Source organism: Poecilia reticulata, chromosome 16, assembly GCF_904066995.2.
Source record: "Poecilia reticulata chromosome 16, P_reticulata-male-v2, whole genome shotgun sequence".
Taxonomy (NCBI): domain Eukaryota; kingdom Metazoa; phylum Chordata; class Actinopteri; order Cyprinodontiformes; family Poeciliidae; genus Poecilia; species Poecilia reticulata.
The window spans coordinates 21283982-21387562 of record NC_088845.1 but is presented as its reverse complement, the minus strand read 5'-3'; the positions used below and the strand labels follow the sequence as shown (position 1 = coordinate 21387562).

The window sequence follows — 103581 nt, the reverse complement described above, 5'->3', positions numbered from 1 at the left end:
AAAATGTAAGAAAATAAAAACAAAACTCACCAAAACCGATGTAACTTAGTTCTCATTAAATCCCAGTCAGTTTTCGACCAGGTAATTTATGTTTTCTCAACTATATTAAGCGTTTCCGTTCATCACCGCTCTTTTCCTACGAATCCTCTTCTGCTCTCTGTCAGGTTTGTGATCTGTAGCATCACCCAGGCGCCGCGTCTGTGCCGCTGGTTCCTTAAAGGAGCAGCGACGTTATTTTCTGTCCACAGACTTTTAATCAACTATTTATTCTTATTTATGTCAGATTTTAACATGGGGGACATATGTGTAATGGTTATAGTCTTGAATCAGTAGTATAATGCTGAAAACACAAGAAGTTGTAAATACCAGTAAACCCTACAGTGCAGTCCTGGGTAGCTGCAGTTCCAGACACTGTGTTCTTCTGTTGCTATGGTAATTAATCCCCTGCAGCTGTGAGAGCCAAAGAGCGGGAAAATGCTCTTCAGACACAGTTTCTATACTTGGGAGACACCAGGCGTCAGTCTGAAGGACCCTGACAAAAAGCATAAGCCCTAGCAAATTTTTGTAAACATTGTACATGAGCAGGCATGTGTATCTATGTTATGACCAACTTTCAGATCAATAGGGCGATATTTATGCCTGTGAGGGGGATTTAAAAAGGGTTTTTGAGTCAGCCATAAACAGTCCTGTGTGTGTGTTTCATAGAGAAAGATTACTGATTCTGTGAGACACAAAATCTCAAATTTTTTCGTTTTTATTAATTTATGTAATCATTTTAACTCCAATCCCCAATAAAAGTAATAGCTCCCTTCTCGGGTACGAGCCGCACGTTTTGATACCACTTTTGTGGGTGGGTACGCAGCGGTACGAGCCGCATTAACGGTGACGGAAGAATAAATATATAATAATAATAATAAAGAGGCGTTCTATTGGGTGTAGAACAATAGGTGCCTGCCATGCAATGCATGGAGGCAGTACTGACTTGCTTCGCAAGTCAGTACTGCTCTCCTTATGCATTGCTATGGCATGCCCCTAATAAAGAGGCGTTCTATTGGGTGTAGAACAATAGGTGCCTGCCATGCAATGCATGGAGGCAGTACTGACTTGCTTCGCAAGTCAGTACTGCTCTCCTTATGCATTGCTATGGCATGCCCCTAATAATAATAAAGAGGCGTTCTATTGGGTGTAGAACAATAGGTGCCTGCCATGCAATGCATGGAGGCAGTACTGACTTGCTTCGCAAGTCAGTACTGCTCTCCTTATGCATTGCTATGGCATGCCCCTAATAAAATTCTGGCTATTTTGCAAATATGTGTTGAATGCAAGCCATTATAATTTCGGACAGTGGTGGTTATGTACTACATCGTCTACAACCACAACATTGGTCACAATGCTCATCTTGGCTCTTTTTGCTTTTTATAACAAATGTTCATGAACCATTTAGATAGTGTAAATAGAGGTTAAACATTTGCTTTCTTTTGTTTCTTTGTTTTTATTTTTTTATTTTTTTGTGAAATTCATTGTCGCGTTAACTTCCTTTTTTTGTCATTTTACCTTTTTTATTTTCTTGCTCTGTACCTAAACATCCGGCTCAGGTGACGTCAGCACGCACCTGTGGGTGGGTCCCCTGCTGCGGTATTAGCTGTAGCCGCAGGTGATAGCCAAGCACTGGGAGACGCTCGGCAGCTCCGGGGACTCGCTTTTTCTCTTTTTGACCAGAAGAGACTGTTTGGATGTGCTGGGTGATCTCGTTCGGTGGCGGCGCCGGACTCCGGGCTTCGACTTTACCGAGTTTCTCCCTTGCTGGATGAAACAGAAACTCACCTGGAAGTCCCCGGTCCTGTCGACACTCCGTCCCAGTTTGAGGCGCTATAGCAGCAGGAGCTGCGTCGGTGTGAGACTTCCGCGGTTCGCTCGCCAGCGAGCACAACCACAACTGTTTCTGCTTATGCGGTAAGTGGACGCTTTGCAAGTGAAATGAGGAGCAGTTATGTTTAAACGGGGTTTGGCACTGATTGCACAGGTAGTCTGGACCTAAAGGGAACACTCCAAAAACTTCTGTGAAGGCAGCAATCAGCGCACCCTGTTGTTGTATTCATATAGTTGTTGTTTTTTTAACTGCTTAATTTACCAGATCTCTGAGAGCTTAGTGCTTTAAAGTCTGGAGTTTTATTCTTCAGATAAAATAGCTATTGCATATATAAAAGTGCAAAAACAGTGGAAGAAGCATGCAAACAAGTGCTGAGCTAATAAAAATAGATATTTATTAGACAACCAGACTGAAATGTAGAAGTAGGGGAACTAAATAGATGCATCTCTCATATATAAATAATTTAAAATACACACATAAACACGACAGTGTACTTAAACATTACTACAAATAAACCATTCATTTTTATTTGTAATAAAAAGTAGTTATATACTATGCAATGCAATATAAGCAAGTATAAAAGTAAAAGGAGACTTTAGTTATTAAGATTAATTTAAAAGTACAGTAGAATCAAATAAAAAACATTTCTTTAATCAGATAAAAACAAAAATCTAATATGTAAAGTAATGCCCTTCGACCACATTGCAATAGACGGATGAAACACAAAATGTTCTCATTTTTCAATAAATCTAAAGAGTTGCAAAAACAAAAAACCAGAAATGCAATACAGTCAAAAAAGTAAAACATAAAAATTGACAGAACTAAAATCTAACACACTGAATAACATACTGCAGCTCTTAAGACAAATATAGATGAAAAAAGTGACATTTTACATATAATGAAGTCAAAAATATCAAATATATTACATTAAGTTGATCACATTCATAGTACGTTAAAACTGCTATCGAAAAATATAGAATATAAAAGACTAACTATTGTACAAAATGCATAATTAAGAAAACATAATGGCTTCGCCAAACACAGGTACAAAGTAAAACAAAACAAGCAAAAACACAAAAATGTTAAAATCCAATAACATTCTTTAACCATAAAACATATCAATAGAACAATACATTGCTTATTCATGATGAAATCAAAGTTGATTCTATTAAAATCAGAATGCAGTGTTTAAATAAATAAACTTCTTTGGTTACGTAGAGTATCAACACATTTAGCATTTCTGTTTGATCATAACACAAATATATAATGAGATTGAAGTTCTGCTCTAAAGGTTCCTTCTCTACAGGCCTGTTTCAGTTATTTAAAGGAGTAACGTCCACTAACCTGCCTGGCTCCCTCTTCCTCTGCAGGTCCCGGGTGTTTTGAGCCATGCCTGGCCACAGCTCAGGGGCTCCCCAGACGTCCCGCCACTCAAAGCACCACTCCTCCCAGGGCAACCACAAACCAAGTCGAACTATTTACAGGGAGAGCACGGGCTTACCTGACCTCAGGGAGCTTCATGGGGAACATTTCCGCGAGCACCACAATGACCACCCTCGGCATTCGGAGAGCAAGAACGGCCCCAGTAGAAGATACCCGCGAAACGGCACGGCCCGGGGCTCAGAGACTATAGGATTTATTCCAGGGTCGGCTGACAGCGCGCCGGCCAGCAGGCCCTCATGTGGCTCCTGCCCCTCTCTGGGCTGGAGCGGTTGCAAGGCCCTGCTCTGCCGTATGCTCAACTGTGGCTGTTGTGGCAGCCGAGAGCCCTCTCTGCCCGTTAACGAGAGCTCAACAGACCACCCACCCAAATCAGGCGGTGAACCTTCTAACGGCATGGCTCTGACCAACCCAACCTGCAGTGTCTCCATGGAGCCCGGCAAGCCCACCAAGTCTGCCAGGCTACCCACCAGCGAAAGTTTCCGTTACCAAGACGTCCGTTTTAGAGGCGAGATTGTAAATTATCCAGTGAATCCTTCCAAACGGACCCGTCTGCCCGCAAAAGGGGAAAGCCAGAGACCGATCAGCAACACCAGCCTCTTGTCCAACGACTGCTACGACTTGGATGACCCGTGCGACAGCACAGACGTTGACTCTCTTATCACCAAGAAGCTCTTGGAGCTGTACGCCTTCCATCAGATTGAAGAGCTCGCCAAGTGTACGTCCGATTCCTCCTTCTTCCGCAAGACGAACGAGATAAGCGACCTCATCTACAACATTGCCCAGAACTACAACCTGGAGGAGCAGGAGGCCGAGTGCAAGCTGGTGCACGGGGTCATCCGCATCAGCACGAGGAAGGCCAAGAAGAAGGCCAGCCACCAGTCGACGGGGCAGCGTCCCAACGGCAGGAACGACGGGACTCTGCCCGATAGCGGCAACGAGACCATGACCCAAACCTTCATGAGCAGCGATTGTAAGGAAATGGCATTGCATGTTTTTGTTGCTGTTATATAAAAGTATGCTGCAAAGATTTATGAATCATTTAGGTATTTTGCAGCCTGGAGGTTGCAGAATACCAAATATTGGAAACATCTGACCTGTCGTCTCCCGGTGACTCATAGTCTGTTGGAACGTTGCAGCCTTTGTTTAGCTCAGAGTTGTAAGCCTCAACACACTAGGCATTTTGCAGGCAATGGCCTATTAACAATCAGATAATCTGGGGCAAGTTGAAACATGTACGCATGTTTTACCAAAACACAGAAGTAGCAGATGACCAGATTATTTCTACGTCTTAAACCCATAGCAACACTGGTGCTTGTCTTCATGGTGTCCATCTGGTTTCCCTTCACAGTTCCAGAGGTGAAAGTGTCTGAGCAAACGCCGTCAGACGAGCTGGCGAGGAAAATGAGGCAGTACGGCTCAAGAAGTGAGTACATTTGGGGAATTTTTCACCGGCGCACAGACACTTGTGTGACTTTGTTTTTTTTCCCCGTTTGTTTTTGTTGGGGGTGTTATAAACACCGAAGGAATTAAAGCTATCAGGATCTAAAGTTATTCACTTACAGTTTTCAACTGTCCTGATCTCAGAGGGATAATTTCCCCCGGTCTGTGTGACCCATTGTGGCCACTGCAGCTGAAGGCATCTTCTCAACTTCTCCCTCTTTTTTTTTTTTCCAGTAACACACCTCACCTTACATAGCAAAGTGCTGCATTCCTGCCCTTTTCTTCACATATTACAATTCTCGGCTGCTATTGAACGCCTACCTCATCTGCCTCGTTCTTTTTTCCCCCCCTCCAGCTCTGCAGTCATGCTACACAATCTGCTTAAGCAGCAGATTAAGCCACATTAAATACATGTCCCCTGATTTATTATGTCATTTTAGCAAACAACTCGAGTTACAAATGGATTACAGTGCAACAGGCACTCCGCCCCCTCCTCCCCCCTCACTCTTATGTGAAGAGGTTGCTAAAGGGCCTGGGTGTCCTGTTACATGTCTTTGAATGAGGGTACAGCACATTGTGTTTCCATAACTTTCACAGTGAGGCCTGGGAATGGATCAGCGGCTTGGGTTAAACTCAGTGCCCCTTAACCCTTTGATGCTAATATACAGTGGCTGCTGAAGTGTTCATGCCTTTTGAACATGTACGTTTTATCACAACCACAAACCTCTGTGGGTTATATGTGAGGAAAGTGGTCCATGGAAACGTCATGCTGTTGGGATGCAGGGAAGCTAAATAGATGCAGCTAAATGTGAATCCGATGTTCTAAATTTATAATCTGGTCCAGAATAGCATTAAGAAGAGGAGTGGGTCTGGGGGAGCTTATACAGGTTCAAAACTCAGGTGGAGGACGGATTTCACAAATCTGGCCTGTATGCAAGGGTGTCCCTCTATAAATAATTTGTTTGAAGGAAACAACACTAAAAAGTCTCATTTATGGTTTGCCACATGCCTCATGGAAGGATGTTGTCAAATGACGCCATTTTTGTTCGGTTTAGATAAAGCTTTTATTCTGGCAGTGTTTGAGACGGTAGTGAGCTAATTTACTAATAAATTGTAAATAGATTCAGGGTTCAGTTATGACATTTAGGGTTTTTTTGCTTGTGGTCACTGGGACCAGTGGAGTTTGGTTGTGTACTGATTCAGTGACTTTATTAAACAATGATAAAGTGTAGGGTCTGATCACACATAAAATATAAAGTTATGTGTGATCAGCCAGGTAATATTGATATTATAGAAGCCCACCATCTGCGTTCGGAGGCTTATGTAGATGCTGAGGAATGGTGGCCTAAGAATGGAGCCTTGAGGAGCCCGGATTTGTTATTGATTTTTGATTATCTAATGACACAAAGCCATTAGGTAAAATAAGATCGGAGCCAGTTTAGGACAATCTGACCGACTTTCCAATCGATCAGTTCATTTCCTATGATCGGATGTGTCAACTTCTATAATGAGACGTTTTGCATGTTTTGCTTTTAAGAGGTTTATCATTCAAAAACGTTTATAGGTGTAATGTCAGTGCTGTGGAGATCCAGATGAAGCTTTTTTTTTAAAGATGTTTGATCACTGGCATTTGCAGCCTCTGTTTATAATTCTCCATCTAAAGACAAGTGTTTAATATTTACAACATTTGAGGCTCTTCACAGCTTAAGGACAATTGTTTTGGTTTTAACTTGTGGGGAATTAATGTACAAAGTCTTTGCAGAATCTGATTAAACGTTTATGAGGGAAAAGTTGCGACACGTTGGTGAGCCTGTCAACAATAGTAAGTAATGTCTGGGTCAGAGCAGCCAGAGCTACAGTGGAAGAGTTTGGATCAGATTCAAATGAACTTACCGTAATTAAAAGTGGTAAACAAGGTAATTTTAGGGTGTGTAATTAATCAGATTTTAATTGAAAACCACATATGGACAAACTAAGCAACATTCTCTATTCAAAACACAGTTTTGCTGCTAACATTTTTTAATGAGCTCCACAACAAAGGTATTGTTTTTAATCTGGTGTTTAGTTTATTCAGCCGTCAGATTGGGGCAAAGTGTTATAATAGCTACTCCGTTTTCAAGTGTTTCAGGAAGCTCTGATCATTCATGTAACTCCTTTGAAAAAGAAATGTCCTCAGAAATGTGGAGTGTGGATGCTGATGTTATCATGCTATGTCTGAGTGCTGCTGTTTGTTTTTTAGCTGATGTTTTGCATTAAGATGATGGAACTTTAGTGATGGGCAAACTTTTTTTTTTTATTGTTGTTGTACAGTGTCCGCATAGGAGCGAATAATCTTTTCCAGCGTTCCATCTGATGTATATATATATTTTTTTAAACCAAAATGTAATCTACAGTGGGCCAAGAGAAGCAACTTTGTTGCCCATTGCTGTTGTTTGCTGATGTCACTTGGGCGTCAGATTTATGGGGGTACGAGAAACACGGCAATGCAAAGGTTCCGCTTGAAACTTTTGCAATTAAAAAAATAATAATTCCATTAATAACGTTAAATTTTTTTAAATGAACACATTAAAGTCCTGGCAATAGTTTAGATCAAAGCACATTTGCTGGCCTAGCCAAAGTCCAAAATGAATTGAAGCGAGAATTCATGGCACAACTTAATTTGCTCTTCATCCAGTCTGATGGAGCTTGGACTGTTTTAGAAAGACGATCAAAAATCTCAGTCTCTGGAGGCAGAACACAGAATAATAATGTCTGCGGTTGTACAACTTTGTGGAGTTGAATACTATTGGTTTTTATATGAGGGATTGTTTTTGAACAAAGTGTCATTTCCCCTCTGCTTCACTGCTTTGCTTTACTCTAAGAAAAACCAGAATACAATAAGTTGAAATTTGTGGTTTGAAAACAAGTGGAAAAGTTCAGGAAATCCACTTTGTGCATCTATTCATCTGTATTAATTTCTTTCTTCCCCCCTACTTTCTGTTCCAGCGTATTCCTCCAGCACTTCCTCAGCCTACTCTCCCTACCAGCACGACACCGGGACAAACTCCTCAGGAGCTCCTCTGCTGATTTGAAATGCTACGCAGAGAATCAAATGTCTATATGCTGACAAATCATGTAGCTTCCTTTCATTATACTGTTACTGAGCAGAGCACCTTTATCCAACATGGGTATAGTTCCCTTTTCATTGGTCAAAAAGATTTTTTTTTTATCTTTCCTTTAAAAACGACCAACAGAGGAGCTTTTTGTTGTTATTATTTTGTCATTTTCTCATGGCAGAGGGATGTAAGTGTTTGGTTTTTGTTTTTTGTTTTTTTTATCAACGCAGTGTTTTAGGTTTAGACAGTAAAGGCTCAGCAGTAAGGAGGCCAGAGCATCGAGGCTCAGATCAGGACAGAACCGTCCTCAGTCTTGTCTTTGGTTTTGTTTGTACGAGCTGTCTTATTCTGCATGTACAGCTTAATGTCTCCTACCATTTCGCTCGACTGCTGAGGGACACTTTGGTCTGTTTCACCCGCAGACTGTACTGTCGAAAGCCATATTTTGATGTACATATTAAGTCAATGTTACTCTGTAACCGTTTGGATTTGTTGTTTGTTTTTTTTTATTCATGTTTTGGACAAAATAAAAATTTCCGTCGTTGTTTTTAAGCCTTTTGTTTTACTAAACGTGTTGCTGATACGCAACAGGCGCTGCCTTTCTATTCGTCGACGACGCAGCAGAAAATGTAGATCAAACCGAAATCTGCTCGCAACAACTTCCTCGGTTCCAGCGTTTCTTTTCTTGCGTCGACAAGTGTTTCTGTAAAGTTTTCTCCCTGGCCCACTTTTTCTTCATCTCTGGGATTGTTGTCAGGCTCACCTCCCCGAGGTCAGCGTTGCAGCAGGCAGGGTTTTTCCGCCCTCAGCAAAAGACGGAACTCGTTTGGCTGGTTCTGACTCAAGGGAAATAAAATCCAGGGGTTTGTCTTTGTCATTTATTGCAAAATGAAGACGGAGCACGGAAAACCAACCAGATTTCAGGAATCCGTCCCGATTCTGTTTGGTGTCTAACAAGTACTTTTTTTTTCCGCTCTGGAAATTTTAGATTCTGGTGTGCTTTTACGACAGTCCAAAAAAAAAAAAAAAATTTATCTAAGGCTAAATCTGTTAGCTGCTGGAATTTACGACCATTTTGCGTCTTGTGTTGTAAAACAGGACATCTGTCAGACTATAATAAAACTGCTCCTGAACATTCTTTTGATTTCCTTTGGAAGCAGATGAGAAGAGTTTTTGGTTGAGTCACGTAGAAGCAATGCTTGCTCCACAAAGCTTTAACACAACATGTAATTATCTCTGTTTTCTGTGCCTGAATTCAAGCTTTTCAGGCTTTTTTTCTCTTTTCTTTTCTCCCCCCTTTCTGTTTGTGTTGCAGTTTTCCTGCATAACCCCATTTCCTCTGGCTCACTGCCCCCGCCGGCACATTCCTGTTTTACCTGCACAGGTTGTCATGTAAAGACACACAGTTTCACAACCTGCATACCAAACAGTGAGATGAGTAAGGACTAAGTAGGCCTGTTCCTTATAAATCACAGCATTCACACTGTTGGGATTTTTTTTTTTTACGACGGTGTTTTTCTGTCGACTAACATGTTGTTCTTTACTTTCACGGGTTAAATCGAGGAAGGGGAAAAAAAAAGTTGACATTGTTCAGAAGGAGAGTAAATTAAAGAGAGATTTTCAGGAAACTACTTGCCGGAAGAGATTCCATTATTTTCCATGAGAGGGAGACACAGTACCATTGTTAAAGTTCCTGCAATAAACACATGCATTACTGTGAAGTGGAAAGAAAATACTAGGTTTTCAATATTATTTAGCAAATAAAATCTGAAAAGTGCACTTTGCATTCAGCCCCCATTTGATATAATACCCTTAAATATACAAATGTGGCAAGAAGAAAACCATAACTAGCTCCTTTTGTTCTTTTTTATCACAAGCCATGCAGGGGACACAGCAGACACAGAAGAAGCAGCTTTGGTCGGCAGAGGTCAAAATATTTGTGGTAAACTAATGCAACACACCGACCTGAACACACTCAACCACAGAAAATGTGTTACTGAGGCTGCAAAAGACTCGCAACTGGGGCAGAGGTTCACCCTCGAGTCGGACGATGATCCTAAACACTTGGCTGTGATGGAATGGTTTATATCACAGCATATTCATGTGTTAGACTGGTGCTGTCAAAGTCTAGACCCAAGTCCAGTTAAGAATATGTTGCAAGACTTTAAAAAGGTGAAGTGATGTTCACAGATTTGAACTTTTTTGAAACTTTTGAGCTGCTCTGCAGAGAAGAGTGCAGGAAACATTCAGTCTAGTGCAAATCTTGGAGTTTTGTCGCCTCAAACGGATTTCCAGATGCTTTGAAATAATGCACAAATTCATGTCACGCTTATTGGGTTTTTTTTATGAGCAACTAAAGTAAATGACCACATATTATTTTCCTTCCTCTTCATAATTATGCAGTACTTTGTGTTGTTTTGTCACACTGAAATTTATGTTTATACAGTGGGGTGAGTCTTTTTGCAGGGTGATGCGCACGCTTTCAGTCTGAGAGTTGGCAACACTGTTTCCCTAATCTTTCATCATTTCATATTTGTAATATCTTTACAATGTGATGCCTGTTCATCAGGTTGAAGCATGATATTTGCCCTGAATCTTACAGTTTTATCCTGTTTACAATTTTTCCAGATGGTCTAGAGAAGCTAAAGAAGCGGTGTGAAAACGTTCAGATTCGTGCTTTTGGACAGACTTGGAAGAATTTTAAAACGTTTTTGTAGTGCAATGATGGATCTGAGTGAAGGGGTGAGGGTGTCATGGCAACCAGTGAGCGTCACTAGTGAATTCATGTACAAAAATATATTTATTTCAAGTCTTCATTTGAAGCACACAACATTTATATACAACAACGAAGCAACAGAAAAGGTCAAGTATACTGTGGAAAGACGACGCTTTCTTTTTAGCGGAGGATTTCTGCATAATCTGGACTAAAGTGACCTCAGCTTCTTGAAAAATGGAAGCAAATCCTAATCCCGTGTAGAAAAATAACAGTTTCTCTTGCCGATTTTTGGGGGTGGTTTTGCAGCATTTAAGTGGTGTAATAATAATAATAATAATAATAATAATAATAATAATAATAATAATAATAATAATAATAATAATAATAAACAACAAACAGATGATCACTTTGCAGATTGGAGGACCGCTACGGATTTCTGCAGAAGAGCATGTCGACCAGCAGCTCCAGCAGGTTGGCCTGGCCAATCACAGGCCGGAAGAAGAGCTCGGCGATGAGGCTGGGTGTGACGCCCTGCAGCATGGAGGCTGTGAGGAGGATCCGAGCGAAGCGCTCCTGGTGGCCCGGATGCAGGAGCTGGACCACCTCGCTCAGGGCGTGCTGAGCTTCCTGCTGCAGCCCCTCTACAAACAGGCCTGCCTGTAACTCTGGCACATCTGTTGTTAAAATAAAAGGGAATATTTTTTAGGAATCATGTACTTTTTTTTTTTTTTTTGCATACTTGGAAGTCACTAATTCCAGCCAGTGCCTACCTGGGTTAAATATCGTGGTCCCTTTCAGATATGCGTACTCCTTCGGGCTCAAGTCCAAGCTCCAAAACTTTTTCAGACAACACCTCAGCTTGCTGACGCCCGCCATGGTGGGCTGCTCCCTCTCCGACTCGGGGCTCTCCTGGCGGTTCAGGAGGATCTTTTTCAGCATGCTGTCGGCCGGAACGTCCGTCACGTCGAAGTCCACATGCTCCTGGGCCAGACCCAGAATGAAGAGCGGCGCCCAGCAGCTTCTCAGAAGGGTGTACTGGTCACCCGGCGGCAGCTGCTTGAAGGCCGGTACGTTTCTCATAAAGTGCACGGTTTTGACCAGGACCGCGGAGGCCTCCTTGCAGACCTCCGACGGTCTGACCAAGCACACTGTCCTTCGCACCTCGCAGTTGCACCTGTGAGGAGCCGAGCTGTGGTGGAAGCTGTCTTGGCTCGGTCCGCCTTTATCCATTTGGCTCAAGATGTTGTAGAGGATGGGATTCAGAAGCCTGTCGCCGCTGTTCGAGCAGTCACACCTGCTGTCCATCGTTTCTGACCAGGATGTGCGGTCTCTTCGGTCTGAGCTCTGTCTCTCTCCCTCTGCCTGAGCTGTGCTTCCTCCTGTCTGCCTTCACTTATAAAGCCACCCCGCCGCCTCCCGCCTCCTTGTTGGACCTTGAAATGTCAATACACTCGATGTGAAAAACAACCATGTGCTCTGCCAGGTGACTGCTAGAACAACCCTGGGAAACAGATAAGCTTTTCTCAATGAAAAGTAGCTGCTGGAGTAACACATGGACATCGTGAGGGATTGGCCTTATCTGAAAGCCGGTGTCGTTAACCCAGGCAGTACCAAGCTACCAAGGACTGCAGAGGTAATCGGCCTCCCACTGTGTCACTGCACCTGCCACTTAACACCTGTGGGGCTGGAAGGAGGCCAGAGTACAAAAAAAAGGGGCCAGTGACCTTTACATTATGTTCTCATTAGGTGCCCTTTTATCTAAATAAACATTTAATCTGGAAGCAACCGGGGGATTTTTTAGACTTGTTTTGAGAAAGGTGGAAATCAGGAGTGGTTGCAGTGTCCAGTGGAAACGCAGTCAAGTCGTTAAAACATTTCCACAGCTTTAAGGGACAGCAAAGTGGTTAAAAAAAACAAAAAAAACTGCTAGAGCAGCAGAAATGGGTCGAAAAAAGAGGAGAAAAAAAACAAACAGTTTTAACTGATTCCTTTCCCTCTTAAGGAAGTAATTTTAAATAATAAGAGAGAGCTTGTTAACATGCCAAACGAGATGAAATTGTTCAGTAGTTTTTGAGGTATTTCAATGTAAAATGAAGAGATGCTCGCCATGCACCACATCTGTTTGTCAGCTGTGGGTTTGACTCTTGGCCCTGGTCATTTTCTTTTCTTTCGCCTCTCTTCCCTTTCTTGATACTGTGCAGTGCAACAGCAGTGATACACAGAGCCAAAGGCGAATACAACCATTGCTATGTAATAATACAATAGTTGCCATTATTAAAAAATGAAGGAAGAGTCCAAAGGTGGTAGAAATTCAGAATATAATGCTAAAAACTCCAGATGATACTGTATTAAAAAAATGACATCAGACAAAACTTTGACTGTTCCAAGTCAGTCACGATTCTTCAAATTATTCTCTTTCCTAATTGACTGATTTATGGGTCAAGCACTTTATGTTTCCCTCGTATTATGCTGGAATTACGCTCCCCTCCACCACTTGAGGCATTTTGCAAAATGCATGACTTTTCTTGTTGCTTTTAGACTGCTGGCCTCTTCCTCTCTGAGTGGCATTTCAGCCCATGTTGGTACAGGTAGATATAGAGTCATTCTCTCATCAGCTTCACAAGATATTTTGCTTGTATTTTGGGTTTGATTTACAAATTTCACACACACAAAAAAAAATGCATATTTTTGGGTTTCAAAGGCCCCGCCTCTTTCCTGAACAGTATGAAGAAGAACCTCTGAACAGATGAAGCCTTGAGGCTTCTGTAAGTTTCACCCATAATGAACCAGATTTCTGGAGGTCCACAGTTTTCTTTCCTAAAATCTTGGCTTTTTGATTATTCAGCAATTTCTCAAAAGGAAACGGTGAGTTTCAAGTGTTACCTTAAGTAACAAAAACAGGTGTGCCTTGGTTTAACTGTGCTGTGAATTAACCTATCAGAAACCTTAAAGCGGTGACATCATCGGAGCGTTCCCATGTAAGGTTTAGTAATCCTGGTAAACGCAAACTTGTAAATTTAAGGGTGCGTGGGTGACACAGGGGTTAAGCACAACCCACATATGGAGGCCTTAGTCCTTGAGTCCTGTTGCAGGTTGGATTCCTGGCCTGGTGACCTTTTCTGCATGTCTTCCCCTTCTCTCATTACCCACTTTCTTGTTAATTCACTATCAAATAAAGGCCACTAGAGCCACTAAAACCTAAAAAAAAACTTGTAAATTTAAAGAATGTAATAAAAAATGTATTTTTGAAGTTTTCAACAACCTGATCAAACATCACTTACCCTTGGTATTGCTATGTAATAATGTCAGTGGGTCGTGTCAATGATGCTGGCTCCCACTGGGCGAATATGTTTGTTGACTTTAGATAATGTTAGTCTTTTACCTGCTAAGTGGTGAGTAGAAGCTGGTGTTAGGCTATGTTCACATTTTCACATCGATCAATGACAACTTTGTAATTAGACATTGTTTAGCACCTTTTAATTTTAATTTTACATTTGGATATTTTTAATGCAGAATTAGCTAAATATAAAAATCATTATTAAATCAGGTATTGTTATGATTCTTAGGTGTTTGGACATTTAGTTTCAAGCAAAGTTCAAGGTTTTGCTGACCTTGATCTTATTCTATCACACTATTTCCTTCCACTTTGCCTTTGTGTGCTTGCATACGGCTCTCTGCAAACGTCCAGTTACTTCATCAAACCTTCTTTCGGCTGAAAAGTCATTAATTTTCCTCGTGATTGAGGCCTTAATAAAACCATAACAGAAATTTTGTGTGTGACTGGTCTTAGGTAATTATCTAATTTTCACAAACAACATTGCGAGGGATTGTCATTGTACATGTGTGAATAAGCTAAATAAATAAACTTTCCAACAACGTTCTGATTTGAAAGAAGGATGTTGCTTGTACGTAACGTGGACGTTGTTATTCTAAAATAATCAAAACTGATAATTAAAAATACAGTATGAGATCATGGAATTTCAATTTATGGTTTCTGTGGCAGGCAATGCAATGTTCCACAATCCTAATTTATTATCCTGCCTGTGCCTGGCACCGAGGGGGGAATACGATAAGCAAATGACTTTATTACGATCTCACATAAACAAAACGGTAAAAGATGCGTGTTTTTGTTTTTTTTTTCCTCTCGGTTCGGACGTTTAGCTCCTCAGTCGCTACACATGAAAAATGTTTATGACTTGGTTATTTTTTTTTTTACATTTGCTCGGAGTGTTACCCAGAAGCTTTAAAGTGTTGCAGAGGGGAAGTTCCAGGAGAAGAGGTAAACCCTGGAACAGCGAAGTCAAGGTCAGTCATGTAGTGTAAAACCGCAATAAAGAGATTAGACGCCAGACACAACTGGCAGCACCAGTCACCGAGTGTTTGCCTTACTTCATTACTCTCTACTCATTCCTTGAAGGATTCCGTTAGGAAATATTTCACAACCTCAGTTTTTTGTAATCTCATTTTAACACATTGTAACCATTTGTACCAGAAATAATCACCAGTGTGCGAAGGAAAACAAGAAAACAAATAATCAGGAGGAATGTGAGCATTATTATTATTATTTATTTTATTTTTTATTTTTTACAGGGTGACCTGTAATGCACCCCGGCAGCTCTTAGGCTTCATGGAGCATGATGACAGTTGTAAATGGCTGCGATAAGGCCTGTGTTTATAGAGGTTAGGAGCAGGCAGAGACGGGCACGGAGGACAGACACTTATCTCAGCCTGGACAGTAAAAATAAAATGTCCTTCAGTCTATAAGTGGAATGTTCTGGGAGGGAGGAAGCACCGCCTCATCAGGTTGGACGTGATGTAATGCCGGTCTTCCAGAGATGATCCAAATCTTCACATCTGTAGTCATTTGAAATCAAAACAAACTTGAATAGGTCAAGAATTGGAACTGTTGCAACACAATTCCACATTCGTGGATCCTTTCATTTACATATTTAAAATATATGTTAAATATTTTAAACTTATAAACTCCTGTAACTCAGCTCACTCTTCTTCTAAAACTTCCCTCTTGAGACCTGACTTGTGTTAACTTTACTTCCGCCCGTTATTTTTCCCACTGGGTCGGTGAACTCCCGGCTCTGTGTGTGCACGACGAAGAGGAACATGACTCCACGCTTCACCTGACGGCAAATACGACCGATTCCTGGCTCTTGTTTGGACAAGGTCATCAACACCAAGATCAGGTGGTGACTGTTGAACAAATGTTCTCAGAAATTAAAGCCGCATTTATACTCGTATTGCTCTGTCAGGTTTATGATCCACTTCTAAGCAAGGTTGTGTGTCACATTGCTTTGAACTCTCAGTGACCCAATATGGGCGAGCGATGAAATCATCGGTGGTGACTTGACAAAAAACAACCATGTCAGTTTTTTCCGCCGTTTTATCACTATTGCACTATTGTAGTACAAACAATACAAGAGTGTGTTTTTCTAACATGCTAGGACATACGGATATGTTAACCATACTCAGAAATCCAAATAATATAAATACTAAAAAGGAGCTAAAGGAAATACCTTTTAGAATGTTTTGCAAAATGTAATAAAAAAAAATTACCTTCTTATAGTGAGAAATAAGCTAGGATACCCTCACATTTATTCTCACTTAAATGTCACACAGGTGGATCATGTCAGGTCCATATGATGAGAACATCGTTACTCAGCATTTGAAGGAGGTTTTATTTAGCAACCTGTACCATGTGAGCAAACTTGGAAATCTCGAACAGACTGTCAGAATTAAGAAATCGCACGAACAAAATCTTTACAACAATACGAATTAGGCTAAAAGCATCAAAAAGCAAAATATTATGCACTTATGAGGAGTCCATTGACATTTATCAGTCTGGAAAGTTTTACACAGCCATTTCCATGGAAACCAAATATCCGCCTTCCAGCAGGAAAGAAGCCCGGAACAGATGCAATGGAGATGCCGTAGATTATTTTAGAACATATTGCAATAAATTCATATGTTGCAATGGCCCAGTCAAAGTCCACCTGAAAACAAATGCCCACGGATGACAGAACAATAAGTCGTTCGAGTGGTCTCAACAGTTTTACAAGGCACTAAATACATACACGAGTACAAAATATTAGTGAGTGCAAAACTTAGAAGGTTGTCCTATATCCTGGTAAAGTGAGATAACTGAGAATGTACAGTAGACCTAATCTGAGACGAAGTGTACCACAGATAGCACTACAGTGTTTACTGAACACCAGACGGAATAATGAGCAGGTTAGACAGAAAGCAGACAAAGAGAAGTAGATAGGCTGGAATCAGTTTCTAAGTGTGTAAACACCAGTGTTATAAGAGAAAGCTTGGAATTTATGATTAAATACAGGAAACAATATTCATAGAAATAAAGAAAAAAGTTAGAAAGCTAAACAATTTGGAATTACTTAAAAATTTGACTTAATTTGAGCTTTTGAAAGCTCCTTTTCTGACAAGATGCTTAGTTATGAAGACTTTTACAAAAGGCTTCATGTTTAAAATGGACAGATATGAATTCTGTATAACTTTAGGAAAACAGGAAAGCTGTGACTTCGACATATTGCTTCTGTTCTTACAAAAAAACTTGTCTGAAGAAAAGATTGTTTAGCATGCAACCAAAAATAAGGCAAAATGTCATTAGCCATTTGTAATTTGATATATAATGCAGCATATGCAATGACTGTAGGCCTCATAAATAAGTTTATACTTAAATTTGTTGAGCTTACATTCCTTTATTGGCAAACGCAATGGTAAACATTGTTTTAAGAAGTAGAGAAGTTATTAAGATTTTAAAGCTTTTATAACATCAGATTAATATTCATAAATTGTTTTTGTTAATAACATTTTGTCTCTGGAAACCTTTGTGTCATATTTATTATACTTTTCTACTTTAGGAATCAGTGCATACTAGAAATGTTCAATGTGGTCAACAAAAAAACTTAAACATCAAGCAATAATATATCAATGTCCAGGTTATTTTTTTAGATCATTTTTGCTTTGTCTAGATGTTAATTAAATGTTAGATTACAAAATTATATATATATATATATATATATATATATATATATATATATATATATATATATATATATATATATATATATATATATATATATATATATATACAGTGTATACAGTGTATATATATATATATATATATATATATATATATATACAGTGTATACAGTGTATACAGTGTATACAGTATATCAAAAAAATAAAGAGAACACTTAAGTGTTCCCTTCATTTTTTGAGCAGTATATATATATATATAGCTTTATATATAAGCTTTAATTTGTATATATACAAATGTTTCTCAGAACATTTTAAATGTTCTGAGAACATTTGTATGTATATATACATTTGTATATATACTGAGAACATTTGTATATATACAAATTAAAGCTTTAAGAAATTAAAGCCACATTTATACTCGTATTGCTCTGTCAGGTTTATGATCCACTTCTAAGCAAGGTTGTGTGTCACATTGCTTTGAACTCTCAGTGACCCGATGTGGGCGAGCGATGAAATCATCGGTGGTGACTTGACAAAAAAACAACCAAGTCAGTTTTATAAAATGTATATATACATTTTATATATGTATAAAATGTTACTTTTCATTTAGAAGAAGAATATCATGAGGAGTTTAAACTTTTTTCACTTTTCGTCAAGGTACAATTATAGAAACATTAATAACGAAACGTATTTCTTATCGTTAGGAGGATCCTCTCATAACCAGAATGACCATGACTTCAGCTGAATAATCTGGGGTAAATGATGTCAGGGTTCAGACTACCCAATTTAGTTTTACTGCCCATTGCTAACAAAATATAATGGTAAAGTCTGAGTTGAAGGCCACAGCTGGAATTAGCCTCTGGGTTAGTGAACTTTGACTGACCACATTTCTTTAATGTGAAACAGTAGGGGAAAAACACTTGTGAAAGATTGAAAACATCGCTATTAACCAGATAATTCTTTATGCCTTTCCAAAACTATATTTGACTATCGCAGTAAGCGGAGCTCAGAGCTCAGTGTCCGATCTTTAGCGTGAAGCTTATCTTAATATTAGCTTTGTGTAAAAAACAAAGTTCAATCTGCGTAAGTAGTTTCCACACGCTGGCGGTTCCAGGCACTCAATAAGCAATCATCAGTGAGCGTGAAGACCTCTCTGAAGAAGAAATTTAGAAGTTTGTACAAGAAGAAAAGACATTATGATTTCCCATATAAGTTTGTATCAATTGGAGATTTTCCTAATAGGCTGGACCTCTGTTTTTTGATTATGGCAGACATTAACAAAAAGGAAGACGTCTTAAAACCAATCTTCACAGAAATGGAAGTTCACCTAAACTATAGAAAGGATAAAACTAAATAAAGAATTAAATATTGAGAGAGAAGTTATTTACTCCAAATGAAACCAAATCTGAAAAGTTCATTACCACACAGGCTGATTAAACTTAGCTTAGTCTGGATGCGTCTCCAGGAGAAAGTCTCTTTGCTCTAAAAAAAAAACGACTATCCAGCAGTGAGACTAAAGTCCACAGAAACGCATTCAGAGGAAATCAAACTCAGTTCATCAGTTCAGCATGAACACCTCCTGCAGCCTGTCGCGCAGGTGGGGAATGAATGTACTTGTTTCACAGTCAGGTGACCAGGGCACCTCGCAGTCATCGTGTTGACCGTGAACTCTTCTGTACTGAGGTACGACTGAATCGATTGTGTTACATCATGTCCACCAGCTGAATTTTTACTAAAAATGGGTCAAACAACAGGACACCAACCCGGAGCAGATCTGCAACAAGATGGTTAAAGAAAAAGCAAGGGGTTTAAAGTCCTAGTCTAAATAGAAATTTCAGCTTTTATAAATGTTTCTAAAGGAAAAAATGTTTGCTTTTAGAGATTTGTCAATTTAACTTTCAACATATTTTGATATTTTAGTACAATAATTCCTCTTGTACCAGCTATGCAGTCATTGATATCACAAAAAGTAGTATAAGAGATCCTGTGCTTTGTTTTTGTCTACTTGGGATTTTATGTGATATACTTACACAAAGTTACACCTACTATGAAAAGAGCAAGGAAACGTTATGTGGCTTTGCATTTTTTTAAAATATATAATTAAAAATTTGAAAAAAGGGTTGCTCATTTGTACCAAACACACTTTTAATCTAATATTTCTAAATGAAATCCAGTACAACCAGTCAACCTCACAAGTAGCCAAGAGGTCTACTGTAAATGTGAAGGAGCAGCAGAGCTCTACCGCGCAGGTGAGGGAATGTGTTGACAGGACAAATATTAGTTTTGCTTTCTGCAAGCCTGGCCTTTATGAAAGAGCAGCGAGAAGAAAGTATTTGTTGAAAGTAAACCATAGGAAGTCCAGCTTAAAATACCCACAGGCCATGTAGGAAACATTACAAACATGTTAAAAGCCACTTTGATAAAAATTGGAACAAATCTGAAATTTCTGGTGTATATTCAATAGGCTGTATATGGCAGAAACCTAACACTGAATATCACTGTAAAAGCACCATCCCATTAAAGACATGCAGTGGTAGCAGCATCAATTTGTGGGGATACATGCAGAAAAGCCAATCAGAGTTGATGGGAAGATTTGTAGGGCTAAATAGAATAGAATAGAATAGAATTGAATAGAATAGAATAGAATAGAATAGAATAGAAATAACCTTTATTGTCTCTCAGTGGGAAATTCAGGTTTCTCCCAGTCTGTTAGTGCTTGAACAATACATGAAAGGAGTTGCACCTTTCTGCAGACCAGTGAAACATAAAACATAGAGCTGGAGGTTAAGATCAAAACAGTTAATGCATTAGAGTTATCCAGTCAAAGTCCAAATCTTAAGACGTGACAAGACATAAAACTTGGTGTTCCAAGACAGTTTTGATCCAAGTTGACTGAACTTCAACTGCTCAAGTTCAACTTTGATGTCTAAAGCTGGCAGAAAAATACTCCACAAATTTGCAACCATAACCGCAGCGTTATGTGGTTTTACAAACTGCTGACACACTTTTTTTTATTGGAGAACATTTTTGAAAAACATACATTTTCGGTTTCACTATATGTCACAATGACTTGCCATAAACATCGGTTTGTTTCTTGCAATAGCATAATTGTCTCAGTAGGTGGCGTAGGCAGTGGCAGAGCCGCCACAGTAACGGAAGTGACGTTTCCTAATTCGTTCGAGAACGTAAACAGTAATGGCGGACTGCGAAGCGGAACCTCTTGTGTATCTAGCTATCGGTAACATTCCCGTAGCCTTCCACTCGGCGGACCTGAGAAATTATTTCAGCCAGTTTATAGAGAGCGGCGGCTTTCACTGCTTTCACTACCGGCATCGACCAGAAGTTCTAAGAGAACCCGAAGGGTCCGAACCTGCGGTGGACCAAGACGGAGAGAAAGCTAGCTCCGTGTCCTCAGAACCCCACGAATCAACGCAGAACAGCTGCGTGTCGAAGACGGTGGCGGTGAGGTCGTGCTGTTGTATCGTTTCAGTCCATGCTGAACATGCTGAGAGGTTCATCAGGATGTATGCGGGGAACCACTGGATCGACTCGAAGGGAAACTGGCTGGCCAGACGCTGTGCTATCAGGAGAACAAGAGTCTCGCATGACAAAGGTTAGTGAGTGATGCAATATAATAGATATGTACATGAAGGAACTAGTCATTTGATTACATTGTTGAAGTGGAGTATTACTCATTTTCTTGTGGCAGGAAATAGGCATTAAATTCATAAAGCAGTAAATTGATTACTCTATGATCTCATCTCTTGCATTGTCCGTGAAACGTATCACTCCCCAAATCTGGATCTGTATGGGATAAAGAAAATGTCCTTTTTTCTACACTTAAAAGAAAATACTAATAACTAATAATATGTTAGAATTTGTGAAATTCTAACATATTAGAATTGATGAGATCTCATCTAGATGATATGTTTAATTTAGACATCAAAATGGTACTTTTTGTTTGTTGTATTGGGCGATTTGGGATTTTATTTGCTGATATAATCAGTAGATAAATGTACCTTGGCATTGCTGATTTATGGAATTAATTTTTTAAATAATGTGTTTTTGTTTGTTTGTTTTTTTACAAACAATTTAAAGCAATCACAGATCACAAACTGGGATGTGAATAGTGTTTATTAGGTGAATATGTTTACACAAATCTTAAGGGTTTAAAAATAGTGCCTGATCTAAGTTAAAAAAAAACAAAAAAAAAACAGCAACAATTAAATTTCCCTTTATTAGTCCAATGAGTAATAAAGGGAACCCATGCAGCTGATCAAACTCGTCTTTGTTAAAGTTTTGTACTCAAGTTCCCAACGTTACAGAAAAATGGCAACAAAATCTTCAAAACAAACCAAACGTTTAAGGCTGACAAAAGCATAAATGTTTTGAAATGGAGCCTCGGATGTTGGGAAAAAGATAAAAGATATGTAGATAAAGTCTGCCCAACGATGTGCTTGTCATTTCAGGTGAAGGTTCCTTCCCTTATAAAACCAAGTATGAGCAGCGCCACCATGTCTCCTTCACCGAGCTCTTCACCGAAGCTGACCTCAGCAGGCTGCCTGAGCTGAACCCGCCTGCTCTGATGCAGAACGGCAACGTGGGCACGCCCATCAAAGTCTTCCTCCAACTCATCCAGTCCTGTCGCCTCCCTCCACGCCTCATCCGGAAGCTGGGCCTCACTTTCCCGAAGACCAGCTCCAGCCGTCGCTATGGAAACGTGCCTTTCCTCTACCACAACACGTGCACCCTTCCTGCCACAGAGGAGACGGTGTTAACAGCTGCCGGACACGAGATATCGGGGCCAGGCTCTCTGATGGCCCCGTCTTCGAAATCAAAATGGAGACCGCTGGCTGATGATGTGCACGCAACGGAGGCTGACGACACGCAGAATGAAGAAGAGGGAGAAGAAGGGGAGGACACACAGTCAAATGCAGATGATGTACGTTTTATTAAGAGTATTTAAAAACCAATCTTTTTGTTAAGGTACATGATCACCTTTTCATTTGGGTTTATAAAATGATGCCTGGTTGCAGGATGACGACCGCTGTGAAGAGTGGGAACGCCACGAGGCCCTGCATGACGACGTGACCAGCCAGGAGCGAAGCAAAGAGAGGCTTTATGAGGAAGAGATCGAGCTAAAGTGGGAGAAAGGAGGTTCTGGTCTGGTTTTCTACACCGACGCTCAGTACTGGCAGGAGGAGGAGGGAGGTAAGAAAGGAAAACGGCAAATATAATTCTTCCAGATGATTCTCAAAGTAGGAAATATACAGTGCCTTGTAAAAGTTTTAATTCTTGAATTTCTCCACATTCTGTTCCATGACAGATTTTTTTTGCAGGAAAATGTTTTGAGTGAAAAAAGTTGTTCAGTGCATCTAGTATTTTTTTTTTTTACTGTAATTATATAGCAAAAAAAGTTAAATGTGTATTTTGTTTTTCTGTGGAAAAAGTTTACTTTTATGAGATGCACATGAACACATTTTGCTCACAAAAATAGCTGGAAAAAAACGATGCATTTAATGTCTACCTTCCCTGTAAAATAACGTGGATCTGCTCTTTTTGTAGATTTTGACGAGCAAACGGCAGACGACTGGGACGTCGACATGAGCATTTACTACGACAAAGGTATCTGAGCCGTTTCTATCACCTGTAATTGTCATCTTGACTACATAATGGATTAAACAGCATTCCTTTTATCCTGATAGAATAATGCTAACCGTTCCTCTCACAGATGGAGGCGACATGGACGCTCGTGACTACATAAAAATGCGCTATGAGAAGAGGCTGAGGGACGGTGTTGAAGACGGATCAGGGCACAATCAGTCGATTGGCAGCTTTGAGAGGTTTACTAAAGTAAGCAGGCTTATTTAACTCGTATGTTGCTGTTCTCCTGTGTGTGAATATTGCTCACATTTCTTTTATGTGATTAGGGCTTTGGCCGACGAGTGATGGAGCAGCAGGGCTGGAGGGACGGCGAAGGGCTGGGAAGCAGCCAGGTTGGAATTCCTGAAGCTCTGGAGAACGAGGGCCAACATCCACACTGCAAAAGAGGCTTTGGGTGAGTGTGAATACTTGAAAGAGACTCAATAAATTGACAGGATTTAATTCAAGGATCATCCAATTGTGGAAGAAACCAAATTCTGGATTTCTTTTACTGCAGATATCATGGAGAAAAGTTGGTGTTGCATCCTGTGAAGAAGGCCAGGACAGATTATCTCATTGGCACGGTGTACGACAAACCCAAAGACATAGATGAAGGCGACACCTTATGGAGGCGACAACCCAACACCAGCATGAAGTACAGAGGCTGGCAGCCAGGTGGCAGCATCGGATCAAAAAGATGACATCTTGCTCTATCTGCAAAATGTATAGCTCCGATTTATTTATTAGATTTTTATAATAAAAAAAATGCAAAAAATTTTTAATTTTGTGTCTGTATTTTCCCTTTGTGTGCCTTACAATGACTCTGTTGCTCCACAAAGTAATATTCATTTAGCATATTAAATTGCAGCACTGAAACTATGAAACTGGCATTTACTAAAGAATAACAAGAAGGAAGCCATTATCTGCAGTTTGTCATAATCCAAAGTAAACATGTCCCAGAAGCTCCTTTGCTCAGCTGACACTAACATTTTAGATTTTGGTCTACACCCTAATAAATGTGTGGAGGAAAACAAACCCCCAGAGCTCATTAGGCCCACTTATAAATATGATAGTGGCAGCATTATGATGTGGGAATGTTTTTTTATTTTTATGTTTTCAGCAGGAATAAAAAATAAATTAAAAAAATGGTCAGATCTAATAAACAGCAGCCCTTTGAGAAAACCTGCTAGTGGCCAACAAAATAGAGAAAAAAACAATACAACCTGGGGTACAGTTTCACCTCCCAGGAAGAAAATCACTGCACAGAGAGACAGAAAGCTGAGACTTTTTGACAAGACTTAAAAATTATATCCATTTATAGGCTCTTCCTCCCTGGACAGAGTCCAGGTGTAGGGGGAATTACATAAAGTTTACTATTCAACAGAGTACCTTAACTTTAAAGATTGCATTCCTCTTCTCTTTATACCGTTTTATCCCTCCAATTCTTCACCATAAATATAATTTGGATGCGTGTTTTTTTAATTTCTAAATTGACTAAATACAGCGCACTTTTGAAATGCCTGCTGTGAGTTCTTAATGAACTTGTTGTTTAATTAAAACAAGGGTGGAATTTGAAAAACAAATGTTTAAAGAATTAGTATTAAAAATTGTTACATTTTAAAAGGAAATGTGCGTCGGAATGGTGTGAATTAAGAAATGGCGGGTTTTATTTTGAAAAGCAGCCCGAATAACCCGGATGTCATTCATAGCTTTAGCGTGATAGCTAGCAGCTGAAGTTCGCATGCTTAATACTTATGTGATGTTATGTGGTATATATTTATTGTTTAGGTGTAGATTTTAAGCTCGTCTTAAATTTCAGTAAGTTATTTAGGTAACGTTTAATTGGAGGTTTTTCGTAAACCTTCCACGGTCAGGTTATTTACTCAACTTATTTTTCGAAGGAAGGTCCAGGACTTTTTATTATTGTTATTATTTTTAGTTTAGTTGTTACTGCGAGGAAGCGGGTTTTAGTGCCTGTTTTTTGTTACCAGAAGCAACAAACAGTAGTAGCTGCTCGGTCGCAACGCAGCCTGATGCTGCCACATCTGCTCCCTCTGACTGACTGGTCCCAGTTACCGTGAGCTTCTGCACAACCAGTTCGTAACACCTTGACACCATGTCCGCTCAGCCTGGACTCAAACCCTCCCTGCGCTTCGGTCAGGTGGTCATCGGCCCACCAGGTTCGGGTAAAACCACCTACTGCCAGGGGATGCAAGAGTTCCTGACCAGCCTGGGACGCAAGGTGGTGGTGGTGAACATGGACCCGGCCAACGAAGGGATTCCTTATTCCTGTGCAGTGGACGTCTCGGAGCTGGTCACCCTGGACGATGTTATGGAGAACCTGAAACTCGGCCCTAATGGTGGACTTCTTTACTGCATGGAGTACGTGGAGGCCAACCTGGACTGGCTGGAGAGCAAGCTGACACAATACAGTGACTGCTACTTCTTGTTTGACTGTCCTGGGCAGGTGGAGCTTTACACCCACCAGAGTTCAGTGAAGAATATATTCTCACAGCTGGCCAAGTGGAATTTCAGAGTAAGATTATTTACCAATAATAAATAATGACCCCATTCTTTGTGCAACACTTTCAAAATACAGTGTCTTGCCACAGACCTATCCCCGTTTCACTCCAGTACTCCTGAGAAAAACCCAGTGCAGAAGTAGTCAGCTCTTTAGTAAACGGGGTTTACATCTGCATACTTTAATATCAATATTTAAGTCCAGCTGTTCTGTACAGGCCACAGAGGGTTGCCATAAAACACAAGTGAAGAACTTCATTCAAAATAATGTGTGTGCTGGAACTCTAACATTACACATTATGGGATAAAACACACCCCATGGTAAGACGTGGTGATGCTTTTGTTTTGGTAGGGACTTGGAAGCTGGTCAAAGCCGATGGAGTTTACTACAGCTCAATCCCTGTTAAAAAAAAAAAAGTTACAAGTTGCAAAAGACTGGTGGTGGTGTAGTTTAAAAAGAATGGACAGAAATGCCAGTCTCTAGATTTGGAAGCTTGTAGAAGCATAACACAAAGCAACTGTAAATATAATCACAGAGAAATGTATTTTCCCAGTGTGTTAGACCAAATATGAACTGATTCTCATTCTGTCACACTGTTTGTGGGTTTTTTTTTATTTATTTTTTTTTTATGCTCAGCTCACAGCAGTGCACCTTGTAGACTCTCACTACTGTGCCGACCCGGCCAAGTTCATCTCGGTGCTGTGCACGTCTCTCTCCACCATGCTGCACGTGGAGCTTCCTCACGTCAACATCCTCTCCAAGATGGACTTGATTGAGCAGTATGGAAAACTAGGTACGCAAAGTGTTACTCGCATTATAACTCGAGAAAGCAAGAGGAATTTCTGTCAAACGGCTTTACGCTCCGCTTTTTGCTTTACAGCATTCAACCTTGACTTCTACACGGAGGTCATGGACCTGACCTATCTTCTCGATCACTTGGCTGCAGACCCCTTCTTTAAAAAGTTTCGCCATCTTAACGAAAAGTTAGCGGAAGTTATCCAAGACTACGGCCTCGTGTCCTTCGTGCCTCTCAATGTGCAGGTAACCGCTGCGGCTTTCAGTCGTTTCACAAATGTGGCAAAAAAACTCTGTGAGCTTTAATGTCTCAGCTGCTGCGAACATACAATAGAAGGAGTTGGCCTCCGTCTAACTGGAGCATGAAGGGATGACACTTGAGTCGATAACATCCTACTCCATGTTTCATCCAAGACGTCTTTCGCAGTTGTGATATTGCACTCACTGGCATTGTGATGAGGATTGTTATTAGATATATCGCACAGTTCTAAGAGATTTTTGAAAGTGGTTTGACAGGAAAGAGGGTTATGAGAGAGGGGGAAGACATGCGGCAAATGTCACCAGGCCAGGAATCGAACCTGCGACCACCGGCATGAGGACTAAGGCCTCAAGACATGGGTTGTGCTTTGCCCCTGCACCACCACAGCACCCAGTTCTAAGAGATTTTATTGCAAAAAGATTAAAATAAGGAATAATTTAAAACTTAACGCTGTGGATAATATAATCATTAAAAATAATTCTAAAAATAACGAATAAAAGGTTTTGCTTTTTGTATTTCATAGCAGTAAAAGTGCTCTAATATACTAGTGCTCTTATATACTAAAACATTTTTCTTTTTCTTTTTTTTTACTTTAATTTGTGGCTCCCATCAGTTTTAAAGTGTTTTGCTTCAGTAATAATCCTGAGTACATTTTAAGAATGTCTTACCAAGCAACTTTTGCCAGCGGTGTAAAGTCTTCAGTTTTGCTATAAAGTATTAGCTTCATAGTAACTTGATAGTAATGAGCTCCTTCACAGTCAAAGAGTACTTTTATGTAATGTATGAAATGATCCACTCCTTCAGAGAAATTCAAAGTCACTCATTGTGAATGTCCAGATAGGTCAGTGATAAACCTGTAGCCTTTGAAGCTAAAGACTGGTAGCAGTCATGTGTAAAGAGACAGGAGTGTTGGAAATTCATTATGCTTTCTGCTGCATTTTTCCCTGATAGGAGTTATTAACAAAGAATCATCTGGTTGTTTTCTTCTGATACAGAATCTTAGCATCTTAGGACTGTAAATGTTCATTTTACCTATTACTACTACAAGTGGTTTTTTTTTTACACTTTTATTCCTCATGTTGCGAGTTTAAAGCAAGTCTAATCTTTGACAATAGGTGAGAACGGAGCAAAACATCTTCTTTTTATCAGAAGTCCAACTTTTTGTTGCTTCCTATGTATCTTAATTTATCTCACAAAGCCAAACTTGAGACTTGGACTGAGGAAGCCTGATCACTGTGTTCTCAAAAGGCATCAAAATCTCTCTAAAAAAAAAAAAATCTGCAGACGCCAAAACAACAAATAGAAACGTCCTCATACAAAGTATGACAAGGGTTTCAGTGAGAGTATTTTTAGGCACGTGCTTTGTCAGGGGATAGTTTCTCTGAATTTCTTTCGGGGAAGTCCCCGGATCACATGCTACTGCTTTTCCTCTCCTCAGGACAAGGACAGCATGATTCAGGTCTTACGGGCGGTGGACAAGGCCAACGGGTATTGCTTCGGAGACCTGGAGGAGAGGAATCTGCAGGCGATGATGTCAGCGGCTGTGGGGGCAGACTTCCAGTTCAGCTCGTATCCTTTCTCAGCCACCGCAGTGGGTGACTCATCTGGGTTCAGAGTCAAACTAAACACATTAAAGTTTAACATGCTCTGGCCGTTAGGTCATACCTCACCAGAAGTATCGGTTATGTCAAACTAAATATTATGTAATAATAACGTGCGCTGAACATTCGTGGGACTTTGTTGTGCTTTCCCTTGACAACTGACCCCCCTAGAACTCTCGGAGTGCAAGAGCGGTATGTTGAAACGGGTGAGAAGACCGTGGAGGAGGAAATGATGGAACTGTAACACGAAAAGCTCAAATGAAGTGGACAGAACCGGAGGCATTTGTAGCACCACTGGACCAGTTTTGGCAGCATTTGTGTTGGTTTTTGTAATGTAAAGGTTATTATAATAATTAAAAAAAAAGAATAATGTACAATTTTGAAACTTGTAAAAAGCTTTGTTTTGATTTTTTTTTTCTTTTCTTTTTTGTGCGTGCCGGGTGTAGCACCACATAACACTCACAAACTAGAGCACAATTTAAAAGTGTGTGGTCTGATGACACCAAAACAAAACTCTGTGTATGTAACTGAAAACTTGAATTTAGGCCTCTGTCTCTTTAAGAAGCTCCTGTTCTTTCGTCGCCATGACTAAGGGTTTAACAGTGTTTTTACCTTCACACTTAGAAGTAGCTTGTATGTTAAGCTCAGCAGGTGCGCCGTTCTTCCAGGTGTTTGCTAATTGCAGCTGGTGCTAGTCTGAAGGAGCTGGAGGAGCTTTGTGGAAAAAGCAGCGTGAGAGCAAAGCGTTTAGGCACCATGAATGGTTGCCACGGGAGATTCGAGGATTTCTCAAACATGCATGACAGAATCAAAGCACTCCACACTCCAGGTATGTTTTTGATGAGTGGATAACATTATAACATAATATAAAACTCAAAAATGTTGATTTTGTACAATATTGTCCCTTGAAATAAGTGTGGACTTCATTTCACAATATATCTGCAGACCTACATTTTGCTTTTTACCCAAATAAAATGAAATAAATGCGAGATTAAGCGGTGGCGTCTTCAATATTCATAGTCCAGCAGCTACAAATACAATTCTTTGAAGCTGAAGTAATCTGAAAACAGCTAAACATTAAAGGAGTGAACAGTACTGGTTAACACAAACCAGCGCGAATCAAAGCCGTAGGCACCGCATCAGATAGGCAGCAATAGCTGAAAGTTTCTGCTGTGTGTTGACTCGGTTCTGGCCGGCAGATGGCATATGTGCCTGCAGAAACCTGCGCCCGGATCCTCAAAAGTCTGCTCCAATTCTTTCCTTTTGCCAAAGCAGAAAAATTAAGTCAGGCGGGGAGAGGAAGCCACATTAAATCTGTGTTTCTGCACAACTGGCCCTGTGTCTGGTCTTTGGGATGGAAGATATTCCCTTTTTCTAAATCTGGCTTAAACTCTTTTCTATTAGCACAAGTTTCAGTTGTGTCCTTTTCCATACGACATCTGTTTTAACAAATTACATATCTATGAATTTTGCACCACCATTAAACAGACAGTCCAAGACGCACATTAATCACTGGGTATAGTTTGTGTGTGTGTGTGTGTGTGTGTGTGTGTGTGTGTGTGTGTGTGTGTGTGTGTGTGTGTGTGTGTGTGTGTGTGTGTGTGTGTGTGTGTGCCTTCCCGCTCTGCTGCAGTCAGACTAAAATAAAGCGTGATCCACTTCAGGAGCCTCGCACAAATGTGGGAAATCACATTAACCCTCTGTGGTGTGATGTGGCTGCAAATTATCTCTGGACAGCTTCCTGCCTGCAAAGCTCTGTGTGCATTAGGGGGGTGTGTCAGGCAGAATGTTAAATTGTGTTTCAGTGTTTGTACATGTGATCAAGTATGCCTCCTCATTGGTACTTCCTGCCTTTTTTTCCCTCTATAAGCCCCCTAGAGGTAGATGTGTGGTGTGTTTGTGTGTGAAAAGAGAGAGCAAGAGAGACAGTTTTGTGTGTGTGTGCCTGTGCGTGTGTGTGTTTGCGTGTGTCTAGAGTGAGAAAAGAAACTGAAAGCCACTCTTGTCCCACTTACATGCCAAATCAGAATTTATATCAATACCCAATCGAACAACTGAGCATCTCATGACTTTTATTTTTTTTAAATTATTCCTCCCCAAAAAATAGACCCTTTGATTTCCTTATCTTCCACACTTTTCATTTCCATTCCACCCCTGCTCAATGCAGAGCACACACCCTGTGCTGCCAGAGGATAGGAAAGAAGAAAAAAAAAATGTTTGCTTCATTTGCCCGTAGAGCACAGCAAGCTCTGATGGTTAATTCTTCTTAGTCGTTGAGAGACTTTGAAGCTGCCTACGTGTCTTATTTCAGCTAGATAAAGTCTGTTTTAATTTTCTGTTTGGTTCAGTTCAATGGCAGCAGGCTGAGAAAGAGAGCAGGAGCCTGAGCGCCCATCCCCCCACGCTCAGCAGAGAGTGTGTTTCTGCTGGAGTGAGATACAGACCGAGAGAGAAGAGGAGAGGGGGTGGTAGAGGAGAGCAGAGCAGGCAGACAGGCAGGCAGGCAGGCAGGGGAGGGAACAGGAGGGAATGTGCATTGGTAGTCTCGCTTGCTGCAAGGCTTCCTCCTTCTGCTGTGGAAAAACCTGTGCGTGTTGCCTCTCTTTACGAAATACTCTTGAAAACAGTGCTGATAAAGAACAACAACAAAAAGAAAAATACACACAGATTAATTGATTTGTTTTCTTTATTTCTCTGTATGAAAAATGAATAGTTTTTACGACAAACAAGCTGACTGATTTCAAATTGTTTTTAGCATTTTGACGCAGGACTACAGATTGTCGAGTAAATCTCTTACATTACCGCTTCATCGAAATGTTTAACGTAACTATAAAAGGGATTAATCTTACCATCAGTGTATACCAAGGGTTTAAAAACATTATGGTTTCGAAACTGCTAACATTTTTTAGTCATAATGTTTCTAAAGCTGAATATCCTTAAAATGAGTTACCAGAGAAAAAGAAAAAGAGGAAGTTATATCATGCTGTGTGGAGCATTAAGGAAGAAAGCTGCTCCTCCCCAGGCTGTTGCTGTGTACAGTCGGTCAGCTGGCTGAAAGGTAATACACGTTTTCCTCACTTCAATAAGACCAATTTGGCTGCACAAAGTGTACAACCAAACACAGTCGAGTGTGTTTGGTTGTACACACACAACCAAACACACTCGACTGGAAAACCTGCTCTGCAAAATATTATGTTAGCATATAACCTGTAGATAACATAAAGAACTAAAAAACACAACTCATGTTATTACATTGGGACAAATATATTGTTTTCATGCTTGTCTAAATCTAAATTGGTGCAATGGACTGGAAATGTTAGTTTTGTATTTTCAGTGAACAACTTTTGTACATCTCAAGTCATTTTGTACAAAATCCCTGTCCACTGAAAACAAACTCAACTGAGCACTAGTCTTAATATGTGTAATTTTCAATTAGAGACTGGCAAATGCAGTTCAGGCTTCTGCAAAAATGACCAACATTTGCTCTTTAACAACTACTCTTTAATTTTGTGCTGAATAATTTGTTGAAAATCAAATATAACCTTGATGATCGTCATGCAGTCATATGCGGTGTAAAACATTATCTTCAGTTTCACTGAGGGTCTACTTTCAAGAATGATGCCTGCTTGTTAAACCAAGATTATATTTCTGACTTATGGTTCTCCCTAAACTGAGCCGCCCTGGGCAGAAAGCCATACTACCACATAAAACCTCACCACTAGTCATTTATATTCAGAAAACATTAGCATTCATTATCTTTCAAAGTTCAAACCTTGTGTATTATATGTAAGCTTATACGATTCTTGCGATTCTCATCCCAAAGCCATTCCTAACTTAAACATCTAAAATATAATGCAACACAAAAACACCTCAAGACATCCAAAATGGCTACAAAAAAAGATACAAAATGAGGCAGAAACGTGACAAAATGTTGCACATTACCTAATATGATATTCAAAAAGTGAGCAACTTTAATGTCTTGTGATACAATGACAACTGCCTTCCCGATTACTCCAACAACCAACACAAGCCCAGTTAGTTTCATCTGAGAACTTTGGAGGACTGTAGAAATAATACGATGCGAAATGAGTGCACTGCGTGAAGAAGTCAGTGGAGAGACATGCAAAGTGAACAGATGCAACAGATGTGAAATGATGAAAACATGTGTAAGACAGACTGGCACTCACAGTGGATCTGTGTGAATTTTAAGCATTTCGTGCTTTTACACATCACTCACGTGCATTTAATAGTGAGGTTCAACAGTTGCATCACTGAAAGGTTATATTTAAAACATGAAGTAGTTTCCCCCCTCATGACAGACGATTCCTTAACAATTGTTTGAATATTGATTTCGGGTTATTGAAAATGAGACCAGAACTGTAATCTCTCCTTCAGGTTGCCAAAATACCATAGATGCCGTTTGGCTGTCTTCAAAAAATACTGAGTCCAGTAGCTTTTATTAAAGGTGTTTAGCCCACCCAATGTTCCAACTTAAAAGAAAATCCTGAATAGGATACAAAATTACTTCACTTTCAGAGTAGACTCTTACAGGGAGACACTAAATAAACAACTAAAGAAGCATAATATGTTGAATCGCAATAATCATCCTGCTTTAGCAAGGGCTTACACAGGAAGTTAATTTCGGGGGCCCCAGAATATTTCATGAACGTGTTTTACAAGTTTTTTTTTATTTTTTATTTTTAGAAAAAGCTTCAGAGATCCATATGACTGTGAAGTGGTTTCATTTGTTGGATGTTCATGCAAGAAATCAGTATGGTGATGTCATGGTTCAATCTCATATCAGTATGGTGATGTCATGGCTCCATCTCAAATTCAGCCCAAATATGTCAGATGGGAGAATCCCTCTAAACGTGGCCCAAGCTGTCTTCTTTTTTTGTTGTTGTTGTTATATTTCAGTGAATCTGCCTCACTCAGGTCTGGCATAGTTATAACACTGAATATTTTTTATATGAAAACATATCTTGGAACGCCATAAGAGACTTAAAATGGCAAACACAAAGGTAGTTTTAAAAAAGGCCATTTCCACGTGGATAAGTTTATGTATGTCTAAATTGTAAACTATTGTATTTGGAATATGAAAACGAAATTCATGAGTTGGGCCCAAATCCTCCTAAAATTTGTATCAGTGCAAAGTCAAAATAGTAGAGGACTATTTGGGAGCAATTTCTGGTGAATCGATGTATCTCTATTTATGCTCTCCATATTTGTCCATTTGAATGGAATTTCATTGCCCTTGACACTTGCATCTTATATAGCTTTTACATCGTACAAGATGATAGAGCTCATTTTGATGATGAAAAGGTGTAACCACAATGAATTTAATCAGTATTCTACTATGATGATTCAAATGTGTATTTTCCTAATGTCATTTGGAACTACCAGCAACCAGATGCAAAAAACGTAAAATTATGAAAACACGTAAGCCATGTTTTCCTAACACTCTGATACATACCCTGAATCTGCATTCATTTGACAGTTTGGGGCCTTTAAATGATTGTTACACGGTTATATCATATGTTCTCCTGATAATTACAATTATACGGATAGAAAACAGTTAAAGAATAATTAGTTTCCATTTATCTAATAAACGAGCCATACTTTTGTTGCAGAATGCCTTTTTTTTTAACTGAGTCAAATTTGTGTTTCATTTGCGCAAACATGAAGCTCGTCTTGAGAAGAAAATATTCCACCTATAGTTTACGTGACGATTTTAGAAGGAAAAAAATCCTGTCCGGCCTTGAGGGGATCCGCTCCGTGTTTTGCAGCCACTCGTGCGGCTGGGTAAAATGGCTGTATGTAGCTGAGCCTCGTGTTGGTTGGGTTAGCTCCCTGCCTCTACCCGGGCTCGGTAACACAACTCCCACAACAATTTCTGTCGGTTCTCTACGCATTGTATGGAGCCTCCATCACCTCTCTAACCCTACTTACGGAGCTGAAACCGGGGGAGATGGCAGCCGGATTCGGTCCGGAATGAAGGGATAGGAATGATTCGACTCAAGGATTGATGGTTTTAAACAATTATTTATATTCAATGCTAGCTTTTGATTGTGACTGACTCGGCGAGAGAGAGGGAGAGAGTTGTGGGGGTATATCATGGCCGCTCAGGTCGCCACTCTTAACACTAGTCCGCCTTCTGAACTTAAAAAGCCGGATCGAGACCCGAAGGAAGATACGGTTCCAGGGGACAAGCAGTCCGACAAAAAGCAGCCGTGTTTGGACAGCGAATCGCCGGGCCGGGGGGATCTGCAGGACGGGGCCGACAGTGGAAATGCAGGGGGAGGAGGGGAACCAGAGATGAAGAACGGGAATGGGAACCCGCCCAGGGTTAATAATAATACCCCGAATGACTCTGTGGGACCGGAGGGAAACAACCACCCCGGGTTCGTGCATCACCACGGTCCCACATTCTCTCCGCCTTCGTACGGATACAGTCAGCACTACGGTCGGCCCGCTTTTCATCAATATGGCGGACAACAAAGCCCTGGCATGGCAGCTGCTGCGGGTCCGGGTGTGCAGTCGAGCAACATGATGGACCCGTATCAACCCAATTCACACGACCATGGCTTCTCGAATCACCAGTTTAACAATTACAACCCATTCCCGAACAGGACTCCACACCCGGGCCAGGCGTTCGGCATGAACTCCCCTCGCAGCGCTCAGGCGCCGACAGCTGGGGGCCAGCCAGCTAAGCAGCAGCCACCGCCGGGAGGACCCACGGCGATGACTGGATCTTACAGTAACCAGAGATATAACATCGGAAATCCCCAACCAACATCCACACCGACGCTCAACAAGCTCCTGACCTCTCCCAGCTCAACACGGGGGTATCCAAACTATCCGTCTGGTGGCGACTACAGCAGCCAGGAAGGAGCTAGTAAGGGACCAGCAGATATGGGCAGCAGCGGTCAGTACGCAGGGAGCAACCCAGGCTGGCAACAAAGAACCCATCACCCGTCGCCCATGAGTCCGGGGAGTGCTGGGCAGCCTCTAGCCAGAAACCAGGTAAACCCGACCGTTTAACCGCTACAAGGGCTTTAGCATGTCTGCTTCCCTCTGAGCTAGTTCACAACGTAGCAGGCCAGCCATTGTCTGATAGTAGTTCGCAAAGACTCTAAAATGGCTGCCTCTCGTGTGTATTTTTTCACTCTTTACAACACACCACTTAATACATTTCGCTTTAATTCTATTTCTAAATGCACGTTTTAAGAGTAGAGTGGTGCTTGGTTTGGGTGTAAGTTGAGGAAATTATGTTAAGGGAGCTAAGAAGGCCCGACTTTGAAAAGAGGGCGAAAATAGGAGCAACGGCTCGTTTTTCTTCTCGTACATTTTTCTCCCTTTCTACGTCAGATTTATAACACATTTGCTATTAGTGTAGTTATCCTGTACGACTATATAATAAACACTCGAACATTAGCGTGATATAGTTGTTCACAATCTGATGTTTGTGCTGCTTTCTTGCCCGTTGAGCTGTAATTTTGTGGCCATGACGGAAGGAATGTGTTGCGTGCCGAATGAGGGCTTCACGGTCAGTTAAATGGCCTGTGTAAGTCCTGTTTAAAATGTTTATTTGTCCCCGGGGATATCACGGAAGGCTGTAAATTCTTAGATTTTTTTGATCACATATCGATTAGATGCGCTTCCTTGTTCTGTGGAGCTGCTGTTCTTTCTGTAAACGGGCAGCTCCTGCCTTATGAGTGACTGTGAGCAGCCTTTTCCAGATTGCAGTTTGCAGTGGGATTTGAATTGTGGAGGTAAAATCCTACTGTCAAAGCCAGGAGATAGTTGGTCTTGGGTTGACATGCGAGCTGAAATCTGATTGGCTCCTCATCCGCTGCTCATGGCCATTTATAATTACATGTGATGCAAGGCAACAGTTGCTGATAAGAACACACAGCGTTAGCTCATCACAGGGTCATCGGAGGTATTTCTGCTTCACTCCCTCTCTCAGTTCCACTTTTTACTTTCAATAAACATTGGCCAATGCTAAAGCAGCTGCGGGCAGAGAAAATGTTATATTCAAAGCTGTTCAATATCTCTTAGTTGTTTATTACCAGAATTCAAATGTGTCATGGAGGCTCCAGTCCACATAACGATGTGCTTGTTTGTGCCTCTTTAATAAAGAATGCGAGGCAGTTTCTACTTTAAGAGTTGTGTGTGAACGCAATTTCATCTGAAAATGTAATAGAAAAAAGAAATCCAAAATGATCATGTGTGTAGGTTAAGTATTAGGACAATGATTAGAAAAATAATAATTTCTGTGATAATTTCTGTCTCTCATCTCATAGGAATGTAAAATCCCAAATGAACACTCTATCTTTTTGGCGGTTAAAATAAACACAAGTTAATTGACTTGTAATAGTCCCTTTGCTCAGCCACACGGTTATTACCATATAATTTGGATTTTTCTTTTTACAGTTAAAGATAACAGAGATTATTATTTGTTAAAGCAAAATGGCATTTGCTTCGCTTCGCTATCAATTTAAATAGTAAAATACATTTCCGAGTTGAGGCAGAATCTTATTCAGGTGTTTGTGTAGTAAATCAGTCTTTCTAATGGAGGTGTTTAAATAAATTACGGACTATTTGATTGTCGGACTGGTTGCGCTGATGTTTAAAAATGACTAACATTAGCCAACACGATGTAATGTTACTATATTGTGTATTCTTAATTCAAGCAGAATGAACTGATTGTTTTAGACCAAACTTGTAACTTACTGACTGTAGTTGATTCATGCTGTTCCCTTTGTACGCACTTTATTGTTTTCTTTTGGTGACCCAAAATCTTCAGAAACATCCAACTATTTTGTGAAGTAGTCTTCTTTCGGCCTGCTGCATTTTGCAGCAACAGGAGGGGAAGGGGCACTTCTGCATTGCTCTGTGGTCTTTAAAAAAAAAAAAAATCCCATTTATTCTGGAACTTTTTCTTGCACGTCTTTCAAAAAGCTTTTACACAATAATGTCAATATGATGGCATATTAGCACATTTTAAATCTGTGCGTATTTTGATATCAGTAGCTGGACGATGTCTTTTTTTGGGAATATGCTGTGATGCATAAATGGGAAGGATCTTGTTACTCCTTTACTTTCTGCTGCATCCAAAACTCCTACTTCAGTCAAAGGAACTTCCAGCCTTTTTTTTCTCTCTTTTACTTTACAGTCCTTACAAGGAAAAAAAAAACCCTGAATCTGTTAAAGTTAGAATTGGCCGGTCGGGACCCCAAAAGCAAACCTTAAATCGGTTTTGACCTTGTAAAGAGTGATAGATGCATCTCTCCACAAGTCCGGTCCTGAACCTTGTTTTGGCAGCTATGCGACTGCTGTGTCTGGCATGCCGCACAAGTTTGACTTTGTGTGTCTGCAGAATCCCCCCCACCCACCCCAAGCCAATCAGAAAGCAGTTTGCCATCTCTCACCCACCAAGGGAGTTTCCTGTCTGCTTTATGCAGATTAGCCATGTGCTATGCCTATTTATTTCACCTCATTAATGTGGATTTACAGTTTGCCACACAGGGCACTTTGTATTCCTTTTGCTAAAGAGAGCGTTGTAGGGCGAGCACGCTCGTTTCGGCACAAATCAAAACGGCATTAAGGGTCGTTTTTTTATTTTTTGGTTATTAGGGAAATCTTTTGGATGGAGAGGTTATAGTGGTGTGTGAGCTCTTGCAGAGTTTTCACTCTCCTTTCGCTGTTGTTAAAGCACTTCCCTCATTTCTGGTGTCATTCATCCAAAGCCAAACCGCCTTCTCTTGGGGTAGGGGGGAGAAAAAAAACCCTTCTTGGACCAGGCTCAAAACAGGAGCACAGCTGGGATATGTTTAGTATTGGGCAGACTGCCCTCCATTCGAAAGCAGATATATATAGCTCTGTTGACTTCCGAAACTATGGCAGAGTGAAGTGAAAAAAAAAAAAAAAATCTGGGTAATGACCGTGGGAAATAAGGTGAAGAAAAGCACAGTTTGCCCATTCACTGAAACTGCTTTATTACCTCAGCACTGCAGTCATGCATGTTTTGGAGCATTTGAAATGAAGCAATACCATAATTACACAGATTTAAGAGAGATTGCTTGTAGGTTTTGCTGTTTATTTCCTGTTTTTGTCTCATGAAACAAGTTTTTATTTATTTATCTTTTGGCATTCTCAGCCTCCTGGTCCTATGGATCCAATGGGGAAAATGAGAGGTCAGCCATATGGAGCAGGCAGTCCGTACAGCCAGCAGTCTCAACAGGTGCCTCCTACAGGTCCTCAGTCTGGGCCTGGGTACCCTGGCCAGGGTTACGGCACACCAGGTCCACAGCGATACCCAGTAGGCATGCCAGGTCGTACACCAGGAAGCATGGGTGCCATGCCCTACGGTCCACAGGTAATCGCATCTTATTCAGAATTTTATATTTTTGTTATTACTTACTTGTGTTCGTTCATGTTTATTTCGGTAACGTGCAGCATATAGACAATGTTGCAAAGTAACTGTGGCTTTGACCTTCCGGTCAACGTCCAATTCTCAGATGTAGTCCTTGATTGTACTTTTCTATTAAAATAAGGAAAATCAAATAAATGTCAGACAAAAACAAAAACTAGCATGGTTTTGAACAAAGAAGATTTGTTTGATCACGGTCTTGGGAGGCAAAAATCAAAACTACTTAAAACAAAGTCAACTAAATCAACTGAGACCAATAAAACGTGCATACGAAGAAGAAAAATTAAATCCAGATATAAGTCCCCATTTGTTTCTGTTAAATTCAATCCATTAAAGTAGATCTGACAGATTTCAAATGACCCTGAGCTTTATGGGTAAAACATGACCATGTGAAGCATCTCTCACAGATCTGCTGTCCTTTTGTAAACATAATCACAGACAGGTCAAAGTGCATGCTTAGTTAAACACCTAAATTCAATTAATTTTAAATGTGAAAAAAACAATAATGTGAGCAAAAATCCAAAATATATTTGAATTGATTTGTACACTGATGCGTGTTACTGTCTTATTTGTTTTGTCATCAAGAGTTTCTAATGCTCTATTAGAAAGGGACTCCGTAGATTTGATTGCAGACTTGATGGCTTGAGGCAGAGCATTTGACAGAAACACACAATGGATTTATATTTTTTAAAAAGATGCAACAAATTTAAATAAGTTTTTATTATATTAAAATGATTCATTTTGAGAAGATCAGAAGTCATGAAATATTGGCACCAGGTGATTCTATAATTTTTTTAAAAAAACAAAAGTGTTTGCCTTGTATTTGGAGGTAAGTATTGGGATGTCCAGCCACACGAAAATTATCTTATAAAATTTTAAACTGTTTTGCAACAGCTTCAGTGTTTTTCAGCGACACCGAGTTGTCATATCACTGTGCATCTGAAGGCTAACATCAGGATTCTGATTAGATAACCAAAAGTAGATGTGACCTAAAATTGTTTCGAGTGGGTGGAATTCTGCGTTGTCTAAAATTGAGACGTGCATATATTTTCATTTCAGATGGGATCTTATGGCCAGCAGGGACCAGGGGGCTACGGCTCTCAGGGCCAGGCGCCGTATTACAACCAGCCTGGTCAGGCTCCGCATCAGAGCCAGCAGCAATCCCTTTACTCCCAGCCCCAACCCGGTCAGCCTGGGCGGCAGTCGCCTTACCCCGGGCAGCCCCACCCTCCGTCTTCAGCTCCACACAACCAGGGGGGACCACCGTATCAACAGCCCCACATGCCCCCACAGTCCCAGGGTCCCCTGCCTGGTCCGTCCCAAGGCGCCCCCCAGTCTCAGCCACCTTACTCTCAGGCGCCTGCCACGCAGCCCAGCCAGTCTCCGTACGGCCAGCAGCAGGGGCCTCCCACTCAGACCGCACAGCAGCCAAGTTCCCAGGCTCCCCCCGGATCCCAAGGCCAACCCAGCTACCCAGGGTCCTCACAAGGCTCCCAGCAGACCCCTCCGCAGCAGCAGCAGGCGCAGTCCCACCCGCAGCAGCCACCGGGACACGGCCAGCATCCACAAGGGCCGCCTGCAGCCTACCCGCCAAACGCTCAGCAGCAGCAAGCACAGCAGTCACCTTATCAGCGCTTTCCTCCTCCACAACAGCAGGTACGTGCCCTCTGCCTTGGATTCTGCTCATCCTTCTCTGTATATGTGCTTCTAATAAGCCTGTGTGTGTGTTTAGGAGATATCCCAGGACTCGTTTCAGTCCAATGCTCCTGCATCCTCTCAGCCCAAATCTGGTCCAGAGGACGGTCAAGGCCGTCCATCCAGCCTTCCGGTCAGTAATGCTTGTTAAATCACTTTTTTTTTTCTCCACCAAGACAGTTTGTAGCTGTGTAAATGCAGCTTTATTACACAGTTACATTTCAGTACCAATCAAGAATTCCATCTTAAAATGGACGCAATTAGTTTTAAAAGCTTTGTTTTATAGATTCCTTTGATTATTGCTATAAAATAAAATAAAAAAAATGTTTGTTTTGCTTCTGGATGACGCTGGTGGAAATTATTCTGACATTAGGGGTTCTTTTAGAACGCTGCAGCACTGGGATTAATATATATATATATATATATATATATATATATATATATATATTTTTTTTTTTTTTTCGCTGTAATCTGTCCTTTTGGGAAATTGATGTAGTTTATGTTCACAGCATTTTTGTTCCCCGGAGCATAGAGACCAAACATTCTATGGATGTGTCACAAAGGAAGATGTGCCTGATTCAGACTTCACGGCTGATTTCTGGATTCTGTGACTAGAACGGGTTTCATTGGATTCTGATTTGAAAATTAATAATGCAATTGTTTTTCTATTGGTGCCGAGAGTAGTTATTTATTTTAGATGAAGTGTCATCACCGTGTGTGCGAATAAGATGCTGAATGCATTAAACAGAGTTTTACTCTCTCCTTACTACAGCATTTAGTCTCTTATGAGTGTTTAAACAGAAAAGCTGCCAACATTTCCAAGTGCAGCATAAATTGAAAGCATATAAAGATGAAACAGACACACTTAGGTGTTGTCAAAGTATTGCTCTCTCTCGCTGTCTTGCATGCCGGTGGTGATTATGTGTTCAGAAATCAGAAATGTTCAGTTTGAGGTTTCTGTCCAGTGGTGGCTCAGGGCCGTCATTTCCAGAGAAATCTTAGCGGTTCACATGAGTTATTGTTGATCATTTAACTGTTTGTATTTGACTGCATGAATTTCCCATCGACCAGAGACGGTTAAAGCTGCAGCTTATTGCTTGTATCTTCCGTGTACTTATAAACGGCAGTAAAAAAGACACTGTGACCCTGCAATCACGATTTCGTAATATTTTGACTAATTGACCAGTCTTTGGTTGTATCCGTTTGTCTCTCCAGGCATTGTCAGCATCGCTATCAATATGCTTTGGGAACCAATTAATTTTGATATTTCTGTTTATTTTCTTTGAGCTCTTTGTGCTTCCAGAGAGCACAAATATACAGAGTATCAGAGTACAGGCTGACCTGGTGTCAGTCAGTAATCTTTGACCTGGAGGCTAGATGAAGTAAAATCACATCAGTAACTAATCACTAAGTTAATCTGACTTTAATGCTTCTGCTCGTTCGGATCTCAAGACTCACACTGGTGTGTGTTTATTTGCGTTTATAGAAGCCATGTATCGCACAGGTGTTTTAAGGAGTCTCTTTTGTTTATTGAAGTCACGTGGAGAAGAGGCTGCCTCTACATGCCGACTCTGCTTGCTCAACATCCTACAAACCTTAGTCACCATGACAACCCCTGGCAATAATGCACACTCACTTTCTCTCTGAAAAAGATAAATAAGGACAAAGACCTCCAGGGATGTTTGTGTGAGCATGTGTAGTATTTGAATCTATGCCACTCACGTGTTAACACAGAGGAGTTGTTGCGTCACGTTATCTCAGCTGATGCACAAAGAAACCAGTTCAGTGCTGACTGTAAATCAGAACGGCTCTGACATTTTTATTTTATTTTTTGTCTCTCTCTCTTTAACTGGCCGTCTTGTCGTTTCCAGGACCTGTCCGGGTCGATCGACGACCTGCCGACGGGCACGGAGGGCGCCCTGAGTCCTGGCGTGAGCACGTCCGGCGTGTCGAGCAGCCAGGGAGAGCAAAGTAACCCCGCCCAGTCGCCCTTCTCGCCGCACACGTCCCCCCACCTGCCAGGCATTCGAGGCCCCTCGCCTTCTCCAGCTGGCTCCCCCGCCAGCGCCAGCACACCCCGCACTGGCCCGCTGTCACCCGCCAACTTGCCAGGTGAGCTGATGGCTTTTTCAGGCAGATGAGGAGGATATTTAATAGATTCCTGACGTCATACTCTGATTACATTTTTGAATTACAGTCTGAGGGTACTGGTTTTCAACCTTTCTGGTTGGTGTTTAGATGTAAATCTGAGTTTCAAGGCAATTTGCTTTTTAAAGTGATTTTTTTTTATGCACTTCCAAGTTGCCAGACTTTTGTGTAATTTTATAAATCAACTGCGAACAAGAAAATTCTTTCAAGGAACTTTTTTTAGCCATTTGATTCTAACCTGAGAGACATTAAAAAAATCTTCACAACTCAACTCATCAATCAGTTGAACTTCAGTGTACGCCTTTATAAATATTACATTTTAAATGGGATATTTTATTCCTTTACTGGGAATTCATTACAAAGCATAAGTTAAATGTTAAGCTATTATTTGCTCCTATCTGATCTGTTGGCACAAAAACTGTCCAACCCGCTGGTTTTCCAACTTTGGAGACGAATAAAAAGTTTGATTCCATAACTTTAGCTGAAGCCTTGAGAAAGTGCCCTGGCCTCAGCTCTCTGTCGGGTTCTGTTTTTTCTAAATACATTTTCAGATACTCTTCATCTGCTGTAGATAGATACACTTGTTTTCACTTTGCTCAAGGACGCGGTTCTGCCAGTCTGATACAAGGACCGGACAGAAAAGGATTGGAAAGAAAACTGCTGAAAGACAGTATCTGGAGAGTTAAGACAAATTAAAAAGATTCTCAAAGCAGTCTGGCTCCTTGGAAAATAAGAACAAGGCATGGGAGTTTAAATTGTTTGTACAGCTCTTCATTTCATTTTTCCATCTCTTAAAAGGAGCGATTGTAATTTATTTACTACTTTATAAACACAATGCCCTCACATTAAACTAAAAGCTTGCAAAAAACAACAAGAGAATTAGCACGACTAGTAAGCATCTGATGGTGTGAAAACAGTGAGTGACATTATTTTTGCAGCTGTTCCGATGCGTCACCCAAGGTGTACTTTTTAGCTAGCGATCTAGGAATGTAACATTCATCCCTTTCTGAACAATGATGCGAGTTCAGCGTCTCGCAGATGAAGCCTGGTTTATGTGAGGCTGGACATTTCGATAGACTTTTGTCACATCTTATAACCATTTGTATAAAACCCACAGAGAGGGAGGCACCGATCAGAAGTTTGTAGCAGATTTTATATCTGTTTGTTTGCAAAGTTTTGACCTGCCTGTACAGATTTAGTTTTTGCTGGAAATAAATGGGAAAAGCGGTAAAAATATTTTCTTTATATTAAGAGCAGAGAGGTCGCAGCATGTGTTAAAGAAGTTTTACTCCCTATTCTAAAGGACAAAAATGTATGTGGTTCACATTTTGAACTCTTAATTTATATAATTATTAGCTTTGCTAGCATTAGCACCCTTCACAAAAAACTTCAAGGATTTAAGGCACATTTTTTTCCCACCTTGTTTTGTGACGGGACTGATGTGGTGAGCAGGAGGTTAAAGTCAACCTACCACTGTCGTGTCCCTAACTAGCCTAGCTAGGTAGGCTCCGCCCCTATCAGCTTGGGATCGACGTATTGGCGAATCACGGTGTGCAAAACCAACTAAGAGAGAACTACATCCAGAAATAATTTGCAGAGAGAAGAGTAAGAAGGAGAGATTTTTGTTTAATTTGAAAGCATTGTTTTGGTCAACAACAGGATGGATACACTGTGTTTGTCCACCACTATTGTTATGAAAACAACTAGTGTAGGGAGATGTCCAATGCAGATTTTCTGAGTGCCGCTGACGTCATGCTTAGCTGTGTATGACGTTTCTGAAAGTCGTTTGTGAAAGCCGCGCTGCAGATTGTGGTCTCGCCATGTAATTTCAGAAAGACCAGAGGCAGATCGCAGGCGGTTCGTCTCTGCAGGTTTATGGTGGGAATGTTTTGTGACGGTGCATTACTAGAGAGAGTCGATCCTTATCTTGACTCTGAAATTTCCAAACGGCTGCCAGCATTTCCAACTCCAGCTTGTTCTGTGACTACAGTTAAAAGCGAATAGTAATAAACTCAACCTGTCCCAACATGCACGTGCATATCTGTGCCTACTCTGATTTTCTAAGCAGCTCACTGATTCTGGAACTGGTGAACTTTGGGCCTTCTTCACTCAGCAGCGACTTCCACACAGAAGAGTGTCGCTCCTATCCCAATCTTGTAGCATTTGTTAATGTATATTGATCAGAAAAAGATTGGCGACAAACACAAATGTTCCGTTAATCAAGATTTGATGTCATAAACTGGAATCTGCTTTTTGGAGACTACGGGTCTGGCTGGGTGAATCAACCCCTCGCTCCCCGATTAAACTTAAATTGACTCAATCTTCTGGCTTTGCTCAGGGACCCAGATGCCTCCCAGGCCATCCAGCGTTCACTCGGATGGGACGCTGCACCCTGCAATGAGCCAGTCTCCAATGGCGCAGGACAGAGGTTTGTTGCAGTCTTAATTAAATGTGTGCACTAAACTTAGCACGTCAAAAATAGTGTCTGTTGCTTCTCGTTTTCACCAGCATATTTTCCTCTTCCTTTTTTTGTTTCAGGGTTCATGCAGCGAAACCCTCAGATGCCTCCCTACGTCTCCCCGCAGTCGGCCTCTGCACTGTCACCTCGCCAGTCCTCTGGAGGACAGATGCATCCTGGGATGGCGCCTTATCAGCAGAACAACTCCATGGGTGGCTATGGGCAGCAGGGAGGACAGTACGGTCCCCAAGGTTGGTGCTTTAAAATTGTGCAACAGCCCTTGGAGATTGCCTGCATAGGGTTGATATTTATACATGATAAATGTCGTCTTATTTTAAATCTTGCTGGTGAAACTAGCTAGACTTCGCGTCAGGCCAACCTATAGAAACGATTTTCTTGTCTCCATGTCTAAGACCATGCTATTGGTGGTCCTTCGCTCTGCTTTCACAGCTATAAATAGCCGCCATGGAGTCAGAGAGTCAGCTGATGTTGCACAGCCTCCTGTCAGTGGAGCTCAAACTGTGATGAAGGCTTGTTGCTCTGCTAGCAGATTGTTAAATAAACTCGCTTATTTTGCTATAATTAAAAGCTCCTAATTATAATTTAAGCATCCATGTGTTGCATTTAATATGCAAATGCATTCACACCATTAGAACTTATAACCATCAAATGTATTTTTATGTTTTAACAAAAATATCTGCAGTTGTATGTGAGATATGTTGTCAGGCCCCTTTACTCTAATGCCCCTCAATGCAATTAAGTCCAAGCAGTTTCCTTCAGAAATGAACTAATTTCTTAGTAAATGGGGCCCACTTGTGCCTAGTTTAATCTCAGTTTTATCAAAATTTCTACACATTCTTGCATAGTGAGCTGCACCACTATTTTATATGTGTAACATGTAGGCTCAATGCAGATGTTTTTGTCGACCTTGGGTGTCCAGAAAGGCGTCTACAATTAAAATGTATTATTATTATTATTATTATTATTATTATTATTATTATTATTTTACTGAAAACTATCAGATATATCTCAGTTTGAGTCTGGGATAATCCTGAATTCAGCTATTCTGATGAGGCTTCTGTAGTTTGTTACAGAATATTGGTGAACATATTTTCACTACTTTGCCAAAAATGAGGTGCATTTGTTTTTTGTAGCTACTGTAGAATTCAGGCTAATAAACTACTTGAACATTTCTTTACTTACTCTTTGCTGTAGGTTATCCCCGCCAACCAGCCTATGGGAACATGCCCAATGCCAACTACCCTGGCCCAGGCATGGGCTCCATAAACCCCATGGCGGGCCAGGCGGGAGGCCCGCCGTATGCTGGCATGCCTCCAGGGAGAATGCCTCCGAATCAAATGGGGGCTCGTCCCTACGGCCCCAATATGGGCCCCAGCATGGGTCCAAACATGCCTCCGAACATGGGCAACATGCCACCCCAGGTCAGTTCAGGAATGTGCCCACCTCCAGGGTTGAACAGAAAGCCCCAGGATCCTGCAGTCATGCAGCACCCCTCCAGCAACTCCATGCTCAACAGGTTGGTTTACAGTTGTTCATCTGCTCACCGAACACAGCCCAGGGTTAAACACCCTATAGACTACAGATGATGTAGCCTTCTTGCAAAACACAGACTTAACACTTGAATTTAGCAGCAAACAGGGACTATGCTCACACCTGAACTGTTAACGCTGTATTCTCCTTGGTTTTCGATTTGCAGAATGCCCGGGTACCCCAACATGTCGCAAGGCATGATGGGCTCCGGTCCACCGTATGGCCCACCGATGAACAGCATGCCTGGAATGATGAACACTCCAGGTGGATCGCCTTATCCCATGGGGCCAAACATGGCCAACAACACAACTGGTAATATAACACATACAGATATGGCTGTTGCTTTATTTAGTCATTTGTGTTAACATGGGAACTTTGTGGATAATTGGAACCCTTTCCTCATCTGCAGGTATGGCTCCTAGCCCAGAAATGAACAATAAGATGAATAACAAAGTAGATGGCGGCGCAACGCCAAAACCAGAATCAAAATCAAAGGTGCTGCTTTTGCAACTGTTGTGCGTTTCAATGTTTATTGCTAGCTGCAGGATCTTTACAGGGTTTTTAAAATTGTTTTGAATTTCTTTCGGGGATCAAACAGAAGTCCAACTCATCCACGACCACGTGTGAAAAGATAACACGCCTCTACGAGCTGGGACCAGAGCCAGAGAGGAAGCTTTGGGTGGACCGTTACTTGGCCTTTGTGGATGAGAAAGCAATGGGCATGACCAACCTGCCCGCCGTGGGGCGCAAGCCTCTCGACCTCTTTCGGCTCTACATCTCCGTTAAAGAGATCGGAGGAATGATGCAGGTGAACACGGCGCCCAGAAACAAACGACAAGCTAAAAATCCCACCTTTTCTTTTGTCTTTACGGTCTTCTTTTTTCTAATTACTGTGTGCCTTTTCTTTGCGATAGGTGAATAAAAATAAGAAGTGGCGTGATCTAGCCACCTCTCTGAATGTGGGTACGTCCAGCAGTGCTGCCAGTTCTTTGAAGAAACAGTACATCCAGTGTCTGTACGCCTTCGAGTGTAAAATAGAGCGTGGTGAAGATCCCCCTCCTGAGATCTTCACAGACAACAAAAAGAACCAGGCCGCTAAAGTCCAGCCGCCCTCTCCAGGTTAGAACTTCCCTCATCTTTTCAGATAAAACATGACTCACCTCCTAAAAAAAAAAAAAAGACTTGATGTCCTAATTAAAACCTTGTACCTTATCTGTCTGCTCCTCTCTTCTTTCAAACTGAAGCGTCCCTCTGCTCCACAGCTGGGTCAGGGTCCCTTCAGGGTCCACAAACGCCCCAGTCCACCAGCAGCTCAATGGCTGAAGGGGGCGACCTTAAGCCCCCCACGCCGGCATCCACTCCTCATACCCAAATGCCCCCCATGCCACCTGGCCCTAGGTCAGTATCTGTAAAAGTAGAGCCAGGCTCACAATAGGCTGATAGTTGGGCTAATTTCTGTTGGTGTTTTCTTTCTCAGGAGCAGCGTAAATCTGCAAGACCCCTTCTCGGACGGAAGCGACCCTGCTTTTCCCAGAAAGAACTTGACTCCCAACTCTACTTATCAGCCCGGCATGAACACAGCAGACTTGCCAGGCCGAATGGGCCCCTACGAACCCAACAAGGACCCCTTTAGTAACATGCGGAAAGGTGGAAGTCCTCCGACTTATCTGAAGCGTGACGGCCATTTACCAGTCATCAGGTTTTAATCTGCTGTAATTGTGACTGTATTTTTAGTGGGGGAGCAGTTTCTGCCTGCTAGCCAGGCCCCTAACAACGTTGTGGGTGACCAGCAGCAGCAGCCGCCGCCACAACAACAGCCTCCATTCAACAGAGGACCGCCTGGGGCCATGGGCACAATGCCAATGGGGCCCAGACAACAGTATCCCTTTGGACCAGGCTACGACAGGAGGTAGGATCCATTGAAGATGGGATCTTGAGGAATATTGATTAATGGAAACTATTATTTCTGATACATTTTTTTTAACCCTTTCCATTTAGTGCAGAATTACACATTGGATATATGTATTTATTTTTTTATTTTAGAGATGCACAGATGACAATTGCTGATACCAATTTTAGATGATTCCTCTTTCTCTTTATAAACAATGGCCCTCCTGCCATTGGGGATAATGGTCTAATTTGCCAGAGATTATGTCACAATTTGTATGTGTGAAAGCAGTAGGTATATAAAACACAATTTCACAGTTTTAATACAGAGACAGAGTGACTGATTTGACATTTTACACAGACATTAACATCCCTTACTAGCGATTTGCCCAGCTAGCCAAGTCTTAGCTTGCGTTCCTTAAAACTTCCTTTAATTATGAAATCTTCAAAAAGGCTGCCAGGATTTCCAAATCTAGAATAATTTGCAGACCGATGAGTTATAAAAGAACCCCCCCCCCCCAGAAACTGATGTACTTGTTGAGCATTTCTGCCGTCTTCTAAAGATGTTGCTCTTTCACAGCCTGAACAAACTGCAAAGCATATCTTAAACATGCCCATCTAGAAAATAGTTTACTTCTGAAATAGCTTCTTACACCTCTGTGATCTTCTCACTTGTTACTGAAAATGGTAAACTGAGTATTTTCCTTCAGTATAGGGGTCCACACCAAAGAGTGTTGGTGAGACCTGGAAGTACTTGCAGTTGAAATCAGATGTTTATGCAGAATGGACGTGCGACCTTTTTCTCCACAAACTGACAATAATTCAGCAGTCTTGGTTTAAGACTCATCTGCTTGCCAAAATTATTTTTATTTGCTAAATGTCAGAATAAACAGCTTCTGTACATTAAGATAGCTATGCCATCGCACAATATCAGAAAGCCAGATGATGGCAAGGCTTTGTAAGGCTTTGATTGGAGAAATATATTCACACCTCCTTTCAAGGAAACTCCTCCAACAAATTGCTTCCTTGTGTGCCATCATTTAAAAGAACTGAGAACCTTCACAAGTCTGCTTCATCTTTGGGTACAATTTCCAGATGTCTTGAAGTACCACAGTCATCTGTTGAAATTATTAGGATTTTATCAACGTATAACCGGCGTGGGAAAATCCAGACATCGTACCTTTTAGAAAAGAGATGGATTGTGTGTCCCAGGGATGAACAAAAGACCTTTTTTATCGCAATGTTTAACATAAATATAGCTTTTTTTAGTGTTGTAATGTTGAGCAGCTGTACTTACAATTTAAAATAAAGAACTCTAGTAACACATGCATTCTTATTTGATTTTGCACATTTGCTGAGTGGATTGACAGATCTTAAAGCACCTCTAAATATGAAACACTTTAGAGAAGAACCATAAAATGTTAGACTGGTGTTTGTTCCAGCATTAGTGTCCAGGCTAACATTTTGTTTTTCTGCTTCTCACCATTTAATATGTGCACAAACAAATATTTAGGTAAACTAAAAATCGTCCACGTCCATTGTCCTGCTTTTTCTAGACCAGAGCCAGGAATGGGCCCAGAGGGCAACATGGGATCTGGACCTCCTCAGCCAAACCCAATGATGCCTGCCAACACCGACACGGGGATGTATTCTCCAAATCGCTTCCCACCACAACAGCCACGGTAAATTTAAAGAACACTTGAGGCGAGACGCTTGGCAGACTTTCTGGCCTCAAACTAGCTATTATTGAGAACTGATCTTTTTTCATGTACAAGAAAACTTTTGAAACTTGATGCATTCACTTCAAAGTCATAGATGAGAAATCCATAAGTGATAGAAACAGAAATACTTAAGTTCATTGTTTGATCCTTTTTTTTTTAATCTTCCCACGATAGTAACATGATGCAACTAAAAAATACTTTATTAATCTCAAAAAGAAATCAAATATTGTTATAATGCAGATATTTTTAACATTACATTTCCAATAGTCCTTGAATACAATCAATATTCTAGATAATGCAGAAAGCTCTTCTCTTTTTGTATTTGAATGTGTTGAAGAGAAATGTTGCACACTTTAAAGGTGTGGCCCAAATTCGACCACAATTGTACTGAAATCTAAATAGTTAACAAAATAAAACTATGTGGGTGTATTTTGTGTTGAAATCCAGTGTGTAAGTGTACGACCAATATCCTCACTTATCAAACTGACAAGGTGTGATGTTTACAGACATGATTCCTATGGAAATCAATTTCCTGGACAAGGAACGCCCCCTACTGGTTCCTACCCAAATCAGCAGCCTGGAATGTACCCACAACAGGTATAATGTCCATCTGCAATAGACAGTTTCTGACTATTGTCCATGTGAGGTAATCAAATTAAAAGTACAGTTGCAAAGCTTATTATTTTTTTAAAAAATGTCATTATTTGTAGGGTTATAAGCGTCCTGTGGAGGGAGGGTACCCCCCATCCAAACGCCATGAGGCAGAGTACAGCAGTTCTTTCCCTGGTGGACAGCAAGGACCGCAGCAGCAGCAACCGGGTGGCACCGCTGCTCCATCATCAGGACAGCAGGAGCCGTACAATCAGTACAGCGGCAGCGGGCCCTACCCTGGCCCTGACCGCCGTCCACCTGGCCCCAGCAATCAGTTCCCATTTCCCTTTGGTCGAGAACGGATGCAGGGAGCAACTGGGCCCAACGCTCAGCCTAACATGCCTCCTCAGATGATGCAGACGGGGCCCGAAGGTCCTCAAGGGGGCATGTGGCAGGGACCTCGAGACATGAACTATCAGAATTACCCTAGACAAGGTGGACCTGGGGGGCCAACGCAGGGACCCGGCTACCATAGCATGAACCGCCCTGACGAAATGATGCAATCAGACCAGCGGATGAATCACGACGGCCAGTGGGGGGCCCAGATGGGCCCTCGGCAGCCTCCCTACGGTCCAGCCGGGCCTGGACAGCCCATGCCTCGTTCAGTCCAGTCCAACTACCAGCCCCCTCAGGGCGTGCAGAACCACATTCCACAGGTGTCCAGCCCCGCCTCCATACCCCGCCCCATGGAGGCTCGGACATCACCGAGCAAATCTCCTTACACGCACGGGTTGATGAAGATGCAAAAGGCCGGCCCCCCGGTACCTGCATCCCACATTGTGCCCCCTCCAGTGCAGTCGCCTCTAATAAGGCGAGACATGCCTTTCCCCCCGGGTTCTGTCGAAGGAACACTTCCTGTCCTTAAGCCACGACGGAGACTCACCATGAAAGATATCGGTATGACGATGTTCAAACACTTTGCTTTAAAGTATTTTTAAAGAATAATTTTATTAAATATAATACTTTCTCCAAATGTTGTAGGGACACCGGAAGCCTGGAGAGTCATGATGTCCTTAAAGTCTGGTTTATTGGCTGAAAGTACATGGGCCTTAGATACCATCAATATTCTGCTGTATGATGACGGCAGCATAGCAACCTTCGATCTCAACACGGTAAGACTTATCATTCCCTTTACAGTAAGCACGGGTTGGTGTGAAATTCATGACTCTTGTGCAGTCAGAAAATTTTATTCCAGGTCTCAGTAACTGATAAAAGAAATTAAGAGCATAAAAAAATTGTTTTCATAATTTTATCACTATTATCTAAATGTTGCCTTCTACTATTCGTTTACTCCTATCTCTATTCTTTCTTTTGTTTGTTTTTTTTGTTACTCCAACATCCTCCCTTTTAGCCATATTTTTGTTTTTTGCACATATTTAAAGCCTATTTAAAATAAAAAGCAGAATTTTACTTGAAAGAAATTACCACGGTTACACAATATTTATATATTTTTTTCAAATATAGCATTTGTGTAAAGTTATTTAATTACAAAAAAGCGCAACACTTTTTAACTACTTAAATAGTGTTTAAATTATGACAGTTGTGGCTTTTTAGCACTTATTGTTTTGATTTCAATGGGCGAGCAAAAATTCCCGTTAAAAAAGTTTGCTTTAGTGACTCTGGTCATCACTTACTCTGACTTCTTATTGAAAAGACTTTAAATCTTACTAAAAGAAGATTACTGGGGTTTTGAGGTTCATCTTTTTATAAGCTAATTGGCTAAGGTCTTCTTAAGGATTGTTTTGTTGAGTATGTGGCTATCTACACTAATTTTTCTGGTCCTTGCTTTAAATGCAGTTACCTGGGCTGCTGGAGTTGGTCGTGGAGTATTTCAGGCGCTGCCTGATAGAAATCTTCGGTATTCTGCGGGAGTATGAAGTTGGGGACCCTGGCCAGAAGACTCTGCTCAATCCTGATGCCTTGAAACGAGACCTGGACAACCTGGAAGAAGAGCAACCGCGGTTTGAGGACATGGAACAAGAGGAGACGGACGACGAAGAGAAGGAGGAACACGAAATGGAGCGGTCGGTTCCCGTGAAGGAGGAGGAAAACCAAGAGCCATGCTCGCAAAGTCGAGATGAGAAGACACAAGAAGAGAGGAGGAGCAAAGGTTCTTCATCTGAACAGACGGGCTCGGTGCAATCTCTGCCTGCCCATGAGAAGCCCAAACAGGCCAGCAAGTTTGACAAATTTCCAGTTAAGGTGGTACGAAAAAGAGACCCGTTTGTGGCTGCCCAGTTAAGTAATCATGGTAAAGTTCAAGAGTTTGACAGCGGGCTACTGCACTGGAGCGCGGGAGGGGGTGACTCTACAGAACACATCCAGACCCTCTTTGAGCCTCGCAAGAACTTCTTAGAGCCACGACAACGGATACCCGTGCCTTCAGCTCTACTGAAACGTCGGCCCCTGGATGAAGACATACGGGGGAGTTGTTTGCCAGCTGAGGAAGACAGAATGAAGCATCAAGATGAAGAAGAAAGGCCAAAACGGAGCAGTTTGTCTGAAAAATCAACAGACTCTGAGAAAGCTGGCTTAACAGTTGGCAATGACGAGGAGCAACAGTCTGATTCAGAGATGAAGCTGGCTGAGAAAGGGCCTAAAAGTCACCAAGAGAATAATAGACCCATTCTGGCTTCTGGAAGTATTTTCAACCAACAGGCACAGCAGACTGGCACCATCCTAGAAGATGAGCCTCACAGTAAAGACGAAGGGCCACTCGTCACGCTGTCCGACTGGCAGGACTCGCTGGCGCGTCGCTGTATTTGTGTCTCGAATATTGTCCGAAGCCTCTCCTTCGTGCCAGGAAATGACCACGAGATGTCCAAACATCCCGGACTGCTGCTCATACTCGGGCACCTGATACTGCTCCATCACTGGCACCCTGAGCGCAAGCAGGCCCCTCTCACCTACGAGAAGGACGAGGATTCAGAAGAGGGAGTGGGTCAGAAGGATGAGTGGTGGTGGGACTGCTTGGAGATCTTGAGAGAGAACACGCTGGTCACTATGGCAAACATTTCAGGTCAACTTGACCTTTCCACCTACCCTGAGAGCATTTGCTTACCCCTGCTGGACGGTCTTCTCCACTGGGCGGTGTGCCCCTCGGCAGAGGCCCAGGACCCCTTCCCAACCCTGGGCCCCCATAGTGCTTTGTCACCTCAGAGACTGGTCCTGGAGACTCTTAGCAAACTGAGCATTCAAGATAACAATGTGGACCTCATCCTGGCCACTCCCCCCTTCAGTAGGTTGGAGAAACTGTATGGGAACTTGGTGCGGTTAATCGGAGACAGGAAGGTTGCAGTTTGCAGGGAGATGGCCGTCGTCTTACTGGCCAACCTGGCCCAGGGTGACACTATGGCAGCCCGAGCAATCGCTGTCCAGAAGGGCAGTGTGGGCAACTTGCTCGGCTTCCTGGAGGACTCTCTCGCTGCCACCCAGCTACAACAAAGCCAGAGCTCTCTGCTGCACCTACAAGGGATGCCCTTCGAGCCCACCAGCCCGGACATGATGCGGCGAGCTGCCCGGGCTCTGCACGCCTTAGCCAAGGTGGAGGAGAACCACTCGGAGTTTACACTACACGAGTCGCGACTCCTCGACCTTTCTGTGTCTCCCCTAATGAACTCGCTGGTTTCTCACGTTATCTGTGATGTACTCTTTTTGATCGGCCAGTCATGACAGCTGTAGGGAGCTGTGGCTCCACTTGTTTGAGGGGTTTCTTCTCCAGTCCCCCCTCCTCCCTGGAAAAAAAAAAAGAAAAAAAATCTGGCTTGTGTGTGTAAAACTGGGCAAGGACAGTTCATGTGACTGGCTTTAATTTATAAAAAAAAAAAAAAAATCCTTCAGATTCCATTCAGCGTGCCCTTCACAGGCCAACCCTACTTAAGAGAGGGTGATCACGGAGCTGCTGTGGACTGCGAACCGGAGAGATGCCGACAAATGGACACTGCTCGCAAGCCTGAACGCCAACCGGATGACACGGAGCCGAGCGCCATTGTTGGGAGACTGTTCTGCACTTGGGGAGGGGGTGTGGGTGAGAGTACTTTTTAATAAAGATAAATAAATGATTAAATAAATAAATAGCTGAAAAACAAAAACTGTAACCAAAGTTGCTGTCTCGTTTACAGTGAGTTTGGGAGACGCAGTGTGCCCTAGCTCTCCCCTTGAGGGGCACAGTGAGTCTGTAACTGAGGTGAAACAGACTGACAAGTGACCTACTGGTTGTAGATGCTGTAGTTGGATCCTCACCAGTCAGCCCGACAGTAGACCGTGCTGTCAATAAAACACCTTCACCGGGGAGGCCTGTGCAGTGTGCAGTAGATTGTAGGACATTTTCTGTGCCGTACTGCTCTTTGAGTGTAAGCATTCTGTAAACTATGTTTCACACAGAAGCTGATGAGCTAGAGTTTTGAGGTCATTTTAGTTTGGTGTTGAACAGAAAATGGCTTTCTTCCCCAAAGTATCAAGAACCTACAACACCCTTACCTCCTCTTATCCCTTGATTGTATGAATACCCTAATGAAAAGAAATCACCTCTTAGGACTGGTTTTCAACTTCAGATACAGCTTTGCTGTGGTGTATATATAATGTTGTACATTATACTTCCTTCCTCTCTGTCTGTCTCTGTCTGTGTCACTATTCTCACACTTGCTATCGGTGAGAGACGGAGGCAGACTCCTCGGTTTGCCAGCGACCTCCGGTCCCCACTGATTAGACCCACTCCTCTGGTCTCCTCCACAGCTCCGTAGTATGGCAGACACGGCTCAAACTTGTTATATCCTGGTACAAACAAGAATAAACTAAATGAAGTACACATTTGACAAATTTTCTCCAGTCATGAATTCTGCATATTTGTATTTCAGACTATGTAGCTAAGACAAACATGTAAATTCCTCCCTTTCCCCTTTTTTTGGCTCAAGGAATATCATTTATTCAGTATGAAATCTTTATACTATATGTTCCACGTGGTAAGAATAAATGTACATCAAATCTTCCTAAGCTGTTTCATTGTTTTATTCAATTGAGATTTCACAGTTCTGCACAAAATCTGTTTGACTTTCTAGTCTTTGTTATGCTGTCATGGTTTGGACTAAATTTTATGGCATGCAAAACCTGCTAAAATTCAAGCATCTGACTTTAGAAGAGCACGTAAAAGCTTCAAATTGAATCGGTTCATTATTTTTTTTAATTTTCATGTACAGCTTCTAGCCAGTCATTGGTTTAATGTCTTTCAAATAATTGCAATAATGTAAGAGTGAAAGAGGAGATTATTTTTTTTGTAGCTCGGGCTGTTTGTCATCACACTCCAGTGTTTTAAAATGTAGATTCGATTAAACAAAGGTCTCGTTTAAGTTTGCACAACTAGTATACATTTAAAATAGTTTTAAAAAAATGAAATTTTTTTTTAAAGAAGTTCCTTGCCATTCGAATAGGTCCCAAAGCAGAATTACAATGTTTCTGATCGTAATAATACAAATTATTTACTATGCACCAATTAGGAAGTCATAACTCTTTGGCGCCTCTTGCTGGATATAATACTGAACTGTTATTAGCACGCTAGCAAATTTCCGCGCTATTTTGGGTTTCACAACAACCAAAATAAAAGTCCAAACGTGTAGATTAGACGAGACTCATTTTGAGAAAATATTTAAATGTAGGAAAACTAGCACTTCCAGACATCCTTCGTCACTTCCAGACATCCCTTCGTGTACCCTACAACGTGAACCTCTTCCGGTTCACGCACAGCGCGTTATTCAGGTGACGCAAACACAAAAGGACAAAAAGCGCGAGTTTTTTTCTTCTGGTTCCTCTTTCGATTACAGTTTGCCATTTTATTTATATCATTTGCTATTAAGTCTAGTGTTTGAAAGCGATAAATTAGAAGAATCACTGAGTGATGAATACTGAGAACGAATACTGACAACGACTCCATCGACCGGATACTTGTGACACAGCTTTTAAGCTTTTATTTTGAAGTTCTATTGCGTGCCGGAAGTTGCAATGCCTCTGGAAAAGAGGCATCCTGCTGCAGTATGAGGACAAAGATTTATAGCTAAGCCACAAACAATTAGAGGTCCTACATGAATGTCGAAATGGTTGCATTTGTTCCGACCATATGTTTTGGTGGGATAAATAATGAAAACCTATAACTAGCCTATTTGGCGGACACTGTTCAGACCTCAGTAATGTCTCATAGTAAACATGGGGACGGTGAATGGTTTGTAGCAGTGCGGATGGCTGTCGGAACCGGTTTGTCCACAGTTTGTCCGTTTCACCAATGACTATGGATGTCAAAGCAGTTGTAGAGTTCGCCACAGTGACCAGAGGCCTCTCTCTGGTTTTGCAGGTAAGGTTGAAGTCATTTACAGTTAAATGTAGTTGGATATCTGTCACGTTTAGCTGTAGTTGTACGAACTAATTCGAGGTACAGCGGTCAACACGCAGTGGCAGAGTTTCCTTAAAGGGCGCCTCGGGTGAGAAAGACCCAGAAAGATGGAGCTGGAATCCCTTTTGAGTTCTCAATGACCTCACACAGGTTTTCAGCTTGAACTAGATCTAATATAGTTCAAATTCAATAAAATCTGGGAATTAGTCAATCTGGTAAATACTACATCAGAAACGTAAACTACATATGTATAATTTTTTAAGCAAGCTTAGAGGATTTAAAAGTTAGAAAAGGAGTGGGCGCGTGCTTAGGGCATCACTTCCGTATTGAATGGGCTACTAAAAAAACGTGTGATACACAACCAACATTCCCCTGACGCAATAACGCCCGGGGTGGTGAACCAGGCTTCTCAATCTGCCACGGTCCACATGTGATTACTGTTTGGCTGTACAATATAGTAACAAAGTGAATGTATTGCTCTTCAGGCTGTCCTGAATGCTGCCATCCCTGACCATGAAGCCGATGCCTTCAGGCCCCCTCGGACAGAAGAGCCCTTGTACCTGGACCCTGTGGTGGACTGGTTGTTTGGTGGCCTCGCTCACTGGGATGCTGAGCATTTTCTCTTTATTGCAGAGAGAGGATACCTCTACGAGCACAACTTTGCCTTTTTCCCACTTTTCCCCATCGTTTTGCGGGGCCTCGCTGAGACTCTGCTGTGGCCCCTCAGCAGTTGGCTCAGTGTGAGGGGCCGGTTGCTTCTGGCTGTTGCTCTTGGGAACACCACCCTCTTCCTGTTGAGTGTGGTTGCCCTGTATGCCCTCAGCAGAGCGGTTCTTCAGGACAGACGCCTCGCTCTGCTCTCCAGCCTGCTGTACTGCTTTACACCTGCCAATGTGTTCATGACCGCTGGATACTCGGAGAGCCTGTTTGCTGCTCTCACATTCGGTGGCCTGTTCCTCCTGGAGAAAGGTTTCACCCTCAGAGCCTGCCTGGCCCTCAGCATCGCCACGGCAGCGCGGTCCAACGGACTGGTTAACATAGGCTTTCTTCTGTATCTCCCGTCACTGAATGCCATTTCACAGATTCGTGTGTATCGGGCAACAACTAAAGGGCGCAGCAAAGTCCTGCACTATATCTGGGTCATCCTCCGTCTCCTGCTCACATCCCTCTTTGGAACTGCAGTCATCGCGCTCCCCTTCTGTGCTTTCCAGTACTACGGCTACAGGACGTTTTGCACGCCGTCCACCTCCCTGGAGCAGATCCATCCAGCCCTTTTGTCCCTGGGGGAGCGGAGGGGCTACCGGGTGCCGGATGAAAACGGTCCGCCGCCGCTCTGGTGCATGAGACCCCTCCCTTTGCTTTATTCGCACATTCAGGACGTGTACTGGGACGTGGGCTTTCTCCGTTACTTTGAACTGAAGCAGATACCAAATTTTATTCTGGCTATGCCCATGGCTTCGCTCGCCATTATGGCCGCCTATGCATATTTTCAGGCTAACCCAGAGCTGTGTTTGAGGCTCGGACTTTGGGGGACGGGACTGGAGAAACCGACACCGGGCTTGTTTAACCCCAAAGCCTTTGTGTACGTCGTTCACTCAACTGTGCTCCTCGTATTTGGAACCCTGTGCATGCATGTGCAGGTGAGAAAATCATAACTTCTTGTTGCTTTTTGTAATCTGATGGATATTTGTAACACCCATTCTTCTTCAATGGGCTTTTTCAGGTCCTCACCAGATTCATGGCCTCCTCGTCTCCGGTGCCCTTCTGGATAAGCGCTCACCTCCTCCTCCTCAACGAGCCGCTTCTTCATCGAAGGAAGACCTCCAACCCCAATGTGCAGCTGCAGACTGATCCCAAAAACAGCTTCGTGCACACACTCCAGAACCCCATCCTTGCACTGCTGCCACATTTTAAAGCCTGTTCTCCCACCACTCAGAGCATCCTGGGTTATTTCCTCTTGTACTGGATACTGGGCCTTGCTTTGCATTGCAATTTCTTTCCTTGGACTTGATTTAATACAGTAGTGTGAAGACAAAATGGGATATTTCTGTGTAGGACTGGTGTGTAAATACACTTATTTATGAGGGTGCTGGGGCATATCAATAGAAATCTTTTTAACTTTTTAATATAAAATGATAATGGTAGTTTGCCTTGGAAAAAATGGACACATAAAAGAAATATTTTTATGAATGTCTGATTTAAAAAAAAAGATCTCTGTAGGACAAAGTTGAAATGTTTTCTCATATTTACATTGTCACCCAGTTTGAGACTCTCCGAGATTACAAAAAAAAAAAAAAATCCATATATTTTGTGCTTGATTCGCACTATTGCACATTGTAGTATAGAATGGTTGCATGGTTCTACTTGGAGAACGTTATTACTGAAACTTGCATCAGAATCCAAATAATTTCATCTTCCCTCACAGGTACTGCACGTTTAAAGCAAATACTCAACCTTAACGGCTTTTTTAAAAACCGATGTCAAAAATAAAAGCTTGGTTTATTTTTCTCAGCTTATATTTTTTTTTTCTTAGAATTGTAACTATTCGAGGCACTGATGAAAATCTTTGAAATGTGTTTGTCACAAAATAACATTTACCAAAGGTGGCACTGGCAAGTTGGCTTTGAGGCTATTAAAACATTCTTTACAAATGAGCTTAATATTTGGTCATCCTTGAAGAGTTTAACCTTTAAGATGCATGATAAAGTGACGTTTGGAGGCATTTCTTTAATACCGCTTAAAGGTAAACAATCACTTTTTATACACTGGAAGTGAACAAAGCAGCTAGTCTTTCTAGTTGCAGCTGGAATGCTCATCCTAAATATTATCACACTTCAGCAGCAGTGGACTGTTGGACCCTTGACTGTACTGAATGTTTTCCCTGCAGGCAAGATGTTGCTTTTTTTGGTTTCTCTCCTATGATTGAGCTCTTTTTTGTTGCATTGTTGCAGATTTTGCCTCTCACAACATGACTAAATTGCTTTGCTCTAGATAAATTGCCCAAACAGTGATATTGTATTGCCTCAGTTTCCTGTTCTCAGCTGACAGGAGCAGCCGCCCCGATGTCATCGTCTGTTGCTGCAGTCCATCTGCTTTAAGGATTACAGATGGCATGTCTGCATATCTTTCGAAGTAAAATTTTATTTGTACAGTACATTTCAAGATGAAAATCACAAAGTGCTTCAACAAACACAGAATAGCAACAAAAAAAAATACATAATGCAAAAACAAAATCGGATTTAAAAAGATGTGTTTAGCTGGCCTTGAAAGGAAGTCACAGAACTGACGAGTCAGAGGAAGGGAGTTCCAGACTTTTAGAGCAACAGAAGAGAAAAGCTCTGTCCGCTTGGTAGTGACAAAGTTTTATTTGAGCTTCTGTTGCCTTTGTCACCTCAAACTAGTTTCCCCATTCTCCTTTAACCTCTGAACTCGAAAAGGCATTTTTATGCACACGACTGTCGCTCACTGGATGTTTCCTCCGTTTTGTGCTGTTCTCTGTAAACCTTAGAGAACAAAGGCCCGATGGAGCAGCAAAAGTTTCTGAAATACCATAACATAATGCCATGTTCAAAGTCTCCATTTTGATGGTTGGTTTTAACTTCAGCAAGTCATCTTCACCATGTCTAGATGACTTAAGTGTGTTATTTTGCTGCTATGAGTTTGGCAGCGTTGCACTAAGTTACAACTCTTGGAGCAACAGAGTTGTTCTAAGGCAACAGAACAACTCTTAGGCATTATGGTGCCTAATAATGCAATAAGAAGGTTTTAACTAATAGTACAAATCACACTAAACAACTCACATGTATAGTGTGAGCTCCATATATGGATGTACTATTAAACCTAAGGTTCTGCATGTTGTTCCCACCACTCTGTGCTCAAATGTATTCACAGTAGTCATAAGATGATTTCATAAATACCAGATAAGGGCAGGGCAGAGGGCGGTCCACTGCCCCCAGCCATGAGCTGAGACTTTAGGCTCAGATGACCAGCTCCTGATTCTTGTTCCAGTTCCACTATAAGGTCAATCTAGCCACCATTTATCATGTGTCACTACTGTGGCATGAGTTCTCTGCAACTCCTTGCAGACATCCCAGATGAAAAGACAGTCTCCGAACAAGTCTCTCCACCAAAAAAAATAAATAATTCGGTTTCCTTTGTTCCCTAAAAGAAAAACACTTAAGATTTATTAATGGTGTTCCAACAATTAATATGTCTGACCTGTAAAGGAAATGCACACACCTCAACTGGCGCTCCAGCATAAGGATTTCTAGTTCCGCTTTCTTGATTTGGCGGTCCAAATACGTGATTTCTTTATCCGTTTTCTCAATAGTCTTAAGGAGATGATGCCTGTATAACTCTGCTACTGGTAACTAGGAAATAAATTGATGAATATAAATTTTTAACAGCTTTAAATGCAGAATAAACACAAGTCTTTACTGTTAAGAACCCACAGTGTCGAGCCGTGCTGTGGAGGTCGGAGGAACCCCGTCCTGGTAGTGGCCAGCCTTTCTCTGTCAAAGGGCAACAATGTACGACTCGTCAAAGAATCTACCGATAGTAGTAACTAGAAAGAATACTAGTATCTACTTCGGTATGAATCCCAGCTTCCTTCTTGGTGGCAGCAGACAGAACATCATCCTCCTGTGATGTGAGGAAGAAATCATCTTTCAGTAACCTTTAACCTCATGAAGCAAAAGCAGAGTTTGGTGTACTTATGACTCTAGGTTCTTCCCCTGTTGCAGTGGCTGAAGGCTCAACAACGTAAACAACACCATCTGCAACTGTTGGGAAGAGAAAGGTGGATGAATAGCCGTATTTAACTGCATCTAAATGTATGTGGTTGTGTAGTCCTACCTCTGACATAAGTACCTGTGTCTTGGTTGGCGCCCGGTTCAGGTGAGGTGTCTGCAGAGATGCCTTCGGAAACGGGTCTGGGGGAGTTTTTGAGTGATGGCCAGCCCCTCCGCCTCCGTCAGGGGTGGGATTAGTAGCTCAGTGTCGATTTTTCGGGCCGCAGCCCGTTTTCTGTTAGCTGAATGCAGCTCAGAGTGAATCGTTTTAAGAAATTATACGGGTATCTGCAAATTAATGGCTCCGACATAAACATGAACTGTTTTAAAATTGTGTCAAATTATAACAGGTAATATACTGGATGTTAAAAGTGCATTACAAAAGTATTCCTCCATCTTTTTCACATTGTGCCACATAAGCACAACATTTTGGGTATTTAATCAGCCTTTTAAATGACAGACTAAATGGTGCATAATTGTGAAATGGAAAGAAAATTATACACAGTTGAGTTTTTTATAAATGAAAAGATGGCTTGATTCAGACATTGAAAAAATCTTTTTCCAATTCTTTGAATGGCTGCAAATAACGATTATTTTATTAATCAATTATTCTATTATTTATTATGATGTATTGGAAATACATTCAACAATGCTAATAAGCAAATAATTCCATTACTTTTTATGATAAGAAACTTTTATAGCCTAAAATGCAATAACAGCATTCCTTTAGCATACATTTGATCATTTGTAGGAAAAGATGCATCTGAAGCTAAAAGTTAATAATCTATTGATTATTTTTTGATACTTGGATAGCACAAAATACAGTTTTGGCTGAATGACTTCACTGAATATGTTGTTCTTTCAGCAAATTACCTCTTTTTTTTAAGTTTGTGTGCCCCAGTTAACAATTAATCGATTATTATAGTTAACAATTACTTCAGTAAATTGTCAATCATGATTGTTTTCATACTTCTATGCAAACTAACTATTTTTTAATTTTGTTTCATTCTGAGATCAAACAACATGGACTAATAATTAGCAGACCTCTGAGGGTCATTTGCTGCACTGGATTTTATTTATCAGGGTAAAGGAAGTTGAGAACAAAAATTCACACAGCACTTTTGAGATTTTTATTTATAACACATTTTTGAAAACCCTGAATCATTTTTCTTTCATTTCACAATCCCAATAAAAAAGCATTGAGAAAATGCTTCTTCTGCAAGTATTGTAATGATGGAAAGAATTAATATGTTGAATTAACTGCTGAATTATTGCCACAGGTATTCCTGTCTTACCTTTCTGAATCATATTTTTTATACTTCATTTTCAGTTGCATCCAAGTCCGTTTTTCCCCTGAGTTACACCTGAAACTCAATTGTATCCAATACACCACTTTTTCCTGACTTATCTACCACATTTTTAATATATATATACAAATAAATGGCGTGGTGCGTTCAAACTCACGCATTGACTCGGGCAGCAATGCTCTTCCATGCAGCCTGTCTCGCTTTAGCTGCTGCTGCCTTGTTGCTCTTTTTACTAAATATGTGAGCATGCTCTTCATAAGCCTGAAGGACGACCCTCTGCTCTAGCGGCGTGAAATAACTCGGATCTGTTTTTGGAGCTGTTGGTGTGTTCACTGAAGGCATCCGCACGAAGGCTTTGGATGGCGCTGGTGCGTGCTCTTGCTTCCAGGTGAACCAACTCCGAGTCCACTGAACTCATGGAAACCAGCGGTTCTGATACCGAAGAGCCTGGGTTTCTCCACTCGGAGTAAGTTAACTCGGAATTCGCAGGCTTGACCCAGAGTTTGTTGAATTTTTCCATCCTCCTATTGTCCTTAAAATTGAACGTAGTGAGTTCGTCATCTTTACGTTCTCGCCACCATAGATGTAAAGGAGTAGACGCTCACTTTATGTCGTGAGCGGAAGGTTCTAGATAGTGCAGGGAAACGCATGTTTTCGTTTATCTTCCATAACTTCCATGAATTTTATTGGGATTATATGCGAAATGTAGGCTTAAGGAGCTAGTAAAGAAGATGGGGAGGATGAGAAAGAATTAATTTTTCCTACTTACAAACAGAGGAGTGTAGTGCATTTATGTTTACTTGCGTATTTCTACATAAAATCCAGTCATTTAATTAGTAAACATTCCACCTGGATATTTTTAAACCTGACCAAATACAATTGTTTAGTCCAGTCATTGTTGAAAAGTCCTGTTTACAGTTTACCATAAATATAGGGACATGGCAAACTTGTGGAAAAAGTGCATTAGTGAAATGCAAGCAAAATCAAACCTTCAGCAAATAAAAAAACATCACCCTCAGACTGAACCATAGTAGTGGTGGTGGCAGCATCATGCTGTAGTAATGCTCTTCACCAGCAGGGAATAGGGACATCAAGGCTTTTCTTACAAGTTCTGCAAAAAAGCCTTTTACAGGCTGCAAAAATAAACTGGGCCAGATAACTCTAACTGTAAAGGCAGAGCTACAATGGAATGGTTTTCTATTTTTTACTTGTAAAAATAAAAAGTTAAAATTAATGTTTCCTTTCGGTTTACAAATATGCACTACCTTCTGTTGATCCATCAGAAATATTGTATTTTACAGTCACCCAGCTTTAAGAATGTAACCCTTTCTAACAGAAAAAATATATATGCCACTCAAAATATGGCGGCAACGTTAGCGCACAAACCTGACGCTCATGCTGCGTCTACTTTCCGATGTCTATGCTCGCTATGACGCACGTCGGCTAGTAGTAGAGGAAAAAGGAGAACCAGTCCAGTTAACCTGACCTACCGTGTCTGTCTACATACATTTCGCGTTTGCTTTACAAAATGTTTCACCGATATATATACACGGATTTAGTTTAACAACCAAACATGTCTGTTTGTTCGTCGTCAGCCCGCGAATATATTCAGCTGGTAAAACTGACCTACGAAGAAGAATGCCTTTGTTGCTACGCTAGCTAGCTGGACTTAGCTTCAGGATGGACAGCTGAGTGCTATCAGGAGTAACAAATAAATGTCCTGTAAATGAATCTTGAGAGTACCGTCTCCTGAGTGTAAAGCAGGGGTTTGGGTGCCTTTTTTGCTACCTCCGAACCGCGTAGACGATGAAAAACTGCGAGTACCAGCAGATCGACCCAAGGGCGCTCTCCGTTTCACCGCTGTCGGCTCAAAACCCCGCCGAGAAGAAGGTGCAGCGCCCGCGGAGAAAATGGGAAGCTTTCCCGGGGAAAAACAGATTTTTCTGCGACGGACGGCTCATCCTGGCCAGACAGAACGGCATCCTTCCTCTAACACTAGGCCTTATTGTTGTCACTAGTGGCCTTTTCTTTGCTTTCGAGTGAGTAACTTGTAGACTGCTGTACGACTATAAATAAAACACGAGAATTTTTTTTGTGTGTGTGTGTGTTGTTGTAATGAAACTTGTTTTATTTCCAACAGTTGCCCCTTCCTGGTGGAGCATCTGACCGTCTGTATACCTGTGATAGGAGGGGTGCTCTTCTTGTTTGTGGTCGCCTCCCTGCTAAGAACCAGCTTTACAGATCCAGGCATTTTACCCAGAGCCACTGCAGACGAAACTGCAGACATAGAGAGGCAGATAGGTAAGACCCCCCTCCCTCCCCCCTTTTGAACACAGAGGGGCAGATGGAGCAAAAGAGCTTTGCCATATGGAGGACACGTTTGTTGTGGAAACACAGACCAAGACCTAAGCAGCTTACTGCACTGTCATGGCAGGAGGAGCCGACAGCTACACACACACACACACACACACACACACACACACACACACACACCTTGATCTGATCGTGCCGGAGGACACATGTTGTTAAAATGCCACATCTTTTATTCACAGATACCTCAGGATCCTCAACATATCGCCCGCCTCCTCGAACCAAGGAGATCCTCATCAACCAGCAGGTGGTAAAGCTCAAGTACTGCTTCACTTGCAAGATGTTCCGGCCTCCACGGACCTCCCACTGCAGTCTGTGTGACAACTGTGTTGGTAAGAATAGTTTTGGAGGATCACCACTTATTCATTTGCTTTTTTAAAAAAAATAAAAATAAACTAACTCACTTGTTGCCTAAAGTCTTAGGTCATTATTGAAAAGTTTGCGTCTGCCTATATGTTTTTTTGTCAGAATGAAATCGGTTTTATCACCCTCATTAAATCCAAATCATTCCTGTTGCTGTTAACTATTTGCTTTCATGAGAACTGGTGTTGAGGTCAGTTCCCTAACAGAGTGGGGAAATTTTAGCTGTGTATTTCGCAAACTGATTTTTTTTTTCTTTTTTCTTTTTTAACGTGACCAAGTTACAGGAAGTGACTGTGTCCTATGTTGTGTACAGCAAAACCCCACCAGCCTCTGTTCATCACAAGACTCGACTCTTAACTGCTGTCACTTTCCATCCTACTGTATGCTATCAGTGATTAGTGATTCAATTATGGATTATTTTGTTGCTGGATTTCAGTTTTCTGATTTGCAAAGCTGTGGCTTCAAAACTCTGATTTTTTTTATTTTTATTTTTTTCCGGTAAGCTATAAGTAGCAAAAAGCAACATTTATTTTTCTATCTGGATGAATTGAAAATGTAAGCGTGTTCACGATAACTTCTTTGTAAAAAAAAACAATTTTCCTCAAAAATAGGAGCGTATTATAGAGCTCTCTTTGTATTAGCGTGATAAATCAGAAGCCAGTCCAACTTTTCCCAGATCAGTTTTTCTTCTGATTTATGTGGGGCACTGCTAAACCAAACTCTGTAATTAATATGACCTGTGAGATTTCCGAAAACCATAATTTCTTCTGATGAAGATGTGATGACTCTTAATAGGATAAAATAGAGCAACTTTCCTGTAATGTTTTTACCTTCACTGCAGTGTGTTTGGTAGCATAAACGATCAGTAGGACTGCTTCTGCGGAAAATCGTTTCCTTTTAGATGTTTGTTCCTCATTTTGTATTTTTTGTGGTTTCTCACTGATACTGAAAATATGAGTCTTCTTTCCTCAGTAACAACTTCCACACAAAAAAAAACATCATAATTGGCATGTTTTCCCAGATGATGGTTCATTTAAGAGTTTTACTTCCCAGCATTTTCATTTTTTTTTTCTTTTTTTGTTGTTGATCTCTTTACAAGCTACTGTCATGCTAACGATATTTGACATATTTTCCATTTTTCTGTTCCTTCAGAGCGATTTGATCACCACTGCCCATGGGTGGGGAACTGTGTCGGGAAACGCAACTACCGCTATTTCTACAGCTTCATCATCTCTCTGTCTTTTCTGACATCTTTTATATTTGCCTGCGTCATCACACATATCACCCTCCGTAAGTGGCCGCATCGCCTGAAAGGAAGCAGATGGATCGTTTGTCATGAGGCAAGATAAGTTTTCATATTTATTTTTCTTTCTTTTCTTTACAGGTTCTCAAGCAAGCAAAGGCATCGTTCAAGCCATTCAGGAGAGTCCTGCAAGATATCCTTTGTGTAGTCTGTTTTTTTTTTATTTTAAAATGTTACTGGGCTGAGTCAGATCTGACTAAATTTGGTGCCAAATTGGCATTTACTACAGCACGTAATGCTGCACTCTCTTTTTAGAAGCGGCCTGCCCAGCAAAAGTGCTTTTAAACACAAGATTTGCTGTTTTATGGCTGTTTGAGATGATTTTAGTGGAAAATGATATATATTTCCAGATAATTGAGATTCAGTTTTGATTATTTTACCTACTGCAAGCAGGAGTGAGTTTGTGTTTGTCTGCTTGCCTTTTCAATTTGAGTATTTTTCTAATTAAAGAATTATACGTTTGAATATTATTTTAACTTTTTTATTCCTGTAATTAAATTCAGAAAGTGAGTTTCATATACTGTCCTAATGTAATATGCTCCTGAAATTAACTTTTTTCATGATATTCTTATTTATTAACATTAATCTGTGTAAAAGCTGATGAGCTGCCTTGATCAAAGTCTTATCCCAACTTGTGTAGTGATGAGTGTGATACTCACCCTTTGTGACTGGTGCCATGTATGTTAAGCCTTGACTCTTCCCTGTGCACTGTGGTGGAATTGGTGATTTGCTTTTTCTCCATCTGGTCTATTTTGGGCCTCTCAGGCTTCCACACCTTCTTAGTAGCCTCCAATCTCACCACGAATGAAGACGTGAGTATTCCAGTCTGTAAAATGATGGAGCTGGGTTGGGCTTAGGCGTTTGTTACTTGCTGATCGGTGTGCTGACCAACAGATCAAGGGGTCGTGGTCGGGTAAGCGGGGAGCGGAGGAGTCCGGAAACCCCTACACTTACAGCAACATCATCACCAACTGCTGTGCTACGTTATGCGGCCCAATGCCTCCCAGGTGCGTAATTATTCGTCACGCTTTCAATCCCTCTCCTTGTTCGAGCTGCGCGTCACGGTCCGCTTTGTTTCCAGCCTGATTGATCGAAGAGGGTTCCTCCCTCCCGACGAGGCGATCCCGGCCGCCGCGACCTCAGAGATGGAGCTGCCTCCCTTCACGCCCAAGAGCGATGCGAACATGGTATGATGAAAGCGCTTGCGGTCCCTCCCCGGTCCCGAGTGCCCCACCCTCCCCCATGTTGCTGTGTGGTTGTTAGCCCCTCCCACCCTGTGCGTCCCCCTCCGTCAGCCTCCAGACCTCCAGCTTCAATCCTTCGATTAGCGTCAACCACCAGCAGTTACATTTCTGCTACTGTTAAGAACTTTGCACCATGATTGTGTTTTTTTTCTTTCTGTTATTGAAAAATGAGCGTCTCAACGAAACTTCACCAGAGTTCGGTTGAAATCACTCTGATCGCATCAGGTTCAAGTTTTCAAAGTAGAAGTGATCGGATTAGTGCAGCCGGACGTGAGCAGAGAACTTTTTAGTTTGACTTTTTACAACTGAGACTGAAATCATTTGTTAAGATTAAAGTCGAGCTGGCGATGGTCAGACTGCAGCAACTATGTTAACTGGACAGTAAATGCCTTATTTCTCTTTAAGTTTTTATTTATTTGCCTTAATAAACATGTTTCTCTGCCATGCTCCATGTTATTAAACTACTGACTTTATTTTTGCATGTTTTGATAGGAATATTCGACCAGTTTTCATTATCAGGGCCTTTAAGTGGACATCTGTTGGGTTATCAGCACTTTATTAGGAATCATTACTCGTATGCCTGAAGTATATTTCTCTGAGTATTTTCAGCATAACAAATGTTTTATTATTTGCTTTGTCCATTGCTTTATTTTTATCGTCATGTTCATAAAAATGAGTTGCTTTATTTGTTAAATAAATGTTATTTTTGTATTTTGAGTTTTGGTCTGCTTTGAGTTTAGTCTTGTTTTTGAACATTTTTACACTTGAAGCTGTGTTTAACCTTTCATCAGGAGCCTGCTCTCCAAAACCGACTCAGATACACATTTTGTATACCTTTTACTTAGTTATGGTAAAAAAGAAAGTACACCCCTTTCAAATTGTTGTGTTTTTCTGTATGTTGTACACTTTGAATCAGAAGTTTGCATACACTCATTTTTAGCTTTCATGTCTTATTGTTTGTTGGATTTCTAATAAGTGTCAATATGTTGAATCATCACGTCATGCAACGTAAAAGTTGTCCAAAAGATGTAATATTTGGTTGAATATTATTATCTCAGGCTCTGCTTGTAGTTTTTGCCATTTGGAGAGACTTCCTTTCTGTCCATGCCTGATCTAGATCTTATTTCAATGCTCGAAATGACAGACGATTGAGGAAATAATATTTACGACGTCTGGTTTTCTCGTTCTTTTTTCACCCCTACTTTTCATTAGACCTTTATGTTCCCCAGAGGGGAATAATGTGTTATTAAAACTACACACACAGACTCAGATGTGTACTTACACCCCCACTGATCAGTAGATAAATGTCTGTTTGCAGACACCAGGGTAGGAACAAACTTTTTCACTGGGCCAGTTATCGGAAAGGGCAAAGTTCATATAAATTGTTTTCCTGGCACTGAAGCACAGTTTTTCAATATGGCTCAAAATGGAGCCATTTTAAACTTTGTGTTGGCCTGTCTTATTTATTATTATGTTACTCCACCCAATTACTCACCTCATTAGCTTGCTTGAAAGCGTCATCTCAACTCATCGTTTTTGTTTTGTGTAAGCTTCAAAAACTCTTCTGAAGACTTTTCAGATCCTCCATGGAAGGTGTCAGTTTTGGAGCAGAGTCTCCTTGTTTGGTCAACAACTTCTCAATCTATCATGGTTTTAGTTTGTGGGTGAGAGTTTGAACTCTGGACACAGTGATCCTAAACACACCAAAACTATTTTAGCAACGTATAAAGCAGGGCAACATAAAACTTAGAAAGTGTATTAACAGCCCATTAAGGCTGGATCTGTGGCAGAAAACTTTTTAATCAGACTGTCCAACTCTAAAGTCTATTTAAGGACGATGGAGTTAGCGTATATGAATTTGCATGCGTGTGGCTTAGAAAAACAAATTGGCATTAAATTTAAACTTAAGATTTGTGTTTTGAAATCTGCATCTCTTCTTTAGGAAAAAGAAGATTAAAAACCCCAAATCAATGTGAATTTCATTCAAATGAGTGTATGTAAACGTCTGACTTGGAACTCAACATTTTAGGGTTATTTAAGTGTACGTATAATTCACAAACTTTTCCATTGTGCCTTCCTTCATCTTTGCTTATAACACTGGATTCTGTAATTAAGTAGTTTCGTACATGAAATGTGAATGTACTTTAGGAGGCTGTGAACACTTAAACTGATATAAGGTGTACTTTCTTTCTTTCCTTTTAAAAAAAAATTTTTTTTTTACCATGACTATAACTGTGTGACACATGACAAATCTCACCCTCTGTGTTGTGTACTGTATCCGTTCCACCCTGCCAGGAGGAGAACTGTCAGGAATTTTCTTTGTCCTGCACAGCCTGAAGGTAGACAGTGCTGCAGATAGACAGTCGATGGTAAGAGTAGGGCGTCGATGTCGAACCAACCCCAACATCTCATCACTTTCCATTCACTGCGTCAGCTCCTCTGTACCGCTTACATTCTGCACTACTAACTGTGTCAGATGCAGCCTGTGCAGATCTTGTGATGGGTGTCTGATGATGGTGTGGATCACTCATGGTTGTGGGTTTGCATGCTTCATCACAGCCAATCGTTAACGTTTGCTCGCTCACTCACCTCACTCGCTCGCTGCAGGGTCAACCTTGCTCTTACGGCTGATGGTCTAATCGAATGAAACTCTCCCTGGTGCATGTAAGGACCACGTCTACTCTTCAAACCGGAAGCGCCGGCTCGGTCGGCTTATCAGCACAAACCACGTCTCTAGCAAAGTTTTCTAAAATGCAACAAAACTTAAATCTGTGTGCACATGTAGTTTGAATTCTACCTTGTAAGGAACGTTTTTTTTGTTTTTTGGCTGCTTCACTAATCAGCTTGATAACTTTTTTTCCCCAATATATGAACAAAGTCAACAAAACACATCGATCGATCCGAGAGGTGCTCAGATCCGTTTTCTGTCCTGCTTATGTAGCTTTTTCTCTTCCAGATCACACATGTAGGTCACTTTTTTTCATGGATCCTGTTGAGTTTTGCACTCTTGAGTTGAAGGTTTCAGCTTCCAGTACATCTTTGTAATTAAAAAAAAATTTTTTATCTTCACTCCAATGGATATTATCACTATATTCACAAGATTTCTGTAGAATAATAATAATAATAATAAAAAAACTCTTACATTTGATAATCTTAACTTTAAGTATCTCAAACCTTTGAATGTAAATTCTTAAAATTACTGGTCCACCTCAATAAATTAGAAAACATAGAACGGTTTATTTACTTTGGTAATTAAGCTTTAAAACATCTACCTCACATATGGATTTATTACTAATTACGACTTGCTTACAGCCAACGGAAACCCTAAATATTAGTCATTAAAACATTTGATCACATAGGACAGATAAAAAGACTAATCCGTTTTTGATGTAGAAATGTTATGTTCACAATCCCAATAAAGGCTGTTCTTTTGATAGTCGTCCAGCACACGTTGACACCCTCCGCTAGGAGTGTAAGCGACAAAATGTCATTCAGGAAGAAGCCGGCTGTTCACAGAGCTCTGCATCAAAGCATAGTAATGGGAAGTTGAGTGGAAGGAAAATGTTTGGTAGCAAAATCTGCACAAGCAAATCTCACAAAAGAATTTGATGTAGTTCAGGGAGACACTGAAGATGATCTGTAGGGTTTTTATGCTAAATTTTAAACGTGGGTTTTCATCAGCTTTAAGTCATAATCAACCAACAGAAAAAAGTCTTTAAAAATATAACTATCACAAATTTGTATCTATAGATAACTTAGTTTCACTTTTTGAATTTAATTACTTAAATAAATTAAGTTTGGTTTAATTTACTGAGAGGCATCAATGAATTTAACTAATTTATCTTGTGTTTTTGTTACACTATTCACTACAAGCTCAAAAGAGTTTCAATGTCTTCCGATCACCGCCAGTGAACCTCATTTCTAAAATGTTTCAGAAATAGTGCTACTTGTTACACAGTATGTTCTGTCCTTCTGTTCCAGAGATAGTTTGGAAGCCTAACATTAAATTTGCCTAAAGCCTCTTCAAGACGTTGGTTGGAAGAAACCGAAATTAAAATAGTTTCTTTGTATTTCCGCCTAAGTCCAGCAAAAACACAAAGTAACTGTTCAAATAGTTACATTGACACTAATTTCAGATAAAGATTTCTGCAGTTTAGATAACTTTCCAATTGTCTGGGATCATGGTTTGTGCATGGTTGCCCTCTAATGTCACTCCATACGTTCAATTCACTTCCTCCATTGCTTCTTTACGTGTGTCCTTTTTGCAAGCCTTGCCCCGAGGCTTTGTCTCGCTGCTCTCGCTGTGAAGACGGTTTCCAAATTAATCCTGCTTGATTTGAACTCCTGACATCACAACTTTCCTGTTCAAAGTCTGCCTTTGTTCTTGATTTGCCCTGTTTATCTTTCTCCACGCAGTGCACTCAGAGCACGAAGGACGTGCTGGAGAGGATGCTCCACTCTGACTTTCATGGCCTGTGCCCTTCAGGGAACCCCAAGACCTCGCCTCTGGTCCAGGAGGTTTCCAGCAGCGCCCCAGCAACCGCAGAGCCGTCCCTCTCCTCCGGATGCTCACGGCAGCTCGCCCGCCAGGCTGTGGTTGGCCCCTGCCCCCTGTTGCCCCCTGTCGCTTTCAGCAAAAGCGACAGGAGAGACTCGCTGCACTCGATCAACCCGGCCTTCCGCCTGGCTTCTCCCTCGCCCACGCTAAGCCACAGCGCGCTGGTTCTGGGCGACGGGCCTGACATTGGTTTCATCCCTCAACACTAAGGACGCTTTGGTCACCGTCAGGGCAGACATGGAGTCATGGCAGGGACTGTGCGCTCCTCGGGCTGCACACATTGCTGCTGTTTATCGCCAGGCAGTGGTTTTGGACACAAAGACGCTTAGTCAGAGACTCGGTGCATGTTGGAATTTGGTGTCGCAAAAATGTCCTCGTGAGGGGTTACGGTTAATTTAAGTCACTATAGTGTCCAGTTGTACACATCCTTCAAAATGGAGGGGAGTCTTAGTAACACTTCAGAGCACAATATAGAGATATTTTTTCACATCTTTTTTAGGACGCTCGAAATGTCCCAGCACTCCTTCTGCTGAAACCTCAGTGTTTGAGTTCTAATATGATATGCAAGCGTGGGCAGGCTTTTTGAGTTTGGATGTTTTGTGTATAAGAAGCCAGAAACAAATGTTGGACTTTGCTCAGTTTTCCAGAGAGTGAACCATTTTAACAACAAAAAGCCTCACACATCGTCATCTACGTTGTCCCGTCTATGTTTGAAGGGTTGGTTATAGACGGACAAGGATTTCATACTTGTTGGAATTTTGCAAATCCTTTTGCAAGACACAAAAGGTTTTGGAAAAGGTTTTCCTTTAGAAGTTACATTTTATCGTTTTTTTTTTCCCTCCAGTGTCCTTGGGCTCAGTATATAAAGAAGCTAAAGCTGGACAACGATGTTAAAATTACATAGTTTGTTCAGATGTCCCATGTGGAACAGGATGAAATGTTTTAGTAATTCTTTGTGTCCTATGTGTCTAAAAATTGGACGGGAAAACAAAGTATTTGAATCATGTTTGCAACTTTTTTTTTTTTTTTGTGGAACTCATTCGGATGTATTTGTTGCTGACATGATGTGACATGATGTTTAGTGTTTTCTGTCTTCACGCGTTTTTATCGTTTTGCCTGCAGCACACATCCGACGATTTCAACACAAAACATGAAAATATCATCTTAATACACAGCAAAATGCACGAGGTGGAGAGCACCGCTAGGGGGCAGGATGTGAACAGCAAATTCAGTTCAATCTTTATTTAGTAATGTGGACATCAATCAAGGTCAAATGACTTTTCCACTTTATTTATTTACATATATATTTTTTGTATTTGAGCTTTCAACGTGGTCATATGTTGTGAGTTTGTGAGGATTCACTTTGGCGTAGCTCATGAATCAGTCTGCGGCGAGGCCTGTAGGTTGCGTAGATGGTTACAAGCAGTGCTTGTACGAACAAACTTGTTTGTATTTTTTGCAGTGCAGCAGTACAACTGTATCATATGACCAATAAACATCCATGTTTGTTGAAGGTTTATTCGTTTCAAAAAAAAAAAAAAAAAACTGCTCTTAGTTACAAACACAGTGATCAAAACAGATGGACAAAACTCGCGCAGGAGGAAAGCGGGGTATCGTGCAGAGGTCATTCTTTATGACCGATGCCTCGTGGAAACGGCGAGAAGGTGCATGCTGTCCACATGTGCTCAAGAGTGTTCCTGTCAGATGTGGTCAGTGTGAAGCGATAAGTGCTCGACACGGATCCAAAGACCAGCAATGCATTCGACCAGGAGAGTCCTAGAACGTGAAGTCATGATGATGTGCAGGAATACAAAGATGCATCCACCTGCTCCAGGATGCTGGAATGCAGGATGCAAACCGACCTCTCGCATGCCAGGATGAGTTATTTCCTTTTTGCGTTTTCTTCCTTGCCGAGCCAGTCGTGTTTGTAAAGCTGCTGTTTACCTGCAGGCGTTTTAATAAAACCTATTTGCACTCGGTGTTGGGCTTATGGAGCAGGAGGAACAGAAAGAAGCAGATGTGTCTCGCTCTAAATGACGTCTCGCGTTTGGATTGAGATAAAAGATACCCACCTCTCAAGGTACTCTCTCAACATATTTCAGTCTGCTTTGAAACATGAAAAGAATAATGGATTTTTTTTCTACTCCTCTGAACACAGTAAATCATTTAACTTCAAAGGACTCGAGCATGTCAGCATGACAACCTGTGTATTTCAAGCAAACAAAACACAGATGGCCAAAACCTTTGGCTCAACGTCTCGTCGAAAGAAAAAAAAGCCAAAGCGTCGTCGCAACCTCAGCAGATGTGTCGGATCTTAAACGGAGCCAGTCGTCGCACAAGGGACCTCAGTTATGGGTTTAAAGGGGATGAGAAAAAGATAAGAGTAAGAATCGTGTTTTACAAGGACAGAGACCAGTTACGAGGTCTTTTTGAAGCGGGTTGATCTGAAGGCAGTCTTGACTCAAAGATGGCCAGTTCTTATTGGCTGCTGCAGATTATTTTTTAAGAAAGAAAAAAAAAATACGAACGAGTACATTTGAGCACATTTATTGAATGGAAACGTTGTTTTATTCGGAATCCCCGATGCCTCATTGGCACCCCATCTGTTCCTAAAAAAAGGGAGGAAATTTAAGCTTCGAATGACATTGGGGAGTGAACAGGATGCAAGATAAAAATCTGTCTTTCTAAGAAAAATTTTCAAAGTGTAAACATGACACTTATAGCAATAACTACAGCGAGCGCATTAGATAAAAATGTTTAAAACAACTGGAGCTTTTAGCAACATTTCTGAAAGCACAATTGAGTTTATCCTGCTGCCAGAGAAGATGGCAAAGTCTTCCAAGCTTTGTTAAAGAACTGAGTTTTATTTAGTGGTTATCAGGTCTCCATCGTCAGAGTTAGATGCTGACTTCATGATAATGTTTGAAGGCATGCACACAAAAAAACAAGAAGGGACAAAACCAAAAAGTTTTCTGTCCTTCCACCTAATGTAAATAGTTGGCTGGTTACTACTGGAAAGCCCTGTGTTTACGCTACATGAGATTAAGACTGATTATTTTAGTGATAATCTCTTCAGGTGGTTTTTGCTGAAAAGCAAAGTCAGTTTGTGGAAAAAGCTGTTAAACATGGTGATGGATCTGTGGTGCTGTGGGCTTGTTCTCCTCCAAAGGCCCAATAAACTTTGTCTGGAGATTTTAAAGACAGATCCTAAGGACTAGCAATAAGCTATAAATGGGTCATAATTGTGTATTTCAGCAGATTAGTGATGCAAAGCCAATTTCACTCAGAAATGGACCATCAGACACAAACTCACACTGTCTTCATGACAATATCTGCCCTGTGGAGAACTGAACCAGGACTCTGGACAGCGTTACATGAAGAATGATTGAAGACCATTATCTCTGTGCTCCAGCTTTGTGAAATATTTTTCAGAGACGGATGTTCTGTTGGCAAAAGATGTTTGCTCCAAGTATTGGAAATATTAAGATTTCATGGTGAAATATATTTCTGGAAAGCTGATATGATATTCGTAAAATGTGCTCCAATCAAAGGCTGGGTTTTTCTGGTAATTTATTGTGAGGTCACGCCACCCCTTCGCCACCGGCCGCCGTCCACCACATGCATGACTCACTGCACCTCTTTCCTCTTACGCCCAGACCTGTTGGGCTCTGCTGTCATGTGTGCAGCCGTGTGTGTCACAACCTCACAAGTCTTTTTCTCATGGCTCTCTGGTCTGAGCCGAGCCGAGCAGAAGTGAAGTGAAGTGAAGCTCTTCACTGAACCAAACAGGTGACTCAGAGTCAGAGCTTGCTGTCAGCATCACTGCTGTGCTAAAAGTGTGTCTCTCTGCTGGCCAGCGGGGCTGGATATAATTAACCCTGTGCTGAGCTGAACAAACTGGCATGCTGAGTGTCGCCACTGAAACCAAATAGTGAAATGTCAACTTAGTGCCTGGCCAAAGATTTCACAGTTCTTCAACTTTGTCGCATTTAGTCGGCAACAAATGGTGTTTTTGATCTGGATTGTCTGTGACAGACCAACACAAAGTAGTGCATAAAATGTACATTAGAAACGTATGTACTACTTTTTGAAAACTTTTTAAAAATTTTTTATATCACAATAAATCTGAAAAGTGTGGCGGGTATTTTTGTTTTCACCCAAGTCACTCTTAAACTGTTCCCTCTCATAAAATGCTCATATGTAAAATACTTAGTGGACCAGGAAACATCGTTTTTGCACTTTGCAGCTATGCTCTGTACATGTTGGAGATTCATTACGTAAAATTCCCATCAAAGTGTGTGACATGATAAAATCAGAAAGGTGTGGAAATGTTCGGCGTTCCAGAACTGAGTTTGATGAAACAAGCTCTGCTGCGCTCAGATATGCTGCATTTTTATTTTGCCTAACAAAACCCACCAAAAACCTTTAAAACATGCCAAAGTTCTGCAGCTCTCGCCTCTTGAAGCTGGTGGACAAAAAACACAGGAAAAATGTTCTCGCAAACCAAAAAAACGGCTGCAGAGCGTGCGTGTTCACGCGCGCGATGGGTTTGCTCTGTACTGATCCGCATATTTGTACAATGCTTTTCGTGGAATTTGGTTTTGGGTGTGACCCGGGTGGATCTGATTATCTGTGTGTTTGGGCACGGTGGCTTGTGTCAGCCTCACCTGGGAGCTGTTTGGAGACGGCAGCGGGGTCAGGTCGTTCCGCGGTCACCTCTCAAACAATGCAGGTACAAAGGAATCCGTGAGCGGTGATCATTAATCCAACCCGGTTTCATCACCACTTTTCTGGCTTTTTATTGCAAATAACGATCAATTTACCGTTTGCAACGCAGAAAACTGTGGGTTTTTTTGCGTTGAGAGCCCCTGCTCACATAAAAAACTGACAAAGACGAAGAATAATCTCAACTTTACACCCTGATGTATGAAAAGACTTAACTTTATATCATATTAATCCCATGGACCAGAGATAAATGAGAGGAGGTGGGACGTTGAAGCTCTTGCAAACGGAAAGATGTTGGTTCTGTGTGGCGAAGTGGAAAAAAGGCTCGCCATGGAAACGTGAATATGTGCCAGGGAATTGGATTAGAGTACCAGGGTACCAACGGAGCAGGCTTTATCACAGCAGACATTATCAGCAGAGGTTGCATGATACGGCTCAATTAATCAGAGGGAAATGCTTTGGTTGCTCATGACATAATTTCCCCGTGATAGTAACACTCTCTTATCAACTGAAACATGTTTTCCTTTTACTTGCCTCCGCTTAATCTAGACACCTTACCACAAGCTGCTAAAGTGCAAATTTGATCATGTTGCAAACACAAACCTCAGTGTTTTGTTGGATGATTTTAGACAACATTCCAACAAATGAACATCCAGTTGGGAAGGTGAATATTTTTTCAAATCTTCTGACAAATAACATCTGAGAAGCTCGGCACGGTTTTGTATTTTCGCCCCCAAAGTCGGTGCTTTGGAAATCCACCATTGGCTGCAGTTATAGTCAGTTTTTTGGGGGGGAGATCCTCTTTTCCAGAGACTTGAGAGACTCTTCTTTCTGAAATTGCTCAAGTTCAGTCAGAATGGACGGAAAACATCTGCGAACATCAATTTTAATGCCACGTATTCTCTATTGGACCCGTGGACTGTTTGCCATAATAACTACTCCCGTTTTAAGAAGTTGATTAAGCTCTGTGTGATCTTGTTTTTTAAGCTCACCGTTATAAACTCCATAATATCTCCCTGATCTGTCTGCTGGTCCTCATCATTCTGTTATAGTGAGATTAAGTTATTTAGATTCTTTTTTGTTTGTTTTTGATCGTGCTGCTTTCTCAAGAAAAGTTTAGTTTTAAAAAATAACTTTATTTCAAAGCAAAATACTTGTAAACCTAAAGCAAATGTTTAAATATCCACCTATAGTATGAGGCATCTTTATTTATTGCAGTAAAAAGATGGAGCCATACACTTACACCCCCCCACCCCCATTACAATAACACTTTTATGCCGAGATGCTGCTCCTGATTTACTTTCCTGCGACTTAAACCTCACACTCGGAGAACGGCATCGCTGCCATACTGCCTTCTAAGTCTCTTGAGCGCAAACAGATGATTGCGCAATAAACCGCAGGGATCACTGAACCTGATGTACGTGGTCATGGCCCGGTTTTGTAACGACAATAAAGTCAGGGGGATGAAAAGGTCAGGCACATAGATAGCGGATGCTGAGTCACTGAAAAGGCACGACCAGACATATTCCTGACATGCCCGAGCGACGTACGGGCCAGTTCGGCTTTAAGGAATGAAACCGCAACGCTTATTACGCTCGACGCTCTGTTATTCGAACAACAAAGGGAGTACGACGCAAAACTGACTCGTGGAAACAGGTAGTAAATTGGGCAGCAGTTAGATGAAGTATTTCGTTCGTCTCAAACACGAAGCTCGTCTCTCCACTGTAACTCAGAAAGGCTTTTGGCCACATGTGCAGCATTTACTCCTGTCTGCTTTCAGTTACAGTGCACATAAATTTGACCCCTTTCATCCCAAAAGCCCCACAGGCCTTAAGCCCCCCCCCCCCCAAAAAAAAAAACATTTAGACACCTATTTTATCAATATCCATAAACGTTTATTAGTCTGGTACGTTTGTTCTTCCTCAGATAGTAAAAAAAGAAAAAAGAAATCCCGGTTGCTTTTGAAATATGCAGCCAGGACTTCGTGACCTGAAGCACGGCGAGGATTCCTTCCAGGTGAGGTCTGGATGGCGATCCAAAGAGAGTGCTGTCGGCAGAATTTTGTTTTATGAACAGAGTTTGACCCTGCAGATGTGTTAGATAACGCCGTTGTTTCAGATGTCAGGTGCTTTCGCTTAGTCCAGTTGTGTTGCATTCCGTAGGCGTCCAAACAGCTGACACAATTGCTGTCTGGCAGGTGACGTGCTTTTCTCTCACACCATTTAAAGTTGAGGAAAACGGTGAGCTACTGGAAAGAGATGGCAATACCGGTTTCTAGGAATACAAATCAGGTCTTGCTGCTACGTAGGCCTGCCTCTTCAATTCTCGTAAATGCTTCAGGAAGTGAACAAAAGCAAGTCTCTTCTAACATAAAATGTCCTCAGCAGGCAAATGTGTCCAGAGAAAATGCAGAAGATGCTTATTTCATTTGCGCTTCTGTGGTTGGATTTGTTATTTCAGAAACATCTGCGCATTGTAAGCGCCTCTGCTCACATCTTTACGCTTAACGTTTTGGTTCGCAGCTCAATCGCATCGCTCGTCGTGTCATGCAAACTTTATTGCATTCCGGCCAAAAACTTCTAGGTGTTTGCAGTGACGCTGGAAGAAAAATCTTTCAGTGGCTAAATCAGATTTGAGAGGTGGGAAGGTTCTCCTTTCAGCATTACAATGGCCCTAAAGGCAGAAGTCACATCTCTCGGTGCGATCCGCTGCGTACTTTACTGTAAAGGCTGTGTGGTATAAATTTCCTCGCCTGTACCCACCCACTGGAGTCCGCCGGGACGTCCCAGCGGACCTGAAATTTCTGGATGCCAAATACTTCCGGTCAGAGTGTGGCACCAAACACGGCAGACAAAGAAAACGGGAGGTCAGATTACAAGCAGGAGAAGGAAAAACAAGAAGGGACACTTGTTTTAAGTAACACTGAAAGGAGAGATGTGCTGTTTTTCACAGTGTGGATTATTTACCTCTCAAGTACGAGGTTGCAAAAACTGCAACGCAAATCATCGTATCCTTCCTTTTCAGTTCTTTTGTTCGTCTCCTCTGTGTAGACATTACAGAGGCTGCATTGCTATCATTATCTCCACTTAAGTGGCTGAAGAGAAAACTGTATAACATCTGAGCGTGACTGGGTCGCAGCGTGAATAGTGGCTCATGCTCGCAGCTCCAGACGTGACACAAGATGGTTGATTAAAAAAGAAAAACATCCTGCACTTTCCAAATCTGTACTTCATTTAGGGGTATCAAGGTAAGGTATGAGACACAACTCTGTCAGATTTTTATTGATTAAAAAAAAAAAAAAAGACAACAACTTGAAAACCATGATTTCCTTTAACTTTACAGTTCTGAGCTACTCCTTATGTTGGCCCTGTCACATGAAATCCCAATCAAGTAACACAGCGGAACGTGAAAAGAGTCGAAGCAACACGAATCCTTCAGCAAGACTCTCCACCGTGAGGTTTCTGTTTCTCGGTAAATTGTGTTTCAAAGAGACAGTATTTATTTTTGCTGTAAACGTGTTGAGAAGGGAGTGTTACACATCTGCTGGTGTGGATTTAGAGCCAACATGATTTAAGCCCCAGACATACAGAAGGAGGCCTGGGTATTTTATTACCAGGCCTAAACAAACGCCTCCTTACATACAGGCTCCTCTATAGGTAGGGAGCAAGTCACATGTATGGGGATATTCCAGACACGTGACCGATGGGATTTGTGACGGAAACAATTCTCCGTTTAAAGTCATCAGATTATGCGCCAAACAAGCCGTAGAAGGCATTTCTGTAAGGTTTTTGTAGTTTATTTAAACATTCCGCATGAACAAGTTTTTTGTAGCTACACCCATTCAGATTGTAAAGCGAGACAAGCCTTACATAATACATAGTCTATATTTGACCACTGAGCTCCAGAGAACTCCAGCTATGCAACAACCGCCCCTCTTCTAGGTTACTGGGTGGGGGGTTGGAGACCAGTGGAGCTCACATGGATACATGCAAGAAGGAACTGAGGTCCATTACTAAAAATACTCTCAAATCCAAATGGGGGCAGTTGACCATACAGCCCCTAGCAAAAAGTATTCATATCCCTTTGGCTTGGATTTCATGGGGATAGACTAATACAAAGTAGTGTATGACTGTGAAGTGGAATGAAAGGAATGCCTGGGTTTCAACATATTTTAAAAATATATTCGGTAAGCGTGTGTAATGCCTGTGTACCCGGCCCCTCGGGTCAACACTTCTGTAAACCACTTTACAGCGCAACAACAACAACAACTGCAGGTCTTTTAGCTTATTTATGCATAGGGAGTTGTGTTTTTGACATTCTCCTTTGTAGGATAGCTCCAGTGCAGTCAAAAAAGCTGGACTTTGACTGGATCGCTATAACGCATGAATATCCTTTACTTCAGGATCGACCTGTCTTCGCCGCATCCACCTTTCCTGTCGCGTCTGAAAAGGTTCCCAACACGCGGAGAAGGCAAGCCTCACCGCATCATCATGGTGGTAGGGATGGCGGTTTTAGGGGAACTGGACCCCTTATAATTTTCTTCTTCCTATATGGCTTTCTTTTTGCCATCCATCCATAAAGGCAGGATTTATGGAACCAGTAAAAAAATATTTGTCCCATCTGAGCTAGGAATTCTTTCATCTGTCCGTTCTGGTTGACAACCATTTTAGTTTGCTTTTCTTGACGGGTCTTGTCTCTTCCTTGGTTTTCATGCTGCTGTTTGTTTACTAATGTTGTCAAATGTGGCCCTGGCTCGAACAGGACAGCTGGATTTCAGCTGGGTGATTTACTTATTAGATGACTTCTGAAGGCAGCTGCTTGAATAGGATTTTATTTAGTAGCAGTAGAATGAATGACGGTGATAAAAAGGTAAAGTCCATTTTTTATTGATTTATTTTACTTTTTGCGAACCTTGCGTCCTTTCACTGCCACTTTGCATTTAACTGGTTACTGCTTGCTGATATATTACATAAGATCCCAATAAAATTAGAGGCAGTTTGTGGTTGTAATGTGATAAAGTGTACTTTTGCAAGCCACTGTATTTATAACTCCAGGTTTTATCAGTTAAGATACTGGCATCATGGTTATTATCTCAACAACCAGGCAACAGCAGTCATTTTCTTTAATCTACTTCAGCAATTGCCAACCGCCAAATTTGCCAGCTTTTAGCTCAATTCTCTACTTTAATCTTATTTGACGGTGCCCTAGAAGGCGTCCACACAGGTTGCGACGCTTCTACGCAATGATACTACTTGAGTCTCTGCCATATTTTGGTGTTTTTATGTTCTTTGGCATCTCCCTTATCTGTGCTCCAAAGCACTCCTGTAATAAATCAAGCAGGAAGAGACGGGAGTCTGACGTCAGCAGCACGACTGCTTGCGTAATCTTGGCCCTCAAGTCCCATAGATTTGTCATATGGAGCAATCTGGCAAAGTAAACGGACTCTTATCACACTCTTATTCTCTCTATGGATGGTTGGATCCATCATGTCCAGCCTGAAGGCTCCGCTCGGCCTCCGCCTGCCATGTTGGGCAGTCAGAGTTGAAAACAATAGAGATTCGGATCAACTCGAATCAGTAAATGCCGGCTGCTACATTTGTATTTCAGCTGTTCAAAAGCTTCACATGACGCACTATAACTATAGCAAACACTCAGTTTCCTTCAGTAACACGTCCGTCGGTGTCAAAATACGAGGGAGGGCAGGGGGAGTTTTCTGGGGGGAATAATTCACTGAAATTGCAGGAAAGTTGACAGACGGGTGAGAAAATTACCTCTACAACTCATCCAGTGTGACAAACGGAGTGGTATCACAATTCATCACGGTGACACCTAAGCGCTCATTGTTTGTCAGTGTCAGTTTCCAGCCACGCTTTTACAACCTGCTGTGACGTCTGCTCGTGTCTGTGCGGCTGACAGAAAGAAGGCTGCGCCGCTGCACCGCTGCACTTCCTCTCGCTGCTCAACAGCAGAAAAACGCAACACTAACGTCTGCTGTTTTACTTCTTAACTAACTAGGCGGAACAACACCGGTTCACTAAGGTAATTTAAAACTATTTACCAGAGATCGACGTCTTAAATTTGTTTGCTCACGGGCATCTCCGGTAAGAAAGTTGGTCTAATGTACAGTTTATTGAAGGTGTGTTTAAATACGGGCTTCCTCACCGCACCTACAAGGCTCACAGTCTTAGTTGTTCTAGTTCCAGCAGGATGTCAACCTGAGGGATAAACAGAGCATCCAGCAGATTGCAGTACCTGCTTAAATGGAGGAGCGTGGGGGCGGTAAAGGATAGTTCAGGATTTCAAAGGTGAGGTTTTCAAGTTGTCCAAATGTGAGATTAATTGGTCACAGAGGCTGAAGACAAAAAGGCCCCAAGATCCAAATGGTAAATGCCCTGTACTAGTGTTTTATCTAGTCTAGAGGATTTCAAAAGGGGGAGTCATTCACCCATTCATGCAGACATTCAAGCTGCTGATGGTGGTATGCTACACTGCAGCCAGAGCAGGCAAGGTGAGTGAAGCGCCTTGCTCAAGGGTACAGAACCTGAGATGAGCTGAATGGGGCTTTGAGCCGGATACCCAGATTACAGGACAAACTCCTACCTCCTGAGCGCCCACACAGACTTTTACAGTACCAAAGCAATGTTGCATTTTGTGACAAAACTTTAGTCAAAAATATAGAAAACTCACAAAATTGTGTGTTTTTTTTTTTTTTGATGATTAGAATAAAAAAAATAAATCATGTTACAACAACGAGCAGATTACTGCCTTGGGGTTTTCATTTCGTAAAAATCTATATTTGAAGTTTCTGGGCACTGAAGCTAACGGCTAATTCAAGCCTTCTTCAAACAACTCCAAACTCAAAAACATCCCAGCAGGCAATGGATGACTGTTTTCTTAACCTTTAAACCATCGTCACGTGGTAGTTTTACTCAGAGGTCAATAACTATTTATACAGGAAATCGAAGCAGAACTCGGCGCTCCACCAACAACCTTTCTCTGAGAAAGTCTTACGACTGCAAACACAGAAGAGAAATGAGTAAAATAAATGCAGTGTTGTGTAAAAATCAACAAGTTTTCATTTAGACCAATGTTCCTAATTTTTTATGCTGCCTTACTCACTCTGATCAGAAACGTTATGCATGTTCCTTTCTCAGTACGGTAAGATCCCAGGGGGAACATTCCCTTTCCTGTGTCAATAACCATCCAGTGAAGTTGTGATAATGAATGAAAAGTTTTGTGAAACAGAGTTATGATGTATTTGACACTAGAGTTGATTCACAATTATAGAAATCCACTTTGGTCGTGGCCCGTCGAAGACTAGCTGTCAGCTTCAGCTTTTAATCAGGATTTACATTAAATGAACTTGCAGAGAGTTATACACAAACTGCTTATAGCATTTCAACAGTATGTCACTTTAAACCCTAATATTTAAACATGAACCATTATTGTTTTTTTTTGCCAATTAAATAAACATCTTGCCTCTACATCAACCTCGCTCCCTCTTACACGAAGCTGTGAGGGAACGTGAGAATGTCAAAGGGGCTGACATTTATCTACAGCCCGCCGCCCCACCACCAAACGCTTTTAAAAAACTTTTCTCATCCCTGCTCAGGTAAGAGACGGCTCTTCTCCCAGAATGCACGAGTACCGCGAGGGTGGTTATTTATAGTCGCATGACGCATGATGTGTCTCATGTGTGCTCGGCAGGGCCCTCGGCTGCAGACGCTGCTTCCTGGCTCTTCAGCGGCCGTGGATGTTGTTGCCACAGAAACAGCGCGGTGTTGACATCACAGTGCTTCAAGTGATCTGCTGTGGAGACCAAAAAGCCAAAGCCTGATGATCACCGCCTGAGTCCTCGGAGGTTTGCGAGAAGCTGTTAGCCTCCAGCTGTGGACACAAGCTGAAACATGCATGAAACACAGAAGAAAAACACACACACATGCATACGCCCTTGTGTTTTGGAGAGAAGATAATGACGTGAACTGGCGCATGTGATTGTGTCTGTTTAATGGCTGCATTGCTGAAACAACATGGGATGAACTTTGGTCTGTTGTAAACATTTTACGGGTGTGTAAACATGCAGTGTGGAAATGTATGATGAGCCGATGAGGGGGTGTGGGGGGCATTTTTAATTATTACCTTAAAAAGGGGAAAATCCCCACCTCTGCTGTATGCTGGAATAAACAGAAACAATCCAAAGGCCCATCTCATCACGGAGGGAGTAATGTCTGCTATTGTGAGTAATGTCTATGATTGAGTCAGGTCCATCATTATGAGACATTTAGGGTATTTAAGCCCGTAATAGGCTCCATTTAAGACGAGATGAGGCGTAAAGACAAAGGCAGGTCCGACCGCAGGCCAGTCACAGAAGACCAGAGACTCTGGACACTCAAGAAACGTGCAGACAGCCCGCCTCAAACCGGTGCCGCACTTACAGTTCCTGGGAGAAAAGCTCACAAACGTTCTGTTTTCACTCCAGGAATGTTTTTGTAAAAGGCACCAAAACAAATAAAATGCATCCTGCCGCACAGAAAAAGAGGCACAGCGGAGAAAACCGGGAGGGCAAAGAAAAGGTTATCTGAGCAACACCGAGCAAATAAAATTAGCAGGCGTTTTGTGCGGGGAGTTTGTTTTGATGAATGGACACATCAAAGTCTAAAAGGTCACAGGTTTCTACTGTACCTGTTAAGACATGCAAATCTCCCCATAGGAGATCTAAGCTGAGCCTCATGACAGATAAAGAGCATTGAAACAATAAGAAACATCCATTACTTTTCTCTTTTAATAAGTGGGTGAAAGGAGGGAAACTCAAACCAACCTCTCGCCAGCAGCGCTCTTCAGCTCATTCTGGGGATCCAAACATGTTCTCTGGCCAGACGGGATGCGCAGCTCCTCCACTGGGTTCTGGTCTCCTCCATCTCCTTCTAGTTGGACACAAATCTGAGTTCAGGACACATCTTAATGTAAAAACTGCTGGTGGATCCTTTCAGTGTGGAGTAAAGTACAGATCCATTCAGACTATTTAGCTAAGAGTTAACTGTACCAAAGTTAGGCAAGACCAATCTCAAAACCTTAACAGTGTTTTATTAACCTTTGAACCATTGTCACATTTTCATTAAGCAGTTATTCAAACAAAAGCTGATAAATATTTGCGTGGGAAACTCAAATCCTCCAGTTCTTTTGTTAATCACTTTCGGCTTCTCTGTGAATGACCGTCCTATGCAAAATATTACAGCGTCTCCATGAACTACTCGACTTTTCCAAGGTTCAAGCACTTTCAAGACAGTAGATGTTTGCTTTTGGCCTTCTCTGACTCACTGTTTCCTTGATCTGGATTTGAAAATATACGAACTGCTTCTATTTCTTTTTTTATTTTATTAGATTTTTTTTTATTGCTTTTTTTTAACAGCACGTCATTTCCAAAAAAAATCCCAAATTATCTCTTTAATACGTGGCTTCTGGCCAGCCGTTATCATAAGCAGAAGTAGAGTTTGTATTTTCCGCAGGGTCGGCATGAGGCATCATTAGATTTGTGGCTGCAGAAGGTCCCGTCCTGACGTCAATTCTCCCACGACAGCAGCGGTCGTACATCACACTCGCAAATAACTTCAAAGTTGAACGTTCTGTTGACAGAGGCACAGCTTAAGGCCAAATTAATAATGTCAGCTGCTTGTATATGAGTTTCAAGAGCGTTTCATGCATAACTGTTCATGAGTAGAGAAGTAAAAAATAAAAATTCACAGATTTTATTGTGATGAATTTCCATATCATCCAACATAAAAAGTCCTATTGCTTGACAGCCCAAACATCTGGGGCTATCCCATTTGAATTCATCTTAAAATAAAATCATCTTTATTTTTTTAAACACATTTTTTACTAAGCGACATTGTTTTTGGTTTTTTTTTTTTCTCCAGGGTTTTGTAAGCTGTTGCTCATTAGGCTTCGCATTCCGGCAATAATTTAAACAAACTTTAAAATACTTTCTTTCATTATATTTGAGATGCAAAAAGAAGGAGAAACAACACAAACCTTGTCTACAGCAAGTAAATTATCAACCGTTCACGCTTCACTCAGTATATAAATTAAATAAATGAATTTGAGTCACTAATTAGCTGTATAGCAAGTTATTTTCAAATCACAGAATGCAAAAATGTTTCATCATGGAGCGTGTGAAAACCCCCTTTAAACTCCCCCCTTTAAAACTTGCTCAGGGCCTCAAATAACTTTGGGCCGCCTCTGCTCCGAGCAGCTGCAGTCTTATCCCAGTTCTTACTGTTTTTATCAGACTCAGTCAGACTCGGGCTCAGCTGTAGTCTGGGCCTGAGGTAATGCTCCTCCGGATCCCTGATGATCGGAGGGGAAAACTGTGCCAGCATGCAGCTGCTGCAGAGCAGAGGAGGAGGAGGAGCAGAAAGCTGTCACCGAGCGTCAGATGGAGGGTGTTCCCTGCATGCAGGACGTCCATAATCAATGACCAAACGCAGCAGCCAATCACTGCGGCCCATGCTAATAAGGAGGCTCTCTAAGCCTCCAGGACCTTCCTTATGAATCCGCGCTTTGCACACTGACCGGATTTCAGCGGCACACAGGGCAGGAGGAAGCTGCTGATCTCGGTCAATCCTAAAACTTTCTTTCTCCCCACCGCCTCCAGTTTTTGAACCAGACCTGCTCCGGCCGCTGACCCCGAGAGGAATACGCGGTGATCTTGGTGATTTTGGAAGAAGATTCTCTGGTTGTTAATTATTATATTTTTTATTTTTTATTTTCCATCCTTTTTTTTGTTTGTTTGTTTGTTTGTTTTGTTTGTTTTTCATTTAAGTCGGGGGGGAAAAAAAAGAGTTGGGACTGAAATGTCTGGAGCTTTGGATCAGACTCGGAGGTTCTGTGTGTTGTCGTGGGATCAGGTGCAGCGTTTGGACTCGATCCTTGGGGAGGCTGTCCCCATCCACGGCCGAGGAAACTTCCCCACTCTGTCCGTGCAACCCCGACAGATCGTCCAGGTATGGTAATCCGACACTCCCAACTCTCTCTTTTTACATTTTATTTAAATTTCGAGCAGAGGCAGTGCGAAGATCTGTTTAGTTAAGTTTACAAACAACTAATTTAGTCCACTGAACCCCCCGCCCCCCCACATATAATATATAATCTATTATTAAGCCTGCAAACTGAATATATTTTGCCGGAGCTTCAAATTTAAATGAATAATTGATGGTAACTTAGTTATTCCCTTTGAAAGTCCTCAACGACCCCTGGTGGTCTTTTTATCACTCTTAGACACACCCAGAACTTAATTTTCTCTCTCTCTTTTTTTTTTTTTACTCTTTTTCCTCTCAAGATCATCCTCAATTTAAGTACATTTAATTTAATAGAGATTAATTAGATTTATTCCATGAGAACGAGTAAAATCCTCCAAAAATGTATTAAATGTATGGAGCCAGTATTTACATATTCTCTCTGTAGATGTCATTTGCTGCGTGGCCTATATGATCTAGAACAGTGTGGTCAGATCCCGTTTCGCCTCCCCTGATACTTAGGTTTGCGTTTAGCTGGAAAAGAAACTGCAGAGTTAGAATTTCAAAATGAACGGGTGGCTGTTACAGGACACCCCCCACCTCCCCCCCCCCCTTCATTTTTCCATCTCATTTTGCACTCTGATATATTCAAGATGAGCCCAAGAACTTTGTGAAACCCAGAGGTCCGTGCCTGTGGTTGTGGAAAGATGAATGGTCCATTGAAGAACGCGGGGAGGCTTAAATGGGGGGTTTGATTTCCAAGTGTGGGGACTCCTGTGTTTGCTCTGGATTTGTGGAATCCCTGTATAATTTATTTATTTATTTTTCTTCTTCTTTCTTTCTCGAATCTACCATCTGCTGCATAGATTAATTTAAACGGAGGCTGAATGCTGATGACTGGTTTCGGTGTGTGTTTTATCAGTCATGATGAGGTGCTGCTCCAGTTCCTCTGACATAACAGGGAACGACATGAATGGATGCATGGACCTTTGTCCCACTGCAGTGGCACTGCTATTATATCAGCTTCATCATCATAAACATGCATTTACTCCCTATTTTAGACTTTTTTATCTAAATACAGTCTCTGACTTGTTTTTCTTTTCTTTTTCCAAGTTTATTTTGTTCGGCAAATTTTCAGTCATTTATGCTTCACAGCACGTGTTTCTGATCATTAGCAGGCATATATTCAAGTCGAAACGAGTTTTGTTTTTCAGTATTTCACCTGTTGATTATTGATCAAAGACAGAATTGACCAATCCCAATCCCTACTAAGCTCAGATGTTCACCTCTGCTGTGTAAAACAAGAGCCTTTGTCTTCCACGTTTTAGATGCATCCCTTTTCCAACATATCTGAAATGGCTGAATTATCTCTGCAATATGTCATTAAGCTGATCATTAACCTGGGCGTCGAAAACCAATGCACTCAAGATGCCACAGGCCAAGAGCCTCACAAAAATACATGTGCATTTCTGCATTCTTATATAAAAATTGGTATAATGAGAGCATCTGCACTCATGCCATCACCCGATTGAGCAAAAGAGTGGAAAATGAGTTCAAACAGCATAAATAATCCATATCATGTTAGGTTGGGATTGGAGATTAAATATTATTATTAGTGTTCATCTCTTTTATCCTATGAGGACTAATTAGCATAACAAAATATTTGATTTGTATTTGAATCCAACAGAAAATGATGTAATTACAGGATTGATCCTAAATATCAAAACAAAAGTTCTTCATCTTGATCTGATTTTCTTTTTTACTACAAACAGAGCAATTGATCAGTGTGTTTACTGACAAAAAATATAGTATTTCTTACTTTTTGAACACGTGATAAGCAAGAAAAAAATAGAAGAAAAAAATAGATTTTTTTTTTCAATTATATGACTTGGCTCTCCCTTGTTAGAATCGACCAAAGGAAAAACTGACTGATTCCATTCACTGGATGTCTCGGGTTTTGCAACACAAATCCACTTCAGTTTCACACTTTTTTTTTTTTTTTTTTTTGAGCTAGAGAGCTTGAGCCCTTTATAATCCTAACCTGGAGTATTCTAAATTTTAGCCATGAGGTTAATACCTCTAGTTGAACTTCTTTTTAGGGAGGGGGGGACGGGGGGTAATCACATATCTGCATCCAAGCATCTCTGAGAGGTGAGTTGCTAAGTGCAGGATCGCTTGGACATGATTAGAGCTTGAAGCGCTGAAAAGGAGAAAAAGAAAACACTTTTTCATTGCTTCTGACTGGAGTTTGGACCCAGTTCATTCTGCTTTATGGCTGAATTACTGTAAGCATCTCGCTGGCAAATTGCTGCTGTCGCAAGTTTTGTCCTGCTCATTATCCTGCACCAGGGGGGTTGCCCCTTCTTTAAAATGTGTTTGTCTCTAGGCTGACCCAGTGTGTATAAATAGAGCCGTCATGTTATCTGATCACCATGGGAGAGAGCGTTAACGCACACTAATCTGACAGGCCGGTACCGTGGAGGATTGAGGATTGCGTGTGAGCATGCAGTAGCTAATTTGTGCTGCAGGTGTTTATTTCTTCATGGTTTTGCAGCAGTTGTTTACCCAGCAGAGCCACAGTCTGACATGTCCAGTCAGTGATGCACGGAGTGTTAGTACAAGCGTCGAGATAAACCTCTGATCCCTCCTACAGATGCAGAACGGAAGCCGATGCCTTTTAATTTGAAACCTAAACTAGATTATTGCAGTTTAAGCACATAACCTGAACGCATCCTTATTGCTGTTTTCAAAGCAGCGAAGTCTGTTGACTCTCGGTTGCAAATTGCAGGATGACCAGAGCGTGTCCCTGTGCTCCCTTTTGGTGGCAGGTTAGGATTATAAATCTTATCTGTGTGACTTTGATAAGGCAGTCTGACCCAGGTGGATGTAGCCCTGGAGACTTTCCATCCCTGCGTTTGTTTTTTTTGTTTTGTTTTTCGTTTTTTTTGCAGCACTTCAGTTTGATTCAGACTGAGGTTGAGGGTAATGAGGTGGACTTTTGTGAGCATGGGGTATTGATCTTGCCTTCACAATCTATTGATTTCCTCTGGGTTGCTGTGGAGGTTACTTAAACAAGTCTTTTGAGATGCTTGCTAAATAACTGTAGTGGAATTTCAGGTTTTGGCCAATAGAGATTCACCGATCAAGCTGATGACGATTTCTGGTTTTCTTTGGATCTGCCGATTCCCAAAAGATTCAAAAAACATTTTTTGAATGCAACAGATTAAGAATTTTGGAGATAATTTGTAGTTACGAATCAATCTCTAATGAATCCATAGAGCATAAATAGTGTAAATTGTTTGTTTTGATGGATTTAATTAACATGAGAGGGTAAAAAAGCAGCTTTTTCAGCATTAGGCCAAACTAAGCCAGTCAAGATACAGTTTTCTGGTTAATATCTGTGGCCAACTGATTGATGATTCTCCAGAAATATGACCATATCCGATACTGAAGTCTCATAAATTGTTGACCATTGTTGACCAGCACAGGGGTTGTGACGTCATCAGTAGAGAGCCTTCTGTATTATGCCGTTATATAATTTTGATAAGATGTATTGACTTTATTGTCCTTTCTATCTTTTACATCATAAGCCAGCTGCTGGAATGCACTTTATCTCGGTAGAGTTGTGGTTTACATTTCAATAAACTGAAAAACTGTTTTGAGGTTTGCGTAACAGTCTTGTGTTAATAATTACTTCTCCTCTGATAATAAAGATAATGTTGAATTAATGATTCTGAACTTAAATAACTGAAATGACTAGTTTTTCTTGAAGAAATTAATGAATGCTACATTTATGTTTCTAAATGTGACTGAATACAATTACTATGTTAACTGCACAGTCCTAGTTTAATTTCTGCTCTATTAGAGACACACTAATCAGAATTTTGTGGACAATTTTGGATTACCAATTCTTCTGAATCTTCAGCCAGCCAAAAAACAATTTTAGCTGATTCTGGTTTCTCTTCAAAAAGAAGATAAGAACATTGTTTATTTATTTATGTTTGTTTTTTGTTTAGCTCTTTTTAATTTATTCTTGATATTAAGTCAAATACATCTGTGAAATGGTTTTCCTCATAATAAAAAGACAGAAAAAACAGTTACAGAGTTCAGCATTATATCAAGGATTAGTGTAGCGACCACTACAAAAGCCGACGTCTTCGGGTGTATTTACAGAGAATTCAGTTTCTTCCCTTAAGAAAAAAGTTGCCAACGTTTTCATCTTCCTTAAGTTGGAGGTTAAAAGTGAAACAGAATGAAACAGCGCAACTTTGCTGTACTCCGTTTAGCCTTCCTGTTGTCTGATGACAGTCTTGCTCTCTCTCTCTTTCCCTGTCTTGCAGCTTAAACAAAGCACATCTCTTTATATTTGTAGGAAATACAATTAACATTAAAATTCCTTCTTAAAAACCTGTTTTTCGTTTCGTTTTTTTATGCACACTACTGACAATGACGATGACTAACTTTGACTTTGTCATCACAATAAGGGACACAATAATTTGTGGAGAACTTAAAATGAATTAACACAGTAAAACTGGTTCTATCCTTGTACTATACACAACAAATGAAAATCTGTTTACAATTTCTTCTTGGCCTAAATGGTTTGTTTTATGGTTTTCTTTAAGTGATTTTTTATTTTTATTTTTAAATGAATGACATATTTGGTAAAGGTCACTCATCGTGTGTTGTTTTTGTCCAGGTGGTGAGAGCGAGGCTCGAGGAGAGAGGAGTGTGTGTGAAGGACGTGAGGTTGAACGGCTCAGCGGCCAGCCACGTGCTCCATCAGGAAAACGGCCTTGGCTACAAGGACCTGGACCTGATCTTCGGGGTGTCGCTAAAGGATGACCAGGCCTTCCGCCTGGTGAAAGACGTCGTCCTGGACTGCCTGTTGGACTTCTTGCCGGCCGGGGTCTCTAAGGAGCGCATCACGGCGCTGACCCTCAAGGAGGCTTATGTGCAAAAACTGGTAAAAGTCTGCAACGACACGGACCGCTGGAGCCTCATCTCGCTGTCCAACAACACGGGCAAGAACGTGGAGCTTAAGTTTGTGGACTCTTTGAGGCGGCAGTTTGAATTCAGCGTGGACTCCTTCCAGATTTGTCTGGACTCGCTGCTCCTGTTTGACCGGTGCTCGGAGACCCCCATGTCAGAGAGCTTTCACCCCACTGTGATCGGGGAGAGCGTGTACGGCGACTTCCAGGAAGCTATGGACCATCTGTGCCGGAGGACCATAGCGACGCGGAGCCCCGAGGAAATCAGGGGCGGTGGCTTGCTGAAGTACTGCCACCTGCTGGTGAGGGGCTTCACGCCCTCCTCCGAAGCAGACATGAAGCAGATGCAACGCTACATGTGCTCCCGCTTTTTCATTGACTTTTCCGACATAGGTGAGCAGCAGAGGAAGCTGGAGGCCTACCTGCAGAACCACTTCGCCGGCATGGAGCACAAACGCTACGAGTGCCTGATGACGCTGCACCACGTTGTGAACGAGAGTACTGTGTGTCTAATGAGCCACGAGCGGCGTCAGACGCTCAGCCTCATCTCCATGCTGGCGCTGAAGGTCCTCGCCGAACAGAACGCCATCCCGACCGTGACAAACGTCACGTGTTACTACCAGCCGGCACCTTACGTGCAAGACATCAACTTTAGCAATTATTACATCGCACACGTGCAAGCGCCGCAGATCACGCAGTGTAGTAATTCGTATCAGACGTGGCTGCCCTGCAGCTGAGCCCTGAGCCCCCCCCACGTGTCTCCATCATTGCCGCGTCAAAGGAACAGGGAAACAAAATCTTGGTTTGCCAAATGTGACTTGATTCAAACAATCCTGTACTGCTGGATGTCTGATTGAGCTGACAAATAATTTCTCCTCACGTTTTTTTTTTTTTTTTTTCTTGTTTTTTCCAGATGCAAAAAAACATCTGTAAGATTGCTGGTCATTTCTGAGATGTAGCTTTAATATCATATTTAAATTTAAAAAGAAAACAAGTCTTTATATGTTTCAGAAATACGTGTTTCGATGGAATGAAACATTGACGCTGGTGTTATTTTCTTACATTTTTGAAAAAAAAAAGGAAAGAAAAAAAGCAATTACTTACTGGACCAAAGATGTATTTTTTATTTTATTTTTTTGTGTTCTGAATTAAGTGATGCTTTAATTAATAGTGCCTAAAAAGAACCACAAAATGTTTGAAAACATTTGTAAAGTGACAACTGTGAATTCAGTGTTTTCTAGATTCTGTCTCTTTTCAGAAACATAAGCATTCATTTTTTTGAGAATAAAAAAAAAATGGAAAACCCAGATTTTTTTTTGCATTGTGGTCATTTTATGTTTGTCCTATAATGATTGATGTTTCAGTCGGTGGGTTTATGGTCGTTATTAGTTTACAGTTTGTCGTCTGAGCTACTTCAACACTCTCAATGAAGTCACCTTATATATATTAAGGCATCGTAGTGATTCCGTCGTTTAAAGTCCCTTTGTGGACATGTCAGAGAAACCATTAAAATCACTTCTTTTAACCTTATTTAAATACAAGATTTAGCTCAAGATCACTTTGGACAAAAGTTATGAAGAGCCACAAATTCAGAGCCAAAGGCTAAAGAGTCCTGATTTAGGACTTTATGTCATTGCATTGTTTTTTATTTTCTATTTTCACTTTGCATTGAATTTCTGCTAGACAGCTATTTTTTCACTTGTTCCCCTCTCAGCCCATGTTTCAGTCAGGAAGATAATTGGTAGCACACTGCCTCAAACACCCACTTTCTTGTGCAAATAGCCATCAACTTCTGCATAAGCAACCACCCTGTCCAAAGGTAATTGTGGTTTAATTGTCCATGAAATAGCCATTGCATTAGCCACTATGATGTTTTGAGAATAGAGTTGTTTTAGGATGGAAGAGGCCTGCTTTTTCTTACCCTTCTTTTTCATTTACTGTTAGCTTTAGCCTCCTGGTCTGGCTAATCTGAATTGCCAAGAAAGTTCAGTTTTGAAGGTAAACTATCTTAAAGAGCAACATACTTGCCTCCAATTTAGCTGTCTAATACCATCTTGACATCCTCATTTTACTCTAAATAAACCTCATAGGAGAAACAATATATTTTAACTATATATTTGGCTCTTTTTTAGTTTTATTCTCGCATTTCTATATTTTTAATTGAGTTATTTCTTAGTTATCAGGTAACCATAGTATTCCCACAGTATTTTTTCATGCTGTGGGAATCTCATACTGATCCATGCCTACTTGTCATTTGACCTTAACAAATACCTTCTCTTCATTAAATGTGAGAAGTCTCGACTCTAAACCAGAGACTTGTATAACTCCATCTTTATTTGTTTGTTCCGTACCGTCCCGATGAATGGGTTCCTGTTTGTCGTAGTGGCAACAAGCTGGTTAATTTCCACTAACCCGGCCCATTGAAAACCATCGACCGATATGCGGAGTGAGTTGCGTTTGTTAAACTGGAGCTGAGGATCCATTACAATCTGAGGACATGAACTATAAGGAGGCTTTTCTAAAGCACAATGGCTTCTCTCTCCTCTGTGATAGCAAACCTTTTTAACAAAGGCTGGCTTGTTCTCAATCCATGTTACCACTGGTAACCCGGCCCTGTTTGCTTGACCGAGACTACCTATATCCCTGTCATTTTGTCTTAGTCAAAATAAGAACAAGTTTTTTTTTTAAGACAGACAAACTGGGAGTGACACATCTCGTCGGCAGGATTTAGATCGTTGCACGGCTGCGCTGCTCATATTTTGACCAATAATTACATCTACTCTGAAATCTGAGAGCAAAGAACAGCATGTTTTTCCATATGTGACATCCCCTCCTCTCACACACACATTCAGACTTTGATCATGCTGAATCCACCATACTGATGTTGAAAGGCAGAATTGAAAATGTGGTGTTACTGAAGGCTATATATACGCATAGCCAGATCCCAGACTAAATCTGTTAAATGCAGGGTATTGGTCCTGGTCACAGCATCGGTGCCCTAGAGGAGCCGTCCCAGAGCCAAAGTAAAGTACAGTAAGCCTTCGAATGTACGACTGTGAAATTCTTTTACTTTTGTAATACTCTGTTGCACGCAAGGTCAGATTAAGTTGGGAAAAGAGCTGAAAATCCCCTGTTCACAGGTGTGTGCATAAGCCTTTTAATAATGTACAGCCACCACCTTTGGACTGCTAGCTGGCAGTCATTAAATCATCCTTTTTAAGAATGTAAGTGAATTGTGAGGCAAAACTGTTGCTAATGATGTTTTAATATGCACTTTAATGCTTGAGAAAAAAACAAAAGATCTTCTCATATTCAAGTCTAAAGCAACTGAATCCCAATGTGACACACCTGATAAAGATATGTAAAAATCCTGAATATGAAAATGCAGGAAAATAAACCCTGAGTTTGAGTAGATTTATTCTTTCAAGGGAAAAAAAACACACCACACTTTGTAATCATTAGTTGTGTCTCTGGAACTAAATGTCTTAATATCTGCAAAATTCCTGTAAAATAAATGGAGCTGATGATCCATTGGGTATAAATAAGTATGACATAACGCAGATGCTTATTTTATTTAGCCACTCTTTTAGTTAAGAAAGACAGGAGAACATAATTCTCTTAAGTACATATAAGCCACTCATATGTACAATTAAGGCAGCAATTTAAAGCAAAACAAAACTCAGTGAAGATCTAAATGCGTCTTGCCACCATGAACAATGAGATGGGAAATAATTCACACCACTAATCAACAACAACAAAGAATGAGTTCTTGGACTCAGACGGTCCAAACAGTGATTAGATGCTGTTCACATGCCAACCAGATGTTGGTTTCTGAAGGTTTACTAGATACCGCTGACCCTTCAGCTTTGATCAAATGACGATAAGATTATCCTCATATTAGACAATAACCTGTATTGTCTCTCAGTTGGGAGATCCCGGCGTACCAGCAGCAAAGTGACAGACATGTCACAAAAATAAAAGTACAGCAACAAAACTGAAATGATAAATGTACAGTAATGGCAAATTTAAACCATAAGAAAATATGTAACACTTTATTTGACGGGGTGTGCATAAGACTGACATGACACTATCAAACATGACATAACACCCATTAAGAACACGAAGGAGTCTTTATGAATCTTTATGACTGGTGAATATTGACACTTTAATGGAAAGTTGGCACTTTTGACTTTTAATGCAACTTTTCAAGCAACTTTGCATTAAAATGGTCATTATTTACCTAATTATGTTTTATGACAGAAGACATCTCCACGATCTTATTGGGTGTTATGTCATATTTATGACAGCGTCATTTTTGTCTTATGAACACCCTTTGAGATAAAGTGATACCGAAAATACTGTGCAATTCTTAAAAGTGACATACTCCAATTCAATTCAAGAAATGTGCAAAATGTAAAAAAAAATACTGACGTAAATTTCTGCATTAGAAAAACGACAGAAAATTTACAAGTGAAGAAAAACTGTGCAAACAGCAGCAACAAATATTATTTGAAATGATTAAAAACTGCTTCAATATCAATAAAAATGTACACATTTAGTTGCCAGCTTGATAAATGTACCCACATAAAAGATGTATTGTTGAAGTTAATCGATGCAATAAAAGCAGAATTTATTTCAAGGCTTTCAACTCGTCTTTACTCATCAGACCAAACAGTGTTAATGATGCAAACCTTCAGCTGAAAAGGACTTTAAAAAAAAAAAGACTTCTATTACTCTTCAGAACAAAGTGAGACTTCGTCCTTTAATTTTTGTCTTTGTTCTGCATTTTCCTAAAAAATGTTGTGCATAAATACTTGAATCACTGAAATGCTGGTTGCTGTCAGCCACAGAGTAACAAGGCTAAAACACGTATTTGTACAACTGTCCTCCCTGTGACTCAGACGTCTTATATTTATTGTAAAAAGCTCTTTTGAGCCTTTCTATAAACACCAGAAACTGTTAAACCAGCACAGGGCATTTAGATTTGTCACATTCAATTTTATGGATATGAAAGAATTTAGTAAGACTGTAAATAACTTGGAAGGAAAGCAAATGTAACCTCTGCAGACCTGTGAATACAACAATAAGCCATCTGTTTCTCTGTGTTTTTAAAAATTTTTTTATTTTAGGGTGTGATTTATGCAAATCCGCTTAAATAATTAGTTAAAGATGTTTTATGTAACCATTTCCCAGACACCTGCGTCTCTTGTGGCTTGGCTACTCTGTCATAACCAATTAAAATCCAATAAGATGTGTTTTTTTTTTTCTGGTGACATAACGATGGAAAGAAATCCAAACGAATCCAGCAGCTTTTATTTTCTTTTTTTGTACAACCAGGAGAGACGATACACCTCCAGTCTTGGGAGCAGCAGTGTTTAATGATGGCTCGCTGTGGTTTCTGAAAAAAAACTGCCTCATCCAGATGACAGAAATGGAAATTACAGCCAGCAATAGCAGTCTGAGAAGCCTGAGATGTTTAATTTAGACTCGCATGAATGTGAAGTTTTCTGCGGTTGTGTGAAATCCGAACAGTAATAGAGACACTTTAGATTTTAGCCACAACAGAATCTGCCCTGGTTTGCATTTAACATTTCTCTCTGACCAGGAAAAATATCAAATCACCCAAAAGAGTAAAAAGTTCCACTCATCCAATATATGTGGCTGGTTAAGCTGGTTCAAGTCAAACTTTGAACCCTCCCTGTGATCCTGATCATGCTCGCCTGAGTCAGGATGCGATGATGTTTTAAATTAAGCAGGACTCTGGGAGCACATGACTCTGTGGATGTGACATCATCCTGAGGGTGCAGAGCGGAAACACATGTCTGCACTAAAGACTGAGGGTGATTGGAGCAGGCTGACAGCGAGGCTGTACCCAAATGTGTTTTCTGTGAGTGTGTGTGTGTGTTGCTGGGGTGAAGCCCTGAGGAATGTCTACGAGTTCATCACAAATTCAAACATGAGAAAAAGCTTCTGAAGAGTTGGAGCACAGCGGCCTTCTTGGGGTAATTAAAGAATTCCGGAAAAATGAGTAATGACCCTTAATCGAGCCAAAAACATGTACAAACTTAAATAATATTCTTACGTAACATAAAAGTATTGGATTGGGACTGTACCTCCAACAGCGTCACCGTCAACACCGGAGCTCCACAAGGACGTGTGCTCGGTCCGCTGCTGTTCTCTGTACACCTAGAATCATGTGGTCACTTACGGACTGCACCAGCGCCGTTGTTCAACTGCTTTAAATTAAATTCAGTTTATTTGATTAGAACGAATTCGCAATGAATGTAATCTCAATTCACTTTACAATAAAAACTGATCCAGATCATGTTCAAAAAATATATAATCAAAGAGAAGAAGGTAAATGCAGCTAAATGTTTCATTTCTACGGCAGGCAGATAAGGACTCTGATCTCACTGCCTCCAAAGACGGGACAACCTGTGGTTGGTTTTAGGGGATCAAGTTGGTTTCAGCGGGTCCTCTCCCACCCCATCCAACACATGAAGATATAATTCGAAAACCGCATTTCATATCTGTTCTAATAATCTTTATTTGATTTATCTGAATGATTTTAAACATTTAATTATGATATAAAAGATTGAAAAGAAGGAATCAGGCGATTTTTACCTGGTACTTTGAATATTTAGTAATTAGTTTTGCTTCTTTACTACTAATAATATTTTATATTTTCCATTTCTTTTCACTTTTTGCACAGCCTTTAGACAAAGCCAGGATGCATTTCACTGTGCTTTGCACTCATTTAACCACACATGGAGATCTACAGGTGTTGTATTCAGACTGACAACAGGTGTGAATCATCAGACATTCCTGGCTGTTCATGGAAAGGAAGTGATGTCATGGCATGCAGATGGAGCATCCCGAAAAAGACGGTGGGGCAGAGAATAGACCGGCCTCTCTCTCTCTCTCTGCTTGGAACGGGGAGGGGTAAGAAGGAGTATTAAGTGTTAGCAACCAAAAAAGTTTGCACAGAATCTGAAACTTGACTGACTTTAAAGATCAGGGGGCACTGGGTGTCACGGCAGATGGAAACTGCTGCCGGGGAGGCAGAAGTGTGAGAGACACTTGCACACAGCGCTGAGGATTCTTGGCATTGCAACCCACTGACAAACAATCCTAACTTTATCCTGCGAGCCGGGCCAACTGAATGGGGGCAGTGTGCAGAGTTTACCCACCAAGGGGGGCTGCAGCTCGCCCCAACCTAACTCTGTTCCCATCCGAATGCTGTGATGTCTGAGGCCGGACTGTCAACTGCATTTATCATCATTTCTGTGTCGGTGCCAGTAAATCTTCCCTGAAAATAACCCCCCAAAAAATAATCTGCAGAATTTGGGGGGCTAGAAAACAAACCCGCCAGTGCTTTCTTTTGTTAGACTCGGTTGGTATTGCGATTCCAGCACAGCATCAAAAATGTTGCTTTAGAAATTTACGGTCTGACACATGCTGATAATTACTACCAGATACACAGGGATTTTCTGCAAGCCCTTATTTACTTTCTATAAACTTAATCAAGGACAATTACAAACATTTTAATGCAAAATCAGCATGTGTTTAATTTGGCCAAAGTGACTGGCTTTGAAACATCCTAACAACATCCAGATCTAACAAAGTCGCCTGTTGTTTTAACATCATACATGAACTCACACTGACGGGTGGGGAAGTTTGAAAAGATATGTATTATTTGCAATCTTAGTTACTTTAAAATAAACATAACTAACCCCCTTTTTTTAAATCATACTTTGATTATTCAAGGTTAGTCAAACCGTCCACGAATGTCTCATTAATCCATGACTTCTTGTTTCTTGAAGTATAAACATGACGTAACCTAGATCCTGATTTCTCTTAGCCACTCTTTGTAATGTGAAAGACAACAATTTCAGTCATCTGGGAACAGCTGCTCGCCTGAATTTGTCCATATCTATCGAATGAGCAATAACTGAAATGCTTAAAATTGGAAACAACAGTTGGAGAAGGAACCACATTCTTGCCACCAGGCAGTGAGGAAGTCAAGAAAAAAATGTGGCAATAATTAGCTTTGATGTCCATGAACATCTGTGTTTTTGACCAAATGTTGTTGACTCGAGTATTTTGCCATTACTATACCAGAAAGTACTGCATTGCTTAGATGATTCCAACTTCTCAAAGTACAGCTCTGGAAGAAATGAAGAGCCCACTGCACTGAACCCCATTGAAAACCTCATGGTTGTTCCACCAAATACTGATTTCTGAACTCTTCTTGAGTTAAAACATTAGTGCTGTTGAACGAACATGAGCTTCTTTTCTTTGCATTATTTGAGGTCTGAAAGCGCTGCATTCATTTTATTATTTTGACTATTCCTCAATTTTTTGCAAATAAATGCAAAATTTTTGCTTGGAATTTCAGAGACATGTTGTCAGTAGTTCGTAGAATAAAATAACAATGTTCATTTTACTCAAACATATACCTATACCAGTGGTTCTTAACCTTTTTTGAGGTACCGAACCCACCAGTTTCATATGCACATTCAATGAACTCTTCTGTAGTGATAAATAAAATAGGATTTTTTCCCCCAAATTCAAGACATAGGGGTGCCCCAACTAGAGTCTAGTTGGGGCACCCCATGATCACTAAGTCTTCTTAAAAGGTAGAGTCTCTGAGAACGGTTCTTCAAAATATAGTCAGTGTTTTCAGCAAAGTTGAGCTGACAGTCCAGGAACGACCCAAGGTATTTAAAATTTGCCACAGTTTCAACAGGTCGAGAGAAACTGGAACCACTTTAAGGTTTTGTTTAGGTCATTTAATTAGCTCTACTTTCTTAAGATAATGAAAAATTAGTAATAAATAATAAAGACTTTGCGGTATTCTGATTTAGTAATGTAATTATATTAGTTGTGTTAGGTTTGTATAGTTGTGTTAGGTTTGTGTTTACTTTGTATAGGTCCCATACAAAGTAAAATAAGAGAAACTGATCATTTTAAATGGTCTCTTATTCTTTTTTACAGAGCTATAGGAAACTTTCTAAGCAACATGACTCAGACTTTTGATCCTGGCTTGTGGGAAACAGTGCAACCGTCTCAGTTTAAGATTAACAGGAAGCATTAGCTGATGTGAAGCTACTTCAGAGAGCTCTTGTCAGGAATTATGGGCTCATATAAACTCGGAGCTTGTTTAAGAGTTTTGATGGAGACTTTATTTATCAAAATGTCAATTGAAAATGGGAAATTGTACTGTAAATTTTATACTCGCTTTGCCAAAAGGGACCACAACACAATTCAATGTAGAGGATCATATTTAGCAAATTCTTCAAGGAAAACTGAAAAACTTTTCCAGAAGCTGGTTTAAGTGATCCCGGGCTTACCTTCTCACCCCCATGTAGCTCATCAATAAGACTTCTTTCACTCGTGTCCAGTCCTTCCTATACGTTCCTGGAACAGGACAGGAAGCGTAATGTTGAGAAAAGGGTTTGGGCCGTGCTCTTCACCAACACTAGGGGAGTGTTAGAGATCTCCGTGGGGGTTTCAGGAGTCTGGTGACTCATTCAGGAGGATCCTGGTCCAATCTGATGGAGGTTTGTTTAGTCAGGGCTCAGAAATATTATTGGCTT

General features: G+C 41.2%; 8 protein-coding genes and 1 long non-coding RNA gene across 12 annotated transcripts; 7 read left to right on the top strand and 2 right to left on the bottom strand.

The window, feature by feature from the left end:
• The first annotated feature begins 1571 nt into the window (after positions 1-1571).
• Positions 1572-8400, top strand: kdf1a (keratinocyte differentiation factor 1a). Its single transcript, XM_008432300.2, has 4 exons — positions 1572-1953; positions 3241-4283; positions 4662-4736; positions 7739-8400. Exons 2-4 carry the CDS (start codon positions 3260-3262, stop codon positions 7822-7824), a joined length of 1185 nt encoding a protein of 394 aa, XP_008430522.1. The 5' UTR covers positions 1572-1953; positions 3241-3259; the 3' UTR covers positions 7825-8400.
• A 2229-nt stretch (positions 8401-10629) lies between these two features.
• Positions 10630-12555, bottom strand: nr0b2a (nuclear receptor subfamily 0, group B, member 2a). Its single transcript, XM_008432301.3, has 2 exons — positions 11335-12555; positions 10630-11238 (listed from the first exon to the last, which is right to left on the bottom strand). The coding sequence occupies exons 1-2, from the start codon at positions 11867-11869 to the stop codon at positions 10991-10993; spliced, it is 783 nt and encodes a 260-aa protein (XP_008430523.1). The 5' UTR covers positions 11870-12555; the 3' UTR covers positions 10630-10990.
• An 8172-nt stretch (positions 12556-20727) lies between these two features.
• gpatch3 (G patch domain containing 3) lies at positions 20728-24003 on the top strand. Its single transcript, XM_008432302.3, has 7 exons — positions 20728-21191; positions 22048-22520; positions 22615-22789; positions 23144-23203; positions 23310-23431; positions 23509-23636; positions 23739-24003. The coding sequence occupies exons 1-7, from the start codon at positions 20774-20776 to the stop codon at positions 23920-23922; spliced, it is 1560 nt and encodes a 519-aa protein (XP_008430524.1). The 5' UTR covers positions 20728-20773; the 3' UTR covers positions 23923-24003.
• A 132-nt stretch (positions 24004-24135) lies between these two features.
• gpn2 (GPN-loop GTPase 2) lies at positions 24136-29396 on the top strand. Its single transcript, XM_008432303.3, has 5 exons — positions 24136-25757; positions 26379-26535; positions 26623-26783; positions 28235-28365; positions 28569-29396. Exons 1-5 carry the CDS (start codon positions 25338-25340, stop codon positions 28639-28641), a joined length of 942 nt encoding a protein of 313 aa, XP_008430525.1. The 5' UTR covers positions 24136-25337; the 3' UTR covers positions 28642-29396.
• A 4768-nt stretch (positions 29397-34164) lies between these two features.
• On the top strand, positions 34165-55930 carry arid1aa (AT-rich interaction domain 1Aa). 2 transcript variants are annotated; one of them, XM_008432304.3, is made up of 20 exons: positions 34165-35420; positions 38560-38778; positions 39892-40488; positions 40565-40660; positions 42399-42639; positions 45014-45103; positions 45214-45384; positions 46349-46670; positions 46851-46996; positions 47094-47179; positions 47283-47492; positions 47599-47803; positions 47947-48082; positions 48162-48331; positions 48419-48593; positions 50128-50253; positions 50799-50889; positions 51003-51840; positions 51925-52055; positions 52741-55930. In XM_008432304.3, the coding sequence occupies exons 1-20, from the start codon at positions 34512-34514 to the stop codon at positions 54613-54615; spliced, it is 6834 nt and encodes a 2277-aa protein (XP_008430526.1). In that variant the 5' UTR covers positions 34165-34511; the 3' UTR covers positions 54616-55930. The 2 variants fall into 2 exon arrangements, with proteins under 2 accessions (XP_008430526.1, XP_017165114.1); XM_017309625.2 differs by having other exon boundaries at positions 34167-35420; positions 47929-48082.
• Positions 55931-56728: 798 nt separating this feature from the next.
• On the top strand, positions 56729-59976 carry pigv (phosphatidylinositol glycan anchor biosynthesis, class V). The gene is made up of 3 exons (XM_008432305.3): positions 56729-57283; positions 57808-58962; positions 59046-59976. Exons 1-3 carry the CDS (start codon positions 57152-57154, stop codon positions 59331-59333), a joined length of 1575 nt encoding a protein of 524 aa, XP_008430527.1. The 5' UTR covers positions 56729-57151; the 3' UTR covers positions 59334-59976.
• A 467-nt stretch (positions 59977-60443) lies between these two features.
• Positions 60444-64118, bottom strand: LOC103478703 (uncharacterized). 2 transcript variants are annotated; one of them, XR_014083998.1, is made up of 3 exons: positions 61910-64112; positions 61774-61833; positions 60444-61692 (listed from the first exon to the last, which is right to left on the bottom strand). It is a non-coding gene; the product is annotated as an uncharacterized LOC103478703 (long non-coding RNA). The 2 variants fall into 2 exon arrangements; XR_014083997.1 differs by having other exon boundaries at positions 61774-64118.
• A 713-nt stretch (positions 64119-64831) lies between these two features.
• Positions 64832-74770, top strand: zdhhc18a (zDHHC palmitoyltransferase 18a). Of its 2 annotated transcripts, XM_008432307.3 has the most exons (10): positions 64836-65458; positions 65560-65720; positions 65972-66121; positions 67305-67442; positions 67537-67588; positions 68165-68267; positions 68350-68462; positions 68537-68642; positions 70995-71068; positions 73116-73247. In XM_008432307.3, the coding sequence occupies exons 1-9, from the start codon at positions 65226-65228 to the stop codon at positions 71034-71036; spliced, it is 1098 nt and encodes a 365-aa protein (XP_008430529.1). In that variant the 5' UTR covers positions 64836-65225; the 3' UTR covers positions 71037-71068; positions 73116-73247. The 2 variants fall into 2 exon arrangements, with proteins under 2 accessions (XP_008430528.1, XP_008430529.1); XM_008432306.3 differs by lacking the exon at positions 70995-71068 and having other exon boundaries at positions 64832-65458; positions 73116-74770.
• Positions 74771-88209: 13439 nt separating this feature from the next.
• On the top strand, positions 88210-95291 carry tent5ba (terminal nucleotidyltransferase 5ba). Its single transcript, XM_008432309.3, has 2 exons — positions 88210-88982; positions 93691-95291. Exons 1-2 carry the CDS (start codon positions 88833-88835, stop codon positions 94717-94719), a joined length of 1179 nt encoding a protein of 392 aa, XP_008430531.1. The 5' UTR covers positions 88210-88832; the 3' UTR covers positions 94720-95291.
• Positions 95292-103581: the final 8290 nt, after the last annotated feature.

What these genes read in the sequence shown, in the direction of transcription:
- kdf1a (XM_008432300.2), top strand. Translation starts at nt 3,260, where the DNA reads ATGCCTGGCCACAGCTCAGGGGCTCCCCAGACGTCCCGCCACTCAAAG. An exon ending in AACCTTCATGAGCAGCGATT is followed by an intron (nt 4,284 to 4,661) that starts GTAAGGAAATGG and finishes TTCCCTTCACAG; the next exon opens with TTCCAGAGGTGAAAGTGTCT. An exon ending in GAGGCAGTACGGCTCAAGAA is followed by an intron (nt 4,737 to 7,738) that starts GTGAGTACATTT and finishes TTTCTGTTCCAG; the next exon opens with CGTATTCCTCCAGCACTTCC.
- nr0b2a (XM_008432301.3), bottom strand. Translation starts at nt 11,869, where the DNA reads ATGGACAGCAGGTGTGACTGCTCGAACAGCGGCGACAGGCTTCTGAAT. An exon ending in GACCACGATATTTAACCCAG is followed by an intron (nt 11,239 to 11,334) that starts GTAGGCACTGGC and finishes TTTTAACAACAG; the next exon opens with ATGTGCCAGAGTTACAGGCA.
- gpatch3 (XM_008432302.3), top strand. Translation starts at nt 20,774, where the DNA reads ATGGCGGACTGCGAAGCGGAACCTCTTGTGTATCTAGCTATCGGTAAC. An exon ending in CACAGTCAAATGCAGATGAT is followed by an intron (nt 22,521 to 22,614) that starts GTACGTTTTATT and finishes GCCTGGTTGCAG; the next exon opens with GATGACGACCGCTGTGAAGA. An exon ending in CACTGCAAAAGAGGCTTTGG is followed by an intron (nt 23,637 to 23,738) that starts GTGAGTGTGAAT and finishes CTTTTACTGCAG; the next exon opens with ATATCATGGAGAAAAGTTGG.
- gpn2 (XM_008432303.3), top strand. Translation starts at nt 25,338, where the DNA reads ATGTCCGCTCAGCCTGGACTCAAACCCTCCCTGCGCTTCGGTCAGGTG. An exon ending in TCGTGCCTCTCAATGTGCAG is followed by an intron (nt 26,784 to 28,234) that starts GTAACCGCTGCG and finishes TCCTCTCCTCAG; the next exon opens with GACAAGGACAGCATGATTCA. An exon ending in GCAGACTTCCAGTTCAGCTC is followed by an intron (nt 28,366 to 28,568) that starts GTATCCTTTCTC and finishes TGACCCCCCTAG; the next exon opens with AACTCTCGGAGTGCAAGAGC.
- arid1aa (XM_017309625.2), top strand. Translation starts at nt 34,512, where the DNA reads ATGGCCGCTCAGGTCGCCACTCTTAACACTAGTCCGCCTTCTGAACTT. An exon ending in TCCAATGGCGCAGGACAGAG is followed by an intron (nt 45,104 to 45,213) that starts GTTTGTTGCAGT and finishes TTTTTGTTTCAG; the next exon opens with GGTTCATGCAGCGAAACCCT. An exon ending in AGATCGGAGGAATGATGCAG is followed by an intron (nt 47,493 to 47,598) that starts GTGAACACGGCG and finishes TCTTTGCGATAG; the next exon opens with GTGAATAAAAATAAGAAGTG.
- pigv (XM_008432305.3), top strand. Translation starts at nt 57,152, where the DNA reads ATGGTTTGTAGCAGTGCGGATGGCTGTCGGAACCGGTTTGTCCACAGT. An exon ending in GCCTCTCTCTGGTTTTGCAG is followed by an intron (nt 57,284 to 57,807) that starts GTAAGGTTGAAG and finishes ATTGCTCTTCAG; the next exon opens with GCTGTCCTGAATGCTGCCAT. An exon ending in CCCTGTGCATGCATGTGCAG is followed by an intron (nt 58,963 to 59,045) that starts GTGAGAAAATCA and finishes GGGCTTTTTCAG; the next exon opens with GTCCTCACCAGATTCATGGC.
- zdhhc18a (XM_008432306.3), top strand. Translation starts at nt 65,226, where the DNA reads ATGAAAAACTGCGAGTACCAGCAGATCGACCCAAGGGCGCTCTCCGTT. An exon ending in AGACATAGAGAGGCAGATAG is followed by an intron (nt 65,721 to 65,971) that starts GTAAGACCCCCC and finishes TTTTATTCACAG; the next exon opens with ATACCTCAGGATCCTCAACA. An exon ending in CCAAGAGCGATGCGAACATG is followed by an intron (nt 68,643 to 73,115) that starts GTATGATGAAAG and finishes TTCTCCACGCAG; the next exon opens with TGCACTCAGAGCACGAAGGA.
- tent5ba (XM_008432309.3), top strand. Translation starts at nt 88,833, where the DNA reads ATGTCTGGAGCTTTGGATCAGACTCGGAGGTTCTGTGTGTTGTCGTGG. An exon ending in AACCCCGACAGATCGTCCAG is followed by an intron (nt 88,983 to 93,690) that starts GTATGGTAATCC and finishes GTTTTTGTCCAG; the next exon opens with GTGGTGAGAGCGAGGCTCGA.